The sequence below is a fragment of the Zingiber officinale genome, chromosome 4B (genome assembly GCF_018446385.1).
Source record: "Zingiber officinale cultivar Zhangliang chromosome 4B, Zo_v1.1, whole genome shotgun sequence".
In the NCBI taxonomy this organism is placed as follows: domain Eukaryota; kingdom Viridiplantae; phylum Streptophyta; class Magnoliopsida; order Zingiberales; family Zingiberaceae; genus Zingiber; species Zingiber officinale.
In genome coordinates this window covers 62,950,314-63,094,492 of record NC_055993.1, presented here as the reverse complement: position 1 = coordinate 63,094,492, position 144,179 = coordinate 62,950,314, and the positions used below count along the sequence as shown (strand labels likewise).

The 144,179-nt window shown below is 37.7% G+C and overlaps 1 protein-coding gene across 2 annotated transcripts; it reads right to left on the bottom strand.

Moving 5' to 3' along the window:
• Positions 1-44,787: 44,787 nt before the first annotated feature.
• Positions 44,788-94,186, bottom strand: LOC121975089 (phosphoglycolate phosphatase 1A, chloroplastic-like). Of its 2 annotated transcripts, XM_042526487.1 has the most exons (11): positions 93,792-94,184; positions 93,629-93,696; positions 93,427-93,519; positions 93,268-93,339; positions 90,915-90,986; positions 74,452-74,511; positions 74,213-74,265; positions 73,480-73,577; positions 61,922-62,021; positions 45,206-45,309; positions 44,788-45,131 (listed from the first exon to the last, which is right to left on the bottom strand). In XM_042526487.1, exons 1-11 carry the CDS (start codon positions 94,051-94,053, stop codon positions 45,025-45,027), a joined length of 1,089 nt encoding a protein of 362 aa, XP_042382421.1. In that variant the 5' UTR covers positions 94,054-94,184; the 3' UTR covers positions 44,788-45,024. The 2 variants fall into 2 exon arrangements, with proteins under 2 accessions (XP_042382421.1, XP_042382422.1); XM_042526488.1 differs by lacking the exon at positions 90,915-90,986 and having other exon boundaries at positions 93,792-94,186.
• Between the last annotated feature and the right edge of the window lie 49,993 nt (positions 94,187-144,179).

The following is a 144,179-nucleotide window of genomic DNA, read 5'->3' as shown; positions in this document are numbered from 1 at the left end:
TACATATTTCAAATTATTTGTGGTAGAGCGTTGCTCCCACATATGTGATGTTTCTGTGATGGAGCGTTGCTCTCACACTGGAGGATTTATTGTTTAGTGATTTATGTTATTGATGATCAGATTTTTCGATTTATTATCGTAGATCTTATGTATAGGAATGTCTGTGATACGGACATTATGCGTCTTGGTTTTGCCCTATAGGCTTTCAGTGCCTTAGATATTTTCAGGGACTCGATGATCCTGGTATATCGAGGATGATTGGATCGGTTTCCATTGTCTTTGTGGACGATGTTGTGATCTAATTCGGATCCGCGGTGAGTCACGCACATCACCTTTGCATAGATCTAGAGATGTTTCGATGAGAACATCTATATGTGATTATCAGTAGTGCTGATTTAGTTGTCTCCTATGAGATGTTTGAGACACACGGTCACCAGTAGGAGTATACCGTGGTTCCACAGGAGATAGAGGTTGTTACCGTTGGGATTAGACAGAATCTGTACAGGAAGCTCGCAACCTCCTTTGTTTGGCCGATATTTCCGGAGATACGTTGAGGGTTTCTCACGGATTGCTATGTCACTTACACGCCTGACCATGAAAGGCGAGAAGTTTATTTAGACTGAGGATTTCAAGATCAGCTTCTAGGAGCTGAAGCGGAGACTAGTGTCGGCTTCGATTTTTGGTTTTTACTTTCTGGAGAGGACGGATTTGTCCTCTACACCGACGCATTTCTACAGGGTATGAGTGCTGTTCTGATGCAGCACGGTTGAGTATTCTTATATGCTTCTCGATAGTTGAGGGAGCCTGAGAAGAAAACACTCAGTTCTTGATCTGGAGTTGGCTGTTATTATTTTTACCCTGAAGATTTGGCGGCAGTACCTGTATGATATTACATTGAGATTCTCACTGACCATCGGAGTCTCAAATATCTGTTCACTCAGAAGGAACTTAATCTTCGACCGAGGAGATAGATGGAGTTCCTGAAGGATTATGATTGTACCATTAGCTATCACTTGGGAAAAGCTAATGTGGTTACCGATGCACTTAGCTAGAGGTCCAGAGGGACTTTAGCTTGCCACCGAGTTGTGGTCACGGACTTGATTCAGGGTTTCTCCGAGTTAGACCTTGAGGAGCAGGGATAGACCGAGCAGGGTATTCTTGTTACCATAGATGCTCAGTCGTCGATCAGGACGAGAATCAGTGAGGTCCAGTTGTTGGGACCTCATAGAGCTCAGCATGAGGCGGAGTTGATCCGTATTATCAGACGGAGGATGTTAGAGGCATAAGACTGCCAGTAGAGTTATGCTGACCGGAGTCGGAGACTCTTAGAGTTCTTTGTTGGCGACCATGTATTTTTGCGAGTTTCACCCAGGAAAGGGGTGAAGAGATTTGGCCTCAGATGTAAGCTAGCTCAGCGGTATATTGGTCCTTTTGAGATCTTGGAGAGGATCGGAGCAGTAGCTTACCGACTGGCACTGCCACCGTCTCTGTCAAGCGTGCACGATGTATTCCACGTATCTATGTTGCGGAGATACATTCCTGACCCGACACATGTGTTGGCTGATATTCCAGTTCCAGTTCAGCCGGACATTTCTTATGAGGAGGTTCCGGTACGGATTCTCGACCGGAAGGAGCGTCAGTTGCGGAACAAGACTATCCGGCTGTTTAAAGTCGGATGGCAGCATCATTCAGACGAGGAGGCTACTTGGGAGCTCGAAGATACGATCCGAGCTCGATATCCCCACCTTTTCACATGAGGTATGTGATTTAGTTTACCGTTCAGCAATTATACTCTATATCTGTTGTTAGTACTTGCTGATGGTAGATAACGAAATTTGGGGACCAAATTTTTATTAGTGGGGGAGAATGTAAAATACCGAAAATAGGCGATTATGAATAAGGAAATTTTCCGGAATTTTTGGATATTTTTCGGAAATTTTTCGGAGCTCGTATGAACGAGTTAACGGGGACCAGAACGGGGCCCGGAAAAGCCTGTTTAGGCTACCCTATTTAAGAGAGGAGAAGATTATATTTATAAATCTTTTTCCTTTTTATTTCTTATTCCTTTTTATTTACATTGTCGCCGAAAATCCCTCATTAATCGCCGTTTCTGTTCTTCTCCCTCGCGCACCCGAGCCCACTCCTCGCGCCGAGTTTCCTTTTTGCCCTAACCGCCGGCACCGGCGGTTTCCCCCTCTCCTCTGCCGACGCCGTCCACAGAAGCCACCGCCGCCGAGTCTGTCTCGCCTACATCGAAGCCCTAGCCTCTGCCCGATTTTCTTCTTCTTCCTCTGCGCCTGCATCGCCACCGGTGAGCAGGGAGTAACGCAAGGATTCCTCTGCCCTAGTCGAGCAACACTGCCACCGATCGAAGCCTCTTTTCATCTTCCTCCTCATCCTTAGCGACGGCCTTCTCTACGCAGTGCCCTGGGATCTCCACAGCCGAACGATTCCTTTGTTCCTCCTTCCCGAGCAGTTCACAGAGCCATAAGTGGTTTCGATTGAAGGGGGTTGGGGATCTTTTGAGTGAATTGAAAATCCAGTTGGTGGTTGTTTAGTGAATCCTCTTGATTCCAGCAGTGTTTCTATTTCTGGCAGCATCGACTGCTTGTACACTTGTTCTGCCGGATTCAACCAGACAGTAGTGAGGTGAGCAGTATCTCCTGATCAATTTGATTTGCTGCTATCTTTCGTTGTGTGAGATTTAATTTAGGAAGTGTGCATTTTCTGTAGAGGTCAGTAGAGATTATGCATGGTTTGATTTGTGATCATCTTGCCGGATCTCATCTTGTTCTGTTTGTGAAGAATTCCAGCCAAGAAAGGCTGTGCTGTGGACTTTCTGTTACGACATTTAAATTCATTCAGCAGCAACAGTGCTAGGAATCAAGGTAAGGTATTTGGTTTTTGGTCTTAGTTGTAGATCATAGTGTAATTCGATTATTTTAGCTAGATGATCATGTGTAGATGAATTTGTGTGAGAAGAATGAGGGTAATGTGATTAGGGTTTGCCCTAAGTTAGGATTTGAGATTTTATTTAGCTATTTGGAAGAGTTGTAGCTAAATAAAAATATATTTCTATTTGTGATACAGGAGTTTGATACGAGACGAGTATCTCGGAGTCCGGATTTGGACCATTTTATCGGAGGCGGGTACTTTGACTTATGTCTTTTGATATGCATGATAATATGTTTAACATATAACAGTAATTGTGTTACCTGTTTATTTCGGTTGGTCACTGCATGATTAGTACATGTTGTTTGTTTATTTATTCTGCACTACATATTATCTACCTGATCACATATGCCTTAGGTAGTGACCTAACCACATGCTCTGTTATATTCTGGATCTAGGGTTTATTTGATACCCTCTTCGATTTGTGTACCTTCTATTTGATACGTCTTCTTGTGGTACACACTTTGTATCTATTTATATGGATCATGCCATGTTATTCATGAGATTGCCATGTTCAGTATCATGCATCATGATTGCATGCTGTGCGATTGTCGGCTCTACTTTGGTTGAGCTCATCGCCAGTTACATGTACTGCACACATCACCCATGGATTTGTATATCTGGCTGGTGTGTGGCGGTTCTGCTGTTTGGCTCCGTTGGTCAGGCGACTCAGCGTGGTAGCCGGCAGTCAGTTCCGCTCTGTTTGGCTCCGTTGGCATTTAGGGTAGCAGCGTGGTAGCCGGCAGATGATTTAGCGTGGTAGCCGGCAGAGATATCCTCCCCGTCATCGTGTACCGGGAGATGAGAGCATTGAGCTCCCCCATTTATGATTTGGGGTCACAGGACAGGAGTACTCCGACAGCATCCCGTTTACTCTGTCATTGCACAGGAGCATTGATTTCAGAGTATGGGGTTGACATATGCATTTATTGCATTTTTATTTGCTTGTGATTGCTGCACTTATATGCTGCATTTGTTTGGATGCATTGATTGACATGCATATAGGATTATGACTCACTCGGTCTGACGACCTGTTACCTTTATACTTTGATCCGGTCAGTACAGTTATCTTCTGATTTCATTTCAGTTGCATCTATCCTCCTCATATTCAGGAGACTGTACGCATGATTAGTGTTGTCTGTTATTTGTTTTATTATGCATATCAGTTGTACCTGCTGAGTGTTGGACTCACCCCGCCTCCATTGTTGATATTTTCAGGTTGAGGCTGTCCGGAGCAGTTCCAGTCGCTGGCCCCCCATCTGCACGTAGAGCTAGTTCTCTACTAGGTTGATTATTTGCTTTATTTTGGTTTTCCTTCCATCAGACTATGTTTTAGTCTTGTTTTGGATTTCATTTATGGATATTGTACGGATTGTTACCGTTTGATGGACTTTTGGATGGTTTGGTTTTTATTCTACTATGTGCCTGCCTGGACGGCAGAAGAGGTGAGTTTCGTTGGATTTGAGTTTTACGAGATTAGTGGAGTAGGGTGGATTTCGAGTCAGAGTCCTATTGTTATTGATTACTATTTTTTTAACTGCGTGGTTGTGACAGCCAGAGGCTGAATATCTTTGTAAACTGCGTGGTGTCTGTTTTTATTTTTGTTATCATTCCAGCCGCCTGTGGCTGAAGTATATGTGATATGTAGAAAGTTTCATATTGTCCGCCGTACAGGGGAGATGCTGTCGAAATTTCTTCGGACAGAGACTCCTCTGGGGCGTGACAAATCGATAGAGTGCATCTTGTACACGATGTAGATCTAATCTAATCGTAAGGGTGCATCTTGTGCACGATTTAGATCTAATCTTAATCGCTATGCACTAATTAATTACTTAATTAAACATGCATCATATACACAAGTAATTAACTAAGTTTTGTGATTAGTCATGGCCCTACTACGATCTTCTCAAGCCAATGAGAAGACCAGATGGTCAACCTAAGGTCAACTTCTCAAGCGCCTTCCTTTTGACCACCTTGTGTTGCTCGCGCCTTCCTCGTAACTCCGTCTCGAGTGGACCTTCCACAGCTCCAATTTTTTGTACATTACAATTTTGAAACTCGAGTTACATTCGAGTCTAAATCTAATTTACAACCAGAATAAAAGAAAGGCACGACGCGCAGGTCGCGGAAAATAAAATAAAAATAAAATACAAGCACGCACATCACATAACGGCACGCAGGCCGTATTATGAATTACAACACAATCGTCCAATCGAATTGGGTCTTTGGGCCATGACTATCACAAAATTAATATATAATTCAAAATTATATATTTCTGTAATTTTTCATAATTTTACAGATTTTATGAGTAAATTTTTTTTTCCCGGCGGTCCCGATTAGCGATTTCAGGCGCAATAGCGGAGGCAGTACCCCTACCCACGATCTAACCATCGCGAGTTGCTCCTAAGCGATCCAAGAGCACCTTATCCCGCTGTCCCAAAAAGATTTGGGTCGAAACGATGCCGTTTTGGGAAAAACTTCTCGGTAGTCGAAGCCTTCAAGTGTATAAACACTTGTGCTTCGCTTCTACGAGAAATATTACTCTTAAAACTATAAAAGTCATAAATTTACAGAAATGTACAGAAGCTTTAATTTTTCATAAAAATCAAATTAAACTTGTACAAGCTTCGCACGTGGCTCTGATACCACTGTTGGGTTTTTCGGGCCACGAAAACCGCTTTTTCGCGTCGCGGAAACCCCGAAAGCCCCTAGCCATGGATCCGTGCGAAGAAAATTTACGAAAAACTTACGAGTATGAGTTTACTATCTAGATCTACACTTAGATCTACATGTTTTGAAATTTACCCTTGTAGCGAAGCCCTTCACGTTCCCGCTCGTCCAAACGGTGTCGGATCTCGAGAGTGTCAAAATAGACACTCCTCTAGAAGTATCCACACGAACTAATTAGGTGGAGATGACCAAAAACCAAGGTGTGCTAGCACCTATGTGGTTCGGCCAAGGAAGGAGGAGAGGGAGAGCTTGAGAGGAAGAAGGAAGAAAATGCACACTTGAATGAAAAATTAAATTCTCATTCAAAACCATAGTGGCCAGCCATTCTCCATTGTAACCCCAAATTAATTGCATTAATTGTAATTAATGTGAAGCCATTAAAGAGAATGACTTTGTAACTTCCATGAGGTGGCACCCATGATGATGTGGAGTAACATCATTAGTCCACATCAATGCCAACTCACCAATGAGATGGCATAAAGTCAAGTCAAACTTGACTTTTAATCTTCCTCTCAAGTCAAGTCAAACTTGACCAAATCTCTTCTATAGTTGATCGAATCCAACCATTTGATTCAAGCCAACTTAATATAATGAATCTAATTCATTTAATTAAATTGATTCAATGAGTCAAAATCTAAATTAGACTCATTGAACACATGAATCAACTTGAGTCGAACTCAAGTTAGCCCAATTAGGATTACTCTTAATCCAATTTGATTCATCAAATGAATCTAATCCTCTTGGTTCATCATATGAACCTAATCTCCATCTAATTGTCCTAAGTGTGTGACCCTATAGGTTCTTGTAACGTTGGCAATGTCCTAAACCCATTTAGGAGCATAAGTAATGAGCGGTATCTAGCAACACATCATTACTACCCAAGTTACAAGAATGTCGAGATCCGACATCACCTTGTGACTACTAATTGTGACTTCTCACAAAATATGACAAGTGTCCTTCTATCCTAGACATCTAGATTGATCAATGTGAGGCATAGACCGTGTCATCCTCTGACCAATCTAAATCTTGAACTCCAAGTAGACTCACTAAATCAAATGAGCTCAATATCCTATATTGACTCATTTGGGCATGGCCATGCACTTCGTGGTCTCACTCTATCAAGAATACCGATGTCTCTCCCGTCACATAGGAGGGATAGATCCCATCTACATCACTCACATCCCTCTGCATAATTTGTTATATATCCAGTAATCGCCTTTATAGTCCACCCAGTTACGGGTGACGTTTGATGAAACCAAAGTACATAACTCCTTATGTAGGGATTTATGGTGACTTCAGGTCTAAGGACTAGTAGTCATACTAATAGCCACATGAGAAAGTATATGACACTCATATAACGATCCATGATACTTTCTCATGGCGGGTCATTCAGTATACATTCTCTAATGTATACTCATGTGTCAACTTGATATCTCTATATCCATGACTTGTGAGATCAAGTCATCGAGTTGACCTACATGCTAGTCTTATTGCATTAACATTGTCCCTTAATGTTAATACTTGACTAGGAATGATTAAGAGTAGTGTTCCCTATATCATCTCACTATCGGTTCAACTAACCGATTGATATAGGTGAGAACCGTCTACTCAAGGACATTATTATACTTAGTTTATTTGGCACCAATACAAGTAAGTGTAATAACGAAAATCAAAATACCTTTTATTTATATAGAATATGATACAATAAGTCCAAAATACAATCATCAAATGATTGGCTCTAGGGCTCTAGCTAACAGAGCAAACCATTGCTCTATCTCCATCATCAAAAAATATTTGATTCTTGATTTCCAAGAATCAAAGCTCGTCCTAGTGAATGATGGAGGCACCCTCATGTCAAATCCGAGTCCATCTCGAAATTCCATTTGAAGTTGAGCTTTTGATGAAGTTTTCGACTTTTGAATTTGCTTCAACTTCTTTGCCTTGTAGCTTTGTTGCCCCTTCCGGTGATGATTCCGGTGAAGAGCGACCTTGCTCTGATACCACTTGTTAGGGTCGAAATGTAACTAGAGGGGGGTGAATAGCTCATCGTTACTTGCTTCTTGGTGATGATATGCAGCGGAATGTACAAGAAACAAAAATACAACGTTAACACAAGGATTTATTTGGTATCCACCTCAAGAAGAGGTGACTAATCCAAGGATCCACACACACGAGCACTCTCTACTATAAAAACACTCCTTTACGGTAACTACCGAAGGTGGAGAAGTCTTGTACAAACCCACACAACAAATACACCTCACGCAAGAAGAAAATACAAAAGATACAAGTAAAGAGCTTCTTCTCCTTGCTTACTTGTTGCTTGTTGTTGCCTCTTAAACCTTAGAAGTGTACCTACACTTGTCTCTAAGAGCCTTCAAGATCTGGCTGTGAGAGTGGAGAAATTGTTGTGGTCTTCGCTGTGATCGTCTGTAGAAGAGAATGGAAGCCATGTGCAGAAAATCGCTCGCCAACGGCTATAACCTGCGCCAACGGTTGGATCCCAATCGATTGAATTGCTCTCAATCGATTGGGGAGACTTTGGATCGATTGGCCGATCGATCCAGAGCGAATCTGTGCTCTATAGAAATCGCCTGGATCGATTGCCCGATCGATCCAGGACTTATCGTGCGAAATCCCAGCTCCCAATCGATCGCCCGATCGATTGGAGGCTTCTAATCGATCGACCGATCGATTGGGAGGCTTTCTATGCGATGTCGTTGGCTTCCCAATTGATCCACTGATCGATTGGGAAGGAGATTTTCGCAGGGACTCACCCAATCGATCAACCGATCGATTGGGTATGAGCCAATCGATCGGTTGATCAATCCAGCTCATGATTTCTTGCCCAAACAAGTCCAAAGTCCCTTAAAACCAACATCCGGTCAACCATGACCTGTTGGTACATCATACCTAGCATCCGGCCACCCTCAACCTGCTAGGACTTCCTCACCAAGTGTCTGGTCAATCCCTTTGGCCCACTTGGACTTTTCTCCTTGTGCCAAGTATCCGGTCAAACCTTTGACCTACTTGGACTTCTCAATACCAAGTGTCCGATCAACCTTAACCCACCTGGATTTCCACGTGCCTGACTTCACTCACTAGGACTTCGCTTCTGCTTAGCTTCACTCACTAGGTCTTTCACTTGACTTCACTCACCAAGATTTTCCAACTGCATGGCTTCACTCACCAGGACTTTCACCTAGCTTCACTCATTAGGGTTTGTTTCCAATCAATGTAATTGAGACCAGTAAGTTTGTTTTCTTTCAATATCACAACAAGAGGATTGAAAGTCATTTAAAATCCTAAGAATCACAAAATATTTGGTCAAAACTTTAAAATTTAAAATAATATTGATTCCTTAAACAATATCATTTAAATTCACCAACACCTCAAAACACTGTGAATTTTATATGTCACGATATTGTGGACGTATACAAATTCAAACATTTGTAAGAGGGGGGTATTACCCATTAATTTTATTATCTTGTCAACCTAACTTTATAACAAATAAAATTAATAATTGATTTTTCTTCGGTCACACAAATAATAGTAGTGACTCCGATGGGGAAGATACTATTAAATGCGCCTAAGTGTATACCATTACTTGATACTTAGTCCATTAAACATGATTGTGCCCCTTCAGATGGAGAAGATCACACAAACTTAAATAATTTCCTATAATCATCCATAAAGGAAGTTTGATCTAGTGATCCGCAAACAAACTCATCCGATGTGGAGGAAGGCACTCAAAGCCAACACGCAAGTTTGAATGCATCACTTACAAACTAGTAATGGAGACCGTGGAATTTAAATAATTCCTCTCCCACTTAGTTATTTAAAATGAGGAATTTTAACATGCCCACACACAACACATATAAACAACATAAAAGGAAATAAATATGAAAAATAATTTTCCAACTATTATGACCTCATCCATAGCTGTCCTCCCTGTGCCACTAACCTTAACCGCCGCCAACGGGTCATGTCGTCGCATCTATCTTGCTTCCTTTTCTGCTGCACCTCTGGTCCTCAAATAGCACCACGCCTTGCAAGGATACGATCCATGACAAAAATAAAATTTTATATTTATCGATCTTATATTCCACAAAGGAATGTACATGTAATCTAGATCGAATAGAATGTAAAATCCTAAAACTAATACAGCTCCTGCTGTATTTAATAATTATAATCATGCACACACATAAAATGCCCTCGACATGCTCGAGGGTCCAATCACACACAAACACAATAGAGTCATAATAGTTGGAACTAGGATGTCTGCAACCACAGAGTTAATCTATTTGCACATCCTACTATTATCCTGCCTAAATTTATGTATGAAAAGTGCATAATTTAACTGAAAACCAAACACACAGAGGCAAAAAACTAGCTCTGATACCAATTGTTGGGTGCTACTTGGAATTCCATTTTGTTTCCCTTGTTCAAAAAATTTGTACAAGAATAGAACTTTTCCTAACAGCCCATGTGCTCTACAGAAGTTACACTTGGATTGCAAATGAAACTTAATATTTTTAATCCAAGTTGTTCTTCAGAAGTTAAACTTGGATTGGAAACGGAATTTAACATTTTTACTCCAAGTTCAACCCATGTGTTCTTCAGAAGTTAAACCATATTACAGAAGTTGATTAAATATCTATTTCAAAGATTGACTTCCAGGTTAAACATGGCGAGACACTTGGCCTTCTTGAGTATGGGATCATCCACCACTTCCTAGACAAAGCCTTTCAAAAAAATTGAATATTTAAACTTCTTACAGTAATCTTAGGTTTAACTGTAGAGACCACAATAGAAACACAAAATCGAAACACAAAATCGATAGCCTCTTGTATTGGTATTTCAAGATCCATACAAAGAAAAACTAAACTAGTTCGCAGCGGAATAAAGAACTAGTTGTACCTTTCCTTATAGCTAAAGACCTCTTGATCTTCTGCTGTATTCCTCTCCTCCTCTTGGATGTCGTGTGGGCGACGATCTACCAAGATGAAAACACCTGACCTTCTCCTTCTTTTCCAAGCTTTCAGCCACCAAAGAATACAAAGTGAAGAGGCCTCCTCCTCCTTCTTCTTCTCCTCCAAGCAACCAGCCACAAGGTGAAGGTCCTTCTCTAAGTGCCGCTGGCTGTTATGAAGAGGAAAGGGAAAAGAGGGAAGAGCTGGCCACAAGAAATTAGAAGAGGAGCCTTGGTTGTGTTGTTAGGGAGCACCTCCCTCCTTCTCTTTTATAATCTTTGCTAGTGGCTAATAAGGAAAGTTTTTAATAAAATTTCCTTTTATTTGCTATTGTAGATGGTTACAAAAAAGGAAAGATTAAAATATCTCTTTTAAACCATTATAAATAGCTATAAAAGGAAAGATTATAACAAAATTTTGTTTTAAACAAAATCTTCCTTTTATTCCTATAATGGTTGGTTGCAAAAAAAGAAAAGATTTTAACAAAATTAAAATATCTCTTTTATCCATTGTAGATAACTACAAAAAAGGAAAGATTTTAACAAAATTAAAATCTCTCTTTTAATCCATTGTAGAAAGCTATAAAAGGAAAGATTTTATCAAAATTTTGTTTTCAACAAAACTTCCTTTTCTCTTCTTGTATGGTCGGCCCCATGCTTGAGCACCAAGCATGGCTTGGCCATCCCACATCTTGGGCATCAAGAGGGCTTGGCCGGCCCCTTGCTTAAGCACCAAGCAAGGATGCAGCCGACCCCTCATTTGGGTAAGAAGGGAAATCAAAATGGGTGAACATGAGACTTTATAGAGGCTATAACAGGGACCGAGAGGAGGAATTGATTTTGGCCTCCCGATGAGCTTGAGCTTCCTGTGTTCGACCTGAACACTCAACTCAAGTTCATCAATAATAACTCATACCACTAAAGAGTTATTATTGAACTACCGCACCAATCCCATATTAAATTATGGGCTCCTTCTTATCATGAGTGCATTAATCTTCCTGTGTGTAAGATATCGAATGTCCATTAATTAAATGAGTTACTGACAACTCACTTAATTAATATCTAGCTCCAAGAGTAATACCACTCAACTTCATTGTCATGTCCGACTAAGTCCACCTGCAGGGTTTACATGATAATCCTTATGAGATCCTGAAGGGGGCATCATCAACCTAGATAACTAGGACACAGTTTCCTTCTATAATCAACAACATACCATATAAATAATATTATTTCTCAACTTATTGGGCCTATTGATTTAAGAATAAATTTCACCCATTGATAAATTAAAGAAATAAATACTAAGTATATGTGCTTGTTATTATATCGGGATCAAGAGTACTCACATCCATAATAACAGAGGTTATGTTCTTTTATGTAATCAGTATAAAAAGAACAACCTCAAATGATCCTATTTAATACACACATAGTGTACTAGTGTAATTTTATAGTTAAGATAAACTAGTACCAAATTACACTACAACCATTCCAATTATTTGTCCCAATCCATCTTGGTTATGAGCTACTATTTATAATTTATAAGGAACTGATAACATGATCTTTTGTGTGACACCACACACCATGTTATCTATAATATAAATTAAATGGACAACTGCATTTTACTAAATACAGACATTTGACCAATATGATTCTCATTTCAAAATAAATGCTCATACAAAAAGCTAGGCTTTTAGTATACATCCTAACAGTCACTAGGGTCCCACGACCATATAGTCTAGATTACATAATCCACTTTCTAACACTAAATTGGGAAAAACTCATTAACCCTTTGAAGCAAATTAGCCTCCTTTTAGGAGGATCGCTCTAGAAAATTCACTAAAGGCTCCATAATCACACAATAAGAGCTTCTCCTATTAAGGTGACAAAATCCACCACAATCCATAACACACAATGCACACATTCAATCAAACAAGAACAAGACATAAAGATATTGTAGAATAAGAAAATGACTAAATACATAGTTTACACATCAACATCACATCATAGTTACTTCCTACTGCTAGAATCTAAGAAAATTACTCCATATAAATGGAGATACAACTAAAATACATTGAGGGAAGCATCAAATAACTCCAAATGGAAAAAGGGAGAAGAGAAATCTTAGCGAGATGGTGTCGATGTCTTAGGGAGGATATCCATGCTCTGAGGGTGGACAGATCATCGATGGATCTTGGAACAGAGGATCTAGGGTTTCTCATAGAAGGGAAAACCCTTCTTCAAGGAAGAGGGCGGAGCCCCAAACCCAAGATGAGCCAAAGAAAGGTTTTCTTGACCCTTTTATACCTCCCCAAGCATTCTAGATCTGCCAAATTTGTTAGGTTCAATCAAAATGAAATTTTCCCCTCTTAGATCCGATTTTCTTTGGTTAGACCCTAAATTAAACTTGTAGGGATTAAAGTTATCTACATTTTGATATATAGTATGCTCTGTAAATCTAATTGAGCCGAAAGTTATTACTATTTTAAGATTAATCTGTGTGTAATGTAGTCCAGGATGCGACATAGCCGTGCTTAAAAGGCACGACCGGGTTGTGATCAGTGTTGGGGCCAAGGGGAGGTAGAGGGGGGAGGGGGATAGCTCACTCGCTTCCTTGATGATGACTTTCAATGAATATCTTGAAGCGAAGACTTCTAATGCTAATACAAGGATTTACTTGGTATCTACCTCCTTGAGATGACTAATCTAAGGATCCGACCCTCTCTCACACATACACTATAAAATATCTCCTTCTTAAAAATAATCCAGAGGCGGGTTGGAGAATCCTCGTACAAACTCAAGAACAAGAATATAACTCAAAACAAGGAAACAAATACAAATACAAATACAAATTGAAACACGAATTAGCACTTTGAACCTTGATTTGCTTGAGCTTTTCTTGCTTAATAATGCCTCTTGAAGGTGGGAAATGCAGCAACATTTGTCTCCCCCAAATCTCAAGAATCGGTGTTGAAGAGTAGTGTGAGGGATCCTCTGGTCCACAAATTGTGGACCAGGGTATGGTCCACTGCATGAGGACCCTTGATTTGGATGAACCCCACCTTTAAGTAGGTGGGGTCCATCCAAATCAAGGGTCTAAAAAAATGGATCATCCCTTGGTCAACATAATTTACGCACATCACCTATAAAAGAAGGCTTGATCAGTGTCTTTAGCACATCAATTCCTAATCTCTCCAACCCTCATCTTGTGTCAAAGCAACATCATTGCGCCGTTGTGACCTCCAAAAATCAGAGCTTCATTTCAATCTCTCTCATATTGTTAATAAATTAGTTTTTGTTTCTTTACATGCGTGCATTTAATTTCTAAAAGGTCAGTAAAGTGTTACGGTACCTTTACACTCTATAAGAATCCTCTCTGCATCTCCAAAAAGGTTTTTCGGAAGGAGGCCTGCACCAGATCACGAACAAAGTGATAGTTAATAGTTAGATGCTTCATCCGAGAGTCGAAAACAAGATTAGCTAAAAGATACGTGGCACCCAAATTATCAGTAAAAAGCACAGCAGGCGTGGTGACTGGAAAAAGCAGATCTGACAAAAGTGACTTAATCCATTGGATCTCAGTTGCTGCAAAGGCAATGACACGATATTCAGCCTCAGTCGAAGAGCGTGCAATCATATGCTGTTTGGTAGATTTCCAGGAAATTGGATTAGCACCTAGAAAAATAATAAATGCACCAGTAGAACACCGATCATTTGGATCTCCTGCCCAGTCTGCATCGGAGAAATCATGAAGAGTAAAAGGTGTATCCGTAAGAAGACGAATGCCAAGATCCCTAGTATCATTGAGATACCAAAGTAGACGCTTCACAGCACCCCAATGCATCTCTAAAGGAGCATGCATAAATTGTGAAAGCTTGTTAACCGCAAAGGAAATATCAGGATGAGTCATACGGAGATATTGTAAGCCTCCAACCACTTGTCGAAACTTAGTCGCATCAAAAGATGAAGACCTACCATGCAAAGTAAGACGAAAGCCAGCAGCAATAGGAGTGGAGATCGGCTTGGAGTCAAGCTTGTTGTGTTTGGAGAGAAGATCAGTGACATACTTTTGCTGAGACAAGAGAAGACTATTTGAGGTTGGGTGAACTTCAATACCACAGAAGAGGGAATGAGCCCCAAGGTCCTTAATCGCAAATTTTGCATGAAGTTTACATACTATGACGTCAACAGAAGAAGCATCACTCCCTGTAATGATTAGATCATCAACATATACAAGGAAATAGATAACAGTATCATCCCGAGAATAAATAAATAAGGAGTCAGCCCGGGATGCGATAAAGCCAAGAGAGACCAAGAAAGTGCGAAGCTTCAAATACCAGGCGCACAGAGCCTGCTTCAGGCCATAAAGTGCCTTATGCAAACGACACACATGATCCAGAAACTCAACACTGTGCATACCTAAAGGTTGCGCTATATAAACCTCCTCTGCAAGGTGACCATTAAGAAATGCATTGGTTACATCAAGTTGGCGAAGACACCACCTCCGATTCACAACCAGACTAAGAACAATGCACATTGTTACTAGATTAATAACAGGGTTGAATGTATCATGAAAGTCAACACCAGAGCGCTGATGAAAACTCTTGGCAACAAGGCGAGCCTTATACTGATCAATTGAACCATCAGAATTAGCTTAATGCGAAACACCCACTTATCACCCACAAGATTTTGGTCTGGCGAAGGTGGGACAAGAGTCCAAGTCTGATTACAGAGAAGAGCATCATACTCTTCATGCATGGCCTGTACCCAATTCGGATTTTTGAGCACCTGCGTGACATAGGAGGGTTCACAAGGTTGTGGAAGACTAGTATGAAGAAGATATTTTGGATTGGGTTTGTAGATGACATTTTGGAGTGAGTTTGTATGGGATGTTGGTTTAGAGAAGCGAAAGGAGGAGAAAGAGTCGGTGGGCTAGAGGGTCGGTTGCCACCAGACAGCGTGGACGACCCAACAACAAGAGGTGATGATGGCGGAGATGATGGCGGCGATGATGACAACGGTGAAGAAGTTACTTGCGGACGGCTACGGTTAGTGGCAGGTTGTGGCATCGGTGCTGGAGGGTCCCACGAGAGAACTGGTGCAGTAGAGAGCTCAGAGTCAATGTCTAATGTTGTGGAATCCAAGGAGGAGGTGATGGAAAATCAAAAAACATGCTCCACAAACTTAACATGACGAGATACAAAGACTCTTTTGAGAGCTACATCATAGCACAGGAAGGCACTCTGGGTGAGAGAATAGCCAAGAAAGACAGAAGAGGTTGACTTGGGATCAAGCTTGTGGTGAGAATAGGGGCGCAACCATAGAAATCATAGACACCTGAAAACTCGAAGCTTAGAAAGATCAGGAATGGTGGTGAACAATTTTTCAAAAGAAGACATATGGGAGAGACCGACCTTAGGCATGCGGTTAATCAAATAGACTGTCGCAGCAAAGGCATAAGGCCAGAAAGTGAGTGGAATAGATGCTCTGTACAACAAAGTGAGACCAGTTTCGACTATATGGCGATGACGACGTTCAGAGTATCCATTATGTTCAAGAGTATGTGGAGGAGTGGTAAGATGACTAATACCATGAGTAGTAAGAAAGGAGCGAAGGGCTAAGAATTCACCTCCATTGTCAGTGAATAGTATTTTGATAGTCATTGAGAACTGATTTTTAATAAGAGTTTTGAATGCAATATTGGTAGAGTATACATCCAATTTATTGCGTAAAGGATAAAGTCATATATACTTTATAAAATGATCAACAAAGATAACATAATATTTGGGTCTATAAAAAGATGATATAGGAGATGTCCAAATATCAGAAAAGATAATATCCAAAGGAGCACGAGACGAAATACTAGATTTATAAAAGGGCAATTTATGATTCTTATTAATATTGCACGAAGTGCATGAAAAATTAGACAAAGTATTCATAGGAAACGAAAGACCCAAGGATAAAAAAAATGCTACAAAACATCTAATGACGGATGACCTAAACGACTATGTCATAAGGAAATAGATGACGAAACAGACATAGAAAAGGCAGAAGGCGATGATAGCGTAGACATAAATTTTGGCTAGTAATAGACACTATCTCTATCGACCCCGCTGACCAGTGTCGCTCTCATACGACGATCCAACACTTGAAAATAGGAATCAAAGAAAAATAATGTAATAGGATTAGTAACACAAGGTGCTGCGACATAAATCAAATTTTTTGACATAGATGGCATAAATAAAACATTGGAGAAAACTAAAGGAAAAGATGGAGTAAATAAAGAGAAAGAACCAGTGTGTGTAATAGATAGTCTAGATCCATCACCAATGATGCCGCTATCATTCCCAGAGTGAGGCTCATGCAACGAGAGAGTAACAAGATCAGTGGTGACATGATGAGAGGCGCCAGAGTCAACCACTCATTCCTGAGAATTAGACGAAGGTGTATAATAAACGACAGTGTGCACAAATGACGCACCATACGTGGGACGCGGAGCACGCGGAGGAGTCGGCAGAAGCATAGCAAGCATTGAGGCAGTCATATGACCGCATGTTGGGAATTTCGGGCCACAAAAACCGCTTTTTTGCGTTGCGGAAAACCCAAACCCCAAGCCACCGGATCCGTGCGAAGTAAAATAAAACAAAAATTTACGAGTACGAGTTTCTTACATCTAGATCTACACTAGGAGAAGGAAGTTACCCTCGATGCGATGCCCTTTGTAATCCCGCTCGTCCAATAGTTCTCCGGATCTCGAGATCATCAAGCGTACGATCCTCTAGAAGTATCCACACGAACAAACTAGGTGGAGAGGCCAAACAAAAAGGTGTGCTAGCACCTATAAAGTGTTCGGCCAAGGAGGAGGAGAGGGAGAAGAGAATGAGAGCAAGAGGAAGAAGATGGAATAAAATGCCTTGAATGAAAAAAAATAAATTCCATTCATCACAATAAGTGGCCGGGCACTATTGTAACCTCCTCTCATTTAATGTGGCCATTAAAATGAGGAGGAGATTTGTAACCTCCATGAGGTGGCACACACATGTTCTAAACATGATGATGTGTAACACCATTATTGGCCACTTAATGCCAACTCGCAAATGATGTGGCATAAAGTCAAGTCAAACTTGACTTTTCCTCTTCCTCTCAAGTCAAGTCAAATTTGACATTATAACTCCCATTGTTGATCTGACCCAACCATTTGATTCAAGCCAATTTAATATACTGAATCTAATTCATTTAATTAAATTGATTTAATGAGTCAAAATCTAAATTAGACTCATTGAACACATGAATCAACTTGAGTCCAACTCAATTAGTACAATTAGGATTACTCTTAATCCAATTTGATTCATCACATGAATCTAACCCTTTTGGTTCATCATATGAACCTAATCTCCATCTAATTGTCCTTTGTGTGTGACCCTATAGGTTCTTATAACGTTGGCAATGCTCCTAAACTCATTTAGAAGCATAAGTAATGAGCGGTATCTAGCAACACATCATTACTACCCAAGTTATAAGAATGTTGAGATCCAACATCACCTTGTGACTACTAATTGTGACTCCTCACAATATATGATATTGTCCTTCTATCCTAGACAACTAGATTGATCAATATGAGGCATAGACCGTGTCATCCTCTAATCAATCTAAATCTTGAACTCCAAGTAGACTCACTAAATCAAATGAGCTCAATATCTCATATTGACTCATTTGGACATGGTCATGCACTTCGTGGTCTCACTCTATCAAGAATATCGATGTCACTCCGGTCATATAGGAGGGATAGATCCCATCTACGTCACTCACATCCCTCCGCATAATTTGTTACATACCCAGTAATCGCCTTTATAGTCCACCCAGTTACGGGTGACGTTTGACGAAACCAAAGTACATAACTTCTTATATAGGGAACCATGGTGACTTCAGGTCTAAGGACTAGTAGTCATACTAATAATCACATGAGAAAGTATATGACACTCATATAACGATCCATGATACTTTCTCATGGCGGGTCATTCAGTATACATTCTCCAATGCATATCCATGTGTCAACTTGATATCTCCATATCCATGACTTGTGAGATCAAGTCATCGAGTTGACCTACATGCTAGTCTTATTGCATTAACATTGTCCCTGGATGTTAATACTCGACTAGGAATGATTAAGAGTAGTGTTCCCTATATCATCTCACTATCGATTCAACCAATCGACTGATATAGGTAAGAACCTTCTACTCAAAGACGCTATTATACTTAGTTTATTTGACATCAATACAAGTAAGCATAATAACCAAAAACCAAATGCCTTTATATATAAGAAATATGATACAATGAGTCCATACAACAATCATCAAATGATTGGCTCTAGAGCTCTAACTAACAATCTCCCACTAGCACTAGTGCAAATCAGTGTAAGCTCTAAGCCCCAATGACCTAGTGTGACCATCATGCTTCCTCTGTGCCAAAGCCTTGGTCAAGGGATCTGCGATGTTAGCCTCTGTGGGTACTCTGCAAATCTTCATATCTCCTCTCTCGATAATCTCTCGAATGAGATGGAAGCGCCGTAATATGTGTTTGGTCCGCTGGTGTGAGCGAGGTTCCTTCGCCTGTGCTATAGCTCCATTGTTGTCACAATAAAGCTCAATAGGGTCAGCGATACTGGGAACCACCCCAAGTTCAGTGATGAACTTGCAGATCCAAAATGCCTCCTTTGCTGCCTCTGATGCAGCAATGTACTCGGCTTCTGTCATAGAAACAGCTATTGTGTCCTGCTTCGAACTCTTCTAGCTCACAGCACCACCATTAATGCAAAACACGAACCCTGACTGCGATCGATAATCATCCTGGTCGGTCTGGAAGCTGGCATCACTGTAACCTTTTACAGCTAGCTCATCATTGCCTCCATATATCAAGAAATATTCTTTAGTCTTTCTTAAGTACTTAAGAATATTCTTGACCGGTATCCAGTGACTTTCACCTGGATCTGACTGGTATCTGCTCGTCATGCTCAAAGCATACGAGACATCAGGTCGAGTACATAGCATGACGTACATGATAGATCCTATGGCTGAAGCATAAGGGATCTGATCCATGCGGTCTCTCTCCTCTCTAGAAGAGGGACCTTGAGTCTTCGAAAGACTCACGCCATGTGACATCGCTGTTGGGTTTTTCGGGCCGCGAAAACCGCTTTTTCGCGTCGCGGAAACCCCGAAACCCCCTAGCCATTGGATCCGTGCGAAGAAAACTTTTGAAAAATATGAGTACGAGTTTCAAACTATGATCTACAATAGATCTATAAAGGAAAAACATTTTATACCTTTGAAGCGTGCCCTCGCAAATCCCGCTCGTCCAACGGTACGCCGGATCTCCAAGTTGTCAACGTAGACAACTCTCTAGTGATATCCACACGAACAAGATGTGTTCTCTAACACACAAGGATGGAGAAGAGAGCACAACAAGTGTGCTAGCACTCTCTAGGGCTCTCGGGTAGGATTGGAAGAAGAAGAAAGTAAAAGAAGAGAACACACTCCTCTAAAATCTCTATGTGACTTTCACTAACCTTTCTTCTTGGATTAGATTCACTCTCCTTTCTTCTCCCTTGCTTGAAACCCACGACCAAGAGAAGAGAAGGAGCAAGAAGAGAGCTTAGGAGGAGGAAGATCACTTGAATGAGAGTTACACTTGCAAAATGAAACTCTTTTCATCTAATTAAGTGGTTTGTAACCTCCATGGGATACCAAGAGTCACAACTCTTGGTAACTCCCATGAGGTGGCACTTCACTTAAGTAGCCATGATGATGTGGAGCATCATCATTGGTCCACTTAATGCCAACTCACCAATGAGGTAGTATAATTAATGTCAAACTTGACTCTTCATCTTCCTCTCAAGTCAAGTCAAACTTGACTTAATCTCTCTCATGGTTGATCTAATCCAACCATTTAATTCAAGACAATTTAATATAATGAATCTAATTCATTTAATTAAATTAATTCAATGAGTCATAATCTAAATTAGACTCATTGAACACATGAATCAACTTGAGTCCAACTCAATTAGCCCAATTAGGATTACTCTTAATCCAATTTGATTCATCAAATGAATCCAATCCTCTTGGTTCATCATATGAACCTAATCTCCATCCACTTGTTCTTTGTGTGTGACCCAATAGGTTCTTGTAATGTTGGCAATGCCCTAAACTCATTTAGAAACATAAGTAATGAGCGGTATCTAGCAATGCATCATTACTACCCAAGTTACAAGAATGTTGAGATCCAACATCACCTTGTGACTACTAATTGTGACTCCTCACAATATATGACAAGTGTCCTTCTATCCTAGACATCTAGATTGATCAATGTGAGGCATAGACCGTGTCATCCTCTAATCAATCTAAATCTTGAACTCCAAGTAGACTCACTCAATCAAATGAGCTCAATATCTCATATTGACTCATTTGGGCATGGCCATGCACTTCGTGGTCTCACTCTATCAAGAATACCGATGTCTCTCCCGTCATATAGGAGGGATAGATCTAATCTACATCACTCACATCCCACCGCATAATTTGTTACATACCCAGTAATCGCCTTTATAGTCCACCTAGTTACGGGTGACGTTTGACGAAACCAAAGTACATAACTCCTTATGTAGGGAACCATGGTGACTTCAGGTCTAAGGACTAGTAGTCATACTAATAGCCACATGAGAAAGTATATGACACTCATATAACGATCCATGATACTTTCTCATGGCGGGTCATTCAGTATACATTCTCCAATGCATACCCATGTGTCAACTTGATATCTCTATATCCATGACTTGTGAGATCAAGTCATCGAGTTGACCTACATGCTAGTCTTATTGCATTAACATTGTCCCTGACTGTTAATACTCGACTACGAATGATTAAGAGTAGTGTTTCCTATATCATCTCACTATCGGTTCAACTAACCGATTGATATAGGTGAGAATCGTCTACTCAAGGACGTTATTATACTTAGTTTATTTGGCACCAATACAAGTAAGTATAATAACCAAAATCCAAATGCCTTTATTTATATAGAATATGATACAACAAGTCCAAAATACAATCATCAAATGATTGGCTCTAGGGCTCTAGCTAACAATCTCCCACTAGCACTAGTGACAATCAGTGTAGGCTCTAAGCCCCAATGACCTAGTGTGACCATCATGCTTCCTCTGTGCCAAACCCTTGGTCAAGGGATCTGCGATGTCATCCTCTGTAGGTACTCTGCAAATCTTCACATCTCCTCTCTCGATGATCTCTCGAATGAGATGGAAGCGCCGTAGTATGTGTTTGGTCCGCTGGTGTGAGCGAGGTTCCTTCGCCTGTGCTATAGCTCCATTGTTGTCACAATAGAGCTCAATGGGGTCAGCAATGCTAGGAACCACCCCAAGTTCAGTGATGAACTTGCGGATCCAAACTGCCTCCTTTGCTGCCTCTGATGCAGCAATGTACTCAGCTTCTGTTGTAGAATCAGCTACTCTTCCAGCTGACAGGACCACCATTAATGCAAAATACGAACCCCGACTGTGATCTATAGTCATCCTGATCGGTCTGGAAGCTAGCATCACTGTAACCCTTTACAGCTAGATCATCATTGCCTCCATATATCATGAAATATTCTTTAGTACTTCTTAAGTACTTAAGAATCTTCTTGACCGCTATCCAGTGACTTTCACCTGAATCTGACTGGTATCTGCTCGTCATGCTCAAAGCATATGAGACATCAGGTCGAGTACATAGCATGGCGTACATGATCGATCCTATGGCTGAGGCATAAGGGATCTGATCCATGCGATCTCTCTCCTCTCTAGAAGAGGGACCTTGAGTCTTCGAAAGACTCACGCCATGTGACATCGACAGAAATCCCTTCTTGGAGTTCTGCATGGCAAACCGTAGCAGTACCTTGTCAATGTATGTACTCTGACTTAGGCCAAGCAATCTCTTAGATCTATCTCTATAGATCTGAATCCCTAGAATGCGGGATGCCTTACCTAAGTCCTTCGTTGAGAAACAACTCCCTAGCCAGGTCTTGACAGACTGAAGCATAGGAATGTCCTTCCCAATGAGTAGTATGTCATCCACATACAATATGAGGAAGACAACTATATCCCCTTCAACCTTCTTGTAGACACAAGGCTCATCTTCATTCTTGATGAAACCAAACTGTTTGATCGCATCATCAAATCAAAGATTCCAGCTTCAAGAAGCTTGCTTTAGTCCATAAATGGACCTATGCAGCTTGCATACTCTGCTAGTATGCTGTGGATCTACAAAACCCTCAGGTTGTGTCATGTACACATCCTCGAGCAGGTTTCCATTTAGAAACGCGGTTTTGACATCCATCTGCCATATCTCATAGTCATGGTAGGCTGCAATAGCAAGCATGATCCGAATGGACTTAAACATCGCTACTGGAGAAAAGGTTTCATCATAGTCAATACCATGAATCTGCATGAAACCTTTAGCTACCAAGCGACCTTTATATATAAGTCCATCCATGTCAGTCTTTCTCTTAAAGACCCACTTACACCCTATGGGTTTTACCCCTTCAGGTGGATCAACCAAAGTCCAAACTTGGTTGGTGTACATGGATTCCATTTCGGATCTCATGGCCTCTAACCATTTCTCAGAATCTGGTCTCAGCTTCCGATGGGTGGTAGGCTCATCCTCTATGAGCACAATGTCATCATGGTCGACAAGAGAAATGAGTATCTCTCAGGCTGACTATGCGAAGAGGTATGTCTACTTGAACTGGTTGTTGTTCCTCAACTCCTTGTGGAATAAAATTATCCACAACACTTTGTGGTTCCAGTTCAATTTCCATCGAGGCATCAGTGCTATTGTTCGCATCTTGAACTTCTTCAAGATCGAACGCGCTCCCACTAGTCTTTCTAGAAACAAAGTCCCTTTCTAGAAAACCCCAGTTTTTACCACAACTACCTTGTGCTGACTGAGAATGTAGAAGTAATATCCCTTAGTTTCCTTGGGATATCCAATGAAAAAGCACTTGTCAGATTTGGGTCCTAATTTGTCTGAGACTTGACGTCGAACGTAAGCCTCACAACCCCAAATTCTCATGAAAGACACCTGGGCATCTCTCCCAGTCCATATCCTATATGGTGTCTTTATCACGGCCTTGGATGGAACTCGGTTGAGAATGAAAGCTGCCGTGTCTAGAGCATATCCCCATAGATATGTCGGAAGATCTATGTGACTCATCATATATCGTACCATATCTAATAAGGTACGATTCCTCCTTTCGGATACACCATTCCACTGTGGTGTTCCAGGAGGAGTGAGTTGGGATAGAATCCCACACTCAGCTAGGTAGTCACGGAACTCATGGCTAAGGTATTCTCCACCTCGATCTGATCGAAGTATCTTAATACTCTTGCCAAGCTGGTTCTGTACTTCATTCTTGAATTCTTTGAACTTTTCAAAGGATTCTGACTTATGTGTCATCAAGTACACATAACCATATCTACTGAAGTCATCAGTAAATGTGATGAAGAACCTATAACCGCCTCTAGCAGCGACATTGAAAGGGCCACATACATCACTATGTATGAGTCCTAACAAACCAGTCGCTCTTTCGTTGTGCCCACTAAAGGGAGTCTTGGTCATCTTGCCTCGTAGGCATGACTCGCATATCTCATAAGATTCAAAATCAAATGAGTCCATCAAACCATCCTTATGGAGCTGGGATAAGCGCTTGTCATTTATATGACCTAAGCGACAGTGTCAGAGATAGGTTTGGTTCATGTCACTTGACTTGAACCTCTTGGTACTAATGTTATAGATAGGACTCTCAAGATCTAGAATATAGAGTCCGTTTATCAGAGGTGCACTACAATAGAACATTTCGTTTAAATAGACGGAACAACATTTGTTCTTTATTGTAAACGAAAATCCTTTCTTGTCCAAACAAGAAACTGAAATTATGTTCTTAGTCAAGGCAGGCACATAACAACAATCATCTAATTCTAGTACAAGCCCAGAGGGCAGAGATAGATGGTAAGTTCCTACAGCAATAGCAGCAACCCGTGCTCCATTGCCTACTCGTAGGTGTAGCTCACCCTTCGTCAATGCCCTGCTATTTCTCAGCGCTTGTACATTAGTACAAATGTGCAAAGCACATCCGGTATCTAATACCCACGATGAAGAAATAGAGAGGTTGACTTCTATAACATGTATACCTGAAGTAGAAATCTTATTTCTCTTCTTCTTAAGATCTTCCAGGTATTCTTTGGAGTTCCTCTTCCAGTGCCTTGCTTGTCCTTGATATAGGTGACAAATATGTTCAACCATATCGTAAGCGCTCATCAACTCATGTTGCTTCTGAAGCTCAGAGTTCATGGTCGCGAGCATAAGACAGGACACATCTAATGCGTCATCTTGATGCTTCTTGTAAGCATCTCGGTCTGCTCGCGTGGCAGTGGCAGGAGGAGCCTCCGGAATGGGCTGCTCCAGAACGTACAGTTTACGTTCTTGGGTGAGAACTATTCTCAGGTTCTTGTACCAGTCCAGGAAATTTGCTCCGTTGAGCTTGTCCTTCTTAAGGACAGATCGCAGAGAGAAGGTGTTCGTATTCGACGTCATGGAAATTCTACAACAGAAATAAATGCAGAAATAAGTATAATATTCTTAATCATTTAATTAGGCCTTTAACTAAATGATGCTCCCACTGAATTCTATAATTCATTTGGGACAAGATCCACATCATACTAACCCTTGAGTTAGCTTTGGCTAATACACCCAAGATTTAGTATGATCGGTAGGTAACGATTACCAATTACATCTCTATGCAACTCTTGTTTATAGGATCAAAATCCGCATTTATATTAAAACTCGAGTTAGCTTTGGCTAATACGCCCGAGTATTAATATAAACGTGATTTTGTCCTACCTTTCCAACCGTTGGAAGAATGCCTATAGTTGTACTTGATCCAACCGAGTTAACTAGTTACTCAATCTAATTGAGTTGTACTCACCCATGCGTTGATAGGCGGGACCAAGATTGTCCCTTCGTACCCTACCAAGATAATATGTGTTGCTCTGCTTTGGCAGATTCAACAACACATGTGATCGAGGTAGTAGTAGGTATCACGGCACGGTAGGCATTAGAGTTGACGTGATTTAGATCTAATCTAAATGATGATGCGTATCAAATACTTGATTTAGATCTAATCTAATCGTGGGGTGCATCATGTGCACGATTTAGATCTAATCTAATCGCTAAGCACTAATTAACTACTTAATTAAACATGCATCACATACATATAAGCAATTAATTAAATTATTTTGTGATTGTGTCATAGCCCTACTACGATCTTCTCAAGCCAATGAGAAGATCGGATGGTCAACCTAAGGTCAATAGCTTCTCAAGCTCCTTCCTTTTGACCACCTTGTGTTGCTCGCGCCTTCCTCGTAACTCCGTCTCGAGTGAATCTTCCACCGCTCCAATTTTGTACATTACAATTTTAGAAACTCGAGTTACATTCGAGTCTAAATCTAATTTACAACAAAAATAAAATAGAAGGCACGACGCGCAGGTCGCGAATCAAAATACAGCACACACATCACATGACGGCACGCAGGCCGTATTATGAATTACAACACAAATCTAATCACATTGGGTCTTTTTGGGCCATGACTATCACAAAATTAATATATAATTCAAAATTATATATTTTCATAATTTTCTGTAATTGTTTTATAATTTTTACAATTTTATGAGTAAATTTTTCCCGGCGGTCCCGTTTAGCGTTTTCGGGCGCAATCGCGAAACGAATCCCCTTGCGGGGCCAGGGGCAGCGCCCCTACCCGCGATCTAACCATCGCGAGGTTTCCTTTGCGATCTAACAGCGCCTAAGCCCGCTGTCCCAAAAAATTTTGGGGCGAAACTTTGTCGTTTTGGAAAATTCTTCTCGGTAGTCGAAGCCTACAAGTGCCGAAACACTTGTGCTTCGCTTCTACAAGAAAAATACCCATAAAAACTCTAAAAACCATAAAATTATAGAATATCACAGAACTGAATTTTTGTCATAAAAACAAAAACTAAACTCGTACAAGCTTCGCACGTGGCTCTGATACCACTGTTGGATTTTTCGGGCCGCGAAAACCGCTTTTTCGCGTCGCGGAAACCCCGAAACCCCCTAGCCATTGGATCCGTGCGAAGAAAACTTTCAAAAAATATGAGTACGAGTTTCAAACTATGATCTACAGTAGATCTATAAAGGAAAAACATTTTATACCTTTGAAGCGTGCCCTCGCAAATCCCGCTCGTCCAACGGTACGCCGGATCTCCAAGTTGTCAACGTAGACAACTCTCTAGTGATATCCACACGAACAAGATGTGTTCTCTAACACACAAGGATGGAGAAGAGAGCACAACAAGTGTGCTAGCACTCTCTAGGGCTCTCGGGTAGGATTGGAAGAAGAAGAAAGGAAAAGAAGAGAACACACTCCTCTAAAATCTCTATGTGACTTTCACTAACCTTTCTTCTTGGATTAGATTCACTCTCCTTTCTTCTCCCTTGCTTGAAACCCACGACCAAGAGAAGAGAAGGAGCAAGAAGAGAGCTTAGGAGGAGGAAGATCACTTGAATGAGAGTTACACTTGCAAAATGAAACTCTTTTCATCTAATTAAGTGGTTTGTAACCTCCATGGGATACCAAGAGTCACAACTCTTGGTAACTCCCATGAGGTGGCACTTCACTTAAGTAACCATGATGATGTGGAGCATCATCATTGGTCCACTTAATGCCAACTCACCAATGATGTGGCATAAAGTCAAGTCAAAGTTGACTGTTCATCTTCCTCTCAAGTCAAGTCAAACTTGACTTAATCTCTCTCATGGTTGATCTAATCCAACCATTTAATTCAAGACAATTTAATATAATGAATCTAATTCATTTAATTAAATTAATTCAATGAGTCATAATCTAAATTAGACTCATTGAACACATGAATCAACTTGAGTCCAACTCAATTAGCCCAATTAGGATTACTCTTAATCCAATTTGATTCATCAAATGAATCCAATCCTCTTGGTTCATCATATGAACCTAATCTCCATCCACTTGTTCTTTGTGTGTGACCCAATAGGTTCTTGTAACGTTGGCAATGCCCTAAACTCATTTAGAAACATAAGTAATGAGCGGTATCTAGCAATACATCATTACTACCCAAGTTACAAGAATGTTGAGATCCAACATCACCTTGTGACTACTAATTGTGACTCCTCACAATATATGACAAGTGTCCTTCTATCCTAGACATCTAGATTGATCAATGTGAGGCATAGACCGTGTCATCCTCTAATCAATCTAAATCTTGAACTCCAAGTAGACTCACTCAATCAAATGAGCTCAATATCTCATATTGACTCATTTGGACATGGTCATGCACTTCGTGGTCTCACTCTATCAAGAATACCGATGTCTCTCCCGTCATATAGGAGGGATAGATCTCATCTACATCACTCACATCCCACCGCATAATTTGTTACATACCCAGTAATCACCTTTATAGTCCACCCAGTTACGGGTGACGTTTGACGAAACCAAAGTACATAACTCCTTATGTAGGGAACCATGGTGACTTCAGGTCTAAGGACTAGTAGTCATACTAATAGCCACATGAGAAAGTATATGACACTCATATAACGATCCATGATACTTTCTCATGGCGGGTCATTCAGTATACATTCTCCAATGCATACCCATGTGTCAACTTGATATCTCTATATCCATGACTTGTGAGATCAAGTCATCGAGTTCACCTACATACTAGTCTTATTGCATTAACATTGTCCCTGACTGTTAATACTCGACTACGAATGATTAAGAGTAGTGTTTCCTATATCATCTCACTATCGGTTCAACTAACCGATTGATATAGGTGAGAATCGTCTACTCAAGGACGTTATTATACTTAGTTTATTTGGCACCAATACAAGTAAGTATAATAACCAAAAACCAAATGCCTTTATTTATATATAATATGATACAACAAGTCCAAAATACAATCATCAAATGATTGGCTCTAGGGCTCTAGCTAACAATCGCCAGAAATCCCTTCTTGGAATTCTATGTTGGGTTCTTCGGGCCGCGAAAACCACTTTTTCGCGTCGCGGAAACCCCGAAGGACCCAAAGCCGTAGATCCGTGCAAAGATTCGTATACAAAATTCGAAAAACTATTTCTTGTACGAATTCAAAAACTGATCTACTAGAAAAATGTTTACCCTTGTAGCGATGCCCTTCGCGTTCCCGCTCGTCCAAATGATGCCGGATCTCAAGACCGTCAAGCGCCGGTCCTCTAGAAGTATCCACACGGACACACTAGATGGAGATGACCAAAAACCAAGGTGTGCTAGCACCTATGTGGTTCGGCCAAGGGAGGAGGAGAGGGAGAGGGAGAGCTTGAGAGGAAGAACACAAGAAGAAGAAGTTACACCACTTGAATGGGAAGAAAAATGAAATTCACACCCAAAAACCAAGTGGCCGGCCACATTTCAAAATTCACATTAATTGCATTAATTGCAATTAATATGAAACCATAAAATCACATTAATTGCATTAATTGCAATTAATATGAAACCATTAAGAGAGTGACTTTGTCACTTCCATGAGGTGGCACCCATGATGATGTGGAACATCATTATTGGTCCACCTAATGCCAATTCACCAATGAGGTGGCAAAAGGTCAAGTCAAAATTGACCTTTGGTCTTCCTTCTCAAGTCAAGTCAAACTTGACTCAATCTCTACCATGGTGGATCTAATCCAACCATTTGATTCGAGCCAACTTAATATAATGAATCTAATTCATTAAATTAAATTGATTCAATGAGTCAAAATCTAAATTAGACTCATTTAACACATGAATCAACTTGAGTCGAACTCAAGTTAGCCCAATTAGGATTACTCTTAATCCAATTTGATTCATCAAATGAATCTAATCCTCTTGGTTCATCATATGAACCTAATCTCCACCAAATTGTCCTAAGTGTGTGACCCTATAGATTCTTGTAACGTTGGCAATGCCCTAAACCCATTTAGGAGCATAAGTAATGAGCGGTATCTAGCAACACATCATTACTACCCAAGTTACAAGAATGTCGAGATCCGACATCACCTTGTGACTACCAATTGTGACTACTCACAAAATAATGACAAGTGTCCTTCTATCCTAGACATCTAGATTGATCAATGTGAGGCATAGACCGTGTCATCCTCTAATCAATCTAAATCTTGAACTCCAAGTAGACTCACTCGATCAAATGAGCTCAACATCTAATGTTGACTCATTTGGGCATGACCATGCACTTAGTGGTCTCACTCTATCAAGAATACCGATGTCGCTCCCGTCATATGGGAGGGATAGATCCCATCTACATCACTCACATCCCTCTACATAATTCGTTATATACCCAGTAATCGCCTTTATAGTCCACCCGGGTGACGTTTGACGAAACCAAAGTACATAACTCCTTATGTAGGGATCCATGGTGACTTCAGGTCTAAGGACTAATAGTCATACTAATAGCCACATGAGAAAGTATATGACACTCATATAACGATCCATGATACTTTCTCATGGCGGGTCATTCAGTATACATTCTCTAATGCATACCCATGTGTCAGCTTGATATCTCTATATCCATGACTTGTGAGATCAAGTCATCGAGCTGACCTACATGCTAGTCTTATTGCATTAACATTGTCCCTGAATGTTAATACTGGACTAGGAATGATTTAGAGTAGTGTTCCTTATATCATCTCACTATCGATTCAACTAATCGATTGATATAGGTATGAACCTTCTACTCAAGGACGCTATTATACTTAGTTTATTTGACACTAATACAATTAAGTATAATAACCAAACAAATGCCTTTATTAATATACAAGAATATGATATACATGAGTCCATACAATCATCAAATGATTGGCTCTAGGGCTCTAGCACATCCAGTATCTAATACCCATGATGTAGAAATAGGTAGATTGACTTCTATAACATATATACCTGAAGTGGAAGTCTCACTTCGCTTCTTCTTTAGATCCTCCAAGTATACCTTGCAGTTCCTCTTCCAGTGCCCGGTCTGACCGCAGTGGAAGCAGGTAGCATCCTTGGTGACCCCTCCTACAGGCTTCAGTTCCTTGCCTTTGCCCTTGGTTTGGGACTTTCCCTTACCTTTGGGCTTGCCCTTGCCCTTGTGCTTCTGAACCATCAGAATGGGCTTAACCTTCTTAAGGTTAATCTCAGCAGTTCGTAACATACTAAGTAGCTCGGGCAGTGGCTTGTCAATCTCGTTCATGTTATAGTTCAGAACGAATTGACTATAGCTATCTGGCAAGGACTGCAAGATCAAGTCAGTGGCCAGCTCTTGGCCAAGTGGGAACCCCAGTCTTTGTAGGTTCTCTATGTACCCAATCATCTTGAGTACATAAGGACCTACAGGAGCCCCGTCTGACATCTTGCACTGAAATAGTGCCTTAGAGATCTCAAATCTCTCATGCCTCGCTTGTCCCTGATATAGTTGGCGAAGATGCTCAACCATATCGTAAGCGCCCATCAACTCGTGTTGCTTCTGAAGCTCAGAGTTCATGGTCGCGAGCATTAGACAGGACACATCTAATGCGTCATCTTGATGCTTCTTATAAGCATCTTTGTCTGCTCGCGGGGCATTGGCAGGAGGAGCCTCCGGAATGGGCTGCTCCAGAACGTACAGCTTGGGTGAGAACTATTCTCAAGTTCCTGTACCAGTCCAGGAAATTCGCTCCGTTGAGCTTGTCCTTCTCAAGGACAAATCGCAGAGAGAAGGAATTCGTGTTCGACGTCATGGTTATCTACAACAGAAAATTTTGCAGAAATAAATATCATATTCTTTTAAAAATTATTTAATTAGGCCTTTAATTAAACGATGCTCCCACTGAATTCTATAATTCTTGTGGGACAAGATCCACATCATACTAACCCTTGAGTTAGCTTTGGCTAATACGCCCAAGGCTTAGTATGATCGGTAGGTAACGATTACCAATTACATCTCTATGCAACTCTTGTTTATAGAATCAATATCCGCATTTATATTAAAACTTGAGTTAGCTTTGGCTAATACGCCCGAGAGTTAATATAGATGTGATTTTGACCTATCTTTTCCAACCGTTGGAATAATGCCTATAGTTGACTCGATCCAACCAAGTAACTAGGAATACTCAATCTAATTGAGTTTGTATTCACCCATGCGTTGATAGGCGGGACCAAGATTGTCCCTCCGTACCCTACCAAGATAATATGTATTGCTCTGCTTTGGCAATACATGTGATCGAGGTAGTGATAGGTATCACGGCACGGTTAGGCATTTAGAGTTGGTTCGATCTAGATCTAATCTAATCGAGAAGGATGCATCTTGTGCTCGACTTAGATCTAATCTAATCGCAAGGGTGCATCATGTGCACGACTTAGATCTAATCTAATCGTTAAGGCACTAATTAATTAATTAACTATTAAACATGCATCAGATACATAATAATTAATTAATTAATCTATTTGTGATTTAGTCATGGCCCTACTACGATCTTTTCAAGCCAATGAGAAGATCGAATGGTCAACCTAGGGTCAACAGCTTCTCCAAGCGCCTCCCTTTGACCACCTTGTGTTGCTCGTGCCCGCCTCGGAACTCCGTCTCGTTTGGACCCTCCACCGCTCCAATTTGTACATTACAATTTGAAACTCGAGTTACATTCGAGTCTAAATCTAATTTACAACAAGAAAATATGAGAAGGCACGACACGCAGGTCGCGAATATAATACAACACTTGCAAACACATAACGGCACGCAGGCCGTATTATGAATTACAACACAACCAATCATATTGGGCTTTGGGCCATGACTATCACAAATTAATATATATAATTCAAAATTATATATTTTCATAATTTTCTATAATTTTTAAATTAATTTTTACAATTTCTGAATAAAATTTCCGGTCCGGTTTAGCGGTTTGGCTAATGCCATGAACGGATCCTTTGGGGGCCAGGGCAGCGCCCCTCCTGATCTAACCATCGCGAGGTTCCTGCGATCCAACAGTGCCTAAACCCGCTGTCCCAAAGCGATTTGGGCGAGACATTACCGTTCGGAAAAATCTTCCGACGGTTCGTTTTAGCGATTTGGTGCGATGAGCAAATCCTTGCGGGGTTAGGGCAGCGCCCCCCACGATCTAACCATCATGAGTTGCTCCGTTGCGATCTAAAGGCACCGAATTTGGGTCAAAAGAAGCCGTTTTGGAAAAATCTTTCCGATAGTCGAAGCATACAAGTGCCGAGACACTTGTGCTTCGCCTATAAGGAAAAATTACCCAGAAAAACATAAAAATTGAATTTTTACAGAAAATCACAGAAGTTTTATTTTCCAAAAACCAAAAACTAACTCGTACAAGTCTTTGCACGTGGCTCGATATTATCGTTGGGTTCTTGGACCCGAAAACGCTTCGCGTGAACCCCGAAGGACCCAAAGCCGTAGATCCGTGCAAAGATTCGTATACAAAATTCGAAAAACTATTTCTTGTACGAGTTCAAAAACTGATCTACTAGAAAAATGTTTACCCTTGTAGCGATGCCCTTCGCGTTCCCGCTCGTCCAAATGATGCCGGATCTCAAGACCGTCAAGCGCCGGTCCTCTAGAAGTATCCACACGGACACACTAGATGGAGATGACCAAAAACCAAGGTGTGCTAGCACCTATGTGGTTCGGCCAAGGGAGGAGGAGAGGGAGAGGGAGAGCTTGAGAGGAAGAACACAAGGAAGAAGAAGAAGTTACACCACTTGAATGGGAAGAAAAATGAAATTCACACCAAAAAACCAAGTGGCCGGCCACATTTCAAAATTCACATTAATTGCATTAATTGCAATTAATATGAAACCATAAAATCACATTAATTGCATTAATTGCAATTAATATGAAACCATTAAGAGAGTGGCTTTGTCACTTCCATGAGGTGGCACCCATGATGATGTGGAACATCATTATTGGTCCACCTAATGCCAATTCACCAATGAGGTGGCAAAAGGTCAAGTCAAAATTGACCTTTGGTCTTCCTTCTCAAGTCAAGTCAAACTTGACTCAATCTCTACCATGGTGGATCTAATCCAACCATTTGATTCGAGCCAACTTAATATAATGAATCTAATTCATTAAATTAAATTGATTCAATGAGTCAAAATCTAAATTAGACTCATTTAACACATGAATCAACTTGAGTCGAACTCAAGTTAGCCCAATTAGGATTACTCTTAATCCAATTTGATTCATCAAATGAATCTAATCCTCTTGGTTCATCATATGAACCTAATCTCCACCTAATTGTCCTAAGTGTGTGACCCTATAGGTTCTTGTAACGTTGGCAATGCCCTAAACCCATTTAGGAGCATAAGTAATGAGCGGTATCTAGCAACACATCATTACTACCCAAGTTACAAGAATGTCGAGATCCGACATCACCTTGTGACTACCAATTGTGACTACTCACAAAATAATGACAAGTGTCCTTCTATCCTAGACATCTAGATTGATCAATGTGAGGCATAGACCGTGTCATCCTCTAATCAATCTAAATCTTGAACTCCAAGTAGACTCACTCGATCAAATGAGCTCAACATCTAATGTTGACTCATTTGGGCATGGCCATGCACTTAGTGGTCTCACTCTATCAAGAATACAGATGTCGCTCCCGTCATATGGGAGGGATAGATTCCATCTACATCACTCACATCCCTCTACATAATTCATTATATACCCAGTAATCGCCTTTATAGTCCACCCAGTTACGGGTGACGTTTGACGAAACTAAAGTACATAACTCCTTATGTAGGGATCCATGGTGACTTCAGGTCTAAGGACTAATAGTCATACTAATAGCCACATGAGAAAGTATATGACACTCATATAACGATCCATGATACTTTCTCATGGCGGGTCATTCAGTATACATTCTCTAATGCATACCCATGTGTCAGCTTGATATCTCTATATCCATGACTTGTGAGATCAAGTCATCGAGCTGACCTACATGCTAGTCTTATTGCATTAACATTGTCCCTGAATGTTAATACTCGACTAGGAATGATTTAGAGTAGTGTTCCTTATATCATCTCACTATCGATTCAACTAATCGATTGATATAGGTATGAACCTTCTACTCAAGGACGCTATTATACTTAGTTTATTTGACACTAATACAATTAAGTATAATAACCAAACAAATGCCTTTATTAATATACAAGAATATGATATACATGAGTCCATACAATCATCAAATGATTGACTCTAGGGCTCTAACTAACATTCTACATGGCAAACCATAGGAGTACCTTGTCAATATATGTACTCTGACTTAGGCCAAGCAATCTCTTAGATCTATCTCTATAGATCTGTATGCCTAGAATGCGAGATGCTTCACCTAAGTCCTTCATTGAGAAACAACTCCCTAGCCAGGTCTTGACAGACTGAAGCAAAGAGATGTCTTTCCCAATGAGTAGTATGTCATCTACACACAATATGAGGAAGACAACTATATCCCCTACAACCTTCTTGTAGACACAAGGTTCATCTTCATTCTTGATGAAATCAAACTGTTTGATTGCATCATCGAATCGAAGATTCCAGCTCCGAGAAGCTTGCTTTAGTCCATAAATGGACCTATGCAGCTTGCATACTCTGCTAGTATGCTGTGAATCTACAAAACCCTCAGGTTGTGTCATGTACACATCCTCGAGCAAGTTTCCTTTCAGAAACGCGGTTTTGACATCCATCTGCCATATCTCATGGTATGCTGCAATAGCAAGCATGATCCGAATGGACTTAAACATCGCTACTGGAGAAAAGGTTTCATCATAGTCAATACCATGAATTTGCTTGAAACCTTTAGCTACCAAGCGACCCTTATAGATAAGTCCATCCATGTCAGTCTTTCTCTTAAAGACCCACTTACACCCAATTGGTTTTACCCCTTCAGGTGGATCAACCAAAGTCCATACTTGGTTGGTGTACATGGATTCCATCTCGGATCTCATGGCCTCTAGCCATTTCTCAGAATCTGGTCTCATCACAGCTTCTTGATAGGTGGTAGGCTCATCCTTTATGAGCACAACATCATCATGGTCAGACAAGAGAAATGAGTATCTCTCAGGCTGACGACGTACCCTATCAGACCTGCGAAGAGGTATGTCTACTTGAACTGGTTGTTGTTCCTCAACTCTTTGTGGAACAATATCATCCACAACATTTTGTGGTTCCAATTCAATTTCCATCGAGGCTTCAGTGCTATGTTCCACATCTTGAACTTCTTCAAGATCGATCGTACTCCCACTAGTCTTTCTAGAAACAAAGTCCCTTTCTAGAAAGACCCAGTCTTTGCCACAACTACCTTGTGCTGACTAGGAATGTAGAAGTAATATCCCTTAGTTTCCTTGGGATATCCAATAAAGTAGCACTTGTCAGATTTGGGTCCTAATTTATCTGAGACTTGACGTCGAACGTAAGTCTCACAACCCCAAATCCTCATGAAAGACACCTGGGCATCTCTCCCAGTCCATATCCTATATGGTGTCTTTATCACGGTCTTGGATGGAACTCGGTTGAGTATAAAAGCTGCCGTGTCTAGAGCATAGCCTCAAAGAAATGTAGGAAGATCTGTGTGACTCATCATAGACCATACCATATCTAATAGGGTACGGTTCCTTTTTTCGGATACAGCATTCCACTGTGGTGTTCCAGGAGGAGTGAGTTGGGATAGAATCCCACACTCGGCTAGATAGTCACGAAACTCATGACTATGGTATTCTCCACCTCGATCTGATCGAAGTATCTTAATACTCTTGCCAAGCTGGTTCTGTACTTCATTCTTTAATTCTTTGAACTTTTCAAAGGATTCTGACTTATGTGTCATCAAATACATATAACCATATCTACTGAAGTCATCAGTAAATGTGATGAAGTACCTATAACCGCCTCTAGCAGCGACACTGAAAGGGTCACATACATCACTATGTATAAGTCCTAACAAATCAGTTGCTCTCTCACTGTGCCCACTAAAGGGAGTCTTGGTCATCTTGTCTAGTAGGCATGACTCGCACGTCTCATAAGATTCAAAATCAAATGAGTCCAGCAAACCATCCTTATGGAGCTAGGATAAGCGCTTGTCATTTATATGACCTAAGAGACAGTGCCAGAGATATGTTTGGTTCATGTCATTTGACTTGAACCTCTTGGTATTTATGTTATATATAGGGCTCTCAAGGTCTAGAATATAGAATCAGTTCATCAGAGGTGCACTACAATAGAACATGTCTTTTAAATAAACAGAACAACATTTGTCCTTTATTATAAAAGAGAAACCTTTCTTGTCCAAACAAGAAACTGAAATTATGTTCTTAGTTAAAGCAGACACATAACAACAATCATCCAATTCTAGTACAAGCCCAGAGGGCAGAGATAGAAAATAAGTCCCTACAGCAACAGCAGCAACCCGTGCTCCATTGCCCACGTGTAGGTCCACCTCGCCCTTTGTCAATGTCATGCTATTTCTCAGCGCCTGCACATTAGTACAAATGTGAGAAGCACATCCGGTATCTAATACCCATGATGAAGAAATAGATAGATTGACTTCTATAACATATATACCTGAAGTGGAAGTCTCACTCCTCTTCTTCTTAAGATCTTCCAGGTACACTTTGCAGTTCCTCTTCCAGTGCCCGGTCTGACCGCAGTGGAAGCAGGTAGCATCCTTGGCGACTCCTCCTTTAGGCTTCAGTGTCTTGCCTTTGCCCTTGGCTTGGGACTTTCCTTTGCCTTTGGGCTTGCCCTTACCCTTGTGTTTCTGAACCATCAGAATAGAGTGGGGCTTAACCTTCTTAAGGTTCAGCTCAGCAGTTCTTAACATGCTAAGAAGCTCGGGCAGTGGCTTGTCAATTTCATTCATGTTGTAGTTTAGAACGAATTGACTATAACTATCCAGCAAGGATTGCAAGATCAGGTCAGTGGCCAGCTCTTGGCCAAGCGGGAATCTCAACCTCTGTAGGTTTTCTATGTACCCAATCATTTTGAGTACATATGGGCCTACGGGAGCCCCATCTGACATCTTGCACTGAAATAGTGCCCTTGAGATCTCAAATCTCTCGTGCCGCGCTTATCCTTGATACAGTTGACGAAGATGTTCAACCATATCGTAAGCACCCATCAACTCGTGTTGCTTCTGAAGCTCAGAGTTCATGGTCGCGAGCATTAGACAGGACACATCTAATGCGTCATCTTGATACTTCTTATAAGCATCTTTGTCAGCTCGCGTGGCATTGGCAGGAGGAGCCTCCGGAATGGGATGCTCCAGAACGTACAGTTTACGTTCTTGGGTGAGAACTATTTTCATATTCCTGTACCAGTCTAGGAAATTCGCTCCGTTGAGCTTGTCCTTGTCAAGGACAGAACGCAGAGAGAAGGTGTTCGTGTTTGACGTCATGGCTATCTACAACAGAAAAATGCAGAAAATAAATATCATATTTTTTTAATCATTTAATTAGGCCTTTAACTAAATGATGCTCCCACTGAATTCTATAACTCATGTGGGACAAGATCCACATCATACTAACCCTTGAGTTAGCCTTGGTTAAAACGCCCAACACTTAGTATGATCGGTAGGTAACAATTTACCAATTACATCTCTATGCAACTCTTGTTTATAGGATCAAGATCCGTATTTATATTAAAACTTGAGTTAGCTTTGGCTAATACGCCCAAGAATTAATATAAATGTGATTTTGACCTATCTACCAACCATTGGAAAATGCCTATAGTTAAACTCGATCTAATTGAGTTAACTAGTTACTCAATCTAATTGAGTTGTTCTCACCCATGCGTTGATAAGTGGGACCAAGATTGTCCCTCCGTACTCTACCAAGATAATATGTGTTGCTCTGCTTTAGCAGATTTAACAACACATGTGATCGAGGTAGTGATAGGTATCACGGCACGGTAGGCATTTGAGTTGACACAATTGAGATCTAATCTAATCGAGAGGGTGCATCTTGTACACGATTTAGATCTAATCTAATCGCTAGGCACTAATTAATTACTAATTATGCATCACATACACTCAAGTAATTAATTAAATTATTCGTGATTAGTCATGACCCTACTACGATCTTCTCAAGCCAATGAGAAGGTCGGATGGTCAACCTAGGGTCAACAGCTTCTCAAGCTCCTCCCTTTGACCACCTTGTGTTGCTCGCGCCCTCCTCGTAACTCCATCTCGAGTGGACCTTCCACTGCTCCAATTATGTACATTACAATTTTGAAACTCGAGTTACATTCGAGTCTAAACTAATTTACAACAAGAATATAAAAATAGAGAAAGACACGACGCGCAGGTTGCGAATCAAATATACAACACGCACATCACATGACGACACGCAGGCCGTATTATGAATTACAACATATTTTCAATCAGATTGGATCTTTTTGGGTCATGACTATCACAAAATAATACATAATTCTAAATTATGTATTTTCTATAATTTTCTGTAATTTTTACTACAATTTTTACAATTTTTATGAGTAAAATTCCCGGCGGTTCCGTTTAGCGGGTTTTCGGGCGCAATCGCGGAACGAATCCCCTTGCGGGGCCAGGGGCAGCGCCCCTACCCGCGATCTAACCATCGCGAGTGTTCCTTAGCGATCCTACAACGCCTTAGCCCGCTGTCCCAAAAAGATTTGGGGCTAAACCTTGTCGTTTCGGAAAAATCTTCTCGGTAGTCGAAGCCTACAAGTGTCGAAACACTTGTGCTTCGCTTCTACGAGAAAAATACCCATAAAAACTATAAAAATAGAAAATTTACAGAATATTACAGAACTTCTATTTTTCATAAAAATATAAAATAAACTCGTACAAGACTTCGCACGTGGCTCTGATACCAATGTTGGGAATTTCGGGCCGCAAAAACCACTTTTTCGCGTTGCGGAAACCCCGAACCCCAAGCCACCGGATCCGTGCGAAGTAAAATAAAACAAAAATTTACGAGTACGAGTTTCTTACATCTAGATCTACACTAGGAGAAGGAAATTACCCTCGATGCGATGCCCTTCGCAATTCCGCTCGTCCAACGGTTCACCGAATCTCGAGATCGTCAAGCGTACGATCCTCTAGAAGTATCCACACGAACAAACTAGGTGGAGGGCCAAACAAAAAGGTGTGCTAGCACCTATGAAGTGTTCGGCCAAGGAGGAGGAGAGGGAGAAGAGAATGAGAGCAAGAGGAAGAAGATGGAATAAAATGCCTTGAATGAAAAAAAATGAATTCCATTCATCACAATAAGTGGCCGACCACTATTGTAACCTCCTCTCATTTAATGTGGCCATTAAAATGAGAAGGAGATTTGTAACCTCCATGAGGTGGCACACACATGTTCTAAACATGATGATGTGTAACACCATTATTGACCACTTAATGCCAACTCACAAATGATGTGGCATAAAGTCAAGTCAAACTTGACTTTTCCTCTTCCTCTCAAGTCAAGTCAAACTTGACATTATAACTCCCATGGTTGATCTAATCCAACCATTTGATTCAAGTCAATTTAATATAATGAATTTAATTCATTTAATTAAATTGATTCAATGAGTCAAAATCTAAATTAGACTCATTGAACACATGAATCAACTTGAGTCCAACTCAATTAGTACAATTAGGATTACTCTTAATCCAATTTGATTCATCATATAAATCTAACCCTCTTGGTTCATCATATGAACTTAATCTCCATCTAATTGTCCTTTGTGTGTGACCCTATAGGTTCTTATAATGTTGGCAATGCTCCTAAACTCATTTAGAAGCATAAGTAATGAGCGGTATTTAGCAACACATCATTACTACCCAAGTTATAAGAATGTTGAGATCCAACATCACCTTGTGACTACTAATTGTGACTCCTTACAATATATGACATTGTCCTTCTATCCTAGACATCTAGATTGATCAATATGAGGCATAGACTGTGTCATCCTCTAATCAATCTAAATCTTGAACTCCAAGTAGACTCACTAAATCAAATGAGCTCAATATCTCATATTGACTCATTTGGGCATGGTCATGCACTTCGTGGTCTCACTCTATCAAGAATATCGATGTCACTCCCGTCATATAGGAGGGATAGATCTCATCTACATCACTCACATCCCTCCGCATAATTTGTTACATACTCAGTAATCGCCTTTATAGTCCACCCAGTTACAGGTGACGTTTGACGAAACCAAAGTACATAACTCCTTATGTAGGGAATCATGGTGACTTCGGGTCTAAGGACTAGTAGTCATACTAATAGTCATATGAGAAAGTATATGACACTCATATAACGATCCATGATACTTTCTCATGGTGGGTCATTCAGTATACATTCTCCAATGCATACCCATGTGTCAACTTGATATCTCCATATCCATGACTTGTGAGATCAAGTCATCGAGTTGACCTACATGCTAGTCTTATTGCATTAACATTGTCCCTGAATGTTAATACTCGACTAGGAATGATTAAGAGTAGTGTTCCCTATATCATCTTACTATCGATTCAACCAATCGATTGATATAGGTAAGAATCTTCTACTCAAGGACGCTATTATACTTAGTTTATTTGGCACCAATACAAGTAAGCATAATAACCAAAAACCAAATGCCTTTATATATAAGAAATATGATACAATGAGTCCATACAACAATCATCAAATGATTGGCTCTAGGGCTCTAACTAACACCGCACTGGCGAGCAGAGTGACCTTGGACACCACAAATCTGACAGCGCCCAAGATAACAATTGGGACTGGACACAGCTGGATGTGCAGGAGGATGCGCAGACATCCCAGGAGTAGACATGCGTGGCTGATGGGATATAGGCGGAACTTTCTGGCGACCACCACAATAGTTTGAATACCGATCACAAGAATTCCCTGTTGGAGCCACAAGAGCAGTCATTGGCATCGAAGATGGTGGTAAGACTTAACTGGGCTTCAGAGCTGAGAAGCTGCTCGAATAGCTCATCAAAGGTAATAGGGACGTCACAAACTTGCAGAGCATGTGAGATATTGCAGTAATCTTGGCTAAGACCATTCATGACACGAATAAAGAGCTCATCAAAGTCAACTTTGACATTCATAAGTGCAAGAGCGTCAATATTTCTTTTGATGTCCTGCATATAACCCGTGATAGACCTGTTACCCTGTTGAAGGATGGCAAGATTTTGACGATGAATCATAATCCTGCCACGTGAGGGAGTAGCGTAGGTTCTTTCCAGCATCTGCCATGCGTCTCTAGATGAAGTTGATGAAGAAATAAATTGCACAAGAGTAGGAGACATTGAACCTATAATAGTGTTGAGGAGAAGTTGATCCTGGCGGAGCCAGAGAATATGATCAGGATTCGCCTGAAGGAGCATGACATCTGTAGGCATTATCTGCGCAGGGGCAGGGACGTGAGTCATCAACAAAACTCAGTAAGTCATATCCGAATAGAAGAGACGTGAACTGCAAGTGCCAGGCAGAATAATTGGAGGTGGTGAGTTTCAACGGTGCTTGAGCATTGACGTTGAGAACCACAAGAGCGGTAGAAGAATGAGGAGTATTTGTGAGAGATAGTCGACGGGTGATATCATCGGCGGTAGCCATTGTTGAAGGCGGCTGATAGGTATTGTGGAGAAAAGAAAGAGAAGAAGAAAAAAAAATTGCTGTTAAGCTTAGAGTTTTGATACCATATTGACGATAGAATTCACACACATATTATTAATGATAGCATATGGTATATATAAATACCATTACAAGTGACAATAGAAAAATACATAAATTAGGAAAATAATAAGTATTTCCTAATAATAATTATTCTCTAATAATTAAAAAACAAATAACTATTTTCTATTAATAATTATTCCCTAATAATTAGAAAATAAATAATTATTTATTTATAATAATTATTTTCTAATAACTAAAAAAAAAAATATTTTAACTTAAGCAGCTTGACTAGATATATAATAAATAAGGTCCCATAGGTATGGAATCTGAATCATCTAAGGCCCGAGGGGAATGGGAGAGCTTGTAATAAGATATGAGTCGATTATTAGAAGAGTGAGGATGTTGTATCATTTATTTTGAAGAGCCTGGAGGGTCGAGGTGATAGGGTAGGAGGCTTGATCATTCTTTATGTCTGGAAAGAGTTTTTCTATGTAGTCGGTCAAGAAAGTGAAGAAGGTAGTCGGTCGGGCAAAGAAAAATAGATTTTTTTTTTCACCCTTTGTGGGGGATAGGGCATGTTGGTTAGGATTTGATAGTCAGGGCAGACCATGAAGTAGAAAACCCCGATTCTTAGTTGGTATAGATAGTGGAAGAGGATGGGGATAAGGGGAGGCTAAGATACTGGTACCAACCAAGATACGGAAGGAATTGAGTGTGAGTTGGTGTAGGGGTATTTTGTAGGAGGCAAGGATCCGGATATAAACCGAAAGAATGGAGAGACAAAGTCCTCTCTCAAATTGACCAAAAGAAAGGACATGGCATCAGAAGTAGGTCGATGAGGGCGGTCACTAGGCTTAGGAAGGATTAGTTTGACACCTTCAGCCATGTATTCATCATTGTGTGCAGCAAAAGAATGTGATAGAGTTAAGCAAGTTTGAATGGTTTTGAACTAAGAAGGAAAGGCAGAGGAAGTTTTGGTGTTCAGGACCGTGTGGGAAAACCATACCATGGGAGCTTGGATGGGGGAAGAATACTTACTAGGGTTGAAAGAAAGGCAATTGTTGAGGGAAAGACAAAAATCGTAAGCTGGCGACAAAGATCATAAGCTGGCCAAAGAGTTGAGGAAGGGAAGAAGGTTAGGGTTTTTGGTATTTGAAGCAAAGATGAGTGTGAGTGTGGGGGGAAGGGCAAATGATGTGGAGGGGTGTGGATGTCGATGGCATCGAAGGACAAAGATTTATAATGGTGAAATGTGAATAATAAGGCAAGTCAGGGATATGTTGGATTCGAGCTGCCAGGAGCAAATGAATCTGTTAAATACATGTTCATTTGAATTTTACAATTAGACTTGATTTATAATGCACTGTCTGGCTAGTGAAAGGGCAACTGAAGATACTCATAATAATATGCAACCGAGTCGAGAAATCCAAAAAGCTAGGGGGCATGGGTTGGGGCAAAGGATGGGTCCAACTAAGCTAGGTCCAGAAGAAGAAATGGGACATGATGTTCAACCCTATATGTGAATGCTCAGGATCATATGGTGTTCAGGGTTCGGGCATTGGGCATTGGGCATTGGGCATTGGTTAATATTGGGCACTTGGGACTAGAGCTCAAGAGTGTTTGGTGCTCAGCACTTGAAACTTGGTCTCGGGGGAGTTCGGTAATGACGTGGGCAAATATTTTATATAAAAAAGTGTTTTGGGAAGGAGTGACCGATAATAAAGGTTACTTGTAACGACGAACGTTAGCCGTCACAAGAGGAGGTGATTGTGAGGATTGTTACAAGAGCATGGACAATAATAGCAGCTGGCGACCGTTGAAGAGGGGTATCAGGATGAGAGCTACTACTCGAGATGAAAGGTATAAAAGGGACAGATAGTCAAAGGAAGGATATGGTTTTTCCTCACCAATGACTTTTTCACTCCACAACATCTTTCCTTGAACCAATTCTTGCTTGAGCATTGGAGGTAAGCATGGGAGGGGTCACGCCAGGTCAAGTCGGGCGCTCTTTGACCACATGTTAATCTTGTCAGGAACGTGTTCTCAAGACTCTGAGACAGCATGGGTATCCAAATTCTACACTCTACAAAATTAGTACCCTGTAGGTGAATAATTTGGCAATGGTATAAGCTGCATGATGATTCCAATACCTAGGAAACATACAACTGTAGAGTAACTTCTTAACCGAGTGGGTGACCACATACCAAATAGGTGCATAACTCAATTTCCTTGGAATGGGGTGAGGGTACATCCAGGCTCAGGCATTTTTAACTTTTACTTTATTAATCTTCCAGTTCCTCGAAGAAGAAGGTACCATTGCTATGAAATTAAAGTTTTTGCCTTCACAAATTGTCACAGTTAATATGGTGATCATTGAAGTTTTAGATCAATTTTTAACAGATATAAAATATACTAAGAGGATAAATATCTCTGTAGTTTATCTCCTTTTAGAAGTGTGGAACTGAGGTAGGGACTTCAGCTCTTGCTCTAATATGAAATTAAAGTTCCATTCATATGCAAATTAATATAAATTAAGACGATCTTGCAGCTTTTATCAAAAATAAGGAAATCCTGTCGTTCAGACAGCAGCAGCTTTAAGGGTAATAAAATCGGAGATCTTGTTTGTGTAGAAATCTGGTTGTACGGAATTATTGGGACTTTGAAGCATTTGCAGAGTTGTGACACCTAGAAACAGTTGTGTTTAGTGTGAAAATATGGTGACAAGAAAGAAGGGAAAAAAAAGGATGCACTTAAATCACCTGATAGAACAAGAAGAGTTTTGCAGCCACCATTTTGCCCAAATAGTATATCAGTGTCCAACCTATCTCCTACCATGCAGATTTGAGATTTTAGAATGCCGAACCTGCAATGATATAGCAATATCAGGCGCCCTCTTCTCAGTGAACCAAGCTAATATGCATCGATGCAGTAGGTTAGGTATGTCTTAGAGAAGATCAACTGCGCAACAGATGGAACTAATGCAAAAATCACTATGAACCATTTGACAAACTTTTAAAGGTGTCACCATTTCCCATGGAGTCTAATTTTTGTTGTTCTAATTTAAAACATAAAGAATTAGATAACTAATAGAAATTTTACAATCAAAATTCTGAGTTAAAATTTAAAAAGAAACAGCAATCAACTACAAAATTAGCAACAATATGATATGCAGGTTTTTTTTTTTTTTTTTATTATTTATTTTAACTCCACCCATGACAAATAAACTCTATCATATCCCAAGCTCCGATAAAGGAGAAGGATTATATTAAGTTGCCAACTAGCATAAAACAAAGACAAATATTATATATGAATTCATCAAACTATTATGTTAATGTTAGCTTATTTCCTGAATGAATACAGACAACAATATCTATAGGACAACTACATTTTTTATGAGGATTTAGATATAATATTAAATATGCAAAAGCTCTCACACTTGAATAAAAACATTATAAGAATACCGATTATTTTAGATTTGAAATATGGAATATAGAAACACTCACTAGAAAACAATAAAAGTAGTACATACGATGATTAAGAGAAGAATTTATATTTTATATTTACAAGAGTAAATGAGTACAGGTGAAGATAAAAATAATAGAGAACTTAGATTTTACGTTATGTTACATAAGAAAGAGTAAAATGAGAAATAAAATAGTATTATTGTAGATAGTTTGTTAAGAGACGAAGTAATAGTAGTTAAAAAGGGAGATAGATTTATATCTCTCAAGATAGCGTAAAAGAAACTATTAATCTAATTAGTATATATGCACTCAAAAAAAAAAAATGATAATCCCAGTTTGCCTCATTGACTATCTCTAGGGGTGACCGGCCCGGTCTCACGGAAGTTTCCCACCGGCCACCAGGGTAAATCGGGAAGCGCATACGGCGGCCAGCCCAGAAGCCCAGCATCATTTGATTACGCCCCCCATTTGGAGGAAAAATTCCTGCAAATACGCCGTAGCTGGGGTTCGAATCGTGGGTGCCTGGGAGACAACCTGGATGTCCTACCGCGGCACCATGACCCTGGGGACTAGTGTATATGCACTCAAGAAGAATTAGATGAATACATCAAACATAGGTTTTAGAATAATAGTAGTTAAAAAAGGAAGATAAGATTAAAACTCTCAAGATAGTAATAGCAAAAGAAACTATTAATTTAATTAGTAGGAGATCGAAATTGACATATAACAATAAAAAATGAGGAATGTGATAGGCTACAAGGGGGATATAGAAATAAAGAAGGAAAAATTATATTAAATTTTACGATAACATATGAACTTATGCTAATATGTTTTTCAAGATGAAAGAACAACTAGTTACATTCAAGAGTGAGAACAATAAGTCATAAACTGACTTTCTTATGAACAAAATGAGGGATAGAAAAATTTATACAGGTTACAAGGTCATCCTAGAGAAAACTTAACCATCCAATATAGGTTAGTGACGTTAGATACACACCTCAAGTATAGTATCAATAAAAGAAAAATATGCATAACTCCTATCATCAAGTGATTGAAGTGAAATGATGGAAAATAAAGTATCTTTAGAGAGAGTCAAGAGTATACTAGCAATTCGAGTACATGGCAACTCGAATATAACATGAGATAAGATGACAAAATTTGAAAATGATGACCAAGAGTATACTCAGTAAGTACGAACACTACCAAATAAAGAATTTTGATAGTGAAATGAGAAAACGTTAGAAAAAGTGACAAAAATGAGTAGCTTATAAGTTAATGTACACTTATAAGAACAAAGAAAGCTTAAAAAAGTATGCAGTGACCCATAAAAAAGTTGAACAAAAATAGTAAGTAAAGCCATGAATGAAGCTTTCAAACATTTTATATCAACAACTTGATATAAGAAGGGGGAAAGGATATTTATATAATAGCTAAAATGAGAGAGGAAAATAAGGAATCCTACCCAAAGAAAATGCATTAGTGATGAATCTAATAGGGTACAAGTGAAGGAATTAAGATGCGGGAAAAAAAACGACGAAAGAGGTATTTTTATCAATATTTTAATGAAAATTTATGTGACTAACTTAGCTTAAAAATTTTCAGTAGGTCATAGAAGTATAAAAATTTAAATTTTTATCAAAGGAATCAAAGTTCAAAAATAGAAATGGGGTAGAAAATTGAAAAGCATTTAAACTAAATGATATTTCAATATAGGTATGGAAGTACTTAGGGAAGTAGGGTATTGAATGATTTACAAAATCATTTAACCTAATATTGAGAATGAAGAAAATATCTAATAGTGGAAGGTAAGTATTTTAGTTCCTTTATAAAAACAAAAAAGACATAAAATTGTGTGAATTATAGGGACCAAGAGTGATAAAAAAATAAGAATACCAAGGTGACCAAAAATTAATTTTGAATTCATACCTAAAAGATTGATGAAAAAAGTTATATATCTCCTTAAACAATTGATTGAAAAGTATAGAGAAAATAAGCATGACTTACACATGATATTAATTGACCTAGAAAAAACTTACGAGAGTCTTGACGGAAATTATATAGAGGATTTTAGAAAAGCAATGTATTAACATAATATATATTGAAACAATTAAGAATATGAATGAGGATATAATTAAAAAAGTAAACTCTGAGCAGATTAACTGAAATATTTTTAATAAAGATAAAATTACATCAAAAATCAACTCTAAGATCATATCATTTTACACTAATCGTGGATGAACTTACTAAATACATCCAAAACATTACCATAGTGTATATTGTTTGCAAACGACATTATTTTGGTCATTAAGATATGTTATGGAATAAATGTTAAGCTCAAATCTTGATGAGTAACACTGGAAGTAAAAGAGATTTTAGACTTAGTAGAAAAAAGAAAATATATAAAATTTAAGTTTAATAGGAGGCATAACGAAGCAATTACTAAGATAGAAAATAACAAGTTACCTATAATTGAGAGTTTTAAGTATTTAGGATCATTTTTACAAAAGGATGGAAGAGATAGAAATATTTCATATAGAATACAAGTAAGATAGTTGAAATGGAGGAAGGTGTTATGTCTTCTTTGTGATTATAAAGTACCTCTAAAGGTTAAAGATGAATTAAACACACGATCAGAAGACGAGAGTTGCATAGATGAATATGTTAAGGTGGACGTACAGACATACGAAGATGGATAAGAAATGAAATGAGAATATTAAAGGAAAAAGTTATGATTATACCTACTAAGAAATAACTCTAAGAAACATATTTAAAATTGTATGAATATATACTTAGGTGACTAATAATGTCCTAGTTAGGCGACGTGAGATCATGATAAATACACATATTTATGAAGGAAGAGAGATAAAAAAAAAATAGATTTAATTAGTAACGATAAAACATGATAAAATTTATTTATATATAGATGAGGATATAGTAGTGGATCGAGGCATACAAGGATCCATATAGTCAACTCCGCTTAATAGAATAAAGACTTGGTTATTATTGTTGTAGTATTCTATGAATTTTTTTAGTTAGCCAATAACTATTATAACATTACATAGAGCTTAATCAAGTCTGCTAGGGCAGGTCCTAAGCCCGAATGAGAAAGAGTGAGGATTGCATTAGATTATCGACCAGCGTTGAATTCAGGCAAATATTAAAAAAATGGATCCATCAAACTATTGTACTAATGCTACATCTCCATGAGAACTCGGGTGTAGTATTAAATATGCAAGAGTTCGCGTTATAGGGTCCAACTATAACATATTAGTAAGGGTCACTACATCTTTATGAGAACTTAGGTGTAATGTTAGATATGCAAGAGCTATCATATTATAGGTTGGATAAAAATAAATATTATAGAAAAACTAATGGTCTAAAATTTAGAACATGAAATATACGAACACTCATGGGTAAAGCAACGGAGGTAATGGATACCAAGGTTTAAAATCTCGAACCGTGCCGAGGTTTCAATCCTCGGTATTTTTTTTATTTATATATAGTAATTATTAGATAAATATGTTTATTGTGTATAATTTAAAAATAAGTTATATGTTGATTTTATATAAATTCTCAATTATTGAACAACCTAATATTGTTAGAAAAAATAATTAAATATAATTTTATTTTAAAAAATTGATCGATCAATAATTTGAATTAAATTGATACATTATAATATGTTACCTTACTAATACCAAAAGGAGTGACGTGAATAAGATGGAAGCATTGGTTCTTGTAACATTCTACTTAGGTCAACTCCATAATTCTCCAACGCCTAGATTAAATAATCATCCCATGACATGCAATATTGATATTGATTTCTCCACATGTCCATCAGCGTGTCTCGATTCATCACTGGATGTTGGATTTGAACTGGCACCACTGAAATCGGAACGGGTACAGAAACAGGCACAGGATAAGGATAAGGATAAGCATACGTCCCTGAGCTCTGGTATGATGGATCATCATATGATGCATCAGAGTTATAATAAGAAGATTGCGAGTATGATGAACTTCGACCAGAATCAATTTCAACTAAACTCTCCCGTATATCTTGATAATTATGAATTTTCTTTTGTTTGTCACCCTTATATCGAGGCTGATATTGAATAGCGTTACTTCTAGCTCCATGATCATAATCTTGAGTTGCATGTGTGTAATCTATCTCACATGTCCATGGCTCCGTCGGTTCTAGAGTAGGGGGAACATAATTTTTACCACTAGATGCATCACCACTGTCGTCACTTCCATGAGTATTTGCACTGCTATCAGCATCACTATCCTTATTTCGAACTTCTTGTCGGACCACATTGTCAGAAGGTGATGAAGTTTCATCACTATCATCATGTTCTTGCTCATCAATTGCATCGAGTGGATTTTCTCTAATGCTTAATTGGCCCTTTCTCGTAAAAGCAGGAGGTTTACCTTTTTCTTTCTTTTTAGTAAAAATTGCAAGAATTTTGCCTTTGCTTTTGCCTTTATCTATGGACTTTGATTGGATTTGGGATTGAGATGTTTGAGAATGTCTAGACCTAGATCCAGAAAATCGAAATTCTTGATCAAATGCTTCATCATTATCTTCTTCCTTACAGATATCTCCTCTAGCTTGTATTTTTTTCAATTGCTTGAGTAAGAAATTGAGATGGTCGTAGTGGGTCTCCTGCTTCATCAAGTAATGGATTCTCAGCCTCAACAACGCTCCATCAATCCATCATTGGATCATTTTCAGTTTGGACAAATCCAATATCAAATAGGTCTACATCACCAAACTCTTGTTCTTCATTATCTTCTGTTATTACTCTTAGTTGAAGACGCATATTATAATGAACGTAGACCATCTTCTCCAAGCGACGATAAGAAAGACGATTTCGTACTTTTGTATGAATGAGCGGAGAAAGTTGACCAATTTCTTTCACAACCACTTGAAGACGTTGTTTGTGAGAGAATTCGTACTGCAATCTTTTTCAAATTTAGAGTTGATTCTCCATATTGTAACCACCATTCAGCTGTAAGATAAATAAGAACAAAATTAAAATATTATTTATATTTGTTGACAATAATTAGTAATAATTTTTACTATACTTATCTGCATCCATTTTATATCTGCATGACACTGCAATAGGATCGCTAAAAGAACCATATGCCTCTCGAAATAATCGACTTTCATTAATAGTCTCAGCAATTGATTCTCCATTTGTATGCAGTCTTGATATTACATGTCTGAGAGCCACTAATAAATCATCATTTGTGCCAAGATTATAACGGTATTGATATTAGTTAGAGCCCTAGAGCCAATCATTTGATGATTGTTGTATGGACTCGTTGTATCATATTCTTATGTATATAAAGACATTTGTTTATGGTTATTATGCTTACTTGTATTGGTGTCAAATAACTAATTATAATAGCGTCCTTGAGTAGAAGGTTCTTACCTATATCAATCGATTGGTTGAATCGATATTGAGATGATATAGGGAACACTACTCTTAATCATTCATAATCAAGTATTAACATTCAGGGACAATGTTAATGCGACGAGACTAGCATGTAAGTCAACTCGATGACTTGATCTCACAAGTCATGGATATGGAGATATCAAGTTGACACATGGGTATGCATTGGAGAATGTATACTGAATGACCCGCCATGAGAAAGTATCATGGATCGTTATATGAGTGTCATATACTTTCTCATGTGGCTATTAGTATGACTATTAGTTCTTGGACCTGAAATCACCATGGTTCCCTACATAAGGAGTTTACATACTTTGACTTCGTCAAACGTCACCTGTAATTGGGTGGACTATAAAGGCGATTACTGAGTATGTAACAAATTATGCGGAGGGATGTGAGTGATGTAGATGGGATCTATCCCTCCTATATGACGGGAGTGACATCATTATTCTTGATAGAGTGAGACCACTAAGTGCATGGCCATGCCCAAATGAGTCAATATGAGATGTTGAGCTCATTTGATTGAGTGAGTCTACTTGGGATTCAAGATTTAGATTGATTAGAGGATGACACGGTCTATGCCTCATATTGATCAATCTAGATGTCAAGGATAAAAGGACACTTGTCATATATTGTGAGGGGTCACAATTAGTAGTCACAAAGTGATGTTGGATCTCAACATTCTTGTAACTTGGGTAGTAATGATGTGTTGCTAGATACCGCTCATTACTTATGTTTCTAAATGAGTTTAGGAGCATTGCCAACGTTACAAGAACCTATAGGGTCACACACAAGGGGCAATTAGATGGAGATTAGGTTCATATGATGAACCAAGAGGATTAGGTTCATGTGATGAACCAAATTGGATTAAGAGTAATCTAAAGTAAACTAATTGAGTTGGACTCAATTTGGTTCATGTGTTAAATGAGTCTAATTTGGACTTAGACTCATTGAGTCAATTTAATTCAATGAATAGAGATTCATTAAATTAAAATTGACTTGAACCAATGGTTAGATTTGATCAACCATGGGAGAGAAGTGGTCAAGTTTGACTTGACTTGAGAGGAAGATGAAAGGTCAAGTTTGACTTGACCATTGCTATCTCATTTGTGAGTTGGCATTAAGTGGACTAATGATGATGTGCCACATCATCAAGGCTAGCACATGTGTGTGCCACCTCATGAGGGAGATCAAGAGTTGTGACTCTTGAAATCCCATAGAGGTTTATAAGCCTCAAAAAGGTGGCCGACCACTTAATTCACAAGTGTGAGTTTCATTTGGTTTTGGTAACCTCCTTCTTCTTCCTCTCTACCTTTCTTCTCTCCCTCTCCTCCACCATTGTTGATCCTCTAAGATTGCTAGCACATCTTTAGAGGTTCTCTCCATAGATTTGTTCGTGTGGATACACATAGAGGGTTGTACACTTGACAACCTTGAGATCCGGCGAACCTTGGACGAGCGGGATTTGCGAAGGGCATCGCATCAAAGGTAAACTCTTTTCTTTGTAGATCTAGTGTAGATCTAGGTTAGAGAAACTCGTACACGTAGAAAAATTTTGTTTTATAACTTCGTACGGATCCGGTGGCATGGGATTCGGGGTTTCCGCAACGCAAAAAGCGATTTTTGCAGCCTGAAAAAAATCCAACAATTGATATGCCGGATTGAGATAATAACCTACGATAATTAAACATATATAATTATTAATAATAATATTAAAGATTCTTTATCATTAAAAAATACGTACCGGCCAAATGAATATATTTTCCCATTTGATTGTCTCATCTTGTAGTGATTATATCAATGGAATGTTGATACTTGGTTGGTGATTGTAGACGCCTCTTAATTTCCTCTTTTGCTTCATGAATTAGGCGATAAACGTTGCCCATTTGTGGCTTCTTGTCCATATCAACTTTACGTAGAACAACGTACAATGGTTCTACTGCTATAAGAATCTCTGCGATATAGTCCCAAAATCTGACAGATATAATAATTTTTTTCACCTCCTTACCTTCGGTCGTGTTAGAATATCGAGAGGCCTCCCAATCCTCAGAAGAGAACATAGCCTTTAATCCGACTTTTTTTTTATTCAACGACTTTAACAGGAGAAAGTGACCCAGAATCTCTCCATCAATAAATTTCCTCATTAATCCATGAACCCAATGATAATTATAAAGGAATTTTGTTAAAGATTGACCCTTTTTTACTATCTTCTTCACTACAAGCTTATCGATATCTGCCATCATCAAATCGATACAGTGTGCTGCGCATAATGTCCAAAATAATGTTTGATACTGTTGCTCCAATAACTCTCCAACCCTCTTAAAGTTGGCACCATTATCTGTAATCACCTGCACTAGCTGTTTTGCACCTATCTCTTGAACTACACTATCCATCAAACGATATATGTAGAGTGCATCATGATAGTCTGTAGTTGCATCAATAGATTTATGAAATATCACCTTTCTATTGCAGTATAGTAGAAAGTTGATAATGCTCATCCGTGTAGGTCCTGTCCAACCATCACACATCAACGTAACCCCATATAAGCTTCATTGCTTCTTGCATGATAGGATCCAAGTCTTGATCTCCTCCACTTATTCATCTAAATATGGACCGACAATTTCATATACAGTCGGAGGTTGAATACTAGGACCAGATTTTTGGATGTTGGACACCATGCTACGGTAGTATGTGTTGTTTGCTGCATTAGGGGGAATATGATTAAAATGAAAAAATTTAGCAATACTTTTACCGATTGATTTCTTCTTCTCTTTTAAATATGCATCATCAATCCTAGTCTGTTTGCTAGCTTGGTCTAGGAATGTCAATGGATCAATATCAGCAATATCGACTGCACGTCTTCGTCCCATAGAAGGAAAAAAACGACCAATACCGCCTTGTGTTGAAGGAAGACGAACACTTGCACTCCTTCCTAATGTTGATGCAGTAGTTGAGCCACTTCCACTGGCACCAGAGCCACTTCTATATCGCATATTTTGCTCATAGTCATATTGAGTTCAAGAGTCGCTGAGAGCTGCTAAAAAGTCTTCATCATTTGGAACTTCACCATGACCTTCAAATTCATCATAGATTGATTCTTTAGAGCTTTGGCTATCAACAAGTTCACGTTGTTGTTGTTGTTTATACATTAATGCTTTTTTGCCATCAAGTTCGTCTTTCATTGCACGACGAACTTCTTGAGAAACTTTTGGACAATTAGAAACATCTGGATATCCACCAGCAAGATGTTGTTTTAGGCGTGTGACTCCACCGTTGCGTCCAATCATATTGCAATGCAAACATTGCCAATGGAATCGATTTTCTAATCGACATGCGTGTCTCCAAGCTGGATCATGAGATTGTTGTTTGGGTGTCATTGCCTATGCATTATAAAAAAATTAAAAATAATACACATTTCCAGGTAATGATCATCATTTTATAACGTTAAGAATATATTTATCATTGTAAATTTATAAATTAAATATATAAATTATAAAGAGCAACTTTCTAAAATTTGAAACAATCTCCTAAAAATATTAATTCACCTTTCTCAATTTAGAATGATCAGAATTGCAAAAGATTATAAGTGTTTTATTGAATCATAAACATGACAACATAGCTTTATCCAAATTTTTAAAATAAAAGACTTGTAATATTTCTAAACAAATTACAAAAATTAATATTCATGGATCCAAATTTTAAATTAATTCTAAGATAAAAAAATATTATCTATAATAAATATATAAATTAGCATAAAGATGTTACTTTATATATAATAATTATATAAATTAATTAATTAATTAATTATTATTTGTAAAAATATAAAATGATAAAAATATCAAAATATAAATTTAATTTATTAGTTTTTTTAGATTTTTTTTAGAATTTTTATTTTTTTAGAATATTAGAATATAAATCTGAATTATTATTATTTTTTAAAAAATTTTAAATTAAATTTTAAATAATAAAAAATATTATAATATATATATATCAGATTTCTTATATTTTTTTAAAAATTTTAAACAGATTTTTTATAATTTTTTTTAAATTTTAAACAGAGTTTTTATAATTTTTTTAAAAATTTTAAATACAATTTAAAACATTGAAAATTAATTTTTCATAATATTAATTAAAATTTTAATTTTTAAATATATTTTTTATATATTTTAATTTTTATTGAGAAAATTTAATTAGGATTTAGAAAAGCCTGTTTGAAATACCATAAGCGAATACCAAACCAACCATAGGAATTGTTATAAATTTAAATTATATATAATTTCCTTCACCCCTACCCCTAGGGCACACTCGGCACACGCCGACACACGCGGGCACGGGCGCCGGCAGCAACGAACGATTACGCCGCTCGGCAGTGGCGGATCGCAGGCCTCGCCGCTGCTGGCCTCGCCGCTGCTGGCCTCGCCGCTGCTGGCCTCGCCGCTGCTGGCCTCGCCGCTGCTGGCCTCGCCGCTGCTCGCCTCGCCGCTGCTCGCCTCGCCGCTGCTCGCCTCGCCGCTGCTCGCCTCGCCGCTGCTCGCCTCGCCGCTGCTTGCCTCGCACGTGTCGAAATTTCTGCGTGTCGAGTGCCGGTTTCGGCCGGGCGACGGAACGATAAAAATCGTCCGTGCCGCCCGGCATGAAACGGTATTCTAAACCTTGATAGATATCATGATTAGAAGAAAAATTAGTATTTTATATGTACAAAAGACCAAATAGGTAAGAGAGAACACAAAGATGATAGAAAGCTCAGGTTTTAAGTTATGATATACTGGAATAAGTAAAACAAGAAATAAAGTAAATATTGTTATAGATAGTTTCATTAAAGGATAAAGTTGTAAAAGTAGTTAGAAAGGGGATAGGATTATAACTCTCAAGATGGTAGTAGCAAAAGAAATTATTAGCGTAATTAGCATATATGCACCTTAAGTAAGATTAGATGAACACACCATATGTAGGTTTTGGGACGACCTAAATGAGGTATTATAAAACATTCTGCCAAACAAAATGATTTTAATAGGAGAAGATCTAAATGGACATGTCAAACCAAAAAATAAGGAATATGTTAAATGGATATGTTGAACCGAAAAATAAGGAATATGTTAAGGTACATGGGGTTACGAATTTGAAACAAGAAATGAAGAAGGAAAAACTATATTGGATTTTGTGATTGCATATAACATTATACTAGCTAATATATTTTTTAAGAAAAGAGAAGAATACTTGATCATCTTCAAAAGTGAGAATAATAAATCACAAATTGAGGAAGGATAGAAAAAATTGTAAAGATTACATGGTCATCCCTAATGAAAACTTAAGTATCCAATATAGGTTAGTAATGTTGGATATACACCTCAAGCATAGTATCAATAGAAAGAAAAATATGCACGACTCCTATAATTAAGCGATGGAAGTTAAAGAATGGAATACAAAATATAATTAATGAGAGGATAGGAGTACAAGTATTAGGAGAACTATATGACTCGAATACAACATAAGACAAGATGATATCAATGTTGAAAATAATAACCAAGAGTGTACTTGGTGAGTCAAAGAGACGTACATCTTGGTGATGAAATAAGAAAGTATAGGAGAAAGTGAAAGAAAAACGAACAACCTATAAACCATTATATACGTAAGAATGAGGGCAACTTAAAAAATATATAATAGCCAAGAAAGAAGCTAAGCAAGTAGTGAATGAAGCAAAAATTAAAACTTTTGAACACTTATATCAAAAATTAGATACAAAATGAAGAGAAAAAAACATTACAAAATAGCTAATACGAGAGAGAGATAAGATATTTTATTAAATAAGAAGTATTAAAGATGAATAAATAGAGTACTAGTAAATTATGAGGATATAAAAGAGTGATGGAAGAGATATTTTTTTTCAATTTTTTAATGAAGGTTTAGGAGATCAACTTAACTTAGATAATTTAAGTAGGTTAAATAAGTAAAAAAAATTAAGTAGGTCAAACTTCAGAAGTAGAACAAACTTTAAATGAGATGCAAAATAGAAAAGTAATTGGATCAGATAATATTCCAATAGAGATATGAAAGTGCTTAGGGAAACAAGATATTGAATGATTTACAAAATTATTTAACTTAATATTGAAAACGAAATACAGGAGGATAAGTACTCTAATTCCTTCTTATATAAGAAGGATGGAGATATACAAAATTTTACAAACTATAGGGGTATTAAACTAATATGGCATACCATGAAACGTGATAAAGTAATAAAAAAAGATTAAGGATCGAGACCACTGTGGTAGAAAATCAATTGAAATTCATACTTGGAAGGTCGATAATATAAGCTATATATCTTCTTAGGTAACTAATTGAAAAATATCGGGATCAAGAAAAATTATATGGAGAATTTTAAAAAAGAGAGATATTAACGTAACATATATTGAATTAATTAAAGATATATATGAGGATATAAACAACAAGAGTGAAAACTTCAGGCAGATTAACCGAAGCGTTTCCCATAAAAATAAGATTACATCTATTAGATCGAGAAAACACTAGAGAGGGCGGGGTGGTGAATAGCATGCTTCGTAGACGTTCGGAATTCGTTCGATAAACAAAGTAATGTAATGGAAAAAACTAAAGTTAGAATAGAAGACACGGTGGTTTTACTTGGTTCGCACCCCATGGCTACTACTCCAAGACCCACAATCACTTTTATCGCTTTTGATGGTCAATGACTATTAATCTTCTTCTTAAAAGAGAAGATGACTCGTTTCTTTTACAATGATAGGGTTCGGTAACAAACTTGCCGACCCTTAGAATATTTTAGCATGAAAAGAAACGAGTATAATAAAACAAAATGTAACTAACTAAGCATTACCAAATGCTAGGCTCATTTGAGCTTGTAGCAGTCTCGCGTCATTGTTGCATCGTTGAAACAGAGCGCAATAGCATTTCGGAGTCGGAGAGGTGTATAACAACTTTTGGAATGATGTCGTCATTGGTTGGAGCTTTGGCACTAAATAGAAGTAAAGAGGCATAAAAAGGATGATCTAAAGCAGTCGTTTGAAACCCCTTTTAAAGATGATTCTAGGGCTTGGACCAACGCCGAGTGCCCCTAGCTTGGTTTATCAAATCCACCTCCGTCGGTGAGTTAGCTGACTCTAGGCGCCTGGACTACTAATGTGGCACCATATGGACGAAGTTCTTCCATCACAACTTTATCCCTTCCCAGACGTCAAGATCCCTCTCGAGCGCTTGGAAGTTGACGTGCACCACATAATCACGACGTGCCACCTCATCTAGACACAACCTGCATTTTGAGCCATCCGGGCACTAGATCCACTCGGGGCGCTCAGACCTCCAGTCGCCTAGATCCACTCTAAGCGCCCGATGTTCCTTTTTTCGACCGCCTCCCATTTTTAGCTTCCTGCATCATAGTTGAAATCTTAAATAGGACCAACACCTACTGCTCTCCTTTCAAGAGCGCACCCTCACTATTCCACTAGGAGAGTTTACCTGGAGTCAAACCTTGGTCCATCCGTCTTGTTTGGACTTTTGCTCAGCTTGATCTCGACCCTCGGGACTTTCCTCTAGGCCTCCGATCCTCGACCCGTCTAGACTTTTTGCTTGGTAATTTCCTGCCTAATCCATCCGATTAGGACTTCCTTACCCAATCCCTCCGACCAAGATGTCCTTGCCTAGACTCAACTAGGGCTTTCCTGCAAACTTAATAAGCACATCAAACCTCAAAAGGACTTAACTTTTAATCCTTTGCCAATATCAAAACCTAGATTCAAGGATATGATATTTCTTGCACCAACAACATCAAGGATCATCAATCTTTATCTTTTTACACTAATCATGGATGAACTCACGGGAAACATTTAAGATACGGTACCATGGTGCATATTATAGTGTATATTGTTTACAGATGATATTATTGTGTTAGATTAGACATGTGAAGGAGTAAATGTTAAACTCAAATCTTGGCGGAAAACACTAGAAATGAAAGATTTTAAACTTAGAGTAAAACAAAATATATAAAATTTAAATTTAGTAATATTATATGTAATGAGACAATTATTAAAATAGGAGATGATGAGTTGTCTAAGAGCTTTAAATATTTAAGATTTTTTTGCAAAAGGATAGAGGGACTGAGAGAATGTCTTACATAGAATACAAGCAGAGCGTCAGGTGTTTTATGTGATCATAAAGTACCTTTAAAACTTAAAGGAAAGTTTTACAAAATGACGGTTAGATCTGTTATGTTATATGTTGCTAAATATTGAGTTGTGACTCGAGCATATGAGTAGAAGATGAGAGTTACAGAGATGAAGATGTTAAGGTGGATGTGTAGACATACAAAAATAGACAGTATAAGAAATAAAAACATCATAGAAAAAGTCAGAGTTATATCTATTGAGAAAAAACTCTGAAAGATAATTTAAGATGAAACAAATGTATATATGACCAATAAATGCTCGAGTTATACGCTTTGAAACAATGAAAAATATGCATATCAAACGAGGAAGAAGACCAAAAAAAACTTAGTTAGCAATAATAAAATAAAATTTATTTAACTATAGAAGATGATGATATAATAGTGGATAGAGCCTAATGATGTTAAAGAATCTATATAATTGACCCTACTTAATGGGATAAGGCTAGATGGTTGTTATATAGAGCTTAATCATTAAAGGATAATTTCCATGAAGTCGAGTTCACATAGTTCAGACCTTAATAAGGATGATATATAGTTTTTGATTGAATATTTCTAATGATATAGTTATAGTTTGTATATAGTTCAACAATACCATAAAATTAATGCAGACAGACTCAACTAGATAAGATTAACACAACAAGGGTGCTTTCTCTTTTGCTTGCTTTTTTTACTCTTATGTTTGCTTAGAAAATGGGTTAAGAATGTTCCTACATTCACTCAAGAACTACTTCCAAAAAGCAAGAGCTCGAATGAAAAAACCCAAACTTTTCTCCTTTTATAGACCACTTACTATTCTGTTCTGAAAATCATCTATCTAGTTTGCACCCACCAGTCGACTGTTATCTTGTCAATCACTCGTTGTTGCGAAGCCTTTTCAACAATGACTCTTTTCGTGTGCATCAGTCGACTGGTAGCCATCATGATTCAATTGATATATCATCAGTCAAATGTCCTCCAAATGTCCTCCCAAATAGAACCTTCTTTTCGCTAGCTTCTTAACTTAAGTTAACTGTCCAATTGACTCAACCATTGTATTCCACAATAGTCGACTGATTCAAACTATGCAATCCTGAATAAGTAACTTTTGGGTGTGTGGTTTAACAGTCGACTTGATTTCTTCCATCAACCATATCTTCTTTTAGTGATTAGTACTCTAATTCCGACCATTTTGAGACTAAATTTGTGTCATGCTAAGAGATCCCATGACTCTAAGGCTTGCTCGTCTAACTAGTACAAGTTAACCTCGAGTTACCAAGATTTTATCCTTACCTATTCGACTTATCCAACCTCAACCAACTAAAACTTCTCATGCCTAGAGATCATGTCTTTGAGACTTCATCTATTGTTAATATCTAGTCGACCTCAATCTAACTAGGACTTTCACATATTCAGCCTAAGTCAATCTTGATCCGCCAAAACTCTCACTTGGTTAGAGTTCACTCCTATAAGATTTCAACCTTATTTGACATCCAATCAACCTTGACTTACTAGAACTTCTACTTGCCTAGAAGAGTTCACTCCTCCAGGAATTCAACCTTAACACATTAGAACTTCCACTTGCCAAGAGCTCACCATTGGAACTTCATCACTATTAAACATCTTTGACCTACATAAACTTCCATCATTGCTAAGCACCTAGTCCTCCTTGACCTACCTAGACTTCTACTTGCCAACACTATGATAGACATCTCCAATGTCAATCCCATATTGAACTTTTACATTTGTGAACTCCATGTTGGACTTTTCCAATGCTAACACCTATTGAACTTTTCATCAACCAATTCTTGTTGGACTTATTAAATGTCAACAGCTATTCGACTTTCCATCTATCAACTCCCTATTGAACTTTTTCAATGCTAACACCTATTGAACTTCAACATTACCAAATGTTTGGTTGACCTCGACCCATTTGAACTTCATACACTGTTAAGTATTTGATCTACCTTGACTTAATTTAACATATCCAAACAATAAACATATTGCTCAAACATTAAAATACAAACCTTGTTCTGTCAACTAAGTTGGATAAGATTGCACCAACACACCGAAGTCACCGAGCTCGCCATTAAGTTTGTTTGTGTGTTCTAGTTGTTAAGACTAATCTTTCCTACTTTAGCTAAATATGAAAACAATATAACTCAATCTATGTTCCCTAGAATTGGATTTTTCTTTTTCAATTTTGCAACTTGGCAAACCATACAAAAGGTCTCTTTGAAGAATCCAACATAGCTAGGATGATAGTGTTTAATTTATTCTCAACATTAACAACTTGTCTCTTAGTGCCATTCTCTTTTCTATACTCTGAAAGATACTAGAGCATAAAGTGAAAACATATGATATATATCTGAAAGTGTGATCAGATCTTACTTGTCTGATAGGTAATCCATCATAAACGTTGAAGGCTTTCCCACAACAAGTGGCTCTCGTTGGGTTGAACCATAAATCGCACCGACCATAGAACCTCCACCTGAAGTACATAAGATAATAATTCAAAGTAATCTTTGGAAAAGCCAGAAATCGAAGTCATCCACACACAAGGGTATAAACCGTCAAGTAGTTCTGTTCATTAATTTTCCTAGACAGTCCCTATTACTAAGAAGTAAAATGATGGTATGGCACACTACAAATACCCCAAAAATATCTTGATTTGCTATTTTCCATGTATCTTCAAATTCTTGTTACTTGCACTCAAGCATAAATATGTGACACGAGTATGCTGTAGGTGCAAAATCTCTCTTTTTTAATAGTTTTATTGTGTGATCAAGAAGGTTGATCAAGAGTTTTAGGGTCAAAGAATCTAGCATAAGATTGAACTATATATAAGACACATCCCTTTGCTATGAGCACGTATTAGCAAAAACATTTGTTAGGTTTTGCTACTATTACAATCTAATTTATAACAAATAGAAATTAGTCAGCAATTTGCATTGTTATTGACACTTTGGCTCCACCACTTAGTGGGGTCACAATCGGAAGAATACAAGTTGAGTTTGTCTAAGGCTGGATGAATGGAAAACATGGTCCAACCATGGTGGGGGGTGACTCAGCTAAGGCATCCATGGCCTTGGCAAGACTATTCGAGTTTAGATAAGGTGGATAATATTATCCAAGCGAATAAGCTTAACTTAAAGTGTTTGTTTACCTTCTTGAGAAGGGGAGATTTAAGGGGGTGTGACTCCTTTTGTCTCATTGGCTCTTCTAGGATTGCTAAGGTTAGAAAGTGTTGGGCAAAGAATGTCATGGATTTTCCAAAAATTATCATAAGTCTTCCTTTTAAATATAGTAGACCTACAGAGAGTATTGGCCAAGGTGTGCTATCATATGTTATAATTATTAGAAGCTGATTTCTATTGTGGATCATTTAGCCTCTCTATATACACAAGACAGTTCTTCACCATGCATGTTCATCTATCTGATTGTTGGTAAGAATGATTTAGGGTTGTTAATTATTTCCCACATCAGCACTCTCCTTCACCTTTAGTGCATGAGACAAGTGACAATGTGCGCTTTAATACAAGAGGTCCTTTTCCTTTCCATTTAAAGAGTCCCCAATAACTTTGTTGGTTATTTTAACTTGTGGTTTAATTAATGTATGGGAAGCTATTCAAGGTAACATTTTTCTTAATAGTGGTTGTCATACTCCATCCTTTTTCTTGCTATGGACATCATACCCCTCGGTTCTTGTAGGTCAGGAAAGCCCTACAAGGTCACTAGGCTTAGATAGGTATTGAAAGAAGATTATTGCATACCTTCCACCATGACCCACTCCAATTTTACAAAACTCTACAGCCAATACCAAATCCCTGCTTACTTTCATTTTCACATCCCAACTCTAGATTATTGAGTTTATAATCCCCACAAGGTTAGATCTCATTTTTTTTCACATTATTGAGGCAAGGCTTCACCTTCACAATCCTACCTTTGTCATCCACCTCCTCAATAAGTGGGACCTATCTGTAAGTGAATTCTCTTCTAATTCCTCGTGTCACCTTATTATCTTCCAAAACAAGGCTAATAGGTTGAACATAGAGTCAAATGAGAATCTTTTTTGCTAGGGTTATTAGATAGTCATCTAGAGTCATATGTCTAATTAAGTTAACAACCTCACCTTTACAAAGGAGTGAAAGAGGTCTTTTTGTCTTTGGTTTGAATTGGCTCATACCAACCCAATGGTCATTTTGTACTATAGTCCACAACATTCTTTGTAACCTTTTCAAAGAGGATAATAAAAAAAGGTGAGTGCCTCTTGGCATGGGTCTATACCTCTACTTTCCTTCAGTAACCTCACCAAGATGGACCATGAGGCTTTGGATCTCTAAAAGTTTGCAATTTCTAATCCCATTAGCGTACAACATTCTATCACTTCTCTTTTCCAGATATGGACATGGACTTTGCAATTCCACCTCAAGACAATTATAAGAACTCCAATTAGAACCCAAACTTCAAAGTGTCAATAAAAGTTTTCTAGCGCCTAAAACCGGTTTTAGTAAATTTGATTAAATTTAGTTTTAAAATTTTATTTATTTAATTTAATTATGTATCATAACTATACTTATACTAAAGGAGGCTGAGTAATTAACATGCTAAGTAATAAATTAACAAACCCGACCCAATTGGTTAGAAAACCCCTCTTCCCTACCTTGCAACCTTTAAGGAACCTTGTCGGAGCGCTTAACATCGTTTCGCCTACGTTTCGCTAAGTATCTTTTCAGGCGCAAAATGCTAAGGCAAATTTTCTAATATGTTTATCTGCACTAGATGGGTCGTAGTGTGGATGTTTTGAGGTTGGTTGCATGCCTTATTGTTAATAAGTATGTTTTTTTTTATTGTTGTACGGTTTTGATGAAGTTCTACAACCTCGTTGCTCGGAAATTTTCATGCTGGAATCTGTTTTGTTTTGGAAAATTCGGCTGCTGTAGGGATGCTGGAAAGGGAGGGGTTTGGAGGGGCTTAGAAGGAATGGGCAAGGTGAGGAAAAAGGCTGGAGGGGTTGATTTTGATTTGTTATTCGGTGGATAAATCTTTGTCAATGCTGCGATCGTTCTTTTTCTTTGTGTTGGTTTCCTAGTTGCCTGTGTGTGGACTTATGTTTCCAGAATTTTTAATCAGAATTTTGTCCATTTATATAGGCTCGGGTAACTAATTTCTTTTAGTCGGTAATGTGAGAATAGGATTTCCTACTATCTGATTGAAACCAGAAATGACTCAAGAAGAACAAAAAATGGAGTTTTAAGTGGTAAATTGATAGAAGGAAAGGTTGAGATGATTTAACATGTTTAAAGGAGATCAATAGGTTCTATACTTGTTAAATCTATTGGATTGGAAGGTTTAAGGTCGAGAGGGTGATTGTCAGTGGTTAAATAAAAATATAGATGGATATTGCCAGGGCAGAACCCTTAAAGATTTTACTTTTTATTTATGACTAAGCACATTTAATTCATTTAACATAACATGTAGTAACGACTTTTATTATTATGCACGAAAAGAAAATCGTTTTGTTTTTAGCAATGACTCTTGATGCATGAAAAGTAAACTATTTTGTCTTAGAATGCAAAGTAAATTATCTTAAGATACTTTTGTTGAATGTGGCAATGTGAATTGTAAAGGAGTCCAACTTAGGGGATACTGGAATTCTTTATCAAATCAGAGGAAAAGGGGTTGTGGGATCCGGCTTAGAGGATACCGGAATCCCTACCAAAGATTGTGGAACCTGGCTTAGAGGATATCGGGGAACACAACCAAACCTAGTACTATGGTAAAGATCCGGCTTAGAGGATACTGGAATCCTTACCAAAGCTTGTGGAACCCAGTTTAGAGGATACCGAGAAACACTACCAAGTCTAGTATTAAGGAAAATGTTTGGCCAAATGAACAAAGGTTGAGGTAAAGGAGCCACTTTCAATGAACTATACTCATTTAAAAATTCTGAAGTTTAAGGTTGATGCGAAAGTAAATGTTTGATGTTAGTTCAATACAGTTTGAAGGTGCATGGAATTAAATGGCAGCAGGAATTTAAATTTTCATTTTAAATGTTCAAACTATTTTCTTAAAGATATATTAAAAAGCATGTGTGTGTAGTTATTTCTTGCTATAAAATGTTGAACTTGCTGAGTCTTTAGACTCATAAGTCCATATGGTGCAGGTAATGAAGGGACGGACGATCTTGATGGATGATCAGCTAGCTCGTACCAGGTAGTGCACACTAGGTGGTTTTTTTATTTTAGTTTATATCATTCTCCGCATTAGGATGTGCGGTTTTCCTTCCTGAGTCGACGATGTAGTTGATTGTTAGATGTTTTAGGACCCTTTAATTGGTTGGTTGCACATTTTGATCTTTTGGATATTTATTTACTACTATGATGTTCAGACGGAATTTTTATTGGGTTTCTAGTGGAACATGTTCGAAATGCATGACATTGGAGTTGAGTTATTTAAATTTCGGATGTTTGGTACTACATGCATTTATATATATAAAGTGTTAGGATGTTTTAGTTTTCACCCAAGTAGACATAGTGCCTCACCCTTCCTAGGACTCCCCCCAACTCTAAGGTCTTCTATCGAGGTTGAGATTATTAGTAGCGATATGACGACAAGGATCCAACTTTGGCTAAGGTCCAAAGAATTAAAATTGAGGTTCTTGAGATAGAGATTGAGGTTCTTTAGGTCAAGTTTTAAGGTATCTGGGATAGACATCGAGGTAGCTCACACCGAGGAGATAACAGTTCGAAGTAAGGGAGTGATCTCACTCCTTAGGTTGGAGCATCCTTAACCAAGTCACCCTAAGACAAATGATAGTCAACTCTGACTAAAGGTTTACGGATTCAATGTATGACATCCTAAACTAAAGGTCCAAAGAAGTGATGCATGCCTCTGCCAAAGAAGAGAACCCGTCAAGAAGGACCTTCACCCACCCTTCATTGTGATTAAAGTGAACTTTAGGCCATGACGGGGTTCTTTTCTAGAGTGGAGTAGAGAATGTCTCAAACTTCTTGGAGAGGTTCAATGTATGACGCTATGGTCTAGTAGAAACCTCATAGGTTGCTTCTCAGTAAGAGGCAAGAAGAAGAAATTAAGATGGAACTTGCTGGATTCAGATGAGTAGTGGAACAAGTTCCAGCTAGCAAGGAAGTATTATAGTGTAGTCCTCATATCCCCCTTAGCTCGGAAGTATCATGTTATGCCCTTTGCCAAACTACTTCACACTTCGTTAAAGACTCGATGAAAAACTTTCATAAACATATAGCTCAACATAACAAGTTCAGGATGTGAGATATTGAGACACAAAAGAATGCCTTAAGAGGAACCAACCTAACAAAGCTCAACCACCTCAAAGGTGAGGTAGCCCAACGAGACGAGGCCACCTAGGCACTACAAGTCAAGGTGAACATGGATGAGGCATTGCGCCATTATTAGAAAGAGTGGAGCGCCAAGAAGTTTGAGTTGCTAAGCCATTATGAGGAGTCTACCTTGCATGTTTGAGCACTCTGAGCTCAACTACAAGCCAAGAGGCAAAAGATCCTCATCTTGGAGGAGATTGAGGCACTGCTTCAGCTTTAAAAGTGCAGTGTTGAGAAATTTGAGACTACAAGGAGTCTTTCTTGCAAATCTAAGCACTCCAAGTGGAGGTACAAACCGAGAGGAAAAAGATCCTCAACCTAGAGAAGATGAAGGCGCATTAGGTGTCTGAGCTAAAGAACGACATCAACAAGCTTTGGTGGGCCCATGAGTTGATCACATGCCCTCCTATGAGACCGAGGTGAAGCAACACCTAGAATAGGGGTCAAGGCTCTCTATGTTTGACCTACTTACAGTGTCAAAGGATGCCTTCAAGGTGGGGTATACCTTATGTTAGGAGTAGGCCATCTGACCATAGGACTCATCCCTATAGGTATAGTGTGTTGAAGGAGACACGGAGTTTCCCAATGTGGCTAGCCACTTTGAAGACAATCAGGCTTTTGAAGGAACTAAAAAGAGATTTTTTTGGAGCAACAAGAGCAGTGGTGAGCAACTGCTAAGGAGGCTACCAAAAGGATTGTGCTCGGAGAAGAAATATTAACCACAAGCGACGATGAATAGGTTTTGAGTTTCCTCATCTTTTTGTAGTCATATTCCGCTTTTGCTCATTTTGTTAAGCTTGCACTTAAGTATAGTGAAAGAGAGTTTTTATAGGTATACCTTGGTTCATTTTGCTTCCTCCCTCATTGCCCATCTCTTTTCATTTCCTGAGATGCTTGTTGTGTCCTTTATATTATTTGACACCCAATAATAGATTATTTATGCAGCTTCAATCTAGTAGAAAACACACCTTACCATGCAACTTTCACCCAAATATAAATCATGGTCGAGATTGGGAAAGCATTGATCTTGACCTCAATCCTTTGTTGGCTAGCCTTTAGTCCTTCCAACCTTAGAGTTTACTTGTATATCGTAGCTCAAGTGGCATGGCCTTGACTTCGGCTCTCATTAAAGGAGGTCCTCAAGGTAGCCCCTAATTATCATATGTAATTTAGCTAGTTGAGCCTTCACCTTAGTCCTCACCAAGGAAAGGCCTCAAAGATTATATAGGTCAACACTTCAACTTCAGGTCGACTTCTTAGCTTAGATTGGAGAACTTATGTCATTCTATTTCAAGCACCCTACAAAGCCCTATAAACTGCTTGGATAGGCTGAAGGTCTTAACATTTTCCTTCAGTGTTCCATAGAGTTTATGTATGTCACATAATCAAGGTTAGAGGATTTATATTATTTATTTTATGTCACCTCTCAGAGCTCTAACTTATGGTTAGCTTACATTAGAAAACTTACGTCATGTTCTTTTATGGCACAAGTCTTGATTGTTGATTGACTTGGAACGTCTTATATTCTTTTGTAGCACCCTATAAAGTTGCCTCTTAATTCCCTTAGCATGGAGTGCATATCATTTTTTTATGGTGCCCCCAAGAACCTTGCAACTTTAGTTAGAGGACTTGTAATATTTTCTTTCATGGCATCTCATAAAGCTTTGCTCCCTACTTGATTTGAGTTGGACTCATGCAATTTTATTTCACGTTGCCCCATACAGCTTTGATTCAAAGTGTTATGTCATTCTCTTTCATGGTGTCTCTCGGGATAATAGTGGGGAAATTATCCCTTGTTATGACAGGGCTCAAAAGTCCAATTTGACATCTTATGTCATTTCTTTTTATTTAGCCTTCAAGTCAAACTTCAATTCATATGGGACTAAAGACATTTTCCCCTTGTACTCTTGACTGAATGTATAATACGATTTTCTTTCATGGGATCTCTGAGTTAGTTGAGTCTCACTCTCCCAACTCATGCTAACTACGTCCTCATCTCCCTTAGCCTAATGTCGATTAGCTTTATTCAAAAATGTTTACTCCTTATACTGCTAACAAAAGATCTTATGTGATTTTCTTCTATGGCACCTCTACTTCTTTGGAGACTCTCTACTCTAGCTCATGCTAATTGAGTCCTCAACTCCCTTGGCCTAACATCCATGAGCTTCAAGCACTTCTACCAGAAGCTTCTCGATATTAGTGAAAGTCAATGTCTTCAAAACACATTAGCTAAAAACTACCTAAAATTAGCCAGGGTTGATTCAGCAAGGTGAAGGGCACACTTGGTCACATGACAACTCAGCTTAGGTCTCACCTATGACAATTTTAAGTGCATATAATTCCGAGTTGAAGCATTGAGTAATGATTACTTTAGGAAATAGTATTAGCAAGTATAGGAACTTAATGCATTGCTTTTACATTAAAAAAAACAAATATGATAGTTTAAATAAATTTGACAAAAATTGAATAGAAAGACTGAAGTTCCCTAAATTTCATATAAAACTTCTTGAAGCTTTCCTCCTTGTGAGTTATAACGATCACCCTTAGTTGGCTGGTGAACCAAGTCCTTGCTCGTCTCTAAGGCATCCTTGTAGTTGTCATAAGATTCAACTAGGTTGGATTTAACTACTCTAGGACTCTTAGGAACTCTTAGGGTTGAGAATTTAATTATCAGATGGAAGATTGACACAAATGCTTTTATCTCACTCAATGTAGATTGGTTGAAGATGACACTGTAGCAAGAAGGAAAGTCTACAACTAGGAACCTAGTCTCACGTACCTAAATGTTTAGCTCTTGGATTAGAGTGACAATTAGGCTAATTGTTACAAGTGTTAGAATTCCCTTGATTGTGAAATTAGTTAGCATTGTGATCTCCCCTACAAAGTCGCCCAAGGAGTGGCTTATCTTCGCGAACACTTTAAAGAGCAGGTCATTGGTTGAACTGCCAATATTTATCAATATCCTCTTCATTAAGCAATTGCCAATTTAAGTATCAACTACTAGAGCATCTTGATTGTCTCGAATAATTTTTATAGCCTTGTCCTTAGAATAACTCTCCCCACAAACAGTAGTCTCCTAATGGTCACACATATCCCCTTCCATACTAGCTCTAGGATCGTCCTTGGCACCTGAGTCTGTTGGCCTTCCTACCTTTGGAATAATTTTGTAGATAGTCATGGGTCTTCCATGTCATGTGTATGCATCCATGTCATGTGTATGCATCCATTAGCATCGAGTATATGCTCCCAATAGTAGCCAGGGGTCTTCCATGTCATGTGTATGCATCCATTAGCATCGTGTCTATGCTCCCAATGGAACCTGCAATGCTTCAACCAATTCCTCTTATGGAATAGGCTCTAGTAGAAGAGCTTTTAGCTCTTTATGTTATATCCAAGAGTATCTCATACATGTGTGCAGTGATGGAAGCTCTTTCAAGTCGTTTCATGATTGGAGGATATAGGAAGTAATACTTGGCTTTCTCTCAATCATCTAACCTTTTTGGCTCCTCGCCCTTTGCAATTTTATCTTAGTTGACTTGGTCCTCATAGCATTATCGATCATGGTTTGGCAACTCTTTCCATGAACTTTCTCAAGGAACTTTTATATAGTATGTGAGAATTAAGAAGGCTAAAGGATGAATTTGAATGAGATCATAAGAAAATTGAAATTAGAGTCATCTACTTCGCAAACAATGTTGATGAATTTAAATGAACTTCAGGGCAGCTTATGGGCTTCCTACTTCAAAGTCATTATCAACATTCAGGGCCAACCTACAGCTACTCATGAAGCATGCATTAATGTTTTCTCTAAGATTCCCAAAGCATGAAATGAAATGATCCCAAGGGGAGTCTAGAGATCCATTGATGTGTAGCCACTTTGGGAGTTGTGGGAAAAACTAAGCAAAGGAGGGCATTTGACATCCCATACATAGTGTGGATGTGATTAGAGACATTGGCGGTTTTGTCACATCCATCAAAGTAGGGGGGCATGAATGCGTCAAGTGTTGGTGCAATCATACCAATATAGTTTTGCATATAGTTTTGATGTTTGTGCAAAATTCAAGTTAGGGAATTATTGTGATATTACATGTGTCAAGTGTGTAGAGCAAAAAACTTACAAGTGTTGCACGTGCAATAATGGAAGTCCAAGTAGATCGATGAGGACCAGATACTTGGCAAATGAAAATATAAATAGGTAAAATTAGTTGGCACGAGGAAGTCCAAATAGGTCAAGAACTGGATACTTATCACTTGGAAGCCCAAGAAGATTGGGGACTAGATTCTTGGCAGTATTAAGTCCTAACAGGTCAGGGAGGTCAAATGCTAGTCATTTGATGAAGTTCCGGAGGCGACAAAGCCTCTAGGTATGGAAGCGTGAGGCTTCTTGACACAATGAAGTTCCGGAGGCAATAAAGAATCTCTTGACATAAAGATAAGCTCCTACGAAAAGAGTCGAGTGCACATGCACTTGGGGTACATGTGGGACTAAACTTAGGAGCGAACTTAACTTTAGGAGTGTAAGAGCCTAAGAGGTTTCTCCACCTTCGAATTCTCTCCGAAAAAAAAAGAAAAGATAGCGGAAGTTCGAGTGATTTATTGACAATTATAAGTCATGGAGTAGGATCCAAGGGATTGTCTAAATCGATTGTTTAGTTTGTTTGCTTATTCTTATCTTAAATTGCTTTACTTGTATTTTTCCGTTGCATTAACATTTTGTAGAGCCAAATCCATTTGAGGTGAGAGTCTATTCACACACACACCCTAAGCTTTCTTAGTCCCAAGATCGAGGAACTAGCTCTTCTTAGACATTAAAGAAGAAGGGAGTTTAACATTGGGAACCTTTCCCTCATAGGCTCCTATCCTTTCCTCAAGCTTTCAATTCAGATTATGCTCTTCTCCTTCTAGAACTCATCTGAATTGTCTCCCTTCGACTCACAACTATTTTAGTCCTCTATTATATTTCTATGATATGCGGGCATAAGACCTTTCTTACTCAATTTTCCCTCTCTAACTCTCATCTAAACCAACACACAACTTTCACCCCATGGTGTTTAGTTGCTTGATTCTTGTGCTGAAAGATTTTTCATCCTGCCCAAGGAGAAAGAAGAATCCTCGAGTTGCATTTGCTCTAGGTCAATTATTTTCCAAGAAACCTCAGGCGAATCATGTGTTAGGTTCTTTTCTTCTCCTCTTGAAGTCATGTCTCAGCAAATACTCATAGAAGGTGCCAGTCTAATGTGTTTATATTTTAGCTTGGAACATTTAATGGGGTCAAGACAGGAGGAATAAAAGTTGAATTCTGCTAAGGCCAGAATGAGGGCAAACATGGTCAAGAAAGGGCATGACTAAGTCATAGTAGCAATGACCTTCCGATGTGGATAGGTGTTACTGAAGTGAATGAGCTTAGGCCAAAGTGCCTGCTTAGCTTTTTGAGAAGGGGAGATTTAATGGTGTGTAACTCCTTTTGTTTCTCTCGCTCTCTGAGGTAGCTAAGGTCACTTGGCAGGACATGGATGGTAGAGATCAGATCCCACTTGCTGAACATGGATAGGTAGAGAACATCAGGTTCGGTCCAGACAAAAGCTGCTAAAAGTCCCCTTTTTAAGTATTGTAGCATGTAGCGAGCAATATTTATATACCTTTGAAACATGCTTCGGGCTGATTTTTATTGTGGACTATCAAGCCTCTCTCTCTATATACAAGGCTCTCCTTCACCATACACATGGCATCTATCCAACCATTTATAGGGTCGATTTAAGGTTGTTTATCATTTCCCCATGAGTTACACATTTATTAAATATAAGTTTGCAAGAGTTTTTGAAAAAATATATATAAAAATAAGTTAGCGAATATTGCATCATGAGAGGATTCAATGTTCAAAGTTTTGCATAATGTCAATTTTGTAATATTGTAATATTAGCATTTCTATAGTAGAATTAAGGTTGCATTGAGAGCATGTTTAATGTATGAAATGATTCATCATGGGCTTATGTCCAGAATTAGGATGAGGAGTTACGTATTACTTCATTCTTCTAATTGAATAACTTCATCAAATAGAAATAAGATGTAATTTTAATCTGTAGGGAAATAGGAGAATGTAATGTGACTACGAACAACTTTAAGGTGGACAAAGTAGATTCCACGATTGGATCAAGCTGGAGAACTACAAGCTTCCTATGAGTCAATTGATGCAATCCCTATGAGTCAAGAACACATAAACAACCAACAGATTGCTAATCATTATTGTTATAACATAATTTGAAGTAATACTTTGAGGTACATCAACATTTAATAATTGCTAACATTGATTATTTCATGAATAACTTTCTGGCAACTTTCAAGTTCAGCATTTTCTCCTTCAAGTATTGAGACTATCACTAACCAGATGTAAACAGTGGAATGCAAAGAATAAATGGACATGTCTCGTGAGGAATTGCTAAAGATTATAGAAATTTATGTTCACTATGTGATGCTTTAGAGCACAAAAGCAAAAGTTCCATAATATTGGTAAAATATCCAAGTGAAGTAACAGGGAAACATTCATTCATTGCCATGAAAAAGTAAAAAAGACTGATTAGGGAGACAAACCAGCCCATTCTTGAGCATCGGTAAGATGGGTTACAGCATCACGATTTGTTGCAATAAAAAGACATCCAGGATTTTCACGGATACAAAGAGTCCCATACCTTCAATTAATCAGGAAAGATTAAGCATTAGTTAGAAGGTCAAGTCTAGAAAAGACAATGTTGTGATAATATTCATCTGTGGGCATAAAATAATTAATGTGAATTGAGAAAGAAATACCAAAATTGTTTGTGAAACACAAAGTGTAGATTATAACAAAATTGTTTGTGAAACACAAGGGTAGATATGCAAGATATTTCCGTGTAATCTAATTGCATCTGACAATTAGTCAACTGAATGGAACAACAAAAACTTGTGACAGGTTCACATTGTTTTATTAATTTAAACCCTCTTGCCTCTTGTAATTATGGTTGCAAGGTTTCCCAACTGACAAAAAGGTGATGTCCACTTTCAAATTTCTATTACCATAGGCAATGGGTCTATCCATCTATCAAGTATGTACCATGCGTCCATAAATTATATTGACAGTCATTATAGAACATAGGACTCAAAATAGAGCATTTGCCTATAAAATGTATGCTCAGATATGGATGTTAAGATTCCATATAATAATGGATACTATAACTTACCAATTAACTTCCACAGCCTAGAAAGAAAACAATTATGCAAGCTCGTCTGACAACCTAGTCATTTATGGTTTAAATGTAAAGAGAGGTAAAGAAACAAAGTAACCTACTGAACTTTATAGTAGTTGAAATAGCGGTCAAAACCAACCACTACTGCTCCAACCTAGACAAAGTAACCAAGAAAATAAGATATCAGCATAAGAAAGCAACTAAATACTGCCATTTGGATTATTATTTTTTTATAATAGCACTATAAAGAACAAACAAAAGTGCAAAAAAATTAAAAGAAAACAAAAGAAAAAACAAACAAACACAATGCATACACACAACAGTACATAGTTCAACTTACGTTCTTATCATGCTCCATTAGAAAACCTGGCTTGAGCTCAATCTTTTTATCACCATCTTCCTAAGAACATTTGTGTTTTGTGTTAGAATTGTTATGGAGGGTAACTCATGATAGATCTCATAAAAGAAATTAGTAAACATATGAATTCCAAGAGATGTATTGGCTAGATTATCAAGTAAGATGGGGATTACTGAAAATCAAGAACCATCCTTCACACTGAATAAATATCCACAATCATTGTCATTGCTTTATAAAGATTACTTTAAACCCTTACATTGTCTTAACTATCCTTGACACAGATATAAACCAAAGGAATATATTAATCTATTGTTACCAACCATCTAATTTACATGAGTGTAAATATTTAGATCACTTTTTTGACTTATTAATCTATTAACTACAAAATAATGAGTTAAGCATAGTTTAAAATCTTGAGATGTAACCGAATTTTCGGTTTATGATCAAAATGATATGGTTTTAGTATCGTATCGTGTTGATATGATTTCGATATTTTTTAAATATAAATATTTTAATTAAAAATAAAAAATTAATCTAAATATTAAAAATACAAAAAATAAAATAATTTTTTTTTTAAAAAAAAAATGAAATTGTTGTGCCTCTACATTATAAATAAATAAATAAAAATTTTATTATATATTTTAGAATTAATATATATATATATATATATATATTAAATTAATGAGATAGTTTTATTAGGTTTTGATTAAGCTTATTTAGATTATCCTATTCATAACTAGGAGTTGATTAAAATTATTAAATTTACGTTAATTATTACTACGTTTTTTTTTCTTACATCGCGTGAGCGTCCTGTTGCACCCCTCGTGAAGGGCAGAGGTGGGTCATGGCACCCGCGAAGGGCCGCTACGAGGTCACGGCTCCCTCCGTGACCTCGCGACAACCTCGTAGTCCCGATGCCAGTAGGTACTGGTGCTGATCCTCACCGGAACGGTAAATACCGCCCGCTTCTGGAGGCATGACTCGGTATTTCAATCCATAAGTGATGTACTATTATCAAAATATAGATATATAGAAATGACTAGTTCTTAGATTACTTCAAATAGAAAAATTATGTAATCTTAAGAAATGTTTCTTTCTACAAACCATTCTTCCTTGGGTTTATCATTTCTAAACAAGATATTTGTATGGATCTTTGATGAGATCAAGGTAATTAATGACTTCTCAAACCAAACACCACCAAAAAAAAAATTGAAATCTTCCACAATTTTGTCATTTTCTACAAGCACTTCTAAAAAACCTTAAGTATCATTATGGCTCCCATAACGAATTCTCTCTAGAGAGTTTTATTGGACTAAGTATGTATTGGATCGTTGCAATGCTAAAAGGGGGTGAATAGTTCATTGAGTTGAGTATGTAGTGGAAAACTAGAAATATACACTGAACGATTTTACACAAGGATTTTACTTGGTTCATAGCCCTCCATGGTTGCTAATCCAAAGCCTAGTTCCTAGCACTACCACCACTATTCTTTCTCCTTGTCGGACAACTTTAAGAGGCAAAGAAATGTCTTACAATAGTTGTTTGCCTATAAATTAAGAACAAAATAAGTAAAAAGAAGAACAATAAAGAAAAGCTCTATGAGCTATGGTTTAAAATCTCGAGCTGTATCGGAGTTTTGGTTTATGGTCTAAACGATACGATTTCGGTATCGTGCCATGTCGATATGGTTCAATATATATATATATATATATATATATATATAATAAAAAATAACCTAAATATTAAATAAAAAAATATTTTAAAAAATGAGATCAGGGCACTTCTATATGATAAATAAAAATTTAAAAAAATATTATTTAATTTTAGAAATGAAATAAATAAATATATAGTGGGATAATTTTATTAGGCTTTGATTAAGCCCCTTTAGATTATCCCTACTATAGTTAGAAGTTGATTAGAATTATTAATATAAGTTTAAATCGTATGTTGTCAATCACACACATTACGGGAGGTTGTGACGGAGGACCACGACCTCTGAGACCCGTGAGAGGTTGTCGCAGCCTCATAGTGGCCTCTGTGACCTCCCGTGGGGTCGCGGAGGTTGTGGTGACCCACGATGTCGGGTGGCGGGTTGAAGGGTAGATTTATTTCATTTCACCCGGAATTGTATGAAATTTTAAACCATGATATCTCTCCTTCTAGCTTCATAGATGGATCTCAGATGCAGGAAGGTTCTTCTCGGAGTTCTCTATCTCTAAACGAACACATTTGGAGCCTTTATACAAAAGTCAAAGTCGAGCAAGTTTGCTTCAGTTAGTATTTGAAACTTCAGATCTATGATTAATACATACCTGAAATTGAATATTAGTAGACTAATGCAAGTCTATCAATCGACTAATAGTGCGTAGTCGCATAGTGCAGTGGTATGTGAAAGCTTCTGTGTCAGCCAATACTTTGATCAACTGCCATAATTACTATGCAAACCATGAACTCAGAGTTTAGAATATCAATCGATTGCTATGAATATAGAAATCGATGTCAAAACCACAACCTGATTTATAGTTTGGGTCCATCAATCGTCTATTCATCTCATGCAATAGACTGACCGAAACTCTCACCTGATTTTGTAATTTAACACTATTAGTCGACTGCTTAACCCTATCAATCAACTGATGATGAAAACCCCAATTAGATTCTTGGTTTGACTCAAACAGTCAATTGTTATCCACTCAACAATCGATTGATGCCAACACCACAGTCTAATTCATGGTATATTAGGTCGTGACTTCTTCATCCTTATCCAGTAGTCGACTAATACTCAAATATTAGTCGACCCCTGCATTATTTCTCATCCATTCTAATGGACGAGTCACACCTATCTTCTTTTACCCTCGTCCCACACTTACCTTCTTTCATACCTAGTACTAGAACCTCGTTTTTCCTAGACTTTCATGCTAGGAGCCTTCTCATCTTCATATCTTCATCGCCTAACATTTGATCACCTGATCTGCTAGAGCTACCCTTTTGCCAAGAATCCAGCTGCCAACCTTCTTGGACTTCAATCACCTTACATTCAGTCACCAGACTTATCAAGACTTCCTCTTTGCCAAGAATCCGATCTTTGATCTTCTTGGACTTCATCCTTTCTGTCAAGTTGACTTTTCATTCACACTTGACAATCATATAAGACTTCATGTGTTTTCTTGCTTAAACAATGTCCAACATCAAAACCACATGTAACGCTATGTGTACGGGCATGATTGCACCAACATATGCTTCCACATGCTGTTAAGAGGTTATGAACCGTAAATGCCCCTATTCTTGGGCAGACAAGACTTTTCAAACCATTCAAGGTTTCCTTTGATGCATTTAGAGTAAGGATACAAGATACCATGAGCTAACAAAGGTACACAATTACTCTCTTAAATGAAAGATTCAATAAAATTCGACAACACTACTCCAAGAGTTTTATGATATTATTCAAGTGTTGAGGCATAGGAGGTAATACTTACGTGAAAACAAGTTTGCATACACTCTCACCTGAAGGAACTAAATTTCATTTAGTCATAAAATAAGTTAGATGTCAAAAACACTAAGGCTATGTTTGGTTGGGTGTAATGTAATCGAGCTTGTAATGTAATCAAATTTGTAATGTAATGTAATGTAATCTTGATTACATTACTACGTTTGGTGATATAATGTATGTAATCTTTTATTACAAAGGTGATTACATTCTTTTGTTTGGTATCAATTATTTTTTATAAGGAATGTAATTCATATTATTATAAAATGACAAAAATATCCTGCGACTTCTACCGACGGCCGCTGCACCTCTATCGGAGCTTGCGGCCGTCGGCAGCCGACAATCGGCGACGACGACGGTGGTGGATGGCGACCGGTGGTGGCGGTCGGCGATCGGCGACCGACGACCGGCGGCGGCCGGCGACCGACGACCGGCTGCGGCGGCGGGAGGTTGGCGGGCGACGGCTGACTAGGGGTATATTCGGTATTCAAATTTTGGTTAAACAGTGACCTCATAATGTAATCGGATTACATAGTATTTGCTTTGTAATCCAGATTACAAAACTTCACTACCTTTTGTAATCGAGATTACATTACATTACAGGTTTAAAGTTAAAACAAACAAAATAATCAACCTTGTAATGTAATCCTGATTACATTACAAGGCAGATTACATCCTACCAAACGTAGCCTAAGTAGGTATAACCATGTGTGTTCACAGGTATAGGATCAGATCTAAGGACGATGCAAGTTTAGTCCTGGCTAATTGGTAGGTTTGCTTTATATTATTAACTTGGTTGGCAACAATAGCTATAGCCATAATGATGGCGATGGTGGTAGTAGTGGCGATGAGAACAACAATTGTTTAGGTGATGAGGACGAATCAAGCACACAATAAATGTGTGTTGCTCTAAGTTGATGGGTGCAAGAAAACATTGCACATAAAGAGAGATTGAGAGAGAGAGAGAGAGAGAGAGAGAGAGAGAGAGAGAGGAGACTAGGATAGACGAACATGGAGAAAACTAACTTTTTATTGCCTACCCTATTTGATTACATGTATCTCCTTTTATAACTACTAGCTTAGTTAATTAACAGAGTGAGTTCTTTTGTTGTAAAATTCTTATTTTATTATTTTAGCAAGATCCAATATTTCATAGTTGTCAATATGGCTACCATGGCTACCAGTGTTTTGATAGCATGGTCATATTAGGCATCAAAACTAGTGAAAAATATCAACATTTTCATAAATGTTGAATAATAATATATATTAAAAATAAATATTTAATATCACTAAAAAATTAATTGTTGTTAGATGTAAATAGATAAATAAATAAATAATACTATTACTCAAACAACTCTAATATCTAAAATAAGTAAATGATAACATTAGTGTTAATATTTGATTTCACAGTAAAAGAAGTAATAATAAAATTGATAATTATTGTTCAGATTAGTAAATGGTTTTATGTTATTATAGGATTAATAACATCTTCAGAACTCGAGTGTAGTGTTAAATAAATATGTAAGAGTTCGCGTTGCAAGTCCGACTGTAATGTATCGACAGGATTGTTACATCTCCATGAGAACTTAGGTGTAGTGTTAAATAGGCAAAAGTTCTCACATCATAGATTGGATAAGAACAAATATGATAAGAAAACTAATAATCTAAGATTTGGGATATAAACATAGGAACCCTCACTGATAAATCAATGGATGTATTAGATACGATGATTAGGAGAAGCATTAGTATTTTGTGTGTACAAGAAATAAAATGGGTAGGCGAGAAGACAAAGATAATAGAGAACTCAGGTTTTAAGTTATTGTACACTGGAAAGAGTAAAACAAGAAATTGAGTGAATATTGTTGTAGATAGTTCGTTAAAGGATGAAATTGTAGGAGTAGTTAGAAAAGGGAATAGAATTATAACCCTTAAGATAATAGTGGCGAAATAAACTAGGAACATAATTAGTGTATATGCACCGCAAGTATGATTAGATGAAGCTACCAAATCAAGGTTATGAGACGGCTTAGATGAAATATTACAAAACATTCCGCCAAATGAAATGATTTTAATACGAGGTGATCTAAATGAGCATGTCGGAGTGAAAAATGAGGAATATGAGAGGTGGGTTTGGAACAAGAAATAAGGGAGGGAAAACTATATTAGATTTTGCAATAGCATATAACCTTATATTACCTAATACGTTTTTTAAGAAAAGAGAATAACACTTAGTCACGTTCAAAAATGAGAATAATAAATCAAAAATTGACTTTCTTATGGTTAGGAAGAAGGATAGAAAGATTTATAAAGATTGCGAAGTCATTCCTGCAGAAAGCTTAACTACCCAACATAGATTAGTAGTGTTGGATATACATCTCAAATATAGTATTAATAGAAAAAATATATATACGACTCCTAGAATTAAGTGGTGGAAGTTAAAGGATGAGAGATAAAATATATTTAAGGAGAAGGTAGGAGTACAAGCATTAAGTGAAATATACGGTGATCCTAATATGACATGTGATAAGATTGTATCAAAGTTAAAAATAATAGCTAAGAGTATACTTGGTGAGCAAAAGGAGCATGCACCACTAAGTAAGGAATCTTGGTGGTGGAATGAGAAAGTACAAGAGAAAGAGAAGAAAAAACGAATAATTTATAAGAAATTATATATTTGTAAGAACGAGGAAAACTTAAAAAAATATACAATAGCCAAGAAAGAAGCTAAAAAAATAGTGAATGAAGCAAAAAATGAAACTTTCGAACGATTATATCAAAAATTAGATACAAAAGAAGGGGAAAGAGACATTTATAGAATAACTAAAGTGAGAGAAAGGAAAACAAGAGATATTATCTAAATAAAATATATTAAAGATGAATGTAATAAGGTACTAGTAAACGATGAAAAATAAAAGAATAGTGGAAGAGATATTTCCATTAACTTTTTAATGAAGATTTACGTGATCAACTTAACTTAGATAATTTAAGTAGGTCAAATGAATATAGAAATTTAAATTTTTATCATAGAATTCAAACTTTAGAAGTAGAAAAAACTTTAAATAGGATGCATAATAGAAAAACCATTGGACTAGAAGATATTTTGATAGAGGTATGGAAGTGCCTAGGGAAACAAGGTATTGAATGACTTATAAAATTATTTAACATGATATTGAAAAAAAAAAAAAAAAATCTCATCAATGGAGGATAAATACTCTAATTCCCTTATATAAGAACAAGGGAAACGTACAAATTGTGCAAACTATAAGCATATTAAATTAATGAATCATACCATGAAACTTGGGAAAAAGTAATAGAAAAAAAATCAAGGAGATCATAGTGATTGAAAATTAATTTGGGTTAATGACTGAAAGATCGACAATAGAAGCTCGACAATAGAAGCTATACATCTTCATAGATAATTAATTGAAAAATATCGGGAGTAAAAAATAAGATCTACACATGATATTCATTGACTTAGGAAAAACTTTAACAGAGTCCCAAGAGAAATTATATAGAGAATTCTAGAAAAGAGATGTGTTAGCATAACATATATTGAACTAATTAAAGATATGTACGAGGATATAACAACCAGAGTAAAGACTTCAGGCGGAGTAACTGAACCATTTCTAATAAAAATAAGGTTACATCAAGGATCAACTCTAAGTCTCTATCTTTTTACACTAATTATTGACGAACTTACTACATATATTTAAGACACAATACCGTGGTGTATGTTGTTTGCAGATGATATTATTTTGGTAGATAAAACACGTGAATGAGTAAATGCTAAACTAAAATCTCGACAGAAAACACTAAAGGAGAAAGGTTTTAGGCTTAGTAGAATAAAGATAGAATTTATGGAATTTAAATTTAGCAATATTAGACGTAATAAGACAATTATTAAGATAAAAGATGATAAGTTGCCCGGAACCGAGAGATTTAAATATTTAGGATCATTTTTGCAAAACGATGGAGGGATTGAGAGAGATGCCTTACATAGAATACAAACAGATTGATTGAAATGGAGGAAAGCGTCGAGTATTTTATGTGATTGTAAAGTACCTCTAAAACTTAAAAAAAAAAAAATTTACAAAACCGTAGTTAGACCTCTTATATTATATGGAGTTGAATGTTAGGCTATAACTCGAGCACATGAGCAAAAGATGAGAGTTGCCGAGAGATGAGGATGTTAAGATGGATATGTAAACATACGAGAATGGACAGAATAAGAAATGAGAGCATTAGAGAGAAAGTCAGAGTTGCATTTATTGAGAGAAAACTCCAAGAGATACGTTTAAGATGGTACAAGCATGTACATAGATGATCAATAAATACTTTAGTTAGACGATGTGAAACAAACATGCATATCAAATGAGAAAGAGGAAGACCAAAATAGACTTGATTAGCAACAATAAAACAAGATAAAATTTATTTAAGTATAGATGATAATATAATAGAAGATAAAGCTTAATTGCGTAAAAAGATCCATATAGCTAACCCCAAATAGTGGGATAAGGCCCAGTTGTTGTTGTAGACTTGTAGTATAGGATTAACCTAAAACTATAGTTAAGTATTATCAAATTAATCCTATTTAATGGAGGAGGATCATCATATAAATAATAATTTATATTTTCATAAATTATTAAACCATTTAGTTATTAAATAACTAAATAGATAATTAATCAATACTACCTGAAATCTCATAGCAGTCCTCTACCTCCTTCTCAAGTTCATGAGTGATTGTCTCTAGAGCTGAGGTCCTCACACTACAAGTTCTTCCCTTCCTCCAGAATTGTTGAGCTCATCAAATCTGCTAAAGCCTCAATGCTATTTCTTTCTTGAGGATTTGAGTTCGCTAAGTGCCACCAAAGAGGATCATGATTTCTTATGCAAGAATAGATCTTCATTCTTATACAACAACTTGATCTCTTCCTCTTTTCTTGTTAGGTCTGGATCTAATATCCAGTTTTTTTAAAAAAAAATTTCTTCCTCTACACTATAATCACTTGAACCATGAAACCTCTGACAATTTCTCTAACTGAAAAGATTCTAAGTTGGAATTGTTGAGTAGGTGAGAAATCAGCTGATTTCCCTCAAAAACATAACCTTCTTTCGATGTTGATATGCTATCATTAATTAATTACAACATATCATTGATTCCTATTGGAATTTCTTTAACAAATCAACCCCCGGATAGATGTCCAAATTGTGGATCACAATCCAACTCAAGCAATCCCTATCTAGGTCAGTTTGCTAACCATGCTATATTTGTTTACTGATATAGCTTCCTTAGATCCTAAGCCAATCGAGTCATCTACGTCCATCACATTTCTTGCACATCAAAATTATGCTTGGCCCTCTGCCCGACACTCATATATTCTATTGGCGGTGTTCCTAGCTTATGGAGCAAGAGATCAAACTCTACAAGTGTTGCCTTCGTTTGGTGCTTCAAATTTTCTCATACTCTAGTGATGTTAACTATGGTCATTTTCGTGTCCCTTGTAGTAACAATCATCTTTCCTTCTTTGTAAATTTTATGCTTATTGAGTCAAAGTGTGAGGATGAGACCCAACATGCTCGACCATTCAATTCCTAAAATAGAAAATTTCAATAGTGGAATGACAAGGAACTCAGCCATTATACCTTCAATGTCTAAAAGTAGAATTGAGCAGATCCTTGAGTCCTGTAGTCACTTATTAGCAACAAGCACTAAGAAATTATCACCCTCATTCCTCTTAAACTTCATATATCCTCTCTGATAAAGTTGTTTGTATTTCCAGAACCAATAAGGATAGAGATAGAATACAAGTTGGCAGTGGCCAATACAAGCATTACTAGGAACTCAGTATTGGAAACTTTAACACGCGGAAAAGGAATTTGGATATAATGATTTTCACAAATACGTAAATGTCTGCAATTGAGGAAAACATATCAGGATCCATAATATATAAGATTCTTGAGATATAGAACTTGCTTCCTCTTTCTCTCCTCTCTATCTTTTCTTGTCTGAATCTCTTTGATGATGAATGATATAACCTTTATATATCTTATCCATGGAAGTTATCCCACGGTTTCAAAAGTGAACTTCTCTTGGAAGTTATTTTATTTATTTTTTTTATAACTCCCAATCACCGACCCATTTCCGGATAACTTTAATATTGGATAAAGCTACCTTTATAAAAGCAAGAGAAGAGGGATTCTATATAAAATAGAACCTCATGACTTTAATTACCTTTTTGTCAAACAATCATTACATTAGGCCCTTTTATATTAAACTCAATTCTATAATATACATGGGTTATAATAGATTAGTAATAAATAATTTAACAATCTCCCACCGGCCCATGTGGACAAAAAAAAGGACAGCCCAGCGCACGAAACTCCCGCCATACGGGGTCCCGGGGAAGGATCTATTGTACGCAGCCTTACCCTGCTTTTTGCAAGAGCCTGTTTCCAGGATTCGAACCCGTGACCTTTTGGTCACGTGGAAATTCAACAATAACCATAATTGCGCACTATACGTTGAAGTTAACAAGTCATTGTCTTTAATTGAATTGATATGATCGGATCATGGTAGGGCATAAGCCATTTAACGACATGATTCCTTTCATGTATCACAAAATCAAAACCCAACATTTTAATTAATACTATAATTGTCTTTAATATCTTTTCAAAGACATGTTCTGTTATCACATCAAAAACAATACAAGTATACTATGTGGATAACAAGAACACAAGCAGAAAGATAACTTTAATTGAATTTAAAAGTGTCATATAATATGAGCATCATTACCATACATTTGTATCCATATTACTATAATGTTAACGAGGACTTATCCATAACACTCATCCTTTGTAGACGGCTAATAAACATTTTGGGTGGTAATCCTTTACTTAACAGATCTGCTATCATTAAATCAGTTCTGATATGCTACACCTTTTGTTTCTGCACTTCTTCTTTGATAGATAAGTATTTCAAATCCATGTGTTTTGCACCTTTTGAGTACTTGTCATTTTTAGAGAAGAACACAGCTGCAGTATTATCATAGTAAATCCTTAGCGGCCTATCTATACAATCGATAATACCAAGCCTTAAGGTGAAGTTCCGCAACCACAATACGTGAACCGTGGCCTCAAAGCATGCCATAAATTCAGCTTCCATGGTGGGTAGCAATTACAAACTGTTTTCCACTTTTTCATGACACTGCTCCTCCTACTAGGAGGAAAATATACCTAAATGTGGATTTCCTTGAGTCCATACATCCAGCATAATCTGAATCCGACTAGCCAATCACTTCAAGTTGATCTGATTTTCTATACGTGAGCATGTAATCTTTGGTGCCTGTAAGTACCTAAGAACTTTCTTTGCAGCTTCCAATGGTTCATTCCAAGATTACTTTGATATTGGCATAACATTTCATAAGTAAAACTGATATACGACCTATACATTAAGCTTCCAACCACTGATGCATAGGAAATAGACTCCATCTCCTTTCGTTCCAAGTCATTTTTGGGACATTGCAATTCACTAAATTTGTCTCCTTTTTGAATTGGAACTATTCTCGGAGCAGTGTTCCATTATGAATCTCTCTAATACTCTGTAAATATAATTTTTCTAAGACAATCCCAATAATTCTTGTGATCTTTCACATAATATTTCTATTCTTATCACATAAAATGCCTCACCCATATCTTTTATTTCAAAGTTCTTAGAGAGAAATTTCTTTACATCATGTAACAAAGCGATATCATGAAGCAAGAAGAATGTCATCAACATATAGAACAAAAATAGTAAATTTGCTCGCACTGACCTTTATATAAATACACCAATCAATAGTGTTCTTTACAAAACCATCCGATGTAATGATATCATTGAATTTAAGATATCATTGTCTGGAAGCTGGTTTCAGTCCATATATTGACTTTTTCAATTTACACACCAGATTTTATTTTCCTATTGCTATGAAACCTTCAGGTTGATCCATATAAAATTCTTCTTCTAAGTCACCATTCAAAAAGACGGTCTTTAGGTCCATTTGGTCAAGTTCCAAGTCATAATGAGCCACCAATGCCAAAACAATCCTTAAAGAGTCCTTAGAAACTAGAGAGAAGATCTCTATATAGTCAATGTCATCCTTTTGAGTATATTCTTTGGCGACAAGTCTAGCTTTGTACCTTTCGATGTTGCCTTTCGAGTCACGTTTAGTCTTAAAGACCCATTTACAACCAACTCGTCGTGAATCTTGAGGCAACTCAATTGGTTCCATACTTTATTGTCATCCATAGAAATTAACTCTTCTTTCATAACATTGAGCTATTTTTCAGAATTGTCACTTTTCATGGCTTGTATGAATGAGACTGGATCTTTATCAATGCTTAAGTCACATTCATGTTCAAGTGAATAAATGATATAATCATTTGAAATAGCTGGTCTTCTTTGCCTTTTAGATCTCCTTAACGCTATTTCTTGTGTCTCTTCTATCATTTGTTCATTTGTGACTTGGTTCATCATCTATATGTTCATTTTGTGGGTTTTGGATATCATTATTTTGTTGTCTTGACATGTTGTGTAACTGTGATACAATAAATGGGACAATTTAGGAGAAACATGAAGCAAAGAAAGTTTGCCACAAGTTTCTTTAATATTCGTTTTTCATGATTTCTCACTCCCACTTAATTGGACATTCTCAATGAACCGAGCATTTTCAAACTCTATTGTTCTCATACTGTGGTTAGGACAATAAAATTTGTACCCTTTTAACTATTCAGGATAACCGATGAAATAACCACTAATGGTTCTTGCATCAAGTTTTCTTCCATGTGATTATATACTTTTATTTATGCTAGGCAACCCCAAACATAGAGGTGCCTTCAATTAGGTTTCCTTCCCGCCCCTAGTTCATAACGAGTCTTAGGAACTGCTTTACTAGGAACTTTATTAAGCAGATATATAACTGTCTTTAATGCATGCATCCACAATAATAAAGGTACGATACTATAATTTAATATACTCCTAACAATGTCCATTAGAGTATAATTCCGCTTTTCAGCTACACCATTCTGTTGCAGTGTACACATATGGCTTGACTTTGAAGAAATTTTGCAAATAGACTAGGATGTTGTCCATTCTCATTATATTTTCCATAATATTCACCACCTATATCAGACCTTACGACATTAACTTTTCTATCCAACTGCCTTTCAACCTCATTAACAAATACCTCAAGGATGGCCATTGCTTGAGATTTTTCATGCAATAAGTATTAATAACAATAACGTGAGAAGTCATCAATAAAGGTGATAAAATATTTTTCACCGCTCCAAGATAGAGTCAAAAGGACCACAAATATCAGTGTGTATTATTTCAAGTGGTTGATTGCTTCTTGTGGCTGGATTTCTCGATATATGTTTGGTTTGCTTTCCCTTAATACAATCATCAAAATCCAATTGAGGTAATATTTCACTTTTTGTTACCTCATTATTATTTCTTTAGATATGTGGCCTAATCTTTGATGTCATAAATAAGTAAAATTCTCATTATGTGCACTATGTTTACTACCAATTATGTGTTCAACATAAAACAAAGATTCAGCAAATTTAACATCAAGATTGAAACAATATAAACCATCTAAAAGTACCAGAACCATAATAGTACTCATGTTTATATAAAGAAATACACCATCTCCGATCTTAAAGCTAAATCCTACATCTTCCAACTTTCGAACAGAAATTAAATTCCTAGCACATATAGGAACATAGAGACAATTTTTTTTTTGGATCTAAAGAACAACCGGTGTCCAAGATCAATCTATGCATCCCAATTCCTTCTATTCGCGCTTTCATTCTATTCCCTATATATAAAAACTTTTCAATTCCATTTATGGTTTGGATCGAAAGGAGTCCCTACATAACATGCGACACATGAGTAGTTGCACTAGAATCTAACCACCAGGTATTATCAGGCACTTCAAAAATATTTAATTCGAAATTTAGTGAAACATAGTATTTACCTTTCTTTTCGAACCAACTCTTTCTTTTTGGAAAGCCCTTTTTGAAGTGGCCACTGCTATCACAAAAATAACACTTCTTTTCTTTATAGACTCCACTTTCTTTAACTTTCATGAGGGTCTTGCCTTTATTTTTACCCTTCTTACCTGGTTTAGCCTTGCTTCTATCGACTCTATCATAAGTCGACTAATGGATGGAGTGATCCCTTATTTTCTTCAACCTTCCTTCCTCCGAATCAACATAGCCTTAATTTCTTGAAAGTTCCATTTCTCTTTAATAGTGTTATAATTCACCTCGACTATCCAAACTCAGAAGGAAGTGAGTTTATGATAAACTGTACTAGGAATGACTCACTCATATCCATTCCATCAACTTCAACTTTGCTGCTAGATTTTCCATACTTGTCACATGATCATGAATGGGCTGAGACCCATCAAATTTCTTAGTCAACTCATTCATTAAGGTCCCCACAATAGACTTATGATTGTAAGTATTCCTTAATCAATTTTATAAATTCCCTTGCATTGACAGTCTTGGACATAGATGGCTTGACATTTTCAACCATCGTCATCTTCATTAAGTTCAAACTCAGCCTATTAGACCGCACCCAAGCCTCGTAAAGAGTCTTGTCAACTTTTGTACGAGTCTCCGTAATGGTTGTGGGCTTCTGCTCCATTACCAATGGCATATCAAGGCCCATAATACCCCGTTGAAACTGGATTTGTTCAAACTAGTCAACATAATTCAGGCCATTGAACTTAATCATTCCATTTCCCAAGGTAACATATTATTAAAAGCTGCAAATATTTACACAAACTCATACATTAATACTTCAAGTAGATTTAATGGATCAAATTGAAATCAACTTTAATAATGTATTTAAGTTCACCTTTGGATGATACTCAAATGCATAACTATAATGACAATGATGCTAAATGAACATATTTTAATGGGCTAACATCCATACTTAAATAACATGCATGTCATCTTTAGATAATAAATCCTTTAATATCATTAATTATAAGCAATGATGCACCTTTGGGTGATCTATATATGCCTTATAACAATGCATTTTAATTATCCCAAAATATGTCATTCATATTGCTTCATATACAACTATGAAAATATTGGAATCATAAATTTCACGGAGATGATCACTTTGGTGATTAACAAAACCCCAAATCCATAATATATAATTCCAAATTGAAATCATGCATTTGATCAATCAATTACCTACAATACTTTGAATTAATTTAAATTCACAGTATATACGGTTTAAATCATGCATTTAATCAAAATGAGATTTAATTCATAATTTCCTAAAATTGTGAATTAATCAAATACATGTTAATAAAGCAAATGTTAGAAACCTTATGTTAGAAACTTTATGTTAGAAACCATGACCTGTATATGAAATTTTTAAACAACAACCATTATTAAACCTTGACTGTATATGGAATTCCTAAACAACAACAATTCATAAACCATATATGGAATTCCTAAATAGAATTCCTAAACAACAACAATTCATAAACCGAAATTAATTCATGCAAAATCATAAATATCCCTAACTTGGCTCTAATACCATTATTGGAAACTTTAACATGCGGAAAAGGAACTTGGATACAATGATTTTTACAAATACTTAAATGTCTACAATTGAGGAAAACGTACCAGGATCCATAATATAAAAAATTCTTGTTATACAGAACTTGCTTCTTCTTTTTCTCCTCTCTCTCTTTGCTTTTCTGAATCTCTTTGATGATGAAAGATATAACCTTTATATATCTTATCCATGGAAGTTATCCCACGGTTTCAAAAGTAAACTTCTCTGGGGAGTTATTTAAATTTTTTTTTTTATAACTCCCAATCACTAATGACCCATTTCTGGATAACTCTAATATTGGATAAAGCTACCTTTGTAAAAGAGAGAGAAGAGGGATTCTATATAAAATAGAACCCATGACTTTAATTACCTTTTTGGCAAACAATCATCACATTAGGCTCTTTTACATTAAAGTCAATTCTATAATCTACATGGGTCATAATAGATTATTAATAAATAATCTAACACTCAGGAACACCATGAATGCAATTAACAGAGGTTACTTATTCTATCTGCATAAGCAACTGCTTGCAATTAAGGTCATGTCATAATGGTTTATCACAATTGAAGCACAAAATCTTGGCACGTCATTTTACCATCGGAACAGTGACTCATCAGATGGTCTGTGGTGGGAGCCATCCATTGGACTGTTGTAGTAGTGGCTCTCTACACACACACATACCCTAGATTTTTTTTCTCATAGAGGTGTGCAAGGCATCATATTTCTGGGATCTTAAGGACCATGTTCCTTCATTCCTACCCTAGGTGATGTAAAAGAATCCAAAGGTAAAGAGTTCATCTGCTTGGCTTATCAGTAAGTGTAAGCGTCTAGAGTTAGTAACAACCACCCAAACTTGCATAGCTATTCATTCATGAAGTGCGGTTGTTAGAGCCTGGTCAATTTTCCTAATTTTGCATCCCTACCTGGTGGTTCAAATTGGATGTGGAAAAGATCCTTGAATTCCACATCGATTTGATTTCACAATATTAAAGTAGATATTTGATATTTCACGGGTCAATATAAAGGCATTCTCTTAATTTCTTTGAAACAACTTTATGTCAATTGACTTATCTCGAGTCTAAGATGTTGTCTAAGTATTCAATGTTCATTTGCTCTATTTTGACACCTTGAGCTATATAAACATTTCCTAGAACACAAACTTTAAGGATCATAGTTAGCAGTGTGTATTCTTATGTTATAATCAAAATTTGTTATCATAATCATCAATACATGAACCTTTAAATGACAAGAAAGATGAAAAAAAAAACAGCAATTCATCCATTAGCTTTTGTTTTTCCTTCTCCATTAAAAATTATGTCAAACAATCACATAAAACTTGAGCATACCGGACCGCCGAGATACTGAAATCCAGCAAGTTCTAGCTCCTTGAGAATCCCATCCTCTCCTATTACATATACCTAGAATTTCACAAGACATTTAAGTCTAATATCCATCTTTTGGTTAACACGCTTAAGCTAAAATTTGAGAAACCACAGAACAAATTAATCATGTGCATTAGATAGCTTAGCATAGCATCCATTCCCTTGAACTAGGTGCCTAACAAATCGACAACCATCCCACGTCTTATAGATACCATTTTAATTAAACTTGAATAGATCCTTTTCTCGACATCATATTGTTAGCCTAGATATCTTCTTTCTTCACTACATTGCATGATTTCCCAAATCAATATTGGTATTTGATCCAATAATATTATATTATTAAACATTATTTGATAAATTAGATAATTATTTAGTCTTTCATATTATAGGGATTGTGGAGATCTAAATCACATCTGAATCGAGTTTATAGGAATCAATTAATAGTAGTTTCTCTCAATTAAAAGAGGGGAGATGAAACACTTAGTCTAGCTAGTGGTTGTTTATGAACAATGCTAAGGTTAAATGCTTGATCTAGTAACAATCTCGAACAGTTGTGAGCCTACAAAATTTAAGTTTAATTTTAAGAGAGCAACAAAACTCTCTTACCCTCCATGCATGTTTGCTAGGATTCAAACTGATTGACAAAACGATCACTAAATCCATCTTCTCTTAATTTTTTCAAATTTTAATTGTTTCCTTCCATGTTTTTAGTAAATCTACCTCCTTGTTTGGGCTAATTTAGTTGAATCCCAAGTTTTTTAAACATCTTGTGATCTATGTGAGATAACTGATTTCTCAGGAAAGATCAAATCAGCCCTTTAGATATCTATATCATTATTGATCAATTTTGGCAACCATGCTGCATTATTAGCAGAAGGGAATTCTCTATTATGCAACATAGCAGCAGTCTCGGTTGATAGAGAATTTTCATAGCTTCTCTTCATGGGTGTATATGATAGGATTAGATTCTTGGCGGAGGTGTGTATTGGTACAAGCAGGATGACAATATTATATACTAAATTGAATAACAGCTCTCATGCTTCTAGGTTTTGGCATTGATCCGACATTGTAAGAAATATCATTTTGTTCCCTTGTTGGTCATTCTACCAATTCATATTAATATGCAGCTTGTGTTTAACTGTCAAGTGGCAAAATTATTTGGGATGGAGTGGACAGCCAATATGCGGTACTAATGCTATGTTTACTCTAGAGTGTGGATGAGGAAAGGAAAGGAATCAACGATAGAAAGTTATCTTTGGAGGAAGAGAAAAGAAAGGGTGAAGAAAGCTTTTCCTTTGCACACTTGTTTACCTTGATAGAGGAAGGTGAATACTTATGATGTAATTTTGTAAATAAAAAAAGGTGCATGCGTCATTTTTTTGGTACATAGTGTAATTTTGTGAGTTAAAAAGGCTACATGCGTCATTTTTTTTTGGTATATGGTGTAATTTTGTGAATGCAAAAGGGATATATGCGTCATTTTTTTTTCCATCCGTTGTTTTCCGTCCGATTTTGAGGTGATCGATTTTGGCTCCAAAATTATCCGCTGATGGATTGCGTTACTTTTCCTTCGGAAAATTTTAATGAAGTAAACGACGGAAACTTTTCCACCGTGGAAACTTTTCCTTAATTTTGCTTTCCACTCTCCCAAGTAAACAGAGCCTAAATAATGAAGCATGGGACAGTGAGCCAGTAAAGACCAAGTGAATCTACATAGGCTTTTCAAAATTTAATATTTATCTAACTCAATGATTATGCAGGAATAAGTTCTTAGACAAAAAAAAAGACAAATTGAAGTCATATTAACGAACAAGACTTTCAGGAAAGTTTATGAAGAAAGTCCATATGGGTGTAAGTGATGGTGCCATGGTGGAAATATGTCTTGAAGATGCAAATTTACAACATATATCAGTTTGCCAAAAAATGGATTGATTTTGTTCTATTATGCATGTTAGAAAGCTGATTTCCAAATATATCTCTATAATATGTAGCCCACCTCAACAGCATTAGTAAATATACCATTTTGCATGAGTAAGAGCATACCAGTTTGTCACCAAATAATTCTGAAAAAATAGTACACCTAAATTGTGGCAGCTCAGATATCTAGGTATATTACAGGACTTCAAGATGAAAAATGAGTGAAACAACAATTGGCAACAAGATGAGGTACTGTTAGATAAGTTGCATATTTTTAACAAAAAAAAATTGGTGCTTCATGATTATTACTCCTCCATGAACCTAAAAAAGATGTTGCGCCTAGGACAAGTATATCAGCATGATTGCAACAAAGCACAATGCATTAAAAAAATGTTCAAACCTTCTTGTCCCTGGGGAAGTCAATGGACTTCAGGTAGGCAGCTGCCGCAAAAGATGATGCAAAGATCTCCTCCTATATGAATTTAATCACGATCACATAAATGCTCAAAGAATACTTTGTACTAAAAAGTTCAGACAAGATGGATAATAATTAACACACCTCACTAACGCTCAGACCAAGAGTTTCGAACTTTTTCCCGTACTGCTTCCTTGATTTGGTAGAGTTGTTAGTCACAAAAACCAATCTTTTGCCCTGAATGAGACAAACCAACGCATACTAATCTATTCAGGACCCAACACTCAATATACTTCTCTACGCGTACATGTAGCATAAACCGTGGTTAAGACGAAAGGGGTCTTACCTTGGATCTTAGCATGTCAAGTGTCTCGGGCACTCCATCGATCAATTTATCGCCCTTCCATATAACTCCTGAAAGGCGCACACATGAAAGAAGATAAAATAAAATAAAAAACGAACTTTGCAGAGCCAATATTTCAAAGGGAAAGAAACGGTTGTGATATCACCATCGCAATCCAAGATGAAGGTCTGCACAGAATCGATGAGGTCATCGACATTCTGCAGCCTCTGAGCCGACGCTCTGATCACCGTTCTAGAGTCCATGGTGGACCCCCGGAGTCCAAACCTTCTCCGAACACCGAAGTGGCGAAAAGAACAAGGCAGACGGAGAGTTGAGAAGAGCCGCTGCTGTGTGACGACCGTAGGGGCAACTGGGAATCTGGAGGAGACGAAAGCAGATATAGCAGCAGTTCCTCTGGTCATCAACATCCCTCCGATCCTCTGCTTCTAGCACTCTCAAAAGAAGCAGCGACCCCGAGTGGATCGAAGCAGTTGTTTATTATTTAGGCGGATGAATCATCATGGTAAGGCAGTGGCTGAGGAGTCCAGTCCAATCTTCGCGGAGAGAAGGGAGGGAATCACATTCAACCACATGTATGATATCTGCATCAAACAATTTCTTTTTTCTTTAAATAAATCCAATAGATAATTTTGAATAGGCAAAAGTTAAAAAAACATCTCAATTTTTTCTAACGATTTAGAGCACCTGTATTCGTATTAAACGTGGAATGTTAATATCGATATGCACACCTTTTTATTGTATCGTAGCATTAATACGTTCAAACCTATATATTTCAAAAAAACAAAAACAAAATTTAACACGTTCACATGTTAAAAGCATTGCGGATGCTCTTACCCGATAACATAGCAAACTTTAGATATGTTATGTAAAAAGTATACTTATTTTTAGAATTGTTCAAATCACATATCTTATTTTATTTTCTTTTCCATAATACCCCTCTTCTTTTTTATTTTATTTTTTTTTAAAACTTAATTTCTTAGTCCTCCCCTTTCATCTCTGTTTCTTTTATCGTCGGAGCATCGACAGCTAATGTACATCTTCATTTCTTTGCCTCCGCCCAACAACGTAAAGAGACACAACAAGTCCACTACGGTGGTCAACTCTGTCGATTTTAAAAGGGACACTAGGAGTAATCTTTCCTCCCCATTATATTTCAACTTTTATTTACTCTCTTTTCCTGATCTCCATGGCAATGCGTTGCATTTTTTTTAATATTTAGTTTCTTTTTTGAGTTTCTTGTTATTGTTAGACGCAAAGCCCGACGAGTCGGAGAAGTTGGGCACGAGAGGAAGAAAATGATCGATTTTGGAGGATTGAACTGACTTTGTCCATTCTTCATCGGAAGACGACTCTAATCACAAGAGTGTCAGTGCATCCCGGTGGTGAAGTGAATTTTTTTATTTTGGATTAAAGATATGAATTTTGTATATTTTAAGATGGTTCTATTTTTTTTACTAATAGTTGTTTGATAAAATATCAAGACGGACAACAATGGAGGAAATTCATCGAGATGGAGATAAAGAAGAATGGATGAGAGATTTGATTTTTTTAGAGGAAAATATAAGATTGTATATATTTGATCAAACTTCCTTGTATTGTTTAGTTTTATCGTTGATGTTGGTATGTGTTTGAGATCAATAATGAATGTTATGTGCCTTTTTATTTGTGTAGGATCGTAGATGTTCTAGAGGGGGTGAATAACACGCGTTGTTTTTTCACTCATTTCGGAAAACACACAGAATATGGAGCGGAATAAATAATGAAAAGACAAGCAACGCTAACAAGCTTTCTTTTACTTTGTTCAGAGCCTGTGGCGACTCCTACTCCAGGGCCCGCGATCGTTGATCGTTTTCGTTGGGCAATCACTATAGATTCGAAAATTGAGTACAAGTACAAATATGCAGCTTACAAGTATTGCTTAAAATTAAACTTATTACCAGCGACTTGGAGAAATAGAACTTCTAGCTTGATCGTCGTCGAAGCAACAGACGTTTTCGGAGTGTGCTCAAGAGCTCAAGTTGTTCTTCAAGAATTGTTGTCAAAACACCTGGTCGAGCCCTCCTTTTATAGCTAAGCTTGATCTGATCTAAATCCCTTGATCTCGGGATCAGGTTTGACCCATCGTCGATCAGTCGACCGATCCTCCTGATCGGTCGATCGATCTCGCCTGAATCGGTCTGCCTTCCAGTTCTTCTGCTCGGATATACTTTCTTTGTTTGGTTGACTAATCCCCAACACATCTGGTCTGATCAACTCAGCTCGGCCACGTCACCGCTTATCCCCAGTTTGATCGTCTGATCTCTAGGTTCGGTCGACTGATCTCTCAGTCGAACCTGGTCCACTCGCTAGAACTCTACTATGTTTGCTTAGAGGTTCGGTCGACCGATCCAAGTCGAACATCAACCTGCATAATCATTAGTCTTCCTACAAAATAGAGTTAGACAAATATATGAATTGAATCAATGACTTGACAGCCTTCGGATTGTCTAGTTCTGACTTCACATTTCCTCCAAAAAACCCTAAATCGAGCTGACACCTATTATTCCCTCATAGGGGAACACATCTTCACCTACTCCTCTCAGGAGAAGTCATCTGTTGCCAGACCGGTCCTCCAGACCGACTGGACTTTTGCTCAGCGCTGATGCTTCTAGTCTTCATGTTGGACGCCTGTTCCACGACCCGTCCAGACTTCCACCCGGTCCGCGACCACTAGGATTTCAACCTAGAGTCTCCGACTCTAGGATTTTGCCCGAAGTGCTCGACCTGCCAAGACTTTCCACCTAGGGTTACTACGCCCTAGGACCTAGCGTTACCACCCCCTAGGGTTGTCCACCTGCCAAACCGCAGCTAGAACTTTTGTCTAAGAATACTTAGGACTTTCCTGCAAGCTCATTCAAACTTGTTAGATTACAAGTAACCTTAACTTTGAACCCTTTGCCATTATCAAACCCCAGGTTTGATTGTCTGATGCTTCCCGCACCAACAATCTCCTCTTTTTTTTATTATGGCAACATAATTCAAAGTTAAGTAAAATATATAGTAATAATTTATGAAAGAAATGCAATAATAAGAAATGCAACATTTAGACTAAGTTAGGCAATTCATTCAATAGGGAATAATTTGTTAGCTCCCCCTTAACCACTTAATTTTAGCTCTCCTTAATTACTTAACTTTCACTTTTTTCTCCCTCTTTGTCATATATCAAAAAAAAAAAACTAAGCAGTTTTCAAAAACTTAGTTTAAGAAAAATACTAGGATAAGAATTTGTGATAATAATTTCAAAAAATACTAGTATTTCCATAGAGACTTAGCTTTATCAACAAAATTTTACTAAATTTAAGCTTTGACAATAATTTCTTGTAATAATACATAGCTCTAAAAACTTAGTTTTAAAAGGATTTTGATGAAAAGTATAGGTAAGTACTTAGTTTTAAAGAATCTTTAGATAAATAGCATAATTAAGCACTTAGCAAATTTAGAAATCTTTGAAAGGACTTAGCTTTTTTCAAAAAAAAATTAAGTATTGAAAGGAAATGCCTTTTAACCCTACTTAGCTAATAAAGTGATGTCTTTGAAAAACTACTTAGGCAAAACATTTTATCAAGTACATAGCTTTTTTTAACAATGACTTAGTTAAACTTAAGCTTTGAAAATTACTTAGTTAAAAAAATTTAGCTAATCTTAAATTTTGAAACGTTCTTAGCTTTTTCCAAAAATAACTTAGGTAAATTTTAACTTAGAAAATAATTACTTTGATAAACACTTAGTTTAATTTAGTAATGCTTTAAAAATACTTAGCTTTTTCAATAAAGATTTAGCTAAACTTTGAAAATAATTATTTTGTCAAATACTTAGTTTTCAAAAGAAGTTGGTAAAAACTTAGATTTAAAATGACTTTGATAAACACTTAGCTTTATAAAGATTTTGAAAAAAAAACTTAGTTAAAAGTACTAAACTTAAAAAAGATTTTGATAAAAGCTTAGTTTAAAAGATTTAATAAAAACTGAGTTAAGTGCTTAGCTTTTTAAAAAATATTTTCATAAAAACTTAGCTTTTAAAAAGATTTTGATAAAAACTTTAGCTTTAAAAATATTTTGATTAAAACTTAGCTTTAAAAATATTTTCTTGTAAAAATACTTAGCTAAGTAAATGATTTCTTTGAAAAATACTTTAACAAATACTTAGTTTCTATCTTTCCAAAAAAATAATTTATTTTTCTTTTAAAAAATAGTTAAAAAAATTAAACTTTCTCTTTCAGAAATATTTTGAACTTTTGAAAAGTTTAACTTTGAAAAACAATGCTTTAACAAAATAAAAATAAAAATTAATGTCTTAAACTTCTTTGCACTCCCCCTTAATTAATGTCAAAAAATTTTTAGGGTCATAGAGTCCAAGCATGTAAATCAAAAATATGAAAGTTATTATTTATTTTTTCGAATTTTCCATCTCATCCAGTCTAGGTTATCAAGCATGTTCAGCTTATGTGTATGTGTGAGACGGAGTTAAGTTAAGTTGATCTTATCTTTAACTTTGAAAAATATTTATGATATAGAGGTATATTTCAAAAATAATTTAAGTTAAATTTGGATTTTTAAAAATATTGAATTTGAGATTTTAAAATATAAGTTTGAATTTGAAAATATTTATGTTTGAGTAATTAAATTTTAAATTTTTTTGAACAATATTAAAAATAATTATGATTAAAATTTTGAAAATTAAATCACTTGAAAATAATTAACTTTGATTAAGGATTGAAATTAATTTTTAAAATTAATTATGATTTGAAACTAATTAATTTTTTAAAATTAATTATGATTTAAAAATAATTAATATTTTAAAATTAATTATGATTAGAAATTAATTATATTAATTAGATTATTAATTAAAATGACTTAGTTTAATTCAATTAATTTTTAGTTAACTTAATTGAGTTTAATTAATTTGGGTTTGGTTAACTACTTTATATTTTAAACCTAGATCCATCTCTCCTATTTCTAGATTTTCAATCAGGAAACCTTAATAGTTTTATGAGATGGTTAATTTAATCTTCAATTTAAATTTCAATCTAAGAATTGATTAATATTTTGAGTTAGACTAAGGTTTAACAGTTAGTCAATTAAATATCTATTTCAATAATTAGCTTCCAAGTTGTGGCGAGGCAGTAGACTTTCTTGGGTATGAGATAATCCACCAATTCTAAACAAATCCTTTTAAAGAAATTGAATATTTAATTTCCTTTCTAAAAATCCTTGGTCTAACTAGTCAAATGTGAATCAAGCCTAAGTCCTTATCTACCCTAGTCTAAACATGTATAGTGAAAATAATAAAGCAACCATCAAACAAATCTATCTATCGATAAAAATGATCTTTTTATCAACTCCCCCTGGATCATAGCCTCGATGAGGTCTATCAAGGTAGTGGATTTGATCCTTGAGAATCCAATATTGACCAAGTCCAACTTGATTAATCAAATTTTACTTAGGGACCCATGCTTGGACTAATTTTCTATTTGTTCTGTTGACCAGAGATAAGTATGATTTGAATTTGTATTTAGTATTGTATCTAAGTTCAGATCTATTGTATACGACCTTTTGTTTTCCAAGAATCATATCAAGATTCTTGGAACCCAAGGTGAACCGTTCCAATGTTCCCTTTAGTTCCTTGACTTGATCTTTCAGATTAGAATTTTCTTTCTCAAGCTGTTAACCTTGAGTTGAAGTTTTAGTTTGAATAGGTTCGGTCAAGGGGCTTAGGCTAGTTATTTCCTTAAGGGTTGTTATCTCCTTTTGGAGTGACTTGACTTGGATATTTGACTTAGCTAATTTGCATATTAAATAATTAATTAAATTATACAATTTATCTACATGAGAAGATCTTACAGTGTCGTTCAACCCTTCGTTTACTTACCTTCGTGTCGGAAGTGCCCTCATGCAGTTCGATCAATTTTTCCCACAACTCCTTTGTACTGTTGAAGGGACCAACCCGGCTCAGCTCTTCTTTGATTAGGCCGCATTAAAGAGTTTGTGTTGCTTTTGCATCAGCTTCAATCTTCTTGCGAGTTGGTGCGTCCCATTTGTCGCAGGGGACAAGTGCTCCGATGCTGTCGACTGGTAGGGAGAAGCCCGTTTGAATGATGATCCACATCTCTACCTTTGTCTTCAAATAGTACTCCATTCTGTCCTTCCAGTAGCCGAAGTCTTCACCTGAGAAAAGAGGCTGTGCTGTAGCCTTCTTGGTGGGCCATTAAAATAAGAATTTCACACACAACAAAAATAATAACAAATGTTCCAAGACTTAGTCTTGGATTAGCAGTGCAAGAGAAAGTCAAATTAAAATTAAAATTAAATTAAAATTAAAATTAAATTTAAAAAACTTAAATTAAAAAATAAAACTTAAATTAATAAACTTAAAATTAACTTAAAATTCAAATTAACTTAACATTCAAATAAACTTAGAATTCAAATTTACTTAAAATTAACTTAACATTAAAATTAAATTAAATTAACTTAAAATTCAAATTAACTTAACATTTAAATTAAATTAACTTAATTAAATTAAATTAAATTTTTTTTTTAAAAAAAGTCAAAAGTCAGAAACCAAGGGCGGGCACACCTCGTATTCGACCGGGTCTGCCTATAATAGTTATTTCAGGCTAGTAGTTATTTCAGGCAGGAATCAAAGATAAAGAATATACGAGTACCGGATAGGTAGGGAGAAAGTAGTCTAGCATTTCAGGGATTGACCGACCTGAGGGAATCTCAGGGATTGGATGACCTGAGGGATGGGGATAGCGGGTTTAGGATTGCCACTTATATTGATCTGGGGTTGAGTTGGGATTCGGGTTGGGGCTTCGACTTTCCTTTTGCTATTACTATTCTTATCTTAAGAGAAACCAATCGGGTTTTCAGCCGTACAAAATGAACTTTGAAGATAGGGTCAAGGGAGGTCTATCGTATCGTAAGCTCGTTCTTTCCAGATCCGATCGGGTGTTCATAATCTATATACTTAAGTCTATTTATTGTTGTGTTTGGGGAAAGAAGGCTTCAACATATGAATATGCCTGGCAAAGCTTCAAACAAAGAGGTTGGGCTGTTCACTTCATTGATTTGACTTAAGATTCAAGATAGGGGCCGGGCGGGCAGTGAAGGCTCATTTAGTAGACAGCGAGCGAGCAGCAAGCACCTACTCCTATCAAAATGAAAAGCAGCAAACAGAACTTGAAGAAGCGAGACTTTATAATATAAAGCCATTGCGCGCTAGCCCCTTGTATAGGGCGTTAAGCACCCGCGCACTCCTAAACTACAAGCTTTCTTTGCATGCTTGAGCGCATCCCCTTTCTATTAGTAAGGTTGTCAAAAAATGAGCTTTAGTTCCTTTATGCCTTTACTAAGATTATTATCTCTGCGGAACAACCGAGGTCGTCAATTCTATTATTTTCATTAATGATGCCTTAGTAAATTTTCTTTCCCTTCCTAAGTTTTTAATTTGTTTTATTTTAGTATTTTATTCTTAGTCCAGTTTTCTTTGATAAATTAGGAAATGTTCTAATCCGGGTGCTGGGCCTTCTACTGCTAGTACTGATCTTAGGTTTCCTATTGAGGAACTTAGGATTAGGTTTACTACTACTATTTACATGCTTATATAGACTAGGTGTTTAGATAGATAATTTTTTATGCGTTCATACATTCCTGCTGTAGAGGTCATTGACTACTACAACTTGCAACATCTGGTTTACTATACCAGTTTAGTTAACATAGGTTTAACTAGGGTAGCTGGTATTGATATCACGTTATCCCTGATGTACGTAGATTATATACATTTGTTTAGTATGTTTTAATGCACATTTACATATTTTATGCATGCTTTGTTTATACACTTTCATACTCTTTGATTTACTTTCAGCATAAATACTTTTCTTTGTTGGGAGATCTGCTCTTGTGTATTTTCTGTCTTCAGGAGTCAAATTTGGAGAAGAAATGATGTTCGTGGTTGATCTAGGCAACAAGCAAAGGAAGATAACATTGACCATGTGAGCCACACAGCTATGTCAAAGGAGCAGGGAGGAAAATGACCTTGGCCGTATGGAGCAGACAGGCTGTGTAACTTCACCAGAGGAGGAGAATGACACAGCCGTGTGGATTGGCACGGTCGTGTCATCCTAGCAAGCACAACCAGAACCTGGTCATGTAGATCTACACGACCCAAGCAACTTCTCCACATGGCCATGCAACATTTCCAGAGAAGAGGCAAGCCCAGGCTGTGTGTGCCACACGGCCGTGTGAGGTTTCCAGAGGCAAAGATTGGCACGATCGTGTGATCCAGCCAGAGGCAGAGAGTTACACGGCCGTGTGAAGGCCACACGGCCATGTGACCTTGGCCAAGGGTAGAGAAGCTGGGGTCGTGTGTGCCACACGACCGTGGCACAGGCCATGTGGTGCCCGTGCCCTGCACTATATAAGGAGCTTCTTCCTCTTTTCAAAGGGGGGATTGTAGGATCGAAAGCGCTAGAGGGGGGGGGGGGGGAGAATAATGTTCGTGACTTTCATGTTTGTTTTAGAAAACTATCGAGTAATACGCAGCGGAAAAATAAAACACAAACACAAATGCCATGAGTTTTACTTGGTTTAGAGCCTGTGGCGACTCCTACTCCAAGGCCCACGCTCATTGAGCATTTACTTCGGGCAATCACTATCAATTCAGAAGTTACAATTTGAAGTACAATATAAATGAAAAACTTATACTGACAAACAAGAAATTAGTAAACTTGAAGCTTCTGGTCATCCGAGTCGAGTTGCAACTTTATCAGATCATCCTTTGAGCAACACACGGAAGAAAGATTGCATTTTCAATTGTTGTTCTTACTGCTGGTCAAATCAGGCATATATATCCTGTTGAGGGTGCCCTCAACCTCATTGAGGGTGCCTCTAATCCCCGGGTTAGTCATGCATGGATAAGTCATGCTTTGTCGCTGCTTATCCTCCTGAGGGCGCCTCCAAGCTCCATGGAGTCCGCCCTCCATCAGCATCCAGGGCGTCCTCAACCTCCATGGAGGGCGCCCTCCATCCAGTGTCCAGGGTGCCCCCAAGCTCCATGGAGGGTGCCCTTGTGCCTTGCTGAGGGGCTGTCAACCACGTGACCCGAGGCGCCTCCAGGCTTCATGGAGGGCGCCCCGGGACTGTTCATCCAAGACTTTCTTATTCACTTTATGTCCTGCAAGGTATGTTAGTCTACAAACAAAGTATACCTTGCAAAACAGAGTTAGCACAATAAAATAAGACAAATAAAAGTAATTTTGACAGTCGTTGGACTGTCCAGTTCTGACTTCAGATTTCTCCTCAGGAAACCCTAGGTCGAACCGACGCCTACTGTTCCATCACCGGGGAACGCGTCCTTACCTACTCCATTCAGGAGAGTTTATCTGTTGCCAGTTGATCCTTCAGACCAACTGGACTTTTGCTGAGCGTCTGAAACTTCCGGTCTTCATGCTGGACGTCCGCTCCACGACTCGTCTAGTCTTCCACCCGGTTCGCAACACCAGGATTTCAACCTAGGGTTACCACCCCCTAGGATTTTATCTGAAACTCTCGACCCACCAAGACTTTCTGCTTAGGGTTATCACCCACTATGACCTAGGGTTACCGCCCCCTAGGGTTTCCCTTTTCCTAACCACAGCTAGGACTTTTCCTCACCTAGGGTTACCACCCCCTAAGACCTAGGGTTACCACCCCCTAGGGTTTTCCACCTGCCTAACTATAACTAAGACTTTTACCTAAGTACACTTAGAACTTTTTATAATCTCATTTAAACTCGTTAGATAAAAAAATAACTTAACTTTGGACCCTTTGATATAATCAAAACATAGGTTTGATCGTCCGATGCTTCCCACACCAATAGAGATGCTCTCCTTTTTGGGGAGATCAGGTTTGGGGCCAATCTCCAGCCGTGATCCAGCGTTCTTAAGCCATTTTCATCTCAGATTCAACTCCAGAAGTGAGGGATTGGTTCCGAAGATTACTCATCGTCACTAGATAAACATTTCTATTCTCTTCTCTCGATTTGGATTGAAATGTTTGTGATCTCTTTGTCTTCAGATCTCTATCTTTACATTATCGAGTAGATTCATTGTTCTAGGACTAAGGGAGTATTTGTGGTGTGATTTGATGTAAGAATCTCATAGATATGTCAATTTCCTATATCAATGATGTTGTTATATTTTGTATCTATTTGATCTTGTGTGAATTATTATGTTTGGATCTGATTTCCATCTTGATTGGATGTTTATATAGGGTTTAAGGCATCTATTTTGAAATATTTTGAAATGAGAATCACTTTGGTTAAATATTTGTATTTTATATTTATATATATGTCAATGCAGTTGTCCATTTAATTTATATTGTAGATAACATGGTGTGTGGTGCCACACAGAAGATCATGTTATCGGTTCCTTATAAATTATAAATAGTAGCTTACAACCAAGATGGATTGGGACAAATCATTGGAACGGTTGTAGTATAATTTGGTATTAGTCTGTCTGGACTATAAAATTACACTAGTACACTATGTGTATATTGAGCAGGACCGTTTGAGGTTGTTTGATTTGTATTGACTATAGAAAGAACAAAACCTCTATTATTATGGATGCGCATCCTTTTAATCCCTATATAATAATAAGCACGTATACTTAGTATTTATTTCTTTAACTTATCAATGGGTGAGATTTATTCGTTAAATCAATAGGCTCGATGAGTTGGGAGATAGTACTGTTTATATGGTGTGTTATTGATTATAGAAGAAATCTGTGTCCTAATTATTTATACTGATGATGTCCCCTTGAGGAGCTCATAAGGATTATCATGTAAACCCTGCAGGTGGACTTAGTCCGACATGATAATAAAATTGAGTGGTACTACTCTTGGAATCAGATGTTAATTAATTGAGTTGTCAATAACTCATTTAATTAACGAACATACGATATCTTAAACACAGGGAGGTTAACACACTCATGATAAGAAGGCGCCCATATTGTAATATGAGATTGGTGTGGTAGTTCAATAATAACCTTTTAGTGGTATGGATTATTATTGATGGACTTGAGTTGAGTGTTCGGGCCGAACACAGGAAGCCCAAGCCCATCAGGAGGCCTAAACCAATTCCTCCTCTAGGTCCCTGTTGTAGCCTCTATATAAAGCCTCGCATCCACCCATCTACTTTTGATTTTTGGTAAATCTTGCTTTCCTAAGGCCGGCGCCACCTCCTCCTCCTTGCTAGGGCCGGCGCCACCTCCTCCTCCTTGCTAGGGTTGGTGCCACCTCCACCTCCTTGCTAGGGGTCAACGCCTCCTCCTTGCTAGGGTCGGTGCCTCCTCTTGCTTTCCTTTGTGGGCGACGGCTTACAAAAGAAGAAGAAGAGGAGAGGCACCCCATCCTAGCTATTCTCTTGGTGGTTGACGGTTTGGAAACAAAGAAGGGAAGGGTGTTTGTCATCTTGGTAGATCGTTGCCCACACGACGTCCAAGAAGAGGAGAGAAATACAACAGAAGATCAAGATGTCTTTGGCTACAAAAGAAAGATACAACTAGTTCTTTGATTCCGCTAAGTAATTAGTTTAGTTTTCTTTGTATCGATCCTGAATACCAACACAAGAGGCCAGTGACCTTGTATTTCGATCATGGTGTACTTTGATCCATCAAGAACTTGCTTGATTGATCAAACACATGTCTAATCAAACATGCGGGTTGCTAGAAAAAGTTCTGTACTTGTACAATTTTTGTACAGGGAAAATTGAAATAGAACTGAATTCCAGCGCCTTCAATTAGGACACAGATTCCTTCTATAATCAACAATACACTATATAAATAGTACTATCTCCCAACTCATCGGGCCTATTAATTTAACGAATAAATCTCACCCATTGATAAGTTAAAGAAATAAATATTAAGTATACATGTTTGTTATTATATAGGGATTAAGAGGACGCACATCCATAATAACAGAGGTTTTATTCTTTTATGTAGTCAGTACAAATCAAACAACCTCAAACGATCCTGCTCAATACACACATAGTGTACTAGTGTAATTTTATAGTTAAGACAGACTAATACCAAATTACACTACAACCGTTCCAATGGTTTGCCCCAATCCATCTTGGTTATGAGCTATTATTTATAATTTATAAGGAACCGATAACATGATCTTCTGTGTGACACCACACACTATGTTATCTACAATATAAATTAAATGGACAACTGCATTGATATATATATAAATATAAAATGCAAACATTTGGCCAAAGTGATTCTCATTTTAAAATATTTCAAAACAGATGTTCATACAAAAGCTAGGCTTATAGTATACATCCCAATAATGAGCTGTACAAGGCCTATGCCCTGCTCCATTTAAGGGGCTTTTCTCCCCTGTTCATGCATCTTTGACTTAGGGTTCACCCCCATTCCTTGGGGAAGGATTCTCCCCCTTAGGGGAACCCTAAAAGCTTCATCCTTGCTAATCTTCATCGATCCATCCACCTCCAGAGCAAGGGAACGCTTCCAAGGGCGCCACGCTTCATGGATAAGTATTCTCTTCTCCCTCAATCCATGTTTTGAGTTATAGATATTATATTTATTGTCTTTTAGTTGTATCTCCCTTATAATGGAGTAGATATCTAGATTTAGGATGTAGGGAGTAGTTATATTGTGATGTTGATGTGTGAACTTGTTTATGGACATTTTCCTATGCAATGATGTGTTTACTACTTGTTCTATGTGTTATGCCATTTATATGTTTGACAAAATGTGTGAATGGTGTAAACATATAGACATGAGAGGTTTATCTCTATGTTAAGGTTGCTACTAGACTAGATAACCGGGGTGATCCTGTAGGGAAGCTGAGAAGACGGACCTACCAGTGTGTCGTGTCTGGAATATTGACCGCATTCCCGTAACCCGGTGGTGAGCTGTCTTTTGGTTTGACCGAGTCATCAGAGGAGGTCAACGCTACCTGCGGCCAGCGCCTGGTTGCCTCGGTCCCCCAGTATCCCGATGCTAGAGGCATATCCCAAAAATATATAAGTAGCTAAACACTAATAGCAGAATAGGGAAATAAATGCAGGAAAGGTACAATGACGTACCGTGGCCTCGGATGGCGCCCTCGGATGGATGGGTGGGCTGATCGAGTCGTCACGACCCTGAATAGCAGATAAATGTCCACTAGGTGAGTAGCTGACTCCGGTGGCTCAAAGCCGAACGCGATATGGATCCGCAGGACGATGCACGGTCTGACTACATCCTCGGCTCGCAGGTCGGAATGCAATAGCGGCACGAAGGCCGAACACTCCATCGGCTCGCAAGCCGGGATACAATAGCGGCACGAAGGCCGAACACTCCATCGGCTCGCAAGCCGGGATACAATAGCGGCATAAGGCCGAACACTCCATTGGCTCGCAGGGCGGGATACAATAGCTGCATGGTACGATACCTGAGCCCTCGGACGGTGGCTGCTCGGAGGGTGACGACGGTTGCCCGAAGGTGTCGGCGGCTACAACAGTGGCTTCCAGAGATGACGGCGCTGGACGTCGGAGTCGCTGGCCACCAAAGGCGGCTGTGGCAGTGGCTATCAAAGGTGGCGACATTGGCTGCCGGAGGCGACGATTGCCGCTAAGGATGGCTGAGGGCGACGGTTGCCGCTAAGGGTAGCGGCTGTCGCTGGGGTGGCGCTCACCACTAGAGGCAGCGCCCACTGGGGGCGGCGCTGGCTGTGCTCTGAGGTGGTGCCGGCGTGGAGAAGAGGTAGCAGCCCTCCGCCTAAGGCAGCCGGAGGTGTCTGCCGACACAAGGAGAGGGAGAGAAGGGAAGGATAGCCCTGGTGGCTGCCTGCGTGAGGAAGATTGATGACAGAGGCCTCCTGGACCGTGCGTAAGACGCTGGCCGTGCTCCGAGGCGGCGCCGGCGTGGAGAAGAGGCTCCTCCCTCGCTTGCGAGCTTGGTGGCGACCAATAAACGTCCTCCTCTTCTTGGTGGTGGCATGGAAGTGAAGAGGCTGGAGGGAAGGAGATAGAGGATAAGAGGAGGGAACCGCCGGAGGCTTCATCAGCGCCGGCAAAGTGCGTTAACAGGAAAAAAGCCTTCCTTGGCTGGCGGCGGAGCCCCCCTCTCCCCCCACCCGTGAATAGTGCTTATAAGTACTAAAAACCCTAAAGCCTTATCCTCGAAAATGATGAAAATGCCCCTTTCCCTCTCCTTAATTCCTCTCATGCCCTAAATTATATCCGGATCATGGGGGATCCTTATTGATAGAGGATATCTATTCAACTGAACATATTATGCCTTTAGTGATATAGGGCGTCGATACTTACCCACTTTCTAGAGTCAAAAGATCTTAACATAGAGACTAATTTTTGTTAGGAAATTCTAATTGACGTAGATACTCCAGTGCTACTGTTAGGAATATGGCTGTGTAATCTAGAAACATATGACTGGGAATCCTAGTGACAGGGATTCTCTCTTAACCAGACTTTCTGGGTCACTTCTCTACTTAATGGCATTGGAACTTAGGTAGACTCTCTGGTGCAACCTACCTAGGGTTTATGCTAGGCTTTAGTTAGAATTCCTATATAAGTGTAAGCATATAATTAGGTAGATGAACAATGCACAGAGACATTAATTAGCATCGTAACAAAATCAAAATCCTAGCATTTATCATCCATCCCCTTCCAAGATCACCTATTCTTATTCTCTCTCTACTCTCTCTCTCTCTTCTTCCCTTCTCTCTCTCTTTCTTACATTTATGAATAACCTTCCGATTGTCTAGATAATTTGTTGTACGAAGTTAATTAGTGCTTAATCAACAATCCCTGTGGGATCGATATTTTATTACTGACGATGTAACCATGCATTTGTAGTTTTACCTTGTTGCGATCTGTCACCTTACTAATGCCACCGGGAGCAGTTGCGATCCGTGGCTGACGCCAGGCCCCGAATACATTTGGTGGTTAGTTCTCTATTTTTGCCTAGCGGGAGAAGAGGTTGGAATGGTTGATGGCATGGGTATTGGTGAAGGAGAAGACGACTAAGAAACAAAAACAGTACTGGTGATATATATATATATAAAAGAAAAACTTAGGTTTCATGGTTCGGTGAATAAAAAAACATTTTTTTATTGCATGGTATAACAGTGTTATGAAACAAAACCTTTAGTGTTTTGTTTATTAATGCATATGACTTTTATTAATGAATGCTTCAATCACGTCGGGAGAATTAATTTAACTGGGGTACCGGACCTGACTGATTTTTAACCCAAACCAGACTGACCAATTTGGTCTAATAAATCCTCGATCTAATTCAAATCATTAGTTGGTTTAACCTGAGCAGTTTGGTCCAACTAGAATTGGTCTAATTTAAAATGATTTGTTTAATTAGATCGGATTGAATGTAATTGAGTTTATTTGATTAATTGGGCTTGGACTAAATATGATCAAATGACCAGATTTTTTCTATTGGGTCAAATTTGATCAAATGAATTAGATTTGTTCTAATAGATCAAACTTAATCTAATGGACATTAGTTTGATCTAACGAACCTGAGCTTGATCAATAAGTTTCAGATTGGCTTAAATGGGCTTAGATTAAACAACAACAGAACATAGGTATAAAAGATCCCAGTCCAGTTAGATTAGTTCTAATGAGGATAATGGACAAAATTCAAAGTTCAATTTCCCAATTGATCGGTCCAGTGTTTCAGTCCATTAGAGCTTCTCGTATAAAGAAAATTATTTTTTCTTATTTGCTTATGGATTCTGTATATTTTCTATGCATATGGAAATTGAAATGAACTAATTTTGTTACTGGTTTGTCAATTTTGTACTGACATTATTATTTTTCAATTCCAGATGCCTTAGATGATATACATGATGACTCGTCATGATGTGTGACGAAATGAGCTACGAGGGGAGATTCAAGAGATTGGCGATTAGAATGTATACTAAAAGCCTAGCTTTTTGTATAAACATTTATTTTAAAATGAGAATTACATTGGTCAAATGTCTGCATTTAGTTAAATGCAGTTGTCCATTTAATTTATATTATAGATAACATGGTGTGTGGTGTCACACAGAAGATCATATTATCAGTTCCTTATAAATTATAAATAGAAGCTCACAACCAAGATGGATTGGGACAAACCATTGGAATGGTTGTAGTGTAATTTGGTACTAGTTTATCTTGACTATAAAATTACACTAGTACACTATGTGTGTATTAAGCAAGACCATTTGAGGTTGTTCCTTTTATACTGACTGCATAAAAGAACAGAATCTCTGTTATTATGGATGTGCGTACTCTTAATCTCAATATAATAACAAGCACATGTACTTAGTATTTATTTATTTAATTTATCAAAGGATGAGATTTATTCATAAAATCAATAGGTCCGATAAGTTGAGAAATAATATTATTTATATGGTGTGTTGTTGATTATAGAAGGAAACTGCATCCTATTTATTAAGTTGATGACGTCCCCTTGAGGAGCTCATAAGGATTGTCATGTAAACCCTGTAGGTGGACTTAGTTCGACATGACAATGAAGTTGAGTGGTACTACTCTTGGAGCTAGATATTAATTAAGTGAGTTGTAAGTAACTCATTTAATTAATGGACATTCGATATCTTAAACACAGGGAGATTAATGCACTCATGATAAGAATAAGCCCATAATGTAATATGAGATTGGTGCGGTAGTTCAATAATAACTCTTTAGTGATATGAGTTATTATTGATGAACTTGAGTTGGGTGTTCGGGTCGAACATAGGAAGCTTAAGCTCATCGAGATACCATAACCAATTCCTCCTCTAGGTCCTTGTTGTAGCCTCTATGTATAAAGTCTCGCATCCACCCAAGCCCCACTTCTTACCCAAGTAATGGGCCGGCCACATCCTTGCTTGGTGCCCAAGCAAGGGGCCGACCAAGCTTTACTTGGAGCCCAAGGGGTGGCCGGCCAAGCCTTGCTTGGTGCCCAAGCAAGGGGTCGACCACAAGGAATTAAAAGAGTTTTAATTTTAAAATCTTTCCTTTTTTGTAGTCATCTACAATTGTTTAAAAGAGAGATTTTAATTTTTAAACTTTCCTTTTATAGCCATCCACAAGGAATTAAAAGAGAGTTTTAATTTTAAAATCTTTCCTTTTTGTAGTCATCTACAATTGTTTAAAAGAGAGATTTTAATTTTAAAGCTTTCCTTTTATAGCCATCCACAAGGAATTAAAAGAGAGATTTTAATTTTAAAATCTTTCTTTTTTTTGTAATCATCTATAATTGTTTAAAAGAGAGATTTTAATTTTAAAACTTTTCTTTTATAGCCATCCACAAAAGGATTTAAAAGAGAAATTTTAATTTTAAAATCATTCCTTTTATAGCTATCCACAAAGGGATTTAAAAGAGAGATTTTAATTTTAAAATTTTTTCTTTTTTTGTTGCCCAAGCTATGGATGACCATGATTGGAATTAAAAGGATGTTTTAATTATATTTAAAACTTTCTTTTTTAGTATTCACCAAGGATTATAAAAGAGAGGTAGATGGTGTCTTATAATGTAACACAACATAAAGTTTCCTCTTCTATTTTCTTTGGTGGCCGGCCCCCTTTCTCCTCTTCTCCCTTTGCTTTCTTCCCATAAGGCCGGCGGCACATCAAGGCTTCACCTCCTTGTGGCTGGTTTCTTGGAGAAAAAGAAGAAGAGAAGGAGGCTCCCTATTCTAGCATCCCTTGGTGGAAAAAAGTCTTGGAGCCATAGAAGTGGTTCGGGTGGTGTTGTCTAGGTAGATCGTTGCCCACACGACGTCCAAGAGGAGGAGAGGCATACAACAGAAGATCAAGAGGTCTTTAAGATACAAAGAAAGGTATAACTAGTTAATTTATTTCGCAGCAAAACTAGTTTAGTTTTTCTTTGTATGGATCCCGAAATACCAACAGAAGAGACTATCGATTTTGTGCTTCAATTGAGTTCTCTATAGTTAAACCTAGGGTTTACTGTAAGGAGTTTAAATATTCAATTTCTTTGAAAGACTTTGTCTAGGAAGTGGTGGATGATCCCATAACCAAGAAGACCGAGTGCCTCACCAACGACCTGGAAGTCAATCCTTGAAATAGATATTTAATCAACTTTTGTAATATGATTTAACTTCTAAAGAACACATGAGTTGAACTTGGATTAATAATGTTAAGTTTTGTTTGTAATCCAAGTTTAACTTTTGAAGAACACATGGGTTGCTAGGAAAAGTTCTATACTTGTACAATTTTTTGTACAGGGGAAACAGAACGGAATTTCGAATAACGCCCAACAATTGGTATCAGAGCTAGTTTTCTGCCTTTGTGTGTTTGGTTTTCAGTTAAATTATGCACTTTTCATACATAAATTTAGACAGGATAATAGTAGGATGTACAAATAGATTAACTCTATGGTTGCAGGCATCATAGTTCTAACTATTATGACCCTATTGTGTTTGTGTGTGATTTGGACCCTCGGGCATGTCGAGGGCATTTTATATGTGTGCATGATTGTAATTATTAAATACAGCAGGAGCTGTATTAGTTTTAGGATTTTACATTCTGTTTGATCTAAACTACATGTACATTCCCTTATGGAATATAGGAACGATAAATGTAAAATTTTATTTTTATCGCGGATCGTATCCTTGCGAGGCATTGTGCTATTTGAGGACTAGAGGCGCAGCGAAAAAGGAAGCATGATAGATACGACGACATGATGTTAGTTAGAGCCCTAAAGCCAATCATTTGATGATTGTATGGACTCATTGTATCATATTCTTGTATAAATAAAGGCATTTGTTTGGTTATTATACTTATTTGTATTAGTGCCAAATAAACTAAGTATAATAGCGTCCTTGAGTAGAAGGTTCATACCTATATCAATCGATTAGTTGAATCGATAGTGAGATGATATAGGGAACACTACTCTAAATCATTCCTAGTCGAGTATTAACATTCAGGGACAATGTTAATGCAATAAGACTAGCATGTAGGTCAGCTCGATGACTTGATCTCACAAGTCATGGATATAGAGATATCAAGCTGACACATGGGTATACATGGGAGAATGTATACTGAATGACCCGCCATGAGAAAGTATCATGGATCGTTATATGAGTGTCATATACTTTCTCATGTGACTATTAGTATGACTATTAGTCCTTAGACCTGAAGTCACCATGGATCCCTACATAAGGAGTTATGTACTTTGGTTTCATCAAGCGTCCCGTAATTGGGTGGACTATAAAGGTGATTACTGGGTATATAACGAATTATGTAGAGGGATGTGAGTGATGTAGATGGGATCTATCCCTCCCATATGACGGGAGCGACATCGGTATTCTTGATAGAGTGAGACCACTAAGTGCATGGTCATGCCCAAATGAGTCAACATTAGATGTTGAGCTCATTTGATCGAGTGAGTCTACTTGGAGTTCAAGATTTAGATTGATTAGAGGATGACACGGTCTATGCCTCACATTGATCAATCTAGATGTCTAGGATAGAAGGAAAATGTCACATATTGTGAGGAGTCACAAGGTGATGTTGGATCTCAACATTCTTGTAACTTGGGTAGTAATGATGTGTTGCTAGATACCGCTCATTACTTATGCTCCTAAATGGGTTTAGGGCATTGCCAACGTTACAAGAACCTATAGGGCCACACACTAAGGACAATTAGATGGAGATTTGGTTCATACGATGAACCAAGAGGATTAGATTCATTTGATGAATCAAATTGGATTAAGAGTAATCCAAATTGGGCTACTTGAGTTAGACTCAAGTTGATTCATGTATTTAATGAGTCTAATTTAGATTATGACTCATTAGATCAATTTAATTTAATGAATTAGATTCATTATATTAAGTTGGCTTGAATCAAATGGTTAGATTAGATCAACCATGAGAGAGATTGAGTCAAGTTTGACTTGACTTGAGAGGAAGAGGAAGAGTCAAGTTTGACTTGACTCTTTGCCACATCATGAGTGTGGTGGGAAGATGTGGACCAATAGTGTTGGTCCACATCATCTTGCTTTGCCACCTCATGGAGGTTACAAGCCTCCATTGCATTTAATGTGAGTTAGCCACATTAAATGAGTGGAGGTTACTAATTTGCCACATCATTGTGAAGTGGCAAGATGTGGACCAATGGTAATGGTCCACATCTTCATGATGTGCCACATCATAGGAGTTACAAAACACCTCTTAATGGCTTCACATTAATTGTTATTAATGTGGAATGGGAGTTACACTCCATGGAGTGGCCGGCCACACAAAAGTGGTGAATGAAATTTGATTTTATTCAAGTGTGATTATTACTCCTTTCTTCTTCCTCAAGCTCTCCCTCTCCCTCTCCTCCTTGCTTGGCCGAATCTTACCAAGGTGCTAGCACACCTTTGTGTGAGGTTTTCTCCACCTACGTGTCCGTGTGGATACTTCTAGAGGACCGACGCTTGACGGTCTAGAGATCCGGCAATTCCTTGGACGAGCGGGAACTCGTAAAGGCACGCTTCAAGGTATACTTCTTAACACATAGATCTAGGAGTAGATCTAAAGTTTTAAAACCTCGCACTCGTAATTTTCGTTCGGTTTTCCTTGCACGGATCTACGGCTTTGGGTGATTCGGGGTTTCCGCAACGCGAAAAGCGGTTTTCGCGGCCCGAAAGACCCAATACATGACCCGTTGGCGGCGGCTAGGGTTTGTGGCACACGGAGGATAGCTATGGATGAGGCCATAATTGTTGGAAAATTATTTTTTATATTTATTGCCTTTTATGCTGTTTATATATGTTGTGTGTGTGCATGTTTAAATTCTTCATTTTAAATAACTAAGTGGAAGAGGAATTATTTAAATTCCACGGTCTCCATTACTAGTTTGTAAGTGATGCATTCAAACTTGTGCGTTGACTTTGAGTGCCATCCTCCATATCGGATGAGTTTGTTTGCGGATCACTAGATCAAACTTCCTTTATGGATGATTATAGAAAATTATTTAGGTTTGTGTGATCTTCTCCATCTGAAGGAGCACAATCCTATTTAATGGACTAAGTATCAAGTAATGGTATACACTTAGGCACATTTAATAGTATCCTCCCAATCGGAGTCACTGCTATTATTTGTGTGACCGAAGAAAAACCAACTATTAATTTTGTTTATCATAAAGTTAGGTTGATAAGATAATAAAATTAATGAGTAAAACCCCCTCTTACAATGTTTGAATTTGTATACGTCCACACTATCGTGGCATACAAAATTTACGGTGTTTTGAGGTGTTGGTGAATTTAAATGATATTGTTTGAGGAATCAATATTATTTTAAATTCTAAAGTTTTGACCAAATATTTTGTGATTCTTAGGATTTCAAATGACTTTTTATCCTCTTGCTATTATATTGAAAGAAAACAAACTTACTGGTCCTAATTACATTGATTGGAAACGAAACTTGGACATTGTCTTAACTGCTGAAGGTTATAAGTTCGTACTTCTTGAGGTCTGTCCAAGCTTGCCTAATATCGATTCTAGTGGAGAGGAGATTCACAGGCATAGGAAATGGGTTAAGGCAGATGAGATGGCGCAGTGTTACATTTTGACTTCTATGTCAAATGTGATGCAACATCAGCATTAGGCCCTACCCACTGCCTATAACATGATGCTCAATCTCAAGAAACTCTTCAGACACCAGAATTGGGCTACTAGGCAGGAGGCCATGAGAAACTTAATGACGACCACCATGACTGAGGGGATACCTATAAAGGATCATATCCTCAAGATGATGGCTCGTTTAACGAATTGTCCTCGCAGAAATAAGAACAATGAAGGTGTATCTTATTCATTAGTTGTCAAAACATATTTAGCGGTGTTATCTACTGGTACCTGGTGTGTAGATACGGGAGCCATTGATCATGTCTGCAATTCATTGCAGGGGTTTCAGGAAACCCGACGACTACATGAAGGGGAAATCACCGTCTACATGGGCAATGCTACGAGAGTGGCGGCTGTTGCAGTGAGAGATGTTTATTTATCTTTTGATAGAAATAAAACATTGATTTTGAGAAATTATCTTTACGTTCCGTGTTTTAGAAAGAACTTGATTTCAGTTTCTAAATTATTTAAGGGTGGATATTCTGTTTCTTTTGATGACAAAGTAGTTGTCAAGAAAAATAGGATGGTTATCTATTTTGGTACGTTGGTTAACAATTTGTACACTCTTAATTCAATAACTCCCATGATGCAATAAATGGAAATTAATAACACATCTTCTAATTCAAATAAGAGAAAGTAGCCTTCGAAAATGAACCAAACATATCTTTGGCACCTAAGGCTTGGTCATATTAACTTGAGTAGGATTCAAAGGCTAATAGCCAATGGACCTTTGGGTTCATTGGTGGTGGAAAATTTTCCAACTTGCGAATCTTGCTTAAAAGGAAAAATGACCAAGTGACCTTTTAAGGACAAGGGGTATAGAGCTAAAGATGTGTTGGAATTGGTTCATTCTGATTTGTGTGGACCTATGACTATCCAGGAAAGAGGTGGTTTCGAATATTTTATCTCTTTTATAGACGACTATTCGAGATACGGGTACATTTACTTGATACACCGTAAGTCTGAGTGCTTTGATAAGTTCAAAGAATACAAGGTTGATGTGGAGAAACGTCATGGTAAAGGTATCAAGACACTACGATCTAATCATGGTGGCGAGTACCTCTTAGGAGGGTATATGAGTTACTTATCAGAGGTTGGGATTCAATCCTAACTGTCTGCATCTGGTACACCCCAATAGAATGGTGTGGCAGAACGAAGGAATAGAACTTTTATGAAAATGGTTGGATTAATGATGAGTTATTCAGAATTACCAAATTCGTTTTAGGGATATACTCTTGAAACGATAATGCACATTCTGAACTTGGTACCTTCTAAGTCAGTAACCTCTACTCCCACAGAATTGTGGAATGGGCGTAAGCCTAGTCTCAACATATTCGGATTTGGGGTAGTCTAGCACATGTGCTGAAGGGAGACGCTGATAAGTTGAAATAACATACAGAAGTTCGCTTGCTTGTGGGTTATCCTAAAGGAACGAAAGATGTTTTATTTTATAGTCCTAAAGATCAGAAGGTCATTGTTAGCACCAATACTCAATTTTTAGAAGAGGACTATATAATGAACCACAAGCTCATAAGTAAAATTGTTCTTGAGGAAATAAGAGAAGACACGTCTACTTTAGTACCAACAGTACAAGATGAGATACCACAAGAAACTGCAACACGTGTCACAAATGATGCACAATTACAAGTAGTGCCTCGTTGTAGTGGGAGGGTTGTTAGAAAACCTGATAGATTCATATTTTTTAGAGAATTTTCAGACTTGATCCTTGGTGAACATGAACCTGATCCCTGGATATATGATGAAGCACTCCAAGATAAAGATGCAGCATCTTGGCAAAGTGCAATGAACTCTGAAATAGAATCTATGTACTCTAATCAGGTCTAGGAGCTTGTAGAACCACCAAATGGTATAAAAATCATTGGATGTAAATGAGTCTACAAAAGAAAAAGAAGGATAGACGGGAAGGTGGAAACCTTCAAAGCAAGACTTGTTGCAAAAGAGTATACTCAGAAAGAGGGAATCGATTATGAGGAAACCTTTTCGCTAGTAGCCATGCTTAAGTCTATCTAGATTCTTTTTTCTATTGCCGCTCATATGGATTATGAGATTTAGCAAATGGATGTCAAGACAGCTTTTCTTAATAGAAGTCTTGAAGAAAATATTCATATGAATCAATCAGAGAGATTCATTACAAAGGGCAAAGAACATCTTGTATGTAAGCTCAATCGGTCTATCTATGGACTGAAGCAAACTTCGAGATCTTGGAGCATCCGGTTTAATGAAGTAATCCAGTCTTATGGATTTATTCAGTGTCTGGATGAGTCTTGTGTATAAAAGAAGCGTGATGGAAATGTGGTGGTATTTCTTGTACTATACGTAGATGACATTTTCCTCATTGGAAACAATGTCAAAGTGTTGTCAGACGTAAGGGTATGGTTATCCAAGCAGTTTGACATGAAGGATTTGGGAGAATGTGGACATATTCTTGGGATCAAAGTAATAAGGGATCGCAAGAAAAGAATGTTGTGTTATCCCAAGCTTCATACATCGATACTATTCTAGCTCATTTTATCATGCAAAATTCCGAGAAAGGTTTTCTACCTTTCGGCATGGAGTACCTTTATCTAAAGAGATGTCTCCTAAAACATCAAAGGAAATAGAGGACATGAAGGCAGTTCCTTATGCTTCGGCTATAGGAAGCTTAATGTATGCGATGCTATGTACGAGACCGGATATCTATTTTACCGTAGGCATGGTTAGCAGATATCAAAGTAACCCAGGACAAGGACATTGGTGTTAGTTAGAGCCCTAGAGCCAATCATTTGATGATTGTTGTATGGACTCATTGTATCATATTCTTATATATATATAAAAGGCATTTGTTTATGGTTATTATGCTTACTTGTATTGGTGCCAAATAACTAAGTATAATAGCGTCCTTGAGTAGAAGGTTCTGTTGGGTTTTTTTCGGGCCGCGAAAACCGCTTTTCGCGTCGCGGAAACCCCGAATCACCCAAAGCCGTAGATCCGTGCAAGGAAAAATTCGAAGACAATACAAGTACGAGTTTCAAAAACTTTAGATCTACTCCTAGATCTATGTGTTGAGAGCTTTTACCTTTGAAGCGTGCCCTCGCAAAATTCCCGCTCGTCCAAAACGCCGGATCTCGAGAGTATCAAAATAGATACCCCTCTAGAAGTATCCACACGAACACGTAGGTGGAGAAAACCACACAAAAGGTGTGCTAGCACCTATGTATGGTTCGGCCAAGTTGAGGAGGAGAGGGAGAGCTTGAGAGGAAGAAGGAAGAAGATACACACTTGAATGAAAAATGAATTCTCATTCAAAACCAAAAGTGGCCGGCCACTTCCCATAGTATAACTCCCCATTAAATGTAATTAATGTGAAGTTATTAAGAAAATGACTTTGTAACTTCCATGAGGTGGCACCCATGATGATGTGGAGTAACATCATTGGTCCACTTCAATGCCAACTCACCAATGAGGTGGCATAAAGTCAAGTCTAACTTGACTTTTAATCTTCCTCTCAAGTCAAGTCAAACTTGACCAAATCTCTTCCATGGTTGATCGAATCCAACCATTTGATTCAAGCCAACTTAATATAATGAATCTAATTCATTTAATTAAATTGATTCAATGAGTCAAAATCTAAATTAGACTCATTGAACACATGAATCAACTTGAGTCAAACTCAAGTTAGCCCAATTAGGATTACTCTTAATCCAATTTGATTCATCAAATGAATCTAATCCTCTTGGTTCATCATATGAACCTAATCTCCATCTAATTGTCCTAAGTGTGTGACCCTATAGGTTCTTATAACGTTGGCAATGCCCTAAACCCATTTAGGAGCATAAGTAATGAGCGGTATCTAGCAACACATCATTACTACCCAAGTTACAAGAATATCGAGATCCGACATCACCTTGTGACTACTAATTGTGACTCCTCACAATATATGACGAGTGTCCTTTTATCCTAGACATCTAGATTGATCAATGTGAGGCATAGACCGTGTTATCCTCTGACCAATCTAAATCTTGAACTCCAAGTAGACTCACTAAATCAAATGAGCTCAATATCCCATATTGACTCATTTGGGCATGACCATGCACTTCGTGGTCCCACTCTATCAAAAATACCGATGTCTCTCCCGTCATATAGGAGGGATAGATCCCATCTACATCACTCACATCCCTCTGCATAATTTGTTATATACCCAGTAATCGCCTTTATAGTCCACCCAGTTACGGGTGACGTTTGACGAAACCAAAGTACATAACTCCTTATGTAGGGATCTATGGTGACTTCAGGTCTAAGGACTAGTAGTCATACTAATAGCCACATGAGAAAGTATATGACACTCATATAACGATCCATGATACTTTCTCATGGCGGGTCATTCAGTATACATTCTCTAATGTATACCCATGTGTCAACTTGATATCTCTATATCCATGACTTGTGAGATCAAGTCATCGAGTTGACCTACATGCTAGTCTTATTGCATTAACATTGTCCCTGAATGTTAATACTCGACTAGGAATGATTAAGAGTAGTGTTCCCTATATCATCTCACTATCGGTTCAACTAACCGATTTATATAGGTGAGAACCATCTACTCAAGGACATTATTATACTTAGTTTATTTGGCACCAATACAAGTAAGTATAATAACCAAAATCCAAATGCCTTTATTAATATACAAGAATATGATACAATGAGTCCATACAATCATCAAATGATTGGCTCTAGGGTTCTAACTAACAGGTTCTTACCTATATCAATCGGTTAGTTGAATCGATAGTGAGATGATATAAGGAACACTACTCTTAATCATTCCTAGTCGAGTATTAGCATTCAAGGACAATGTTAATGCGACGAGACTAGCATGTAGGTCAACTCGATGACTTGATCTCACAAGTCATGGATATGGAGATATCAAGTTGACACATGGGTATGCATTGGAGAATGTATACTGAATGACCCACCATGAGAAAGTATCATGGATCGTTATATGAGTGTCATATACTTTCTCATTTGGCTATTAGTATGACTATTAGTCCTTGGACCTGAAGGAGTTATGTACTTTGACTTCGTTAAACGTCACCCGTAACTGGGTGGACTATAAAGGCGATTACTGGGTATGTAACAAATTATGCGGAGTGATGTGAGTGATGTAGATGGGATCTATCCCTCCTATATGACGGGAGTGACATCGATATTCTTGATAGAGTGAGACCACTAAGTGCATGACCATGCCCAAATGAGTCAATATGAGATGTTGAGCTCATTTGATTGAGTGAGTCTACTTGGGATTCAAGATTTAGATTGATTAGAGGATGACACGGTCTATGCCTCACATTGATCAATCTAGATGTCAAGGATAGAAGGACACTTGTCATATATTGTGAGGAGTCACAATTAGTAGTCACAAGGTGATGTTGGATCTCAACATTCTTATAACTTGGGTAGTAATGATGTGTTGCTAGATACCGCTCATTACTTATGTTTCTAAATGAGTTTAGGAGCATTGCCAACGTTATAAGAACCTATAGGGTCACACATAAAGGGTAATTAGATGGAGATTAGGTTCATTTGATGAACCTAAAGGATTAGGTTCATGTGATGAACCAAATTGGATTAAGAGTAATCCAAATTGAGCTAATTGAGTTGGACTCAATTTGGTTCATGTGTGAAGTGAGTCTAATTTAGACTTGACTTTGACTTGACCAATGCCACATCATCAATGCTTCTTCATTTGGTCAAGTTTGACTTGACCAAATGCCACCTCATTGAGGAGATCAAGAGACTTGACTCTTGATATTCCATGGGAGTTTATAAGCCTAAAGTGGCCGGCCACTTGGGAGTTACACAAGGTGAGAATTCATTCTCATTCATTTCTTCTTCTTCCTCTCTAGGTTTCTTCTCTCCCTCTCCTCCTCTTTGGCCGAGACTTCTTGGAGTGCTAGCACACTCAAGATTTCTTCTCCATCTCTTGCTTGTGTGGATACACATAGAGGAGTATCTACTTTGATACTCTCGAGATCCGGCGAACCTTGGACGAGCGGGATTAAGCGAAGGGCTTTGCATCAAGGGTAAATTCTTATCTTGTAGATCTAAAGTAGATCTAGGAGTATAAAACATACATATGAAATTTTATTTCTTCGCACGGATCCGTGGCATGGGAATTTCGGGGTTTCCGCAACGCAAAAAGCGGTTTTTACAGCCCGAAAACCCAACAGTGGTATCAGAGCCACGTGCGAAGCGTATACATGTTTTAATTTATATTTTTATGAAAATTACAGATCTGTGAATTTCTGTAAATTTACTGTTTTTAAAGATTTTATGGGTATTTTTCTCGTAGAAGCGAAGCACAAGTGTTTAGACACTTGTAGGCTTCGACTACCGAGAAAATATTTCCGAAACGACAAGGTTTCGCCCCAAATCGTTTTGGGACAACGGGCTAAGGCACTATAGGATCGCTTAGGAACACTCGCAATGGTTATATCGCGGGTAGGGGTGCTGCCCCTGACCCCGCAAGGGGCTTCGTTCCGCGATTGCGCCCGAAAATCGCTAAACGGGATCGCCGGGAATTTTTACTCATAAAAATTATAAAAATTGTAAGAAAAATTACAAAAATTTATAGAAATTACATAATTTAGAATTATGTATATTTTGTGATGGTCATGGCCGAAAAGACCCAATTAGATTGGAAATTTGTGTTGTAATTCATATTATGGCCTGCGTGCCATTTCTGTGATGTGCGTGTTGTATATGATACGCGACCTGCGCGTTGTGCCTTTCCTATTTTTATATTCCTGTTGTAAATAGTTTAGACTCGAATGTAACTCGAGTTTCACCTTTGTAATGTACAAATTGGAGCGGTGGAAGATCCACTCGAGACGGAGTTACGAGGAGGGTGCGAGCAACACAAGGTGGTCAAAGGAAGGAGCTTGAGAAGCTGTTGACCTTAGGTTGACCATCCGATCTTCTCATTGGCTTGAGAAGATCGTAGTAGGGAAATGACTAATCATAAAATATTTAAGTAATTGCTTGTGTGTGTATATGTGATGCATGCTAGAATAGTAATTAATTAGCGCCTTAACGATTAGATTTGATCTAAATCGCGTACATGATGCGCCCTAACAATTAGATTAGATCTAAATCACGTATATGATACACCTCGTTGATTAGATTAGATTAGATCTCAATCGAGTCAACTCGTAATGCCTACCATGTCGTGATACCTATCACTACCTCGATCACATGTTGTTGTTGAATATGCCAAAGCAGAGCAACACATATTATCTTGGTAGGGTACGGAGGGACAATCTTGGTCCTGCCTATCAACGCATGGGTGAGTACAACTCAATTAGATTGAGTAACTAGTTAACTCAATTGGATCGAGTTTAATTATAAGCATTTTCCAATGGTTAGTAGATAGGTCAAAATCACGTTTATATTAACTCTTGGGCATATTAGCCAAAGCTAACTCGAGTTTTAATATAAATGTGGATCTTGATCCTATAAACAAGAGTTGCATAGAGATGTAATTGGTAATTAGTTACCTACCAATCATACTAAGTCTTGGGTGATTTAGCCAAAGCTAACTCAGGGCATAGTATGATGTGGATCTTGTCCTACAGGAATTCTATAATTCAGTGGGAGCATCATTTAATTAAAGACCTAATTAGATGATTAATAGAATATGATATTTATTTTTCTGCATTTTTCTGTTGTAGATAACTATAACGTCAAATACGAACTCTTTCTCCATGCGTTCCGTCCTTGAGAAGGACAAGCTCAACGGAGCTAATTTCCTAGACTGGTACAGGAACCTGAGAATCGTTCTCACACAAGAATGTAAACTGTACGTTCTGGAGCAGCCCATTGAGCTGACCGAGATGCTTACAAGAAGCATCAAGATGACGCATTAGATGTGTCATGTCTTATGCTCGCGACCATGAACTCTGAGCTTCAGAAGCAACACGAGTTGATGGGCGCTTATGATATGGTTGAACATCTTCGTCAACTATATCAAGGACAAGTGAGGCATGAGAGATTCGAGATCTCCAAGGCACTATTTCAGTGCAAGATGCAAGATGGGATTCTCGTAGGCCCATATGTACTCAAGATGATTGGGTACATAGAAAACCTACAGAGATTGGGATTTTCACTTGGCCAAGAGCTGGCCACTGACTTGATCTTGCAGTCCTTGCCAGAGAGCTACAGTCAGTTTGTCATGAACTACAACATGAACGAAATTGACAAGCCACTGCCCGAGTTGCTTAGCATGTTGAGAACTGCTGAGCTCAACCTTAAGAAGGTTAAACCCAACTCTATTCTGATGGTTCAGAAACATAAGGGCAAGGACAAGCCCAAAGACAAGGGAAAGTCCCAAGCCAAGGGCAAAGGCAAGACACTGAAACCCAAATGAGGGGTTGCCAAAGATGCTACATGCTTCCACTGTGGTCAGACCGGGCACTGGAAGAGGAACTGCAAAGTCTACCTGGAAGATCTTAAGAAAAAGAGAAGTGAGACTTCCACTTCAGGTATATATGTTATAGAAGTCAATCTATCTATTTCTTCATCATGGGTATTAGATACCGGATGTGCTTCTCACATTTGTACTAATGTGCAGGCGCTGAGAAATAGCAGGGCATTGACAAAGGGCGAGGTGGACCTACGAGTAGGCAATGGAGCACGGGTTGCTGGTGTTGCTGTAGGAACTTATCATCTATCTCTGCCCTCTGGGCTTGTATTAGAATTAGATGAATGTTGTTATGTGTCTGCTTTAACTAAGAACATCATATCAGTTTCTTGTTTGGACAAGAAAGGTTTTTCATTTATAATAAAGAACAAATGTTGTTCAGTTTATTTAAATGATATGTTCTATTGTAGTGTACCTCTGATGAACGGACTCTATATTCTAGACCTTGAGAATCCTATCTATAACATAAGTACCAAGAGGTTCAAGTCAAATGACATGAACCAAACCTATCTCTGGCACTGTCGCTTAGGTCATATAAATGACAAACGCTTATCCCAGCTCTATAAAGATGGTTTGCTGGACTCATTTGATTTTGAATCATATGAGACATGCGAGTCATGCCTTCTAGGCAAGATGACCAAGACTCCCTTTAGTGGACACAGTGAGAGAGCGACTGACTTGTTAGGTCTTATACATAGTGATGTATGTGACCCTTTCAATGCCACTGGTAGAGGTGGTTATAGGTACTTCGTTACATTTACTAATGACTTCAGTAGATATGGTTATGTGTACCTAATGACACATAAGTCAGAATCCTTTGAAAAGTTCAAAGAATTCAAGAATGAAGTACAAAACCAGTTTGACAAGAGTATTAAGATACTTCGATCAGATCGAGGTGGAGAATACCTTAGCTATGAGTTTCGTGACTATCTAGCTGAGTGTGGGATCCTATCCCAACTCACTCCTCCTGGAACACCACAGTGGAATGGTGTATCCGAAAGGAGGAATCGTACCTTATTAGATATGGTACGGTCTATGATGAGTCACACAGATCTTCCCATGTATCTTTGGGGCTATTCTCTAGACATAGCAGCCTTCATTCTCAACCGAGTTCCATCTAAGGCTGTAATAAAGACACCATATAGGGTATAGACTAGGAGAGATGCCCAGGTGTCTTTTATGAGGATTTGGGGTTTTGAGGCTTACGTTCGACGTCAAGTCTCGGACAAATTAGGACCCAAATCCGATAAGTGCTATTTCATTGGATATCCCAAGGAAACGAAGGGATATTACTTCTACATTCCCAGTCAATACAAGATAGTTGTGGCTAAGACTGGGGTTTTTCTAGAAAGGGATTTTGTTTCTAGAAAGACTAGTGGGAGTACGTTCGATCTTGAAGAAGTTCAAGATTTGGACAATAGCACTGAAGCCTCGATGGAAATTGAACTGGAACCACAAAGTGTTGTGGATGATGTTGTTCCACAAGGAGTTGAGGAACCACAACCAGTTCAAGTAGACCTACCTCTTCGCAGATCTGACAGGGTACGTCGTTAGCTTAAGAAATACTCATTTCTCTTGTCTGACCATGATGACATTGTGCTCATTGAGGATGAGCCTACCTCCTATTAGGAAGCTGTGATGAGACCAGATTTCGAGAAATGGCTAGAGGCCATGAGATCCGAGATGGAATCCATGTACACTAACCAAGTATAGACTTTGGTTGATCCACCTGAAGGGGTCAAACCCATTGGGTGTAAGTGGGTCTTTATGAGAAAGACTAACATGGATGGACTTATTTATAAGGGTCGCTTGGTAGCTAAAGGTTTCAAGCAAATTCATGGTATTGACTATGATGAAACCTTTTCTCCAGTAGCGATGTTTAAGTCCATTCGGATCATGCTTGCTATTGTAGCGTACCACGATTATGAGATCTGGCAGATGGATGTCAAAATTGCATTTCTGAATGAAAACCTGCTCGAGGATGTGTACATGACACAACCTGAGTGTTTTGTAGATCCACAGCATACTGGCAGAGTATGCAAGCGGCATAGGTCCATTTATGGACTAAAGCAAGCTTCTCGGAGCTGGAATCTTCGATTCGATGATGCAATCAAACAGTTTGGTTTCATCAAGAATGAAGATGAGCCTTGTGTCTACAAGAAGGTTGTAGGAAACACAGTTGTCTTCCTCATATTGTATATGGATGACATACTACTCATTGGGAAAGACATCCCTTTGCTGCAGTCTGTCAAGACTTGGCTAGAGATTGTTTCTCAATGAAGGACTTAGGTGAAGCATCCCGCATTCTAGGCATACAGATCTATAGAGATAGATTTAAGAGGTTGCTTGGCCTAAGTCAGAGTACATATATTGACAAGGTACTCCTACGGTTTGCCATGTAGAACTCCAAGAAGGGATTTCTGCCGATGTCACATGGTGTGAATCTTTCGAAGACTCAAGGTCCCTCTTCTAGAGAGGAGAGAGACCACATGGATCAGATCCCTTATGCCTCAGTCATAGGATCTATCATGTACGCCATGCTATGTACTCGTCCTGATGTCTCGTATGCTTTGAGCATGATGAGAAGATACCAGCCAGATCCAGGTGAAAGTCACTGGATAGCAGTCAAGAATATTCTTAAGTACTTAAGAAGGACTAAAGAATATTTCTTGATATTTGGAGGCGATGAAGAGCTAGCTGTAAAGGGTTACAGTGATGCTAGCTTCCAAACTACCCAGGATGATTATCGATCGCAGTCTGGGTTCGTGTTTTGCATAAATGGTGGTGCTGTGAGCTGGAAGAGTTCGAAGCAGGACACAATAGCTGATTCTACAATAGAGGTTGAGTATATTGCTGCATCAGAAGCAGCAAAGGAGGCAGTTTGGATCCGCAAGTTCATTACTGAGCTTGGGGTGGTTCCTAGCATAGCTGATCCCATAGAGCTCTATTGTGACAACAATGGAGCAATAGCACAGGCCAAGGAACCTCGCTCACACTAGCGGACCAAACACATACTACGGTGCTTCCATCTCATTCGAAAGATCATCGATAGAGGAGATGTGAAGATTTGTAGAGTACCCATTGAGACTAACATCGTAAATCCCTTGACCAAGGCTTTGGCACAGAGAAAGCATGATGGTCACACTGGGTCATTAGGCCTTAGAGCCTATACTGATTGGCACTAGTGCTAGTGGGAGATTGTTAGTTAGAGCCCTAGAGCCAATGATTGTTGTATGGACTTATTGTATCATATTCTTATATATATAAAAGGTATTTGTTTATGGTTATTATGCTTACTTGTATTAGTGCCAAATAACTAAGTATAATAACGTCCTTGAATAGAAGGTTCTTACCTATATCAATCGGTTAGTTGAATCGATAGTGAGATGATATAGGAAACACTACTCTTAATCATTCTTAGTCAAGTATTAGCATTCAAGGACAATGTTAATGCGACGAGACTAGCTTGTAGGTCAACTTGATGACTTGATCTCACAAGTCATGGATATGGAGATATCAAGTTGACACATGGGTATGCATTGGAGAATGTATACTGAATGACCCGCTATGAGAAAGTATCATGGATCGTTATATGAGTGTCATATACTTTCTCATGTGGCTATTAGTATGACTATTAGTCCTTGGACTTGAACTCACCATGGTTCCCTACATAAGGAGTTACGTACTTTGGCTTCGTCAAACGTCACCCGTAACTTGGTGGACTATAAAGGCGATTACTGGGTATGTAACAAATTATGCGGAGTGATGTGAGTGATGTAGATGGGATCTATCCCTCCTATATGACGGGGGTGACTTCGATATTCTTGATAGAGTGAGACCACTAAGTGCATGGCCATGCCCAAATGAGTCAATATGAGATGTTGAGCTCATTTGAATGAGTGAGTCTACTTGGGATTCAAGATTTAGATTGATTAGAGGATGACACGGTCTATGCCTCACATTGATCAATCTAGATGTCAAGGATAGAAGGACATTTGTCATATATTGTGAGGTGTGACAATTAGTAGTCACAAGGTGATGTTGGATCTCAACATTCTTATAACTTGGGTAGTAATGATGTGTTGCTAGATACCGCTCATTACTTATGCTTCTAAATGAGTTTAGGAGTATTGCCAACGTTATAAGAACATATAGGGTCACACACAAAGGGCAATTAGATGGAGATTAGGTTCATTTGATGATCCTAAAGGATTAGGTTCATGTGATGAACCAAATTGGATTTAGAGTAATCTAAATTGAGCTAATTGAGTTGGACTCAATTTGGTTCATGTGTTAAGTGAGTCTAATTTAGACTTAGACTTATTTAATTAATTTAATTCAATGAATAGAGATTCATTAAATTAAAATTGACTTGAACCAATGGTTAGATTAGATCAACCAAGGGAGAGAAGTGGTCAAGTTTTACTTGACTTAAGTAGGAAGATGAAGAGTCAAGTTTTGACTTGACTTTGACTTGACCAATGCCACATCATCAATGCTTCTTCATTTGGTCAAGTTTGAATTGACCAAATGCCACCTCATGGAGGAGATCAAGAGACTGACTCTTGATATTCCATGGGAGTTTATAAGCCTAAAGTGGCCGGCCACTTGGGTGTTACATAAGGTGAGAATTCATTCTCATTCATTTCTTCTTCTTCCTCTCTAGGTTTCTTCTCTCCCTCTCCTCTTCTTTGGCTGAGACTTCTTGGAGTGCTAGCACACTCAAGATTTCTTCTCCATCTCTTGCTTGTGTGGATACACATAGAGGAGTATCTACTTTGATACTCTCGAGATCCGGCGAACCTTGGACGAGCGGGATTAAGCGAAGGGCTTTGCATCAAGGGTAAAATTCTTATCTTGTAGATCTAAAGTAGATCTAGGAGTAGAAAACATGTATATGAAATTTTATTTCTTCACACGGATCCGTGGCATGGGAATTTCGGGGTTTCCGCAACGCAAAAAATGGTTTTTGCGGACCGAAAAACTCAACAATTGGACTGCCGTAATACCTATATTGAAGTACCTGAAAAGGAATAGAGATTATGTGCTAGTTTATCAGGAAGATGATTTGCTCCCTGTGGGTTACACAGATTTAGACTTCCAATCAGATAGGGACAATAGTAAGTCGACCTCAGGGTATGTGTTTACTTTGGGAGGTAGAGCCATAGCATGGAGGAGTGTTAAGAAGAAATACGTTTTAGACTCCACTATGGAAGTTGAGTATGTGGCAGCCTCTGAGGCAGCCAAAGAAGTTGTATGACTCAAAAACTTCTTAATGGACTTAGATATGATTCCTGGTTTGCCTGCCCAAGCAAGGGGCCGGCCACATCCTTGCTTGGTGACCAAGCAAGGGGCCGACCAAGCTTTGCTTGAAGCCCAAGGGGTGGCCGGCCAAGCCTTGCTTGGTGCCCAAGCAAGGGGCCGTCCATAAGGAATTTAAAGAGAGTTTTAATTTTAAAACCTTTCCTTTTTTGTAGTCATCTATAATTATTTAAAAGAAAGATTTTAATTTTTAAACTTTCCTTTTATAGCTATCCACAAGGAATTAAAAGAGAGTTTTAATTTTAAAATCTTTCTTTTTTGTAGTCAACTATAATTGTTTAAAAGAGAGATTTTAATTTTAAAACTTTCCTTTTATAGTCATCCACAAGGAATTAAAAGAGATATTTTAATTTTAAAATCTTTCCTTTTTATAATCATCTACAATTGTTTAAAAGAGATATTTTAATTTTAAAACTTTTCTTTTATAGCCATCCATAAAGGGATTTAAAAGAGAAATTTTAATTTTAAAATCATTCCTTTTATAGCTATCTACAAAGGGATTTAAAAGAGAGATTTTAATTTTAAAGTTTTTCCTTTTTGTTGCCCAAGCTATGACCGGCCATGATTGGAATTAAAAGGAAGTTTTAATTATGTTTAAAACTTTCTTTTTTAGCATTCACCAAGGATTATAAAAGAGAGGTAGATGGTGCCTTATGGTGTAACACAACCTATGTAACGCCCGCCCTTCTTACCCAACCAAAGGCGGCGCTACGTTCTTATACTACTTACGTACATGTTTTACTATAACAGCAGAAGAATAAAAATTTTAAAGAATTTAATTTATTAAGCATAATATCACATATTCTGATTTGTTCAAATGTGCATATATTGAACTTATAACTAAAAATATTAATTTGTCCGAATCGTCCTAGCCGAGCCACCACCACACACATCACTATCTGCTCCTCCTGCTGCTCCGTTGTTCATCCAGCTTTCTCTTTTATCTGCGGTACAAGGAAAGTAAGCTATGAGCACTCATGGCTCAGTAAGTTCCTTTCCTACTCACTAAAACCGAGAATCATCGTATATCAAGAATGGATCAACATATCATCGTCTCAACTAATCATAACATAACATATCATTTTATTCAAACATATCATGCATATTTCTTATTCACATATCATTTCATAGAAGCATGAATATCATATCATAAAACCAATAAATCACAAGCATAAGACATACAAGGGCATCATATTCATATCATAATATAACATGACATTATATCATATCATCATATAATTCAAGCACATATGAATGTAGGCAATGCATCGTGAATTTGAAAACTTATACTTAATAGTACTTGAAATTAATATCATCATCATTTGGGATCCCGGTTTGTACCACATACATAATGCGTAGGTCCAAGGTAGCAAGTCTTGAGCCCTACCATGCATACATACTAGGCCCGAGTCTTACTCCATCGACCTAGGACACTCAAAGGCCCATTACTGACGAGGCCCGAGTCTTACTCCATCGACCCCGGGGCGTTTACGGAGCCCACCCTTGGTACAAACCATGAAAATAACTTATCATGCATAACTATCATATCATGTCCTTAACAATCTTTCATGCATTTATTCTTTTCATTTCTTTTCATTATGTATAGTACTTGAAATTAATATCATCATCATTTGGGATCCCGGTTTGTACCACATACATAATGCGTAGGTCCAAGGTAGCAAGTCTTGAGCCCTACCATGCATACATACTAGGCCCGAGTCTTACTCCATCGACCTAGGGCACTCAAAGGCCCATTACTGACGAGGTCCGAGTCTTACTCCATCGACCCCGGGGCGTTTACGGAGACCACCCTTGGTACAAACCATAAAAATAACTTATCATGCATAACTATCATATCATGTCCTTAACAATCTTTCATGCATTTATTCTTTTCATTTCTTTTCATTATGTATAGTACTTGAAATTAATATCATCATCATTTGGGATCCCGGTTTGTACCACATACATAATGCGTAGGTCCAAGGTAGCAAGTCTTGAGCCCTACCATGCATACATACTAGGCCCGAGTCTTACTCCATCGACCTAGGGCACTCAAAGGCCCATTACTGACGAGGCCCGAGTCTTACTCCATCGACCCCGGGGCGTTTACGGAGCCCACCCTTGGTACAAACCATAAAAATAACTTATCATGCATAACTATCATATCATGTCCTTAACAATCTTTCATGCATTTATTCTTTTCATCTCTTTTCATTATGTATAGCATTTTCTATGCTATCACATATCATAACATAACTTCATTTCTTTTCATTATGTATAGCATTTTCTATGCTATAACACATCATGGCATATTTCATAATATAACTTCATTATGCATATCATTTCGTAACTAAAGCAATCATGCATTCTAACTTATTATCATATCATTTTCATACAGCATGGCATAGACATATTTAATTTTTGTTCTAGGGTTTCTAGGGCATCTATCCCTTCATGGCCGAACACATAATGATTCATTTAGGTCATACAAACATGTATCACATTCACATATTATCAAGTTTTCATAAGAAGTACTTTTAACCCCTTAGGTTTCATTTCCAAGGCCTCTAGGTCCTTTAAACCTTACTTGGCCGAAATTCATAGAATATAAACTTCCTTTAAGTGGCCTAAAGTATGGGAAACCTAAGTAAATTTCATAGCAAGATTTACTAAGAACATCATACACAAGGTTGGATCATAAACAAGCTAGGACTCTTGTGATCTTACATGTCATAAATCATGTAACTAATTTTCTACATTCCAATTAAACATGAGAGCATTAATCATCTTTCATAACATAATATCACAGAGGTCATTGAGCATATTAGAATTTTGTTTAAGCTTCTCTAAACCATCACCTTACCATGGCCGAAATATTAAGAGTAAGGTTCATGAGTTTCTTTCAACATACAAGCATACAACTCTTAAGAACTTTATATCATGTCATATAAGCATAGTTATTTTAAATTCAAGGTCCTCCTAACCCTAAATTCTTTCTTGGCCGAAACATGAGAGTGGGGTTCTTTTGGTTCCATTCAACTTCCAAGCAAGAAAACCATAGGAAGGTCCTTAGCATTTCATAGAGGGAACCTTGCACTAGTTTGGTTAGACAATAATTTTCCTAACCTATTTACAATATTTTTGATTGAAATTCTAGGGTTACATACACCTCTGATCATGCATCATATATGTATAAAAACATAGGGGAAAACTTTGTTTCAAGGCATAGAAAAAGAATCCGAAAATCACATGAAAGCCTTGTACCGCAGGTGAGGGGAAGCTTACCTTCTTTGCTTAAGTTTCCTAGAGTTGAGAACTTGCTTGTGGACCTTTCTTCCTTGCTTGCTTTGCTCGGCACCAATGGAGGAAGAAGTGGCTAGGTCTTTTGGTGGAGAGGAGGAGGAAGAAGAGGAGGCTTCTTCCTCTTGTGTTGCTCGGCAACAAAAAGAAAGAAAGAAGGGGGAGAGTTGTTGCTCTCGGCAACAAGAGGAAAGAGGGAGGGAGAGTGCTTGGCACAAATGGAGGAGAGTGAGTTGAGGATGAAGCCCCCCCCCCCCCCCTCCATGCCTATTTATACTAAAGTGAGGGGAGGAAAACTTGACTTGATTCATCCTCCTCATTTACTTCTCCTCTTAATGAGAAAGAATATGCTAGAGAAATGCTTCTTGAGTTTCTCTCTTTTCTTTCTCTTAATTTCTCTCCTTTCTTTCCTTTAATTAAAATTCCCATCTCTCCTCTTACAATATTCACTCCTATCACACTTGGTTAACACATGCATGCATCCACAAGAGAACCAAGGATCAAATCCTTCTCCTAACATATTTTTGTACAAAATAATTCATGTATATGCATTATGCATAAATATTTCACACATGAATATATTATCTCATATTTCTTCCTTTTGTCTACATTAATTCCATACATTATAAATATAGATGATTTATATTCTTAACTTTATTTTCTTTCATAAAGTTTTAATCATCTAAATCCTTCCCATCTTAATATTCAACTTAGAATATTTACACCTTCTTTTCACTACCTTCAAACTCTCATTATCCTTACTTTCTTATCTAGGCTTTCTAGGGGTGTTACAACCTAAAGTTCCCTCTTCTATTTTCCTTGGTGGCCGACCCCCTTTCTCCTCTTCTCCCTTTGCTTTCTTCCCTTAAGGCCGGTGGCACATCAAGGCTTCACCTCCTTGTGACCGGATTCTTGGAGAAGAAGAAGAAGAGAAGGAGGCTCCCTATTTTAGCATCCCTTGGTGGCCGAAAGTCTTGGAGGCATAAAAGTGGTTCGGGTGGTGTTGTCTTGGTAGATCGCCATCCACACGACGTCCAAGAGGAGGAGAGAAATATAACAGAAGATAAAGAGGTCTTTAAGATACAAAGAAAGGTATAACTAGTTAATTTATTCCGCAGCGAAACTAGTTTAGTTTTTCTTTGTATGGATCCCGAAATACCAACACAAGAGGCTATCGATTTTTTCCTTCAATTGAGTTCTCTATAGTTAAACCTAGGGTTTACTGTAAGGAGTTTAAATATTCAATTTTTTTGAAATACTTTGTCTAGGAAGTGGTGGATGATCCTATAATCAAGAAGGTTGAGTGCCTCGCCAACGACCTGAAAGCCAATCCTTGAAATAAATATTTAATCAACTTCTGTAATATGGTTTAACTTCTAAAGAACACATGAGTTGAACTTGGATTAATAATGTTAATTTTCATTTGCAATCCAAGTTTAACTTTTGAAGAACACATGGGTTGCTAGGAAAAGTTCTATACTTGTACAAATTTTTGTACAGGGGAAACAGAACGAAATTCCGAATAACGCCCAACAATTGGTATCAGAGCTAGTTTTCTGCCTCTGTGTGTTTGGTTTTCAGTTAAATTATGCACTTTTCATACATAAATTTAGGCAGGATAATAGTAGGATGTACAAATAGATTAAATCTATGGTTGCAGGCATCCTAGTTCCAACTATTATGACCCTATTGTGTTTGTGTGTGATTTGGACCCTCGGGCATGTCGAGGGCATTTTATATGTGTGCATGATTGTAATTATTAAATATAGCAGGAGCTGTATTAGTTTTAGGATTTTACATTCTGTTCGATCTAGATTACATGTACATTCCCTTGTGGAATATAGGATCGATAAATGTAAATTTTTTTTTTATCGCGGATCATATCCATGCGAGGCGTGGTGCTATTTGAGGACCAGAGGCGCAGCGGAAAAGGAAGCAAGATAGACACGATGACATGACCCGTTGGCTGCGGCTAGGGTTGGTAGCACATGAAGGACAGCTATGGATGAGGCCATAATAGTTGGAAAATTATTTTTCTTATTTATTGCCTTTTATGATGTTTATATGTGATGTGTGTGTGTGTATGTTAAAATTTCTCGTTTTAAATAACTAAGTGGGAGAGGAATTATTTAAATTCTACGGTCTCCATTACTGGTTTATAAGTGATGCATTCAAACTTGCGCGTTGGCTTTGAGTGCCATCCTCCACATCGGATGAGTTTGTTTGCAGATCACTAGTTCAAACTTCCTTTATGGATGATTATAGGAAATTATTTAGGTTTGTGTGATCTTCTCCATCTGAAAGGGCATAATCCTATTTAATGGACTAAGTATCAAGTAATGGTATACACTTAGGCGCATTTAATAGTATCCACTCCTTTGAAGTCATTGCTATTATTTGTGTGACCGAAGAAAAATCCACTATTAATTTTATTTTTCATAAAGTTAGGTTGACAAGATAATAAAATTAATGGGTAAAACCCCCTCTTACAAATGTTTGAATTTGTATACGTCCACACTATCGCGACATACAAAATTCACGGTGTTTTGAGGTGTTGGTGAATTTAAATAATATTGTTTGAGGAATTAATATTATTTTAAATTCTAAAGTTTTGACCAAATATTTTGTGATTCTTAGGATTTCAAATGACTTTTTATCCTCTTGCTATTATATTGAAAGAAAAGAAACTTATTGGTCCCAATTACATTGATTGGAAACAAAACTTGGACATTGTCTTTGTAACGACCCACCTCCTACTGATACTAGGCTGCGAGGCCGGCCATCACATTATGCTGTGCTAAACTATAAGGTGCGGAAGACTGATCTAATTTAAAATTTCTTTATGCTAAGGCAATTTCTTTGTTCTACATGTGCTAAGGGATGAGATCTAAGGTATACATGACATATTTTTCATCCCCCATGATCAAGGAGCTACAACTAAAGGTTTCTAGTCAAAATCCAGCTTCCCGATCGATTGAGCTTATCACTCAATCGATTGGAGCTATTGGATCGATCCACTGATCGATTCAACGTGCTACTGTGCACGGATGAATTTCTGGATCGATCGACTGATCGATCCAGGCTGACCAATCGATCCAATGATCGATTCAGAAGCTCTCTGTTCGCGGGAGCAAATTCCCCGATCGATTCAGGAGCTTACTGTTCGCGGAACAAGCTGCCCAATCGATCAACTGATCGATTGAGGAGCCTCCAATCGATCGGCTGATCGATTGGGGTATCTGATTTCGTATCAGATGTCTGATTTCAGCACTGTTTCGTGCTCAAATCACATATATCAACTCTATGAGCAAAACAAAGCTACTAGACCTATCATTATTCATGGCTAGCTAACTAAGATCATGACAATCAGTAATCTAAGCATAACTATCGCAATTCAAGACACTTAATTAACTAAAAGTGCAGAAAAGTAACACTACAAGAAATACTAAGTTCTTAGGTTGCTAGTTTCTCCAAGGATCTTTATTCCATGTTCCTCTTCCACACACATCTTCTGCATTATCCTCCAGCCTCCGCTAATCCATCTTTCCTTTGCCTTTATCTGCAGTATAAGGAAAAGAAGTATCTGTAAGCTTGGGAGCTTAGTAAGAAACCATCTACCTCACAAAACATGCATACGATGCAATTTATGCTTTTAAAACATGCTATTTGAAATATATATTTAACATGTTAGAGCATGACATGACATACTATGATACAAAACATAGATATCAAAAGCTAATCATAGCAATATCTTCTAGTATAAAAAAAAAAGATAGAACTAAACTGATACAATAACTAACTAAACTAATGCTAAGCAGATATAAATCCTGAACTATAATCACATAACTAAATCGTGAAGCTTTGAAAAACTATTTATCATAAATAGATGAAAATACTAATCATGCTGCTGTTGAGCCCGACAACTGTACTTGCTATGCGCGCATCCCTAACTAAACTCGGGGTTGCAAATCCCGATTCTAGTAGGGTTTACTAGGTTATCTAAACCTAGGGACGACTGTGGGAGCCCAACCCAAGGACAACTGAAGTCCAGTACAGTGCCACTGAAAAGTAAAATACTGATTTGTAGCTAATATACTTTACCTTGCTCTTACTAGGTTATCTGAACCTAGAACTAGGTTATCTGAACCTAGAGGCGACTGTGGGAGCCCACCCATTGGACCATAGTCCTATATAAGCTGAAGCAAGGCTAAGTATGCTATAAAATGCTCCTATTGCATTTATCTAAGCTATCAAAAATGCCTATGTTGCATTTAACTGAGCTAAACATTTTATCAAACATTTGATGTGCACTAATTCACACCCTATGTGCTGAAAATCTGCATGCAACTAAACTAAGGCATAAAATCGTGAAAAGAGCTACTTATACTGCAGGTGAGGGGTTTCTTACCTCCTGCGCTAGTTTTTCTTACAATCCAATCACTAGATTTTCCGGAGAAGGGATCTCTTCGACGATCTTCTTGCGTCTATGCGTTCTTCTCACGGAGAGGAGTGCCCTCGTACCCTTGATATTGCCGAAAGATACTCCTATGGCCATAGGGATGGAACCCTAGGTTCTTCCTTGGACTTGGGCGTAAGGTGAGGAAGGGAGAGGGGTCGGCGGAATTAGGGTGAGGAGAGGAAAAGCTTCCGATGAAAACTAATAACTCCTCACTTAATTTTTTTCCTATTTATATTAAGTGGTTTATTCGGCTAACTAAACCTTAAATATAACTGTTTCCCTCTTCTTTCAGCACACCCCTGCTGGGGCCTCCTGGTTACTAGAGTTGTCTATAAGACATAGGGTCTCATAGGTCTCGGGTTCAATTCCCGCTTAGGCTATTTTACGTTTCTATTTATTTTTGCTACTTCTGCTACTCCAAAAATTCCATAAAAATATTCTAAAATTTTAAAAAAATCATAGAATATTTCTAAAATTGATTTGCGAATTTTCGGGCATTACAGTTTTAACTGTTGAAGGTTATAAGTTCATACCTCTTGAGGTCTGTCCTAGCATGCCTAATAGCGATTCTAGTGGAGAGGAGATTGACAGGCATAGGAAATGAGTTAAGGCAGATGAGATGGCGCGTTGTTACATTTTGGCTTCTATGTCAAATGTGCTGCAACATCAGTATCAGACCCTACCCATTTCCTATGACATGATGCTCAATCTCAAGGAACTCTTCGGATACTAGAATCGGGCTGCCAGGCAGGAGGCCATGAGGAAATAAAATGAAGAATAAAAAACAAGAAATAAAATGCAATATGAAAAACAAGAAAGAAAATGCAGAATTTAAATTGCAAGAAAGAAAGTGCATAATGAAAACAAGAAAGAAAAGACAAAAGGAAAAAGAAAAATGTCTAGAATAATTCATATGCTAATCAACTAATGTGTTTACAAGTTCTTGTTATTCTTGATACCTTTATGAAGTTTTGATCTTCACATACACAAGAAAAAGATTGCAAGATATATTTGTTCAAAAGAAAAGAAGAAAGAAAAAAGAAAAGTTAGATTAAAGGAAAAATAGAGAAAAGCTAGACTAGAATGTTAGAAATCAAGAATGCAAAGTTAGAATCAGAATTAGAATTGCAACAAAATGAATTGTCAAGAAGTAGAAAGATATGCAAAAACTTTGAAAACAGAATTCTAAAGATTAGTTACAATTATGCTAATGAAAAGAAAAATTATGTTTAGTCTAACTCAATTGTTAATCTCTAATGTTATAACGCAGTCCCCGGCAACGACGTCAAAAACTTATTGACGTTCCGCAAGTATACTGAAATTTCATAAGTAATAATAAAAGATATCGTATCCACAGGGACTGGAATAACCACTAAAGATTTCTCAACGCGAATTAGCTAAACAACTAATCAATTGGTTTTTAGAAACTAAGTGCAACTAATGAAAAACAAACATAGAAATAAAAGAAATAGAAACAAGAATAAGGGCTATGATAAATGAATGTTTTAGGAGTTTTGGTTTCTTTGTAAGGTTAATCAACGTAAATGACCTACCAAATCTTATTCCTCAATTGTCCATCATTTGTAGATAGGTTGTTGGTTCTCTCTTGCAATAGACAACCGGCCTAGGACTGAAATCTATACCTAAATGTGATCAATTAGGAATGAATCTATGTTGTCCTTACATGGCCTACCACGTGCGTCCCTAGGATAATCAACATAAGAATTCATCACTCCTCAACCACATCAAGATATAAAATATGAACGCATACAATCTATCCTACCCCCTTGATTTCACCCTCAAGATCATCCCTCAAATGTCCTTACACGGGCTTGTCTGTCACGAACGTCCCTTGGAAAATCGAATGAGAGATTACCTCTACAAGATCCACAAGGTATTCAAACATTCAATAAAGAATGAGAATTAGGTCCAAATCACAACAATCCACACAAGATTGAATAGGTACAAACAGGACAAAATCATAGAAATAGGAAATTGGCAAATCCACAAGAGTTTTAACTCAATTCATCATTACAAATACTCCCTCCATTCTAGAACATAGAGATCTAATCCATAGAATAAGGAAAGAACCCAAAAGACAAGAAGATCTCAAGCATCTTGATCCCAAATCCAAGAAAAGAAAGGGAAGAAAAGCTTATCTACGATGAAGAATGGTCTTCGGATCCAATCCTTGATCTCGGAGTCGATTCGGTGAAGATTTCTCCTTAGATCGTCGAAAAATTGCCCCAAGAAGGTGGAGGAACGCCCCAAATCTCGTTTTCCCCCAAAAGGGAGAAGATCCCCTTTCAAATGAGGAAGAAACTCTTATATAGGGCTAGGGTTTGGGCTCCACACGGCCCCGAGACACGGCCGTGTGAAGCTCACACGGCCCAGCTCACTCCCTTCTCTTCCTGTCTCACACGGCCGTGGCTTGCTTTGCCACTGCTCCCCTTGCACGGCCGTGTAGATCTACACGGCCTGCACTGCCTCTGGCTCTGGAGCTCCTGCATGGCCGTATGGTGCACACGACCAAGACGTTCTTGGCCTATGGAAATGTTGCACGGTCGTGTAGCTCTACACGGCCGTGCACGACTTTAACTCTGGAGGGTTTGCAAGGCCGTATGGTGTACACGACCTGGCTCTGTTGGCTTCAAAACTTGGCACGACCGTGTGAAACTCACACGACCATGGCCACTCCCTTTCCTGCTGCAGCCACACGGGTGGTGATCCTCACACGACCTGGGCAACCCCCCATGGCAGGGTCGTGTGGCACACAAGGATGGTGCCTTCCTCCTTTGGTTTTCTTGCAGATCTGGCCATGATCATAAATCCTTCACCAAATACGACTCCTGTGTACAGAAAATGCACAAAAGCAGATCTCCGAACAAAAAGAGTAAATATGCTAAAAGTAAAGCTGGAAGTATGAAAATGCATAGATAAAACATGCTCAAAACATGTGAATGTGCGTCAAAACATGCTAAACCAATGCATATAATCTACGTACATCACACCCCCAGACTTAAACCTTTGCTTATCCTCAAGCAAAACCCGCAATTTAGATTCATGTGGTTAAATAGTGCATCATAATCTCTAGTAAACCAATCTAATCCTATCAAATGATTTCATTAGTGAGCAAGATACAAAAGTAGTTTGAGTATGACCTAAATAGTAGTCCTCCGTGCTCAGTGCGAAAGTGGCCTATGTTTATCAAGTTTCAATCCCTAAGTTTAGTCAAGTCATCATAAAATTGTGTTCCTTATACTTTCAGCAATAGGCACTTACCTGCCACACACAAGGTTCGTTCCCCTAAAAAATGCTATGCATTGTCTATACAAGGTCTCAAAGGAATACTCAGTATCAAGAGAAACATAACATTCATTTCCCTAGTAACCTAACTCGGTCTCAAAGGGGTGAATTACTAGTTTCCACTCACGATAACTATTTTTTATCCCTTATTTTTTTCTTTGAATGTTTTCAAAGTATCAAACTTGAACAAACTTTCATTTTTTTTCTTGGGATTAATTTTTCCAAATGAGCTTACATGATCTGAGTTTATCTAGTGTCCAAAATGTAGTTGAGAGGTCACTATAGAAGCACAAGTACTAGTCCAATTCTATGAATCATGACTATTTTAGAGTTATCAACCATCAAAAATAGGCATAGTGTATAGAGATCCTAAAACAAGGCCAATACTTAAACTCTTATAGTAAAAACATTGCTCACTTCATGCTATCATAGATAGAAAAAGATAGATCACTAAACATAATAGCACCATAAGTAACCAATAAACCACATGGAATCTAGAATAAACGTTCTAGTATTTTGCAATAAGGACAAACAAACATGATGTGATGAATGATGTAGCTAGTAAATTTTATTAGGCAAAAAGAAATGAGCAAACTAAACCAAATGCATCTAATGCACCTCAAGTGTATGAAAATGTCGTAAGTAATAATAAAAGATATCATATCCATAGGGACTGGAATAATCACTAAAGATTTCTCAACGTGAATTAGTTAAACAACTAATCAATTGGTTCATTGGTGGTGGAAAATTTTCCAACCTGTGAATCTTGCTTAAAAGGAAAAATGACCAAGAGACCTTTTAAGGCCAAGGGGTATATAGCCAAAGATGTGTTGGAATTGGTTCATTTTGATTTGTGTGGACCTATGACTATCCAGGCAAGAGGTGGTTTCGAATATTTTGTCTCTTTTATAGATGATTATTCGAGATACGGGTACATTTACTTGATGCACCACAAGTCTGAGTGCTTTGATAAGTTCAAAAAATACAAGGCTAATGTAGAGAAACGTCATGGTAAAGGTATCAAGACATTACGGTCTGATCGTGGTGGCGAGTACCTCTTAGGAGAGTTTAGGAGTTACTTATCAGAGGCTGGGATTCAATCCCAACTGTCTGCATCTGGTACACCCCAACAGAATGGTGTGGTAGAACGAAGGAATATGACTCTTATGGAAATAATTAGATCAATGATGAGTTATTCAGAATTACCAAATTTGTTTTAGGGATATACTCTTGAAACGACATTGTACATTCTGAACTTAGTACCTTCTAAGTCAGTAACCTCTACTCCCATAGAATTGTGGAATATGTGTAAGCCTAATCTGAAACATATTCAGATTTAGGGTAGTCCAACACATATGCTGAAGGGAGATACTGATAAGTTAGAATCACGTACAGAAGTTCACTTGTTTGTGAGTTATCCTAAAGGAACGAAAGGTGTTTTATTTTATAGTCCTAAAGATCAAAAGGTCATTGTTAGCACCAATACCCGATTTTTAGAAGAGGACTATGTAATGAACTACAAGCCCATGAGTAAAATTATTCTTGAGGAAATAAGAGAAGACACATCTACTTTAGTACCAACGGTACAAGATGAGATACCACAAGAAACTACAACACGTGTCACAAATGATGTACAATTACAAGTAGTGCCTAGTCGTAGTGGAAGGGTTGTTAGGCAACCTGATAGATTCATATTTTTGGGAGAATCTTTGAACTTGATCCTTGGTGAACATGAACATGATCCCTGGACATATGATGAATCACTCCAAGATAAAGATGCAACATCTTGGCAAAGTGCAATGAACTCTGAAATAGAATCTATGTACTCTAATCAGGCTTGGGAGATTGTAGAACCACTAAATGATATAAAAGCCATTGGATGTGAAAGGGTCTACAAAAGAAAAAGAGGGACAGACGGGAAGGTGAAAACCTTCAAATCAAGGCTTGTTACAAAAGGGTATACTCAGAAAGAGGGAATCGATTATGAGGAAACCTTTTCGCCGGTAGCCATGCTTAAGTCTATCCAGATTCTTTTATCTATTGCCGCTCATATGGATTATGAGATTTGGCAAATAGATGTCAAGACATCTTTCCTTAATGGAAGTCTTGAAGAAAATATCCATATGAAGCAACCAGAGGGATTCATTGCGAAGGGCAAAGAGCATCTTATATGTAAGCTCAATCGGTCTATCTATGGACCGAAGCAAGCTTCGAGATCTTGGAACATCCGATTTAATGAAGTAATCCAGTCTTATGGATTTATTCGGTGTCCGGATGAGTCTTGTGTATATAAGAAGCGTGACGAAAATGTGGTGGTATTTCTTGTACTATATGTAGATGACATTTTGCTCATTAACAATAATGTCAAAGTGTTGTCAAACGTGAGGGTATGGTTGTCCAAGCAGTTTGATATGAAGGATTTGGGAGAATGTGGACATATTCTATTAGTTAGAGCCCTAGAGTCAATCATATGATGATTATTGTATGGACTCATTGTATCATATTCCTATGTATATAAAGACATTTGTTTTGGTTATTATACTTACTTGTATTGATGCCAAATAACTAAGTATAATAGCGTCCTTGAGTATAAGGTTCCTATCTATATCAATCGATTGGTTGAATCGATAGTGAGATGATATAGAGAACACTACTCTTAATCATTCATAGTTAAGTATTAACATTCAGGGACAATGTTAAAGCCACAAGACTGGCATGTAGGTCAACTTGATGACTAGATCTCACAAGTCATGGATATAGAGATATCAAGTTAACACATGAGTATGCATTGGAGAATATATACTGAATGACCACCCGCCATGAGAAAGTATCATGGATCGTTATATGAGTGTCATATACTTTCTCATGTGGCTATTAGTATGACTATTAGTCCTTGGACCTGGAGTCACCATGGTTCCCTACATAAGGAGTTGCATACTTTGGCTTCGTCAAACGTCACCCGTAACTGGGTGGACTATAAAGGCGATCACTGGGTATGCAACAAATTATGCGGAGGGATGTGAGTGATGTAGATGGGATCTATCCCTCCTATATAACGGGAGTGACATCGCTATTCTTGATAGAGTGAGACCACTAAGTGCATGACCATGCCCAAATGAATCAATATGAGATATTGAGCTCATTTGATTATAGTGAGTCTACTTGGAGTTCAAGATTTAGATTGATCAGAGGATGACACCGTCTATGCCTTAAATTGATCAATCTAAATGTCAAGGATAAAAGGACATTGTCATATATTATGAAGAGTCACAATTAGTAGTCACAAGGTGATGTTGGATCTCAACATTCTTGTAACTTGGGTAGTAATGATGTGTTGCTAGATACCGCTCATTACTTATGCTTCTAAATGGGTTTAGGAGCATTGTCAACGTTACAAGAACCTATAGGGTCACACACAAAGGGCAATTAGATGGAGATTAGGTTCATTTGATGTACCTAGAGGATTAGGTTCATGTGATGAACCAAATTGGATTAAGAGTAATCCAAATTAAACTAATTGAGTTGAAATCAATTTGATTCATGTGTTCAATGAATCAATTTAGACTTGGATTCATTGAATCAATTTAATTCAATGAATATAGATTCATTAAATTAAATTGGTTTGAATCAAATGGTTAGATTTGATCAACCATGGGAGAGAAGAGGTCAAGTTTGACTTGACTTGAGAAGGGAAGATGAAAGGTCAAGTTTGACTTGACCAATGCCACCTCATTTGTGAGTTGGCATAGAGTGGGCCAATGATGATGTTCCACATCATCAAGGATAGTACATGTGTGTGCCACCTCATGAGGGAGATCAAGAGTTGTGACTCTTGGTATTTCATGGAGTTTATAAACCCCTCTTTGAAGTGGCCGACCACTTTAATTCATTTTGCGAGTTACATTTTGTTTTGTGTAACTTCATCTTCTTCCTCCTCTCATCTTTCTCCCTCTCCTCCTCCTTGGCCGAAACCTCCATGAGTGCTAGCACACTCTAAGG

Coding starts and splice junctions, on each gene's coding strand:
- LOC121975089 (XM_042526487.1), bottom strand. CDS start 94,053: ATGTTGATGACCAGAGGAACTGCTGCTATATCTGCTTTCGTCTCCTCC. Junction 62,022..73,479: donor CGATGCTCAAGAATGGGCTG/GTTTGTCTCCCT, acceptor TATGTACTTCAG/GTGGAGGTTCTATGGTCGGT. Junction 45,310..61,921: donor ATGGATTACCTATCAGACAA/GTAAGATCTGAT, acceptor ATATCATTGCAG/GTTCGGCATTCTAAAATCTC.